Below are 144,179 nucleotides of genomic sequence, written 5' to 3'. Positions count from 1 at the left end.
ATTTAGCAAATCCTGATCTAATCCAGCCCTCTCATTTTCCAAAGGAAGCTGGGGCCCAGAGACAGGTGGTGACTTGACTAAGGGCAAACAGCAACTGAATGGCAGAGCCGATACCAAACCCAAGTCCTTGCCTTCCTACCCAGACCAGTAGGTTCTGCTACAGTGGGCTGCAGACCACCACACTAACAGCTAAACAGATTCTTATATTGGTTCTTCACCGTGACTGAAGACTGGTCTCGATCCACCCTACTTTTGGATGGGAAGAAACCAAAATCCATGCATGCCAGGCATCACAGTCCTTCTCATTCACAAAGATGGAAATTTTTCATTTTTTTCTGTTTTCTCCAGCCACTCATTTTCCATATGTTATAGAAGTTCTTGTAACAGAAATATCCACTAAGACCCCAGATAAAACCTAGAAAGTTTATAAAGACTTCTGAACATCCCAAAGTTTACATAAGATCCTTGGATAACTTCCTGTGATAAGGAACTCATTGGGAAAAAAATACCCAACCCCATCCCATAAGGACTCTTTGTCCTATAAAACTCTCGGTGCGCACATCCTGTACTCAGCGACCCTCACCACATGTTGACTGTAACACTTAAACTCAGGCCAAGGAGACAGAGGAGGGAGAGACCCTCTCTCGTTCATTGAGAAGGCCACCTCAGTTTGCCTGCCCCAGTCCACCCCAAAAAGTAGGTTCCAGCAATGGCCCCAGGGAAACAATGGGATGTCAGAGCACGCAGAAGCCATCAGCCCATTAAGGGAGTGCATTCCGCCATCCTTGCTTATGCTGCTTCTCTGGGAAGATGAGGCCAGGGTTTCAAAATTCCTCTCAGGAGGATGTGACAGTTCATGAAAGCTGGCTGCTTTTTTCTCTTTCCTTTGAAGCTGGCACAAGAACATTTCTAGGCTCCTCAGAGAGGTTGAAATCCATGTTTTATGGCGACAACTCTCAAGTTCAGCTTTTCCCTGCCTGAGGGAAGGAAGGCTGCCTAAGCCCCCAGGGCAGACTGTACCTATCCACCTTATGTGAGCAGCACTGTGACCCTCTGCCCTCTAGGGCTGGTGCCCTGTGAGCACCCAAAAGCAGAGAGAAGTGACTCTTGTTCCTAATGTGGAAAGAGCAGGACTTCCTATTATGCAGCTGGCGTTTCCTGAAATAGAACAGGACTGGAGCAAATGATTTTCACTAGGCAGGCAGGAAAGGCTTAGCGCCACTCCGTGTTTGATGAGTGGTGACTCAGACCCTCGCTCCTGGGCGCTCTCTCATCCTGATTGGATCCGACTTTTTTCCAGTTATGCTCAGCCATCAGGTTCCCTCCTTGCCAATGCCCGTTGTCCCGCCAGCCTATTTGATTTCCTGGGGAAGCCAAGCCTCTGTCCTTCCTCTTATGTTATTTACACGCAGTTCCAGTTTCTATTTTGAAATTGATTAGGTCTTGATCCACCACTCATGTTCGTTTCCAGAACACCTCCTGTCCGGCTCTGCCTCTGTCTGGGAGAGATGGTGATTTATGTTGATCTCAAGCAGACGCAGGACTTCATCTGGAACTGTTTTCAAGTTTTGGGCATATGCCCAGGGACTATCAGAATTAGTTGGAGAAAAGTGTACTGAGGGTGCTGATTCAGCAAAGATCGCCTCAGACATGCTGCACCACCCAGACTCCGTTCCCAGACCCTCCACTCTTGTCTCAAACTGGCTCCCATTCAGTCAACACTTAATGAGCCCTGATTATGAACCGGGCACTGTGCTGGGACTACAGACATGAAAAAGCCTGGCCCCTGTGGCCTCAATTGCCCTCCAACGTGAAAAGGACTCTATAGACTTATTATCAAAGCTCCGTGGGAGTCACAGAGAGAGGCAGCGTGCTCCAGCCCCTGCCGCCTCTCCAGCTTGGCTCACGATGCCCTTACCCATTTCTCTCTGCATTGGCCTCCCTGCCCTTCGTTCTGCTCCTGGATGCCTTCTCTTCCCTCCACCTGGAATGATCTTTCCCCATCTCTTCACTTGGCCAGCTCCTTATCATCAGTCAGCCTCGGCTTGTACACCCTCCTCAAAGAAGTCTTCACCAATCATCTTATCAACCCCCGTAGCCTCCCCACAGACACCCCAACAGGCTCTATCACATTACCTTCTTCCCCCTGGAGGCATTTTTCACTATCAGACTTTACCTTGTTTATTTATTTGTATATTGCATACTGTCTGTTTCCCTCAAGTAAAATGTAATGTCCGCAAGAGCAAGGACTTTGAACTTTGTGTTCATCACTATACCCTCAGCGTCTAGAACATTCTGGGCACAGAGTAGATGTGCCAACAGTCAGTACTTGATGAGAGACTGGATGACTACTCTACGTGGGGAATCAGGAAAGGCTTCAGAGGGATGTGACTTGGGGAGGTTGTCAGGTGAACACTTATGCAGGTGAGAATTTCCCAAACAAAGACACGAAGCATTACAGGAATAGTGGGGAGGCGGTGGAAGTATCATGGGGAGGGATGCAAATAGAGGCTGAAAAAGCAGGCAGGGACCCTGTGGTGACAATCTTTGGATAATCAGGAGGGGTTTTTTTGTTTTGTTTTTCCTGTAGGGCAGTGACAAGGTCACTTATCAACTAAACCCAAAGGAGGCAGCTAATCATATTTCACACGAGTTCTTCCCCCTAGACAAGTCAGACAATCAGGGTTCGCTCTATGAAATTGCTTGTGTCTAGGCCAGCACCCTTATCAATGCTGTCCCTGCCACTTCTAAATACTCACTGTGTGCCAGGCCCTGGGGGAAGCACTTCACAGCCACCATCTTGTTTGATCCTCACAACAACCTTAGGAGAGACCTTGCCTTCCTCACCTGGCAGATGAAGAAATGGAGATGAAAAGAGGAGAAGGGATTTACCTAGTGGCAGAGCTGGGGTTTGAACCCAGGCAGTCTGACCAGCCCAGGTCTCACTGCCTTCCTTGCCTTGGGACTGGAGAGGGCTTCCTCACTGTGCATGAAAGGGTGGCCAAGATGGAGCGCTCCAGATTCTTTGCTGTCCCCATTTTTAAGCATAGGCTCAGGTGCCTGGAATATAACCCACCATCCTGCCTGTTAGAACGTGGGTATTTTGCCTTCAATCCCCTGCTGCCCCCGTGCTGCAGACATTCACTGCAGACGATGTGCATGGCCATGGTCTTGACTGAGTCGTCCAGCTCAAATGTAGCCTCGTTGGGTCTCACGCCACTAAAGACCTGATCTCAATCTTCAAGGATGTCCCAGGGGAGTCAGAGAATAAGGCAAGGTCAAAAAGGTGGGATAGGACGCGTGCTAAGGGAGTTTCTGTGAAAAACACACATCTGACCTGTCACACCTCCTCAGATCCTTCAGGGACTGGACAGCACTGTGAGGATTGAGTCAAAGTCCTCACCAGGGCCCTGTCTGGTCATCCTTCACATCTCAGCTCAGCAGCCACATCTTCAGAGAACCCTTCCATTTTATGTCAGACCCTCTCATCAGGTGCACACAGGATGTGGACCCGTCCTTCACAGCTCTTATCACAGTGGCAGTGCTGCATTTGTGGGCGAGATTGTTGGCTTGACATGGGTCTACCTCACTAAAATGTGAGCTCTGTGAAGGCAAGAACACGTCGATTTTTCTTGATGTTGCATTCTCAGGGCCCAGCACAGGACCCATTCATACTGGCCACTCAATAAATATTGGTTGAATAAATGAACTCAGAGTTGGGAGGCAGTTACCACACGAGTGATAGTGGGTGAATTACTTAATCTCTTTAATTTTCTCAACTGCAAATTGAATAATATCAGTCCTCTGTCCTTTTCAAAGCAATGAAATAAAATTAAGTGCTTTATAAATTATTCAGTGCTGTACAGGAATGCCTGACACAATATATCCTCAGGATTTGGAGCATTTTCAGGAATGTCAACATCTAAAATGGAAGCTGGGAGCTTAGAGAATGGAGCCATGACCTGCTCTCAGAGATGGCCTCTGTTTAAATGGAGGTGGCCACGGAGACTTGCCTGAGACCATTCAGGGATTAAGGCATCTCCTCGAGGAACCATGCCTGGAATAGGACAGATCTTTGCAATTGAACTATGACAGGTCTGAGGTCATAGTGGTTGTCAGAACAGACAGGCTGTGAGGATGTGGTCTGGAGGGGGAAAAAGAAGAGATCAAAAGATGTGTCCGTGTGTCTCCAGCACAAGCTGAGGAAGGGAGGTTGTGATGGGGAACCAGCTCCAAATACACAGATATTCTCAGAAGGGAGAAGTGAACTTGTCACACCTCCCTGGGAACTTCACCAGCCGACTCCACCCATACTCAATTAATGCTAAATGTTTTAATTCCTAATCTCATCTTCTAGCCAAGCTGACTCCTGGTTTCTACTAACCTGGTGGAATCTCAGCTTTGGAGTCAGAAAACCTGGATCACATCCCAGAAAACAAAAAAGCTGCCAAATACTGAGCACTTGCTATGTGCCAGGCACTGTGCAAAGCACACGGCAGCCCTTGTTTCATTTACTCCTCCAAGAGGAGTAGCACCATCAGCCTCATTTTACAGATGAGGAAAATGAGCCCAGGTCACACAGCTCCATTTTAAGCTCTATAAGTCTGTTTCTTGATTCACATAATGTAAATAAACATCTTATAATAGGGTAATCGTGAAAATCAAGTGGGCTACTGTGGGTGAGTGTCAGGCAAAGCTCTCTGCTCCTTGGGCCAGCAGCATCAGCGTCATCCGAAAGCTTGTTCGGGATGCAGAACTCGGAGTCCCATTCCAAACCTATGGAATCAGAATCTGCATTTTAATGAGATTCCCAGGTGATGTGTAGGCACTTTAAAGTTTTGAGAAGTGCCGATGGAAGAGGTTCTTAGCCCCCACAATGAACTGTTGAGCTGGCATCTGACTCATTCCTATCCTCTCAGTTTGGTTAGCAAGAGTCTATTACTCCATACCTTGGTTATTTCTAGGCTAGTCCTTCTTAAACTTGAATGTGAATACAAATCAGCTGGGGCTACAGATTCTGATTCAGTAAGTCTGGGTGGGCCCCCAGAGTCTGCATCTCTAACACAATCCCAGGTAACGCAGCAGGAACTCGTGGACCACATTCTCAAGAACCAGGGGCTGGAGCAAACTGACAGATCCAGGTCTGGATCAGCAAAACGGAAAACCAGACCCTGCACTTGGGATGACTTTGTTGGGAGGAGACATCTCCGCTCCACATACACATCTAGAGGGCAGGCAGCATCTCCAGTCCTCCTTGTGTTCTCAGCACCTAGTTCTGTGTCTGTCCCAAAGGAGGGCTGTGTCATCACTGAATGAATGAACGGACATGAGTCAGTTCTCACCTCTCCCCTACTTAGCACTGTCCAGTGGCTTCCTATAATTACGAAACCCTATGAGGCTTGTCATGGCCCACAAGGCCAGACCTGACCTGGGGCCTACCCACCTCCAAGACCCCTTCTCACGTCTCTCCCCACCCCACCCCATCTTCACAGCACTAACCTCTTTCCTGTTTCTCAAACATACCAAGCTTTTTCCTGTCGCAGGGTCTTGGCACCTACTCTCCCCTCGACCTGGAATGCCCTTCCTCCAGCTCTTTCCATAGCTGGCTCCTTCTCATCATTCATACCTCAGCTCAGATTTCACCTCCTCAGCGAGGCCATCCTGGACTGACCAGTCTAAAGTGGTACACACACACCCCACCCCAAAACTCTCTATCATGGTTTTTTTTCTTAGCCCTGATCTACTTGAAAATACTTCTTTTGTTGTTTGCTCTTTTTTCTGATTCTGCTATCAGAAAGGAAACTTTATGAAAACTCAGGACCTTATCTACAAGCCTTGGTCCGTAGTAGGCACTAGATAAATAGCTGTGGAATGAATGGATAAATGGTCTAACACACCTCCAAGGAACCCATAATTTGTTTCCGTCACTGCAACAAGGGAGGGAAAGACTGAGCACTATGTGAGGCCAGAAGAGGTAGTCATCACTTCCTCCCAGGTGAGGAAATGGGGGTGGTTATCAGGGCAGGCTCCCTGAAGGAGGTGGTATTTAAACTTCACCTTGAAGGGTGGAAAGGATTTTGACAGGCAATGAAAGACAGAAGCAGCCATCCCAGGCAGAAAGAACAGTTTGGGCAGAGGCTGACGGTGTGGGAAGGCTTAGGGAGCAGAGCGCACAGCTGACGAGTAGAGACTCAGTACCTGCCCAGCCCAGGGCTCCAGGCAGGGACAGCTTCGCTGTAGGTGTGACAGAGCCTGGCAGGGCTCCTGCAGCTGAGCAGCTGAGGTCACTGCCTTCCCTCAGGCAGGCCTCTGCCACACCCTGAACCAAGATGATGGAGCCTAGCAAGACAGGGAAGCCATTAGGAGGGGACAGGTGGGCCTAGGGGTGAGGACCGGCCTCCATCACGCCCCCCCCCAAACCTCATGCCAGTGGGCAGCCCTGAGACCTGCCTGGCTCCTGTCCTCTCATCTGTAAAGGGCCAGATAGTTGTAATTATTTCATTAACCCGCTGTGATCATCCGTTTCAGGTCCAAGTCCCTGTTTATCCCTAAGCTCCCTAAGAGAACCACATTGGTCAGCCTTATTCACGACTCTATTCCCAGAGCGAAGGACAGGGAGCCTGGCACATTAAAGTTCCTCAATAAGACTCATTCATTCATTCACTGCTATTGATCAAGCCCTTACGATGGCCCAGGCCTTGCGCTATACACTGAGGATATAGGAGTGACATGTGGCAGCGAAGGTCTCTACCCTCTCAAGGGTAGAATTCACATTCTATTTGGGGACAACACATTCTAGCGACTGGATTCTGCCAGTCTCCCTTTGTGAATTCAGCAAGCTCTTTAATTTTCTGGGCTGCCTGGAAAGTAGAAGTGGATAGACTAGATCACCTAGTTCAGAGTTTTGAACTAAATTTTGAGGAATTCTAGGGTTCTGTGGAGCTTCCTAAATTCAGCAAGCAATGACGAGTTTCTCTGAAGGAAGATTTAATGAGCCTAAGTAAGCTTTTCTTCTCTATTTTCTTTTGGGGGTTTCCACTTAAAAGTTCATGTGAGAAACAAGTTCCACTGCTAAGGAAATGTTGGTTGGAAGCCACTACCCTCGTCCAGCCTCACACTGGCCATGGTGTGGGCCCGAGTGGAGAAAGTAGAAACTAGGCATGCCTCCAAGTTGGGGGCAGCTGTAGGCGGTGGAAGGACGCTCTGGGAAGATGGTGTCCAAGGACCTGCGGTGATGGGTACTCGTCAGAGAGAGAGCAGCCTGGCAGATGTCCAGTAAGATGAAGTGGAGACAGGCACTCCTCAGGTCTCTGCGACATGGGATTGCATGCTGGTAGCTGGCAGTGGCCAGAGAATTTTCTAGCAGGTCTAAGAGAGATAACAGGACCAAGGCCTCAGGGAGAGATGGGTGGGAGGAAAACATGCTTCCCATCTGGGAGATGCTGGGACCGAAATTCAGAGATAAGAATTATAACAGAACTGAAGTCCAGGGTGGGGATCTGGTTGGGGACCACCACGCCCAGCTAAGGTCCGAGTCAAAACTGCAACAAACTGACTATGCTTTGAATCAAGCTACCTGTCCGGAAGTCTTCACGTCTCCGGCTAAGGCTTGTCCAAAGTTCCGGACAGTGAGGGGTAGGAATCATAAACACAGCTCCTTTTACCTGATCCTCTGAGCAATGCTCTTTCTACTGCCTAATCCATGTGATGCGAACTGGGCTAGATTCCAAATCCAAATGGGATTTTCTAGACAATGAGTTGTTTATTGAGTGCTTGGTGAAAGGGAGGAGATAATTTTCTCCAAACTGAGTTCTGGCTCGTGTTTCTCAGGGATTAAACTGACATTTGTGTTTTTAGCACCAGCCCATTAGGAGACTGGAATGGCTTTTCCTGTCTCTAGCTCAGCGCCTCTGGAGTCTTAACGGTGATCTTTAAGTTCTGTCTACATAACACCAAAGCAACAGGTCACTTCAGGCCAAAACCAATAAATACAAAGTTACTCTTATTAATAGCAAGTTTCTGAGCAGACTTTGTCCGCTTTACAAGCCGCTGTCCTCTTTGCTCCTAAAGATCTTGGGGAGGGTGTGGCTCGATCTCCGCCTCAGCCTTCTCTTCCGCACCACCCTGTGTTATTTTCAGGGCACTTACTTTACTGCTCTGACATTCTGGGGTCTAATGTATGACTAGACTTTACTTAATTTGAATTAAATTATATTAAACCACATGCTCTATAAAATATGTCCTGTTTTATTGGTTTCCTTTTTTTTTAATTGCCACTTACCTTTTTAGCGAGAGTTCCTTTTAAGAAGCTCCCACTATGTGTCTGCTGAGGAAGGTCACCTGGGCCATGAAGATGACCGTGGCCTGGGATATGGTGGCGGAGAGGACAGGCCTGGGTCTAGTGTAAAATGACCCAAAAAGAGACAGAGAGCAAGGAGCACCAAGAAACAAACTCCCTAGAGTGGGAGTAGCCTACCACCAGATGCATGCTGAACCCCTGGATTCAGGTTACCCAGCTGCATGTTCCAAGAAACCAAATGCAGCTCCCTTCTTCCCACTTCCACATACCTGGGAGCTGAACTGCTCTGAGTAATCAGATTTTAGATGAGGTAAGACACACCGGTTTCATCTTCCCCTTCCAGTAACAACAACCTAGTTTCCTATTTGGGGGAGTTCCTGCCTATCCCCACTGTCCCCAGTCCATGTGCTCCATCTCTGGGACCAGGTGTCCCAGGCTGGCCCACCATTGGAATCCATCCTGTCACAATGATCATCAGGCCCTGGGCTTTTGTGCAAAGCGTTGGGGAATAAGATACTCTCTTTGCTGTTACAATCAAACCTGGGGAAGAGAGATGTAAGATGTGGGGCTGCTGCTCACCACGCTGAAACTACATGAAGCTTAGAATGGAGGGAAGCAGAGACAAGAGATGGCGACTTCTTTGAGGTGCTGTCGACCTGCTCCTGGAATCAGCTTGGTTTTTAATCACATGAACCAATATGTTTCTTTTTTATTTGTTTTTAATAACTTAAGCCAGGTTAGGTTTCACCTTCTGTTTCTTACAGTCAAAGGGATCTGCATACAAATGCCAGCTCCAGTGGACTGGTAATGACTGCCTGAAGAACCATATTGAGAAGAACCCTGGGGGCGTTGTCTGGGCTCGTGACTCAGGAGGAAGGTACACCAGGAAACAGTTTAAAAAAGAAGATGTGTAAAATGGCGCATCCCTTTGACTAGGATACAACCGCTGACTCAGCCCTCTGCCTCTCTCTGGACTGGGCAGTGTTTCATAGTTTTCCAAGTCTTGGTCTTTCAGGCTGGCATATGGGAAAGAATGTGTCAGCATGTGTCCTAGAAGGGTAAATGTCCACATTTACTTCGAGGTTTAGTGGGTGTTCCCGCCCTCAAAGCACTGTGCTTGGGACCATAAGTACATTTGTTCCTTGTATCTGTCCTCTAAGAACTTACACTCTGAAGGAAAAATCTGCTTTCTGCGTGACGTTGCGTGCTTTGTGCTCCACTCACTTCTCTGACCTCCAAGAGTTTGAATCTGCATATGGTCAAAATGAATGATGCTAAAAACATAATGGATTATACAGGTAGCACTTTTAAATTTACAAAACAGAGAATAGGAAGTGAGTCCAGGCGACTGAAGCAATGAAACCTTACCCATGGATTACTTCATGGTTTTCATGGTTCCCCCAACTTGGGCAAGCTGATCTGGTTAACTGAGATTCTTCCTGATGGAACTTTTATTAATTCTAACCCCATCTGACATCAGAAAACAGACACTGCAGAAGAGTGGGGTACTTTTCTGATAGAAAGCTATTCGCTAACAACATTTTAAAGTCAAAACACGCACAAATATATATTTCTACTTTTTTGAGGCGGTCAGGTTATGAAGGTATAATTTACGTACAGAAAAATTTACCCTTTTCAGTTATGTGGTTCTATGAGTTTGGACAAATGCCTTCAGTTGTGATACTACTAGCCCAATCAAGATATAGAAGAGTCCTGTCTCTTCAAACAATTCTCTCATGTCCCTTGGTAATCAACCCCTCCCCCGGCTCCCAGCACCCAGCAACCACTGATCTTTTTTCTGAACTTATTTCCAAAGTGTCGTATCAATGGAATCATACAGTGTGTAGCCTTTTGACTCTGACTTCCTTCAATAAGCATAACGCATTTGAGATTCATCCACCTTGTTGCGTGCACGTTGACTCTGTTCCTTTTCAGTATTGAGTTGAGTCGTATGCCATTGCATGGGTATCCCATGGTTTGCTTATCCATGCACCAGTTGAAGGACATTCAGGTGTTCTTGCTTTTGGCAACCATGAATAAAGCCATTATAAAAATTTTTGACAGGTTTTTGTGTATACAAGTTTTCATTTCTCTTGTATAAATGCCTAGGAGTAGGATTGCGGGGTCATTTGGCAAGTGTATGCTTAATTTATATGAAACTGTCAAAGCATTTTCCAAAGTGCCTGTTCCATTTTGCATTCCCAGCAGCAGTGTAGCCACTTTCATTTTTAAATAGACGGAATGTCATTTTATGTAGTTTCAGCTACGTTATCATATCTCCATTAAGGCTAAAGGGACTTCACGTGTGTGGTAAAGGCAAAGTAACCTATGGATGTCACTCAATCATTTTTGTGGCATGAGGCTCAGATAGTCTTAGCTTTAGAGTGGTTTTGGAAAAAGACACAAATGCAGAAACTTGGTGCTTGAAAGGCAGTTAAAGTTCACTGATTTATTATCTTTGAGTAGGGCTGGGGTTTTTTTGGGGGGTTGTTTATTTTTTTCCAGCTTTATTGAGATATATTTGACAAATTAAAGTTGTACGTAAAGTTTTTGTACATGATTATTTATGTATACATTGTGAAATGTTTACCACACTCAAGCTAGTTAAGATACCCATCACCTCATATAATTATCTTTGTGTGTGAACAATTAAGATCTACTCTCTTAGCAAATCTCAAGGATACAAATAGCATTGTTAACTATAGTCACCATGCTGTACATTAGATCTCCAGAATTTATTCATCCCGCATATCTGAAACTTTATGCCCTTTGACCGACATTTCCCCATTTCCCCTACTCCCAGCCCCTGCTAATCACCGTTCTCTCTGCTTCTAAGAGTTTGACTTTTTAAATTATTTATTTATTTATTTATTTATTTATTTTTGAGGAAGATTAGCCCTGAGCTAACTGCTGCCAATCCTCCTCTTTTTGCAAGGAAGACTGGCCCTGAGCTAACATCCATGCCCATCTTCCTCTACTTTATGTGTGGGACACCTACCACAGCCTGGCTTTTGCCAAGTGGTGCCACGTCCACACCCGGGATCCAAACTGGCGAACTCCGGGTCGCCAAAGCGGAACGTGTGCACTTAACCGCTGTGCCACTGGGCTGGCCCCTAAATTTGACTTTTTTTAGATTCCACATATAAGTGACTTCATGCCCTATTTGTCTTTCTGTGTCTGGCTTGTGTCACTTAGCACAACGCCCTCCAGGTTCATCCATGTTGTCATAATGGCAGGATTTTCTTCATGTTCATGCAGCATTATTCACATCAGCCAAGATATGGAAACAACCTAAGTGTCCATCAACAGATGAATGGAAAAAGAAAGTGCAAGATTATATTTGTACAAACACTCAATGGAATATTATTTGGCCTTGCAGAAGAAGGAAATCTTGAGTAGGGCTGTTTGCTCGGATATAGTCAACTGTCACTCATTAAGGTTCTGCTCAATAAACCCCATGTTTACTGCGCAAGTGAAATTGGATGTGTTACTTAGCTGCTTTAAACCTCAATTTCTTTATCTCTGCAAGATTTTCGTGAAGATCTAGAGAAAAATGAATGGGAAAAAGCACTGGAATCAGAAAGCAATTAAACATTAGGCATTAATAAGAATACAGACATTGCTAGTGAGTTTAGCTTTCTATGGGCAACTTTACCAAGCCTGGGTGTTCTTAAAACCTAATAGCACAGATCATGTGATTATTAAATGTTGGAACTGGGCCAACCCCAGTGGCCTAGTGATTAAGATTGGTGTGCTTCACTTTAGTGGCCCAGGTTCAGTTCCCAGGCACGGGCCTATACCACTTATTGGTGGCCATGCTGTGGCAGCATCCCACATACAAAATAGAGGAAGATAGGCACAGATTTTAGCTCAGGGCGAATCTTCTGCAGAAAAAAAAAGTGTTAGAACTACAAGAACCTTCAACATCTTCCATCAAGTCCCAGCTCTTAATGTCAGTCTTAGTAAGGAAACAGAGGCCCCCCTGAAAGGCCAAGACTACACTAAGTTAGTAGTTGCAAAGCTAGTTAAAGAATTCAGAACTTCTGACTCTGTGCCCAGTGCTCTCTTGATTCTCCACCACCTTCTTCTAAAGGCTGGTTTGAACAGCGGTCAGACACAACAAACTTTTAGGCCAATCCCCATCACAGTGGAATAACCACCCTACTTAAAGTAACCCCCAATCTCTCCCTATCATGTGTCCCTGTCTTACTTTCCTCGTAGCACTAATTCCCATCTTCACCCGTTTATTTTGCTTTATCTCTGCCCCATTGGAAGTCAAGCTCTACCAGGGTATGGGCTTCTATTAGCTATATTGCCTGGCACATATAGTAGGTCTTCAATAAATGTGTGTTGAATGATGATTAGAAAAATGGTCTTTTACCAAATCATTCATGTTTACAACAGGTTTGACTAAACGACAGGTAGCTTCTTTGACAAATTTTTAAGCCATTTGTTTGGGTGACTTATAGGTGTCACAGACCTAATCAGAGCACAAGAATTGCTCGGGCCATCAGATGCGAGGGGCTTAAATCCCATTTCCATGCCGTAATCTCCTAGTCCTGCTCCGTCTTGCTCCTCTAAGGGCCACATTGTCTAAACAGTGCCGAGTGTTAACTTGTTAAATCAGTTACACCCAAAAGGGCTGAGATTATTTAACAATGTAATATGATGAGGTCATATCAAGAATTCTGAGGAGACGCAGAGTTTTCAAAGACTCCAGTTCCATGCCAGGGAGCTATTGTTTATGAAATGATTTTTGGAAAATGAAGAATTAGCTCAGGAACTAATCTTTTTCATGGGAATTCATTGTGCTTAATTCTCTACTTTGAAATTATTTTAGATCCATCCCATAATCATCTGATTAGTCTCAGTTTTTAGAGGAAATGCATGAAGCAAATGCTTCTAAATTTAATTTAAATTGAATTTTAACCATTGTAATTCATCCGTGTGGAGGCAAAAATACATAATTGCCAACCATCTTTGCTGTGAACAAAGATTGGTTCCATTTGCCACCATTGGGAAATTTCAAGAATATTCTCACTGGAGTGTATGCTCTAGGAGGACAAAGATTTTGTGGGTTTTGCTCACTGGTCTACTTCTAGAGTCTGGGGCAGTGCTAGGCTGAGCGAAGGAATTTAATAACTACTTGCTGAGTGCCTAAATAATCTTGGGGTTATTTATCCAAGTTGAAATCCTCCCATGCCTTATCCAGGGAAAGATCAGCCTGGACCTCCAGCTCCTAGCCCTGTCCCAAGCAGACCTGTGTGGTCTTTACATCCATGGTCTCTGGCAGATTCCATGTGAACTCCATGTATTTGGCTGGGTTTCCCACTCAGGCTTACTTATGGTACTTTTCTGAGAGCCTCGGAAAAAACTAAGCGCCAGGCACCACTACAGAAACAAAACAAAACCTCACGACGAGAGAGGCGGAGTGATTCCGTGAGGATCGTCAGATTAAGACTTGGAGGAACAAAGTTCTAGTCACTCCTACACCACTTACCTAGTGTGTGAAGATCGCCAAGTCACGTCCTCACTCTAGACTTCCTCCAAAAAGTGGGGGCGGGGGGATGGGGAGGTGCGGGTTCTTTAGATCATGGTTTTCACATCTAAAAATCTCCACTCTGTGGCCCAGAGTAAGTTTTTATACTGAATGCACCCAAAGGTGAGCCCATCTCTACTTCTGCCACTTCTCCAGATGCCCACAAGAGAGCCTTGAGAATGCTATTGTACCTGCCTCTGGCCAGAAGGAGAGTCATGCCTGCCTATTTTGGGGGACAGAGAAGGTGACTTGCCTAATATCCTTTCTGCATCTCTTAAAGATAAGGCTGATTTCTTTCAGCTTCACTAGACAATAAAAACCTGTGTGTGCGTGCATGCTAGGAGCCACACGGCAGAAGGTTCAAGAAAACCAGCTGGATTTTGTGGAAAACAAACAACAAATCATCTTTCTCCTTTTTCCATGGAAAAGAAAATAATTTTCAGAAATCCTGTCCTAGATGAGAGTGCTATCTGGTCTCATAAAGCCCTTTTGGTATTTAGTCTTCAACGATGGACCCCAGTGAAACATATATCCCAGTATTTATGCCACTGAGTAGTTTGCTTTCACACCAGATCTAGGCTGGACCTGTATAACTAATAGATAACTAATAGGATGCAGCAGAAGTGACACAGTGTGACTTCTGAAGCTAGGTTGTAAGTCTTACAGCTCCCACTTTAGTCTCCTGGAATGATACTTTCTGGAATGCTGTCTCCTGGATCCCAACCACCATGCTTTCAGAAGCCCGAGCCACATGGAGAGGCCATGTCTCAGCACTCCAGTTGACCACAGCCCCTACTGAGCTCCCATCTAACAGCCAGCATCAACTGCCAGCCCCTCGAGGGAACCATCTTGGATGCCCAGCCCAGTTAAGCCTTTGGATTACTGCAGCCCCAGCCACCATCTGACTGGACCACATGAGAGATCCCAAGACACAACAGGCCCATGAGCCAAGTCAACCCAATGGATCAAGACAGATAACAAGGTATTATCTTAAGTCATGAAGTTTTGGAGTGGTTTGTTAGGCAAGAATAAGTAACCAGAACTCTGCCTCAAATCCCTTTACAAGTTTCTGTAACCCTGAGCTGCTCTCACAAGTCTTTTACACTCACTTATACAAGACTTTGCCTTTTCTTAGCAGAGATTTACAAACAGCTGGTTTTGTTTTAAAGACCTCAAAATTAAATTTTGAGGTTAGGGTTTTTTTCCTGTTGAATTTGGAAAGGTTTGCACTGGATGTGAAACAATGAAGTTGAGTTTTTAAAAATATATTATGACACTAGCTTTATAAATTTGGTTCCAGATAAGATGTCTGTGACTATGCGTCTATAGTTCTTGTAATTATGTTTCTCAAAATCATCCCGATTTCAAGTAACCGTTCCCATGAATCACAGGGATTTTTTGAAAGCTACAATTTTGCATCCAGTCTGCATTTTGCAAGCTGCCTCTCAACCAAAGAAGAGGACAAAAATCCTAGGTCGGGTCACGTGTTCCTTTTTATGGCTCAAAAAACATAATCCCCATAACTCTAATTTTCAAGGGCTGTCAATTTGCTTCCTTCTTTGGATTTGGGATCCTTATTTATCTGGTCTAGTTGTGCCCTACTGAGCCCAAACATGAGAAAAATAAAAACAACCCCAACCACACACTCATAGAAACACACACAAAACTATGTCTTGGGTCATGGGAGAATTTGCTCTTATTTTCTTTATATTTCTCTGGGTTCCTTTTGGAGCCACTGAATTACTTTTATGAGAATTTTTTCCAGATCAAGTTATTTTAAACTTTAAAGACTTAGACATAGTCATAATGCAGTATCTCCTATATTCCAGGCACCACGCTAAGCACTTTAGACACATTAACTTAGTAATTTTGCATCCTTGGGATATGGGTATTTATTATCTTCACTTTACAGTTGAAAGAAATGTGGCTCAGAACAGTGAGTGATTTGTTATCACCTCACAGATACCAAGTACCCTGAGCTGAGGTTGGAACCGAGGTCTACCTCTCAGGCAGCAGAAGTATAGCTGGGAACATCTCTGAATTCTCACACATCCAGAAATTGCACCTCACTTGAATCCTTTGGGCGGGAGCCATAGCTTGGCCAACAGAACTATGTGTCCTTGGGGATTACCTGAGGGAAGGACTTACTTCTGAGTTTGGAAGTATACAAAGTGTTGACATTTTCAGACTGCTTATTTATATCATGACAGTTGTTGGCATAATTCTGTATTATCCAGATTGCACTGGTGGTTTCCCTGTCTGTTAAGATCTTGTGCTATCCTTTAAGTGCATAGATGCTGAAGATTACCCATTCGAGGGGCTTTGGCTGGGGCACAACAAGCAGTCACAGAGACCCAACAAAGTCAACAATCTGAAACAGAAGCAGCTGGAATGGGTAGAGCAGAAAAGCTAAGCAGCAGTCAGGATATTTAGGAACTGTCACTGTGGGTCCATCCATGAGCACTGGGGAGAGAATGGGATACATGACAGAAAAGAATGGGTTCTTGGGTTGGGTGTACAGGAACACATGTTTGCACAGGTTTGTGTGTTTGTGTGTGTGTGTGTGAGTGTGTGTTGGATGGGGTGGGTGCTGCTTTTCCTCCATACATCATTTCCAAACAACCTTTCCTTTCACTCAGTCTGCATCCTCTTTAAACCAGTTTCCTCTGCGTTCTCTCATAGGCGAACCATTCTGGGGAAACTGAGACAGCTTCTCAATGAGATTTCCTGGCAGAACGCTCAGGGGTGGAGTGAGTGGCTCTGTTTGTTCTTTTTCTCTAACTTACTCCTGTCTCTAGTCACATCTGCAGTCCCTCTTTCCCTGTAGGACATTGGCCATTTAAAATATATTCACATTAAGATGATCAACAGTTCCTCTTTGGGAATGCAAGCATGTGACTCTCTGAACCTCGGTTTCCTCATCTGTAAATGTTCGTACTTGCCTTCACAAGTGGGTTGACCTTTGTCAAAACACACACGTACAGCCTTATACTGTTGATTGGTTGAAAGGAGGAGATCTGAGTGAATGACCAGGTTTATCTGGGGACAAGACTGCTGAAGAAGCCAAGCCAGGAGCAAAAGGGATCAGGCAGGCTGATGGCAAAGATCTTGGACCTGGAGTCAGACCAGCCAGTCCAAACCCTGCCCCTGCTACTCACAAGGTGTGAGGTCTTAGGCAAGTTATTGAACTGCTCCAGGCCCCTGTCTCCCCATCTGTAAAATGGACATGTTAGTAGTACCTAACTGTTTTGAGCAGAAAATGAGATAACACATGCAAAGTGCTTAACCCAACGCCTGATACACAGCAAGTGCTCAGTAAATATTAGCAGTTGTTATTTGTTATAGAGTACACAGGGTAAAGATTACAATAGCTATTACTTATTAAATATTCGCTATGTACAAAGCTGTAGGCTAAGTACTTTAAATACATTCTCTCTCTCGATCTTCAAAGCAACCCTATAAGGTACATTCTAGAATATCCCATTTTCCAGTGAGGAAACTGATATCCAGAAAAGTTATCATGTCTACAAGATCTCAAAGTTATCAAGTATGAGAGTCCAGTCTCTCTGACTCAAAGCCCTGAGATCCCAACCAAGTCTCACAGAAACTTAATTTCCCAAAACACAGAGTTAGAGTTATTGGTTGAATGTCTGTCAACTCTTTCCACAGGCCTTTCAGGGGGATTCACTCTGAACCCCAAAACCTATAATATGTCCCTTTAAAACACCAGGGCATTCACTATGACAGCCCAATGACGCTGCGTGGGGTAAGAAAGAACATGTGTAGAGGACGTTTTCTTCTTCGTGAGGTTTTACACACACCACCTCGTCTGGTCTGAGGATGAGTGTATTTAAGCGCTTATAAGATGCTTGCAAGGCCTGATGCAGAGTGAACATGGCAGAGAGCATGCAAGGCAGGAGGAAAGCATGACGGACAGAGTTTGGAGTCAGACTGCCCTATTTGAGCACCACATCTGTCCTTCATTAGCTGTGGGCAAGTCTTTTAACCTCTCTGAGCCCCAGGTTCCTCATCTACACTGGAGTAGGGGCACACCTCTCCTCAAGGCGTGGTTCTGAAGATTAAATGAGGTTGTTCCTGTGAAGCACAAGACACAGTGTGAGACCCAGAGGAAACTTTTGAGAAATATCAATAGTACTGCAATTACTGTCTTCAAAACATTATCTATATTATTATTAATATTCAATTCTCAAAACAGTTATACCTTAGAGACAAGGACACCAAGACTCAGAGAAGCCGAGCACTTGCTCAGGACCACACAGGGCTGGTGGTGGGCCTAGTGCTCCTCCCACAGCTGCCACCTGCTGCTGAAACCAGCAGAGCAGTGAGGTGCTTGTGGCTGGGTCATGTACACCCCTTGCTGGGCTCTGAGGAAGGAGTCCACTTTTTTTTAGAGAGTAGCAACAGAAGTCATTCTACCATCTCTATAATCCACAGTTGCTTCAACAGCAAAGCTAACCCCAGTCTTTATGGGGCCATCCTGTATTTCCCAGTGTTCAAGAGAATTCAGAAGTTTCTCGAGTGGGCTTCCACCTTAGTTTTTGCCTTGAGTCAGATAGTAAGATGATTATGGCAGAAGGGTTTCCCAGAGGCTCCAGTTTTTTCATTGGTGGTGACGTTAAGCAGCCCCCAGACATTGCAGTTGGGTGGTTGAAATGCCTGCTCTGGGAGGGGCGGCCAGTCATGGAGCCGGGGTCACAGAAGCCTTGTAATTAGAATTGGGCTGACTAATTTCCAGGTGGAATCAGAGGCTCTTGCAAATTCCTTTTGTAGAAATCATACCCACTGGGGTCCAACCTGCCGAATCACTCTATACTCATAAGCAGAAACAGCTGGCATCAGAGAACACTAAAATACAGCAAATAACCACATGGGACCTGGTCCAAGGAGACGGGCCTCCTCTTGTATTGGAAAGTGGTATGCCGGTGACGTCACGTTAGTTGACAAGTTTTCCCAGTGTCTAAGGCGAGTGTCAGAGAGCAACCCTGACCCAGATGAGCTGGGTGACCTCAGGCGAGGCTCTTCCCTTTTCTGGTTCTCCCTTCATAAGATGAATGAGTTGGACTAGAGGGTCTCCAAAGCCACCCACCGTCACAGTTAGCACTTGTATGATACAGAATTCTCTGAGCATTTGTTCATTGAAGAGGTCGTAAGAGGTAACAATTGAATATCTGGCTGTTTCATACAACAGCCCTGTGAAGTTGGTGCTATTAATATTCCCATATTACAGATGCAGAAATTGTTAAGTGTCTTGCCCAAAATCATGCATGAAACTGAGATTTTAACCCAGGCCACACAACCCCAAGGCCTATACTCTTAACCACTAACAATATTAATGAAAACACTAATGAACCAGCCATGCGTATTAAGGGTTCCAGATCCTTCTTTTCTGGATTTCTCTATTTTTATCCATAAATAATGCATGTGTCAGCTCTCAGGCCTCACTTAGCAGATGTATACTTATCACCTACCCTAAGTCCTAGCATGTCAACCCTGACAGGTCCTGACAGATCATCTAGGCTGGGTGTTCTGAACTCATCATCCTTGGGCATGCATCAAAGGGTCCATGAACTCTCTGAAGTTATGCACAAAATGTGGGTGTGTGTATGTAATTCTGAGGGCAGATTTCATAGATTTCTTCAGATTTTCAGAGTCTATGAACTTTTAGAGACCAACCATCTTTTGACAGTTGGTAAAAGAGAGACCTAGAGCGGAAAGTGGATTTGCCCAAGTACGCACAGCAAGGAGTGACAGAGGTGGGTTCAGACCCCACACCACCTAACCTGGAGCCCAGGGCTCTTTGGCTGCATCACACAGATCTAACTCAGTTCTCTCCAACATGCACCAAGTGCCTGCCAGGGTCAAGATGCCTTAGTGTGGATAGCATGCAGAGCTCACAGTCTTTGCATATGGTTTATAAAATCATTGTGCTTCACGTACATCTTTGAGTTTAACCTTGGGCCTCTGCATCTTGCCATTTCTCTAAAGTTCTTACCATTGATAGTTAACACTGATCTGCCCATCTGCCTCTCTGCTATGGATGAAAACTTAGCTCACAGCATTTCACTCAGATCTGGTCCAGTCTGCCTTTGCCTGGCCCCGGTCCTGGCCTCCATAGATGCTTAAGGTGGTTGGGCCTTTGCATCTTATTGTTTGGGTTGAAATAATCAGTCCTAAATAAAACTGACAACAGCTAAACTACACAAAGCAAAATGTGTTAATGACTAAACTTTGACAGAGGAATTAAATTGTCCTGATAAAGTTCATATCAACCAAAAATGTGAACTACAAAAACTGGACTTAGTAGAAATAAAGCCAAAGTAGAAAAACCCCAATGGCAGAAGCTAAAATTTATACAGTTAAATTTGATACAGATAAATCACAATTGATAAATTAAGCCTTCCTTGTAAAATCTCACATGCAAAAGAATTAATCTCTATAAAAGTGATTTTGATAAACTAAAAAGGGAAATGGCAACAAAGAGAAATGGCTTCACTGCACTATATTGCACAGTGATCTTGAAAGTAAAATGGCTTAATGAAAGTTAATTAAGAAAAGTACTTTCTTGACAAAAATTCAGCCATGTTGGTGCTGTGCATGTTTGTAGTTATAAGCGTGGAATCAAAGCATCGTGAGTGCCAATCACATAGGTCAAATGTCTGCCACATTAAAAAGAAGGGTCAAAATGAAAGCACCAATACTGGGAAGACAAAACTTCCTGTAGCGGTGCTTGGTAAGGGAGGATGCTCTGACGAGGCAGGCAAATGATCACTGCCTTTGCAAAGGTCACTTGAACAGCCGGGCAGCTGTCACAGACTATGTTCTAGTCATGCTTTAACCCTACTGGGCAACGAAGAAGTGAAACACCAGGAGTAAAAGTTAGGGATGGGATGCGTGAAGAATTTCCTGAACCTGCAGAAAGGTTCACAGAGAATTTCCTTTACTTCTTGAGCAAGAAGTGTCTCTTTCCTCTTTGCCTTCCATTTCTAGTGGTCCCTGGAGTTTCTTGTCCCATGTCATCTCCAGTGCAAGGCACTGGCTCACCCACCAGACTTCTGGGCCTCATGCCCATCACTCTCCCCACCTCGTCTTCTTTGATAGCACCGGCATCAATGGTGTGCTCGAGCTGGCTCATACCTTCTTCTCCCGAGAGCCAGCTGTTACATTTCAGGAATTTTGTGAGCTGGTTGTTAAACCCAGCCATTATTAAAAGTTAAACTATATAAAGAATATAAACCTATGATTAAATGTATCACATTAAAAGGGGTTAATAAATGCTCAAAACTCATCACTTCCTAGTTAGTTTCATCAGTTTGGCTGTTACCTATGCTCTTGAGCTTGTTCACACCAATTGCTGTATGGTGGTCTGCATTGTGGGTTATACTATAGAGTGGTGTGCACATCCTTCCTAGCCCCATATGCAGTGACATCACATTGGTAGCTCAAAATCAGCCCAAGTGGAGTATTTATATCGCAAAAATTTGCAAATGCTACAAATCAGGGCTTAATTGTTGGCTGCGTTGATTGTCTGGATTTAAGAAGGTGATGCTAATAATGCAGATTATGCTTAACACTGTGTCAAGTCTGCAGCTGTTACATTGTGATGAGCACATCAAACTGAGGGAATCTTCTTTCGGATTCAGCAAAAGTCCTCACGCAATTAACAAATGAGTGATTTTCCAACCTCTTTGTTGTTTCACTTTCCTCCTACTTGTTAATGAAAACATCAACCAACATTCATGTCACAATTATGCTTGTTACCCAACTGCAACCATAGTCGACTCTAGATTCAAGTTGATGTTAGTGCCGTCAAGTCGATTCTGACTCCTAGCGACTCTGCATACAGCAGAGTAGAACCCTGTCCGGTGTTTTTGGGCCATCCCCTCACCTTCTGGTGCTCTATCAGACAATGCTCCACTGTTATTCATACAGTTTTCATGGCCAATTTTTTCAGAAGTGGGTGGCCAGGTCCTTCTTCTTAGTCTGGAAGTTCAGCTGAAACCTGTCCACCATGGGTGATACTACTGGTATTTGAAATACCGGTGGCATGGCTTTCAGCAACACGCAGCAACCACAGTATGACAACCGACAGAGGGGCGGGGCGGTTCCCTGACTGGGAAATGAACCTGGGCCTCAGCCACGAGAGCACCAAATCTCAACCACTAGACCACTGGAGCTGGCTCCAGACAAGAGTGCCACATAAATTAATGAATGTGCTATCTGAGAATCAATTGGCTATATAAAATTTACAATAAAAGTATCTATATTTTATTGTTATTTGTAAATTGTGCATTGTACATCTTTTTTAAAAGTAAAATTTATGACCAACTTGAGTATGCATATACACACACACATTCTTTTTTCAGAGAGCCGGTTGTTAGACACTTACCTCTAACCTCTGTCAGAAGTCTCCCGTCTCTTCCCATAACACCATCAGGACCAGCTGCAGCCACCAGGACTTTAGGCCAAGTGAGGTCATGGTGGGCCCAGGGAAGTGCCTGGAATCTTCAGGCCAGAGGAAAGGAAGGCCAGTGTTTACAGTAAGGGCTGGCTTCAGAATGGCCTTTGTCTGCTCAGGGACTTTATTTATTTTCACACTAGCTTAAAGCCTTTGACCTGAGTTTGAAGTCAAAGGACAGGAAGAAAGGTCCTTTTTTTTCATGGGGATTGGCCACATAGTTTGGCTGGGGGAGAACTCTGGGATGCTGTGAAGCCCTGGCCCAGGATGTCCCAGAGCCTTGGAATGACAGCTCATGTTAAAACTGGAGAGAGAACAACCCCACTTCTCCGTGGAGGCCGCAAGTCCTGCGAAGTCTCTGCAGGAAGCCCTCACTCCCTCACGTACCTCTCTTTCAGCTCACTCTGGTGTCCTACAGGGGGCATATTTATTTATTTATTTCATTATCGTATCCATATATAACTTATCCCCTAAATAATGCCTATAGTCTATTCCTTTATTCATTCACTCATTTATCCCATAAATCAATATCAAGCACCTTCCATGGTCTAGGCACTATTTCATGCAATGGGTGCAGTGGTGACCCAGACAATCTCCGAGTTCATGGCATATAAGGTCAAGTGGACAATACAAACATTAAATTGGTTTCCCATCCATTTGGATGCGAACTACAAGTGCTTGCTCCAATGTTCCAAGCTGAATTCATTATCTTCTTCATCCAAACAAGTACTCTTCCGAAACATTTGTCAATACAACCACCACCATCATAGCTACCACTCATATAACATGTGCCAGGCACTAGTCTAAGCACTTTATATATATTAACTCATTTAATCCTCACAACCGCCTCAGGAGATAAGTACTATTATCATCCTCATTTTACCAATGAGGAAAGAGAGGTGCTAAGAGCCTAAAAATTTGTCTGAGGTCACACATTTGATAAGCAGTGGAGTTGTTCAATGGTACCACCATCATCCTTGGCAGGATGTTCAAGTGGACAAGATCAATCTAGCTGAACTTTCATGAAATTTAGCAAAAGTCCAGCTTCAATTTTCTGCAATACTTGCAATATGGATGAGGCTTAGATTGGTATCCTGACTCTGCCTCTCTCTGCCTATGGGACTTTGGGTAAGAGTTAATCTCTTACTTAACCTCTCTGAATTTGTTTCCTCATATATGCTCTATAAACAATTATACTATGCAATTACTTCCTGGGCAGGGAGAGACTATTAACGGAGTTGGTGATAAAATGGGAGCACACATTTAGCACAGTGTCTGGAAAAAGTGCTTGCATTTCAGCTATGATGGTGAGAATGATGGAGAAGTTCATCAGAGGATCCTGCCCCCACCCAGGAGCACATAACGCTCCACAAGGTCATGAACTGTGATTACCTTGCTCACTGGAGTGTGAGCCTAGCACATAAGAGGTGTTGAATATTGGTTGGTTGGTTGGATAGAAAGGTTGAGGGAGGGAGGAAAGGTGGGAGGGATGGATAGACGGCTGTCTGGCTCTCTGCTTACTCTGTCCCACAGGAGCTATCCCGTGACTCAGACTCTCCCTCCTAGAGCTTCTCACGTGTGTACCCAGTGTCCTCTAAGCAGACCAATAATACATATTCAAAGGCAGGGACCAGGTCTTTTCTCCTGCATCTCACCACACCCCTAATTTATGAGTCACCAAAGAAGGAGCCTTGGGATTCTGAAATAATATTCTGCCCACTTAGCCCCAAAAATATCCTGAGTGTCACCTGTCCCCTGGTGCCCTTTATTCCACAGAACCTTCAGTACTGAAGGGATTTCCCGTGATGCTCGGTGGAATAATGCTTGTCTAAACCAAGCTTCCTGCCCCTTGGTTTTCTGATCATTCCCCCTCCTTAAGACAAAGGGGAACCATCAAATGTTCACAATGGAAATATTTCTCTTCAGGATCCTAAGTTCTGAAAGAGAAAATGTGAAACCAGAATTATACTGTTATTAAAAGCACTGATTTTCAGGTCAGCTAGAACTGGTTTTGAATCTCTGCAAGTATTTTAACTACTTCTAGCCTTGATTCCTTCTTCTGGAAAGTAGGGATAATAACACCCTCTTGTAGGGTTATTTGGAGGATCAAGTCAGTCCTGCAGGTGAACTATCTAGCATAATGCTTAGTACAGGGCCAGTGCTCAGTAAAAGACCGCAACTATCCTGGTCATAACTGCTTCCTCTTTGAAAATTAGGACGAGACCAGTGCATCTAGAGCAACTCATCCTGAACAAATGAAAATTGTGCTTATTATTCTCAACAAAATTTTACTGAGCACCTGCTAAGTGTGAGTAGCCCTATCACCCAATTCCGCGAGTCATTCATGAGCAAAACACAGGTAGATTATGGTTTTAATACTTTTTCTGTCTCATAAGTGATAAGAAGGGGTCACAACCTGAATCCAAAGTGTCATTTGTTCATTTTTTTATTAACCCAAATTCACCAGATCTTTACTGAGATTCTACCATATGTCAGACACTGGGCTCAATTCTGGAAATTCAGAGCTGAGTGACAAGGTTCCCGCTGTCATGGAGCTTCCAATCTAGGTGGCACACAGAGATTATCTCTTTTAATTTTTCATTTGCCATCTTAAGCATTTTTTTTTTTAAGATTGGCACCTGCGCTAACATCTGTTGCCAATCTTTTTCTTCTTCTTCTTCTTCTTCTTCTCCCCAAAGCCCCCCGGTACGTACTTGTGTATTCTAGTCGTGAGTGCCTCTGGTTGTGCTATGTTGGATGCCACCTCAACATGACCTGATGACGGTGGTGCCATGTCCACACCCAGGATCCGAACTGGTAAAACCCTGGGCGGCAGAAGCGGAAGGCACGAACTTAACCGCTCGGCCTCGAGTCCGGCCCCCCAGCTGTTATCTTTTTTTTAAAAAGCCACATAGATGGTACAATTATAAACTATTGTAAGTGCCCTGAAGAAAAAGTACAGAGATCTATGAGCACATGCAAAAGGAAGAAGCTAATCCAAGGACATGAGAGGGAAGAAAGAGAGACAGAGAGACATTATACAACTGGAAAGAAAGTAGGAATGCCACAGGACTTGGAAGAGGGTCGAATATCAGACTATACAATCCTTCAGGACTTTAAAACAACCAAAAATGCAAATCCTCCAAGTCATGTCTGTTTGGCTATCCTTCCCTCCACCCACCAGAGTCCCAAAGCTGCGTGTTCTAGGACAGACAAAAGCCTGTTTTGTTTTGTTTCGTGAATAAGTAGCCGTTTGGTCACAGGATTACCGTGCAGCTGTTTTTCTACCCGGCCTGCGACAGCTCCCCAGGGAGCAGAGCAGATGTAGCTGCGTCCCTGCTGTCTGGTGCAATGTGTGGAGAAGCTGGGGGCATTCCTACAAGCATCTCTACGAAGCAGACATCCAATAGACCGTGAGGAACAATCGTCAGAAGATCTCAATTTACAGGAAAGTTCAAGAACAAAAAATGTCCCCTTCACACACAATATTTGGCCCACACAGGTAAGGCAAAGTAGTTGTGAGTCATAGACGTCATGTTTCAATATCATACTCTAGATCTGAAAGGTTAGAATCAAAGATGGAAGAGATCATCTATTTTAAAAATTCTTTCCATAGATAAAAAATTTGCACAGATAAAAATTGGCACTCCTAGATAAAAATAAAATGGAAGGTTAAGAGGATAATCATTCCTGAAGACTATGAGTGAGTGAAAAACTGTTTCTAACATGATTTACATGTAAAGATTACAGCATCTGTTATGAGCATGGGTTTTGCCCAGGCTATTTGCTTCACAAGACACATTTGGGGGATGATGGTGTCCCTACCAGCTTTCCTATGATATCAAAAGTAGCTGATCCTGGCCAATAGGCACATGGAAAGATGCTCATCATCACTGATCATCAGAGAAATGCAAATCAAAACTACACTAAGATATCAACTTATACTCATTAGAATGGCAAAAATAACCAAAACAAAAAGTAGCAAGTGTTGGAGAAGTTGTGGAGAAAAAGGAACCCTCATACACTGCCGGTGGGAATGCAAACTGGTGCAGCCACTATGGAAAACAGTATGGAGATTTCTCAAAAAATTAAAAATAGAAATACCATATGACCCAGCCATCCCACTACTGGGTATCTATCCAAAGAGCTTGAAATCAGCAATTCCAAAAGTCCCATGCACCCCTGTGTTCATTGCAGCATTATTTACAATAGCCAAGATGTGGAAGCAACCTAAGTGCCCATCTTATTTATCCAATCATCAGTTATGGAATACTACACGGCCATAAAAAAGGATAAAATCATCCCATTCACAACAACATGGATGGACCTTGAGGGTATTATGTTACGTGAAATAAGCCAGATAGAGAAAGACAATCTCTGTATGATTCCACTCATATGTGGAAGTTAAACTTGTAGACAAAGAGAACAGATTAGTGGTTACCAGGTGAAAGAGGGGGTGAGGTGTGAGCACAAAGGGTGAAGTGGTGCACCTACAACAGGACTGAAAACAATAATGTACAACTGAAATTTCACAAGGTTGTAAACTATCATAATCTCAATAAAAAGTTAAAAAAACAAAAAGCCAATCCTCTCGTGTCTGTGTCCTCCTTTCTGCCGCTGCCATTCAAGCCACAGGACCGTGAGTGAGATCCACGAGGCTGCACGGGGCTGTCTCACTTGCTCGGGTGTCCATGGTCTTCTAGTATTGGCTCTGGGGTCTCTTGCAAATTCCCTTCACTCATCCTACTCTTCACCTGGAATCTTCTTCAAATCTAACTTATAATTTGTTTTGACCTATGGCCACTATGCCATTACAAACTTTCTGTTCCTCTTTTCATTTTCCATTTGGGAAGGATGTTTATCATTTCTTCTAGACTAAGTTAGCTGACTGTAGTCAATGAAAATCTCCCTATTTTTCTCAAGACATCCTAGAAAATCGGGCGTCTCCAATGCTGTTCTGGACTAATTAACTTTTAACCCACCAGAATCACTGTGTTGATTTCAGCCCAATATTCCAAACTGCTGAAACAAGTTTTAATCTTGCTTCTATTCATGATCACATTACTGATAGCCTCTGTCCCAGAGATGTGTCACCTGGCATAGACCCACAATGTAATGGAATGGGTTAGCGCTCTAGTTCCAGCTCTAGGGAGACGTGAGTTCAAATCTCACCTCAACCACATGCTGCCTGTGGACTTAAACCAGCCACTTTCATTCTCTAAACCTCAATGGAGATAAAAATAATAGCGTCTTCCTCAGAATGTTGCTGGATTACAGGAGAGAGTTCTCAGAAAGGTTTTGCATAAGGCGTATTGCAGAATATCCATTCAAAAACGTCAACCCTTATTTCTATTTTGATCTGTACACATTCTCTGGTCTTAGTAAAGCTGTCCATCAAATGATATAGAAGAAGAACAAAGACCAGAGCCCTCCTGGCTTTTTGAGAGACTCCCTCCAGGTCAGCGCTTTCCACGCTGCAGGTTTGTGAATCTAGAAATCAATTTAGCAGGTCATAAGCCAGATGTTTTTAAATTAGAATAGAATGTTTTTAAAAATGAATAGAATAGGGGTTAGCCCAGTGGCGCAGCAGTTAAGTTCGCACATTCTGCTTCTCGGCGGCCCGGGGTTCGTTGGTTCGGATCCCGGCTGCGGACATGGTACCGTTTGGCAAAAGCCACGCTGTGGTAGGCGTCCCATATATAAAGTAGAGGAAGATGGGCACCGATGTTAGCTCAGGGCCAGGCTTCCTCAGCAAAAAGGGGAGGATTGGCAGCAGTTAGCTCAGGGCTAATCTTCCTCAAAAAAAAAAAAAGATTAAAAAAAATAAAATGAATAGAATAGAATGTATCAAAGTGCATTTCATGTTGTAAGGACTAAATGGCATTTTGTCAAACACATATGTATGATTGTGCGTGTGCAAACTGGCGTGCAACGTAAAATGCAGCTCTTACTGTGTGTCACAGTAAAAAAGCGGTTTGAAAGCCACTGCTCTAGGCTGACCCAGAGCTATTAAATACGTTCTTTGGTCATGATATACTATTTAAGAGAGACATTACTGCCCCCTACTGGATCTCTGGATTTCTCACAGGGAGGGATGGAGGTAGGTTAGCAAAGGCCTTGCTTCTCACTGCCCATGTGACCTCAGCCATCCTCCTCGTACACTGTCTGGAAGGTCACCCAGAGGCAACTCACCCCTTGAACTATCCTGATGCCCTAGGCACTGAGTTAAAGGTGGCGCCAAAAGTGGGAGCCAGAGTTCTCACCATTGAAATAATGCTGAAAGCACAGTGTGCTTCCCTCCCACCACCTCCCACAGTGTCTCCTGGGAAAGTAAAACAAAGTGGCCCCATGACTGAGTCTCAGCCACACGTTACCGTTGGTCCCACCTCCACCCCATCACACATCACAGCTGGGCAGAGCCTTCCAGTCCCTAAGCAGCCACCTGTCCCTGCTTCTCTGGGGAGACTATGCCTCTCAAAGGAATGCCAACCAACTGCCGTTCTCAGAGCCAGGACTGCCAGCTGCGCCCATCCTCTAATCTCCCGGGTTCTGAAATAACTGAGTAGGGTTGGGCGAGCAGAGAGGTACACTCCGGGAAAGATGTGCTGTCCCACCCAAGAGGTAGGCCCGCCCCCAAGAGGTCTCACCAAGAGGTAAAGGCAGGGAGAAAGCAACACCGCTAACACACATCCATCTTAAGAGGTGGGGCCCAGAACCAGGTGCCAATTGCTTACTAAGAATCTAAATCCTGCTTCAGTCCTCGAACCCTGCACCAGCTGAGCGCTCAAACCAAGTCACCCACACATGTGGCCTCAAGCAAAGGAAAAAGTGAGGCTGAAGAGGGCTTCAGACCCATGTCCCTAATGCAGGACCAGCGTTCCCAGCCATGCTCCGGGTTTCACTGCCCATCTGAACTTCGAGGCTTATATCAAGAAAGAAACCAAATGTGATTGAATTGCAAAGTGGCAGATAAAACCTAGTATGAAAGAGTTTAACTTAACTTTAAAATAATAAACTGATGGGTGAGGTCATAGTAAGCATTTTTTAGAACATAAACCATTTGATTAACTCCCTTTAAAAATAGCCTCCTTTGTTTTGAGTCTGAAATAGGCTTCTTTCTTCTTTGTGCAAAGGCCTGTCCCCATAGATAGATGTGCTTCGGCCACTTCCTCATCTGAAATAAAGATGGTAAACAAGTCTTTATCAGATAATCTAGTGTTTACACTATGTGCCGGGCACTGTGTGTGCTTGGTACTTTTACGTGTTCTGTCAGATATAATTCCGACAGCAATGGACTCAGAGAAGTTAATGAATTTGTTGAAGGTCACACAGCCAGTAGGAGACAGATTCTAACCCAGGTATGCCTGATTCCCTTACCCCAACTCAGGACTATTGCCTGGGGAAGTGCAGGGCCCAGCCCCTTGAATTTCTCCTTCCTCCCTTCCTGTTGTTCACACATCTCAGTAGGAGAATTATCAAAAGGGAGGGAAGTCGGGGCTGTGGCTGTGGTTAAAAGTTCCACGTGCTCTGCTTCTGCAGCCCAAGTTCGTAGGTTCGGATCCCAGGCGTGGACCTATTCCACTCACCAGCCATACTGTGGAGGCATCCTGTACACAAAGTGGAGGAGGATTGGCAATGAATGTTAGCTCAGGGCTAATCTTCCTCAAGCAAAAAAAAAAAAGAGAGAGAGAAAGATTGGCAATAAATGTTAGCTCAGGGTGAATCTTCCTTATGAAAAAAAAAGAAAAAAAAAGGGAAGGAGGTCAAAATGGTCAAAGTCATAAAAAAACAAGGAAAGACTGAGAAACTGTCACAGACCAGAGATTACTAGCGAAATGTGACAACTACATGTGATGTGGTACCCTGGCGGGATCCTGGATCACTAAAAGGACTTCGGTGGGGAAACGTGAAAGCCAAGTAAAGACTGCAGTGTGTCGTTGTGGTACCCAGGTCCTAAAGGTCTCCCACCTTCCCTCCTGCTGCCCTGTGATCTATTCTCATGCTGCTTCCAGAAGCATCCTTCCAAAGCACAAATCTGACGTTGTCTCTCTCTCCTTCTTATAAATTTCCATGGCTCCCCCTCGCCCTCAGGGTGAAGACCGAAGCCCTCAAGGTCTGTCTCCAGCTCCCCTCTCCAGTCTCTTCTCTGCCCTCCTCTCCCTACCCCCTTGATTCTGCTCCAGCTTTGCTGAACTCGTTGCTGTTCTCAGAAAACACCAGGCCCTCTCTACTCTGCATCTTTGCTTGACACATGCCCTGTCTGTCAATTCCACACCCCTTGGCCTGCAGTTAGAATTAAGTAAATTCCTCTCTCACTTAGACGTCACTTCCTCCAGGAAGCCCTCCCTGAAGCCCTTGCTCCCATGCCTGGGTTAAGTCCCCTCTTCTGAGTCCCCATAGCACCCTGTAATTAGCTCCCATCACAGTGCTTCTCATCCTGAACCATGTTCATATTATAGCGTTTGCCCTCTCCCTCTCATACAACTGAAGCCCTACTTCCCTGAAATGGGACTTGCACACGGAGACATGGCATTAAATAGCACTGACTCTCATTGTGGGGAGGTGAGTCCTCTGCGTGCCTTTCTCCGTTTCTCTGATTGCTCAAGAAAAAAGGTGTTAGTTTGTCTTCAACACTTCCTGCCGCTTGTTAACCTCTCTCTTTTCAAATAACGACCGATGAAGCCTAGGCTAGGCACCTGAAGTAGGCAACGGAATCTATCCTGAATTTAGCACATCATTTTGTTTTCATTGTGTTTGCTTTTGTTGATGAAATCCTATTTATGGAAAGCAATACAAGTTTCTCTTCTACATAGACTAGTCATCCTTTATAAAATTAATTTATATGAGTAAAGGAAGTAAATCAATTTAGAAAAGTTTGGTAAGTGGCTGTTCAGGTGGTGCAAGTGGTGAAAAACGCATGTATACCCACATGCGTGTGTATGACATGCACACAACAGTGAAGGTCACCCCGAACGAGAGAGACCCTGTCATTAGTGCAGCTAAGTCATGAGACCCAGGGCACTGCTGTCTTTGCCACTAACTACCCACGTGACTGGGAGAAAATTACTCTTCTCTTTCTCAGTTTACTCACCTGTAAAAAGAGGAGAATAAAATTGGACCGTAAAAATATATGATTTCATCTCTCAGATACGAATTTCTCTTCCAGCCCATACAGTATGGAAATCACACTGCTGGAAAAGAACCCAGAAGCGATCACACTTTTATATTAGAGATCAGAGATCTGAGGGTTAGAGGTTAAGTGACTTGCACAAGATCACATTGCAATTTAATATCAAATTCAAGATCAAAATCCAGGTTTCCCGACCCCCTGGTGATCCGTTCCCCCCACTGCATTCTGAAACCCTCCACTCCTATATTCTCCCTTCCCCAGATAAACTTCTGTCCAAAAGTCACATTTTACTTACAAAGCACAAGCAAACACACATGCACATATGCACACAGAGACGCGATATAAAGACACCTTAAAATAACAGAAAAGCAAATAAGAAAAAGATAAAGGCGAGATTGGATTTCAGAGCATTCACAATATTGGAGAGGGAAGTAAGCACCTAAAAGCTGAGGAAACATGTCCCAGGGTTTTCCACGATGTTGTAATTCCCTCCCTGTTCTTTATTTAGATCAGATTCTAGGCGCCAGGAGGTCACGCAAGCTTGGGGGCAGGATTACGGTAAAGAGGGTAACTAATTCACCTTGACTACTCTATATGTATAATAAAACCTGCTGACATAGAGACCAGATCCAATTGCCACTTCACTCTCTGTGGCTCATGAAAAAATAGCACCAACACGATCCAAAGGGAATAGTTAACCACATTCTTAAAATGGGATTTTTAAGCACTTTTAAAGACTATTTTAGCAGAGCAATTTGCATAAAGACTGTAGTGATTGCAATGACAGAGCACAATGTTTTTCTCATTAAAAAAAAAATAGCCCTACCCTTATCTTTGGAAATGCGCTGAACATTTTTATAACTGAGCCGGTTTAGAGGCAAATTTACCAGATTTATAGGTGAACCAAAATGTACAGAATCAGAAAATTTTAACCAAAATTCCCAATGAAATGTAAAATGAGTAGATATAAAGCCCTTCACTTAAATATACATATTTATTTAAATATTTATTTATTTATATGTATCTTTGTAGCAATTGAGAAAGACCTGGCCAACCAGAAGCTCATGTGAGAAGATATTTCATGATCATAAGCTCAATGTGAGCCAATGGCAAGATGTGGCTGCTAGGGAGAAGAAAAATCTTAATGCAACATTAAAATACACATTAAGTTACATTTAGTACAGTAACATCCCTCTGTATCTCCACCCACCAGCCAATACCAAAAGCTTGCTGCAGTTATGGGAACCACACCATCAGAGCGACAGAAACTGGCATCTGGCCAGAGGAGAGCAATAGGTCAGCGGGAAAAGGGAGAGGGTCTGAACCCCAGTCAACTGGGGAATGGGTCACCGCTTGGGTTCCAGGGCAGAGCAAGCCATCTTCAAACACAAGATGCGTAACCGTTCTGGAACGCATGTGCCCTTGTCCATCTCCCAGGAATGTTGTTGAAGGGACTCTGCGTGGGAGGTCAGGCTCATCCACAACATCGCTCCACCCTCAGGAATTTTATGGTTTGTGGTAGGAGCAAAACCACATCTATTTGACATAGTGGTGGATTAGGTCACTTCCTTTCCTTCCTAGAGAAGACCACTCTCTAGAGTAGAGAGCATTTTGACAACCAACCAAGCTCCTGAGAGAAAACAAGATGTACTGATGTCTAGACAAGCTCGGTGACTAGAAGATGCAATGTTGACTCAATTACCACTCCCTTCCCACTTCACCACACCACCAACTGTTCAGTGGCCCAAGAAGCTAGAAATTAAAATCTGAGCTGCGGGGCATGAGGTGGCGAGCCCTGTGGCTAGATCTTCTGGGATGTTCCCACATTTCAGAGCAAGGGTGAACACCTGCATCAGGATCACTTAGATGCTCGTTAAAAATCCACATTCATGGGACATCTCCCAGACCTACTGAGTCAGAATTATTGGGGTAGGAACCAGAAAGTTCATTTTCAGCAAGCTTCCTAGAGGGGTCTTTTGCATCCTCTCTGAGAACCGTGCTTCCAGAGCAGCTCCTCTCGTGCTTTCCTGTGCATTATAGTCACCTGGAGAGCAGGTTAAAGCTGGGGCTCTTAGGCTCCGGAGACTGATTCAGAGGTCTTAGGTGGGCACCAGAATTTGCCTTTCAAACAACCTCACAGGTGATGCTGATGCTGCTGGCCCAGTCAGTGGACCATGCTGTGAGTTCACTGCCTTAGAAAATCCTGGATTCCATTATCCAAGAACTCAGATAGATATGGTGGTAGGCAGCTGCTGAAATGGTCCCCAACGATTCCCCACCTCCTTGTGTGGGCTGGACCTAGCGACTCACTTATAACAAACTGAATAGGCAAAACTAATCGGATGTCCCTTCCGTTAGGTGAGATGAGAAGACAGTGACCTCCTTCTCTCACTCACTCTTCTTCTTCTCACTTGCTCGCTCCGATGAAGCAGGCCACCATGTTGTGAGCTGCCGGATGGAGAAGCCCACATGGCGAGGACCTGTGGGCAGTCTCTGGTCCAGAGCAGGAAGTGACTCCCACCAACAACAATTTGGGTGAGTTTGGAAGCAGGTCCTCCCCTAGCTGAGCTTGAGGAGACCACAGCCATAGCTGACACCTTGATCATAGCCTTTCAGCCAGAGGACCCAGCTAAGTCCCACCTGGATTCTTGCCTTCCTGCAGAAACTGTGTGATAATAAATGTTTCAAACCACTACATGTGTTCTGGAATGATAGATAACTAATAGAAATGCTTTGTCAGGGAGCTACTCTGAAATCAATATGACATCTTGGTAATATTTAACCCATCCTTCAAGTCTCCCGTCTCATCTCTCCCTATTCTAAAGGAGACAAATGAGTATATAAATGTAAATGGGTAATATTTAATAATACACACTATGCACATGTAATTTACGCCATAATTTTCTTAGTGCCCAATTTTTACGCCTTGGCCCTTGGGAAGCTTCCCTGGGGTTTCTGGAAGGTTATTGGGGGACAGAGCCTCGCAGCAGGATGGAGACAGTGAATCCCAAATCCATGTCAGACCTCACAGCCTGGGCGTTCCAGCTGGCTATTCTGAGGCTGTGTCTTTTGAGCTAAGAGCATGGTGAATTCCTGCCTGCCAGTCCTCATGATGTAGAGGAGTGGCACCTCCTTTGGTCCTGGCTGAAGAGAGAGAAGAAAGAAACTACCAATTTCTCTGCTGGTGGGGGGAGGGGTCTTTCCCTGAGCAAATTCAGTGAAGAGAGCAAAGTGCAGTCCCCTTGCCTTCTCTCCAGTGCCTGCCTGATTTCCTCACTGGGGGAAGGAGACAGGTCTTCCAGGGGCAAGGTTTCTCATTTTCTCTAGAATTGCATGTTGAGAAAGTGCATTTCAGAGTCTGTATGTGTGGAAAGGCCACAGGAAAGGCTTTAGACACAAAGCCAGGACTTCTCATCCCTGCTCCATCGTGCACTCCTTGTGTGGCCTGGAATGAGTCCCTCTCCCTCTGGATTGTGCTCTTCCCACTGCAAGATGAGAGGGCTGGGCCAGGTGATGTTGCGGACCTTCCAGAACAGTGTCTAGGAGTCTAGGGTGAGGAGGCAGCTTCTGGTCACAGCATGGTCAGAGATAGGACAGCTCTCTTCAGAGGGCCAGCCCCCCGCCACTCAGCCAGCGTGCCCGCTCTGAGGAGCGCCCAGAGGGGCTGCTGTGCCACAGGGGGCTCTGGCAGATGTTGTCCAGCCTGCTTCTAATGGTGTCCTGCAGCTTCTCATCACCCAACAGGACCGCTGCTGCCAGGGCCAGCCAGAAGTAATCAGTGGCATCATGGGCATCCTAACCCCAAGGCATGGGAGCAAAGAAGAGACAGCATTAGCAGACATTTCCAGGAGAAGCTGGGAGGCAGTGCTGGGAACTCTGAGAACTGTAGCTTTCCCACCCCCACCTCCTAGTTCCCTGGGGGAGCTGCTCCCCACTCCACTGTAGTCCCATGACATGGCTAACCCCAGTGGCCATCCTCCCCAGGCACAGGGGTGGCACCTTACCCAGGCTCAGACAATTGTGAAGCAGCATCACCCTGGGCATAGTGCTGCAGGGATGGATAAGTGACTCAAGCTGACCTATCCCAGTCACTCCCCAGAACCTTCCAGTGTGACATAGCAGAGAAAACGGTCCCTTACCCTTTTAGATGTGGGTTTGAGCCTGCCAATAGCTGGAGGGGAAGGAGGCCAAGAAACAGAGAGAAGTGGAAACATACAGAGACAAGAGATATAAAGAAAGGTGGGGGAATCCATGACAACATTTGAGTACCAGCATTTAGAACAACCCATGACGACATTTGAGTACCAGCGTTCAGAGCTACCTGAAACTCAAGTTACACTTGAGTTTTCCAGTTACTTGAGCCAATAAATTGTCTTCTTTGCTTAAGCTAATTTGAGCTGAGCTCTTCCTCTTGCAATCCTTACAGCCCTTGGTTGATGCAATCAGATCACACACACTTTGCCCCTGACCCACTTCCTGGGAGCAGTGGGACAGAGGCGAGATGGCTGGGAGTCCTTCACTACATGTAGGGATGAGGAACAAACGCTTTTTTGGGTGAAACTCAAAAAGGGATGTCTGGTTCCCATTAACCCTCCTAAATCAATAATTAATTCAGGCCAGAAACAACTCTGGCAAATAAGAAAAGGACAGTAGAACTGCCCTGAGGGTCCCCTGGGGAACAAACACAAGCGTGACTCAGAAGCCACTGCATTAAGAGATTAAGAGTTGTGCTGGAGCAGACAGGGGCCTCTGGGAAGGGGAAGTCAATGCCCAGGGACACGGTTCAAGGGCCAGAATTCTGTCAGAATTTCAGACCACTAGCCTAGTTCTAGAAGTGGCTAGAAAAATAAGAAGTTCTGGATTCAACTCCAGCAGAGTGAACAGAAAAATCAAGGCTAATGCCTTCTTAGGACCAAGGCATGCTTACATTCAAAGACCCCACACCTCGTTATCTCAGACATAGTCACAGATTTCTCCTAAATATAGTTTTATATAACTTTATAAGAAGTGAGTTGCAATTTACTGGTTAATCTATAACGTTTTGTAGACAGAGTTAAGCATTAAGTTTGAGTTTCATTTTAGAGCTTATAGTTCTTTTGTTTTGGGGGCCTCAAAAATGTATTGTTTCGGGTCTCATCTATTTTCAGAGGCCCTTGAGGAGCTCACAGGCACTAGGCAATGTGCCCCTAGTACCTGATAGATAAAGTGGCCACAGAAATCATAGCAGGGCAAGGAGAAAGAGGAGGTATGATCTGTCTTTTCAGCAGAGATGGGAGCCCCTTTGAGGTCTCCAATGGGGCTAAGCATCCCCACTGGAGCCACTCCCCACCTTCTGAGAGGAGAATCCCCATCTGGGCCCTCTCAACTCTACCCTGAAGGCTCAGGGTCAGGGGAGAGTATGCTTGGATGGTAACTCTCACGTGACTTGGGAAGCCTGGCTCTTACCTTCAGCTGGTAGAAGGTGAGTCGGCCCAGGCGATAATACACCTTGGCATAGTACAAGGCTTCCTTGGGACTCTGCAGCCAAGGTGGACAGAGGGACAGAGTCTTCAGGTAGCAGTCCTCAGCCATCTCGTACATGTGCAGGGAATAGTACACAGTAGCCAGACGGTGAAAGGCCACCAGCTCCTGCCTCTGATCTCCTAGGAAATGGAAGACTGAGAGAAATATCTTGCAGCCAACACTTTGCATCATTCACTCACTCACTCATTCTGAACAATTTTTAGAAGGTCTGCTAGGTGTCAGGGACCAAGCTCGGGACACAGGGAACAAAGCAGAAGAAGTCCTTCCCTCGTAAGGCTGATGGACTCACAGGATACAGACGTTCCCTAAAGAATTCCACAACTAAAAGCAAAATGTGAAATCCCCTTTCACAAAAGCCCCTGTGATCACTAATAAAGGGAAGCCTCATTTCAATCGGAGTCAGGATGCCAGAAGGGGGAGATCCCATGCAGGACCACTGGAGGTCAATTACAGACCCCCACAGAAGTCTCAACGGGAAAGAATCATTCATTACTGGAAGAAAGGTACATTGCATCCCAACAGAAATCAACTACACGAGCGATTCAGCCAATGAGAAATCACCGCCGCCCTAAACTCTTGCTTTTTTCCAACGGACTTTCGTGCAAAACAACTCCTCCCAATTTCCTCCTTTTTCTCTATAAAATAATGTTCCTCTCCCTCATTTGTTGGATTTGCCTATAGATCTCTACAGCATGCATATCCCAAATTGCAATTCTTTGGCTATTCCCAAATAAACTCCTTTTGTTGATAAAATAGCTAGCTGTTTTATTTTTAGGGTTGACACAGTTGTGGTAAGTGCTACAAAAAAAGATGCAGGGCTCTGTGAGAGTGACTAACCGGAGGATGTGTGCTGGGCAAGGTGTTCTGGGATCATTCCTAAAGAAAGCTTTCTCCATATTGCAGAGGTCACTGTAACTTGGGATTCTGGAAAATCCCTGTGATGGGACATGGTGAGAAGACTAGCTTGATGGAGTAGCCAAAAATTCCTAGAAATGAAAAACTGTAAACAAAGTATGACTTCCAAAGTATGTCTTCCTTGCCTAAGGGTCTCTCTCCTCAGAGAGTTCTCTGGGGCTGCCATCAGCAGCAGGCACCCTCTGCTCCCTTCCCAGCTCACAGTCTCGGATAGCTACAGAGACCCAGCCACTTTTAGCCCATGCTTTAGAACCTGGGTTTCTAATGGGTCTATGGCCTCTTGTTTTGGTTTTTGGTGGGTTTGTTGTTTCAATAGCTAACTCCTTTACTAGAAAGTGGCCTTCTAAAGAGAACAAATGCTTCCAGTTTTGCTTTTGGAATATTTGCAAGGTAGCTGTTTGATGCAATCTAAAAACATCACTTGTAAGTTTCAAAGAAACAAAAGCCAAAATTAGAAGATCCAAGGGAGAGAAAATTCTCTGCTATGGAAAAATCCAGTCACAGGGAAGTGGATGAAGGGTGGACACAGCCTCATTTCAGCCTTTGCCCTGGGAAGGAGAGAGTCCACCTCCGAGGGAGTCGTCTGGGGCCCTCAAGGCCTTTCCTGAGATTAGCGCACAGTCGCTCAGATAAGGTTTTCTGCCATAAAGAAAAAGGTAGGAAAAGGAGAGGGAGTGCTCTGAAGTGCAATTAGACACAATAAAGTCCAGTACCAGCCACTTCTCATGCCACTGAGAATGCCCAGAAGTCCCTTCTAGAGCGTCACCAAAGCCTCCATTTCCCCTACATCTAATCAAGGCTCCTCTAATCAAACCTGCTTTTCCTCAAGCATCAACATTTTAGATGAGGTTTTGTGTGGGTTTTTAAAATCATTTTTCACTCTGCCTTTTTTCTGTTTTAATGTCATATTGTTTCCCACTAGCTTTTGTGGCAAATGCAAGCTATTTCAGCTATGTAGTGAATTAATGGGAATCTGACATTCATTTACATTTCAATCCCGTGGAGAAAATGTGCTTTTGACTAATAATCAACCAGTTAAAAATGTAGGGCACAGTGCTTTCACGGTGGCGGGGAGGGGCATTGCCTGTCCATAGGATAAAATACCATTTGCCCTGTACTCTGGAATAATACCAACTGTAATCTAATAATTAGTGTGGCACAGGTAACACTTATCACGGACTTATGGACCAAGCGCTGCGCTGCGGGTTTGCCTGGGTAATCATTGGTCTTCCAATGGCATGAGGTGGGCGCTGTGGTTAATCCTGATTGGCCGATGACAAACGTGAGGCTTACAGACAGTAAGCAGCTTGCTTAATTAACGTCCCCCTGACTGTTGGACCCAGGGTTTGAGCCCAGGCAGTCTAACTGCACAGCCGATGCCATTACTGCCTTGTCGTCCCTTCTAGGAGGGTGTTCACCCCTTCCAGCCAACGAGCCAGACAGTTAAGACCACCTACCTGTGACTGTGCTGAGTCTGGCCGCCAGGGTGGCAAATTCTAAAGCCTTCTCATAGCCTTCCAGGCTGATCTGCAGCTCTGTCAGCTTGTTGAAAATCCGGAGCTCGCTTCTCACCGCCTTCATCCTCCTTGCTAAAGGAACAGCCCCAGCCTGAGAACAGAGGCACAAAGAACCTTAGTCTAGCTCAGGATCCACACTACATACCATACTCTATGAGGCTTCCTCTCCACTGGCAGGGGCTGAGGGGATGGCAGTGATTAAAACCAAGAGGATCGAGGGGCCTGCCCCATAGCATAGTGGTTAAGTTCATTTGCTCCACCTCAGCAGCCTGGGTTCATGGATTCAATCCTGGGTGCCGACCTACACATCACTTGTCAGGCCATGCTATGTTGGCATCCCACATACAAAATAGAGGAAGATTGGCACACATGTTAGCTCAGGGACAATCTTCCTCAAGCAAAAAGACAAAGACTGGCAACAGATGTTAGCTCAGGGCCAATCTTCCTCACCAAAAAAAAAAAAGAAAAGAAAAGAAAAACCAAGGGGATCTGCAGTGTTTCCCTACATGACTGCTCAATTCACTCTCCTGGCCCTTGCTCTTGGAGTCTCTGCCCAGATCTTAGAGGTGGAACAACTAGAGGTCATCAGACCTCCTAAAACTGGGGAAACTGAGAGCAGGAAAGGGAAGATAACTTTTCTCAAGGTCATGTGGGGAGTTACCCCTCCCAGCTATGTGCGCCCTCAGCACCCCAGTGCTAATCTATCAAGTACATATATAGAGCGTGGACATAATGTCTGAGAGTGCCCAATAAATGCTTATTTCTATTGTCTTTATTACGATAAAATTTCAGGCAGTTTCATCATTTCTCTGATCCTGGGTTTTCTCATCTATGAAACGCGTATGAAAGTGAGTACCTCAGAAGTCAGGGATGTGCTTCTTGCTCTCCCAACCCCCACCTCAGTGCCTGGCCATATTGCGTCCTTGATAAATGTCTGAAGCTGAATAAACCACTGAACAAGCAAATGAATGAATATCTGGATAAGTGAGATTTTAGGATCAAATAAGATAATGAGGTTTCCCAAACTTGAGTCAGCAATGAACAACAATTATGATATTTAACACCTGGACATTTACTTAATTAGTATTATTTCTTAAATCAACTCTCTTTTATTATCTTGCCTCATCTTTGCAATAATATCCATGAAATCATGGATTTGATGAGCTGGTGTTACACATTTTTAATTTTTCAAAATATATTTTAATGCATATTTAATAAATAGTAAAACAAAAGTGCTCATCCTGGGACCAGTCATCTCCCACCACATCACCAGTGGTACATGGAAATAGTCTGGTAAATGTAGAAGTGTTCTACAAATTGTAAAGTACCATGTACCCAAGAGATGTAATTATTATGATGTTTTCTCCCAGGAAGGAGAGAATGACAGAGTTTATCAGCTCCTTCTTTAAGGGCCTGCTAGATTGAAGAGAGGGAGAGCATGTGGGCACTGGATGGGGAAGGGAAGAAAAGGAAATACCAGCAAGAGAGGGGAAGGGGGCCCCAGCCATGTGGCCCTGCTCACGTTTGTGCCAGGGCCTGGCTGGGCACGCTGCACAGCCCAGGACTTACTCGATAATACTCCACTGCGCGATGCCTGTGGCGGGTCCCGTTGAAGAACACGTCACCTGCTTCTTCATAGAGTTTGAGAGCCAGGGAGGGCTCCTCTGACTTCAGGGCTTTCTGGATGGCTGCCTGAGTGGGACAGAGATGGCTGTCAAAGGCGGAGAGAAGGACTTCCAAACGTCCACAGGACAGGCGGCAGTGAGATCTGACCACCTAGCTCAACCCTCTGCTTAAGTGCCCCGAATCCTGAATTGTCCTCCACTCTCGGAGGGCTGGTAGGAAGACTTCGAGATTCTATAGTCCTGCATTTCCCCATCGTGGTGTGAGAGATTACTTTGGTGGCCTTAGAAATGATTTTTAACAGTACACAGACAAACGTTTATGTTTTAATAGTTAAGTATTTATTTTAAGGTGTTTAGGGAAAATGATTAATAATACATGAAAACCTGTGATTTCAGATAGCACGTTTAGTGTAAAAAGCTAAGTTGACATGAAGTTGACTCAAAAAAAAAGAAGCAAATAACAGTACAGAAGGCACACGAATATGGCAAAACCATGAACTTGATGTGTAAACAACTGAAGTTTGGCAACCAGTGACGTCATCCAACACCTACACTTTGCAGATGCAGACACCAAGGCTCAGGAAGAATAAGGAACGTCTCCAAGATTGCATCAGTAGTTAGCAGCAAACAAATGTTAGTCTGCCAGCCTGACACCCTTCTCCTGGCCCCAGTGACCTCTTTTTCTCAAGCCAGCTGTTTCATATTGCATCTCAACAAAATGTGATGAGGAAGTTGAGGAGGGGAGAATGTCCCACAGCATCTGCAGCACAGCTACAGGACCTAAGGTAGAAGCCTTAGGTAGAGAATGATGCACTTCAGCCACAACGACCCTGCAAAATATCAAGTTAGGTGGCAGTGTGGGGTTGGGTAGGCCTGGGACCAATTCCAGCCAATGAATTGCCGGGTGAGTCCCCTCAGTTATTATCCATATGCAGCTACCCAGAGAGAGAGGCAGTGAGATGGCATCCTGCAGTCAGGAGGCTCTCCCGCCAAGCAACGAACAGCCCAAACATCTCCCTCTGGGCCTCCATCTCTTGGAGAGTGAGAATCAAGACTGAATTCTCTGCTCTCTGAAAACGCTTTCAGCTCTAAAATCCTAAGTCAGAGCAAAGGCTGAGAGTGAGGGCTCTAAGTCAAGCTGCTAGTGTGCAATTTTCACCACTTACTGGCTGTGTCACTTTGGGCAAGTCACTCGGCCTCATCGGGCCTCATCTGGAAAATGGGAATTTCAATAGACACTCCTGCCATGTTTGTAATGAGGATTACACTACATCACGCATGTGATGTGTTTAACAAAGTCTCCTGTGCATACGAAGTATGCAATCAATGTCACACAACCATTAGTAAGTCTCTTTAGAAGTGAGTTCGTAAATTTAAGTAATAGAATAAGGGGAGTAAAAAGGGAGAAAATAAGAAATGGGAAAGAAGAAAAGATAATGGACATATTTTAGATGAAACAAATCTTATATGCCGTGATAATATCAGTACGTGCTAAGTCCTAAGCATTTGTAAATGCTTACTATGCAAATGTATTTACTATGCAAGTGATATACCTAAATCCTTACCCTAAGAGATAGGGTTCATCCATGAAGAAACTGAGGCCCGGAGGGCTCATAGAGCAGGCCAAAGGTCACACAGTCCATAATCGATGGCTCTGTGATTTGATTCCAGGCCTGTCTCTCTTCAAAGCCCAGGCCTTTAATCAATACACTCTGCCATATCTCAGACATTAAAGGTATGCAAACAAAAAAATCATAAGAGAACAATAATGTTAACACCCTGCATGCATCAACCTCACCTCTAGTTGCAGCAAAACCCTGAAGTCAAGGTGTGTGTCAAGCTTTGGAAAGATGAATATACTTGACGTGCCAGGTGAGTGAGTCTCCCGCCATGGTCTTTGAGAGCTCACAGGTGTACAGTATATGGGTCTCAGGGACTGCCCTTTGCCCCCTGTATTCAGCCTACCAGATCGCCCTGATTTCCATCTTGTGTCCAGGCAGCAGCCCATGTTGACCCTCCCTCCAAGGACTTGGCGAGGACATCTCCTTTCTCTAGTTCCAGCTGGTCAATTTGGAGGGTACAGCTGCCTCTCCAAATGGCCCAGGTGAGCAGATGAGATTGCGGGAGGCCTACCTGCAGGTACAGCTCCACCAGCTCATCTTCCTGCATGAGGTAGTGAAGTCGCCCAGCCCCGAGCCAGGCCTCGGCCGCCTTGTCTCTCTCCTCCAGGTCAATGAAGATACGCAGGCTTTCCTTGATGCAGGTGAGGGACCTCCTGAGGGACCTGGGAGGTGGAGATGGACTCATTAGGTGTGAGGACTCAAAGGGGGCTCGGAGTCACTTAGCACATGAGGAAACCAAGGCCCTGGGAGGAAACAACCTTGTTTCAGATCACACAGGGAGGCCAGGCCTGATTTGAATCCCGGCTGTGCCTCAACCAGCTGTGTCACCTTGAGAAAGTACAGAACTTCTCTGTGCCTTGGTTTCCCCATCTGTAAATGGGGATATAATTATACCTGCCTTGGAGGGTTGTTGTGACGATTAAATGAGATAAAACTAGAGTGCTCAGAACAGTGCCTACCACAGAGTAAGCACTCAGTGAATGTTTAGATGTTAATTATTATTATTATTACTGGTCCATCCATCTTTCAACTACAGTATAACATTGTTTTTTGTAAGCACCTAACACACCGTAGATGCCAAATGCACAGTCTATTGAATAAATGCACAAACGAATGATCACAGTGGTGACTTTAAATCATCCAAAAGATTTTGATGTTTGTTTAAGAAGAAAAATCAAAGAAGGGCAACAGCTTTAAAAGGTTGGTGCTTAACAGAGTAATCTTTACTTATCTGGAAAATTATCTTAGATAGAAAACTTCCCCCATGACAGGGATCAATGAAGAAATGAGGTCTAGGCAGCGTAGTGTGGCACAGATTCATAATTCTAGAACAACAAGGGGCACTGGGCATTATCTAGAAAGTAGTTCTCAACTCCGGCAGCGATTGGAATCGCTCAGAAGCTTTTTAAACACACAGGCACAGGCAAACTCCCCCCAGTGTGTTGACACACCATGCTAGCCTGGGACGCTCTGGGAGTGTGGCTCAGGCACCAGCATCTTATAAAGCTCCCCAACAGGGACTCTGTTGTGCAGCTTGGGTCGAGACTTGCTCACCTAGTCCAACCCCCTTATTTTACAGAGGAAACAGGCCCAGAGATGGGAAGTGACTTGTGCAAGGTTACACAGCACATTAGGGAAAGATCCAAGGCCGGAACTCCCTTCTCCTGAGTCCCAGCCCAGGACTTGTCGCAAAACACCCACATCCCTCAAAGCGTGATTTATAGCCCACCTGCATCAGCATTACCTGGGGAGCTTATTAAAAACACAGACTCCCAGAGCTACCTCAGACTGACTCGATCAGAATCCTCATGCTTGCAAGCCAGGAACCTGAATTTCTGAGACGCACCCAGCTTATGCTCACACACACCGAAGCTGGAGAACCACTGCACCGAATCACCCAAATCCTTCTAGAAAAACTGGTCGTCATCAACCAAGCCTGTGGACAGTTAGGAGGTCCTCATCAAACATGGTTATCATCTCATCGTGTGCAACCCAGCCCCAGGCCCCCTGGTGCACAGTGATGGAAAGAAGCGTTGCCTTTGACTAATGAGGTCCTGATTCGTCTCGGTGATGAGGCAGCTGTTGGCCTTCTGGAGAATGTGCCAGGCATTTGGCGCTTGTCAGTACTGAGAAGAAAGACCTCAGGTTTTCCTCACTGCCCTGTTCTTCACATGGGATTTGTCGACATGCAGGCTGGGCTCTGACCACCCTCTCTCCAGTATTAGAATGTGAGATTGCTGCTGAGACTGTGCTGTGAGCTCAGGAGCCACGCGCAATGCTGAGGTGTCACCAGCCTCCTGGCTGAGCTGGGGCAACCACAGCCCTCTTACTGTAGGAAGCCCTGTCCTTCTCCTGCCCGCTCCACACCCGCAAACGTCACGCAGAGTTAACATGTTCTACAGGCCTGGCCTCCACCGCCCTCCCCACTCCCTCTGCAGCAGCTGATGAAGACAGGACCCACACATCTCATCCTGATCCTGTCTCCAGCTGTTTTGTTTATTACCATATGCTGTCCTGGGAGACCCTTAGGCTATGGTTGTTTTCTTCAGACCCCCAGGGAGCAAGATTTGCATTATTACAGAGAGGCCAACTCACAAAGCAGGCATTTACTTCTCAGACCTTTTCTCTCCAAGCTCACTATGACTGTGGACAGGACGAGAGGACATCAGTTTTTCTCTCCAGGAAACATCCCACAGGGGAAGGGAGGATGTACGGAGGCCAGCTACTCACACAGCGCTATCAAGACTCCTTGTGCATGCAGGGTTTTCTAAAGACCGCAGCCTCCCACCAAGACTTACCCCTGACCCATAACCTCCAGCAAAAACAAGTGCCTTATGGTCTGAAATTGGGAGGGGGTCTCCTGCTTCCTCTGTTCTTTTCTATCACAACTCACCACCCCATTTTTCTACATCTGCCAGTAGCTGTGCTATATCACCCACCAGATGAGCCACTGGCTTGGTCTGGAAGATCCCAGCATCCCAATTCCTCTAGCCACCACCTGTAGGCTCTAGGTGTGGCTCAGCTCCCAAATCAAAAGAAGTAAGGAGCCCAGCGGACGGAACAGCATGTCCCAAGCCCCAAGGCACTCCTGGGCCACCTACACCTGGACCCTGCCAGGCTATCTCCTCTCCTCTCTCAAGTCTTTTCTTTCTCTCATTTTTCCTGCCCCCAAAGTTCAATCTGTGCAGCTGAGTCCTTTTTTCTTGCTTCCTGCCTGGACATCAGCCACGAGCCTGTGGCCAGGTGACCTCGATACACCTACATTCCCAGACTTCCTGCTTCCCAACCTTGCTGGGGCTTTCCAGATCCCCACCCTGCCTGGATGAATGTCTGACCTCTGGCCAGAGCCCCACCTCCGCTAATTGCTCCTGTCCTGTTTCCATAATAAGAACTGCCACTCACCAAGGGCCTAGCCTGTGCCAAGTGTTGGGACACAAATTTTCAGTATACATTTTCTCATTTAATCCTCATAGAAACCCTAAGCTTACAAGGGTTCTTAGCCCATTTTGCAAATAAAGAAACCCAGTGGGTTTTTTTAAAAACTTGTCCAAGTTTGCACTGGTCATTTCTAAGGATTTATTTTGAGATCTCTGCTATTTTGTCTTGTAATAACAGCAACGACAGTAATTGTCACTGACATTTACTGAGCGCTTAGCATGTGCTGGTGGCTTTACATTTGTAATCTCATTTAATCATCACAATAGCACTAAGAGAGCAGTACTATTGTATTCATGTCATAAATGGAAAAAATAAGGCTCAGAAAGGGTAAGTGACATGGACCAGGTAATATACCCTGTTTAGACCAGGATCTAATCCTGAGGATCTAATCTGACTCCAGAGCCCCCTCACACACTCTGAAGCAGTGCTCAGTCCCTGGCTCAGAAGTCAGCACATGGGAAAGGTTTTGCTTCTTTGACCACTTGAGCAACCTGGAAGTTTCCTAGGACATTAGCTACCTCAAACCTTGAAAACAGTTTCCTCATCTATGAAAGTGGGGTGGTGATACACATCATAGCCTTGGGATCAGATGAGAACACGTCAGCGCAAGAAATTCTTTCCTTGTTTAGGATTACAGAAATGTTAGGGATTAGTCATATTAGTTATATTGAAAACCAAACATTGAAGCATTTTTTTTCAGTTCCACAGGAATAGGAAGTATAAGGATAAGAATAAAAGCCATGAGTAATGACTTCTAGGCTACTGTTGTATTTACATGCAAAGAATCATTATTTTGTGAAGACTTCCTGCACGCAAGGCCTTTCTTTTTTCTAAAAATAATATGCATACGCTTAGTGGCACTTCGCACAATTTATATGTACCTTTGGTGATTATGTATATAAGGTCTATTTCCTAAACTAGTCTATGAGCATTGCGAACTCAGGGACTGTATCTCCCTTGTCCAGCTTTTAGCACAGTGCCTGAGCCACAAGAAATCCTCAGTGTATGTTGAATTGATTCAGTAGAGCCACGAAGTTCTCCTGAATGCCACCTGACTCAGCTCCAGAGCAAGGTACCATCTATATTGAGTCACCTGGAGACAGAAGACAAGACCTTCAAAGACCCCTCCCATTGAGAGATTGAAACACTTTATCAAACTAGGTTCTATCATTGTCACCTGGAGGCAGAGAGAGCAAGACTCTGAAGGTATTGGACAAAAGGACAGCAAAGTGTCCCAAGGCAAAAACCCAAAGGCTGGGCCAAAGTTTTCATCATCTCCTTGCCCTCCCCTTCTATCCTCCACCTCTAAACCCTAGAGAAAGTCTTTCAAATAGGAGGAATTAAAATGAGTAGAAAGGCAGCATGGGTAGTGAAAGCCACCGTAAATTGAGGGTTCGGGGATCTCAGCTAATACCAGTAAAACCAACTGGTGTCAGGAGTCTGCACTCTTTATAGCAGGCAGCGATCAGATCAAACGAAAAATGAGGCCACTCTCATCCATACAGTCCCAAGGAGTTTCATGATGTAGACATCCACATCTATTCTTTAGAGTGAAAATTATTGACTGAACAGGCAGAATACATACAGAATATCCACTCTAGACCAGGGGTTGGCAAACTCTGGCCCGTGAGTCAAATGCAGACTTCCACCTGCTATCGTAAGTAAAGTCTTATTGGAACACAGCCACACTCATCCATTTATGTATTGTCTATGACTGTTTTCGTGCTACATCTATAGAGTGGAGTGGGTGTGACATAGACCCTATGGCCCACAAGGCCTAAAACATTTACTAGCTGACCTTTTATTAAAAAGTTTGCTGACTCCTGTTCTAGACTCCGACTGGGCATCAATCCCTGCTGTGTGGCTCCATGCACGTTACCTGGCTTCCTTAGCTCTCAGTTTCTACAGGTCTTTCTACCTCCTATGGCCATCCTAAGATTACACCTTGCTTGGTAAACAGTGCATGCTCACTGAATGCCTGCTGTTACTATTATGACCACCATTTCACTATAGACGCTCACTGTGCAAGTCTAGAGTGGCCTGCACAACCCCCTACCCCTAGTCAACCTCCACATCCCCTCCTAGGTGACAGGCTGGAGTCCTCTCTCTTCTTTAGTACCCATATCCGGATGAACATCAGACCCTGTCTGTTGAACCTACAGAATGTCTTTCAAATGTGTCCCTACCTCTCCATTGCTATTGCTATTCCCTTTGCCCAAAATGCCATTCTACTCTTCTCCACTTCTCCAAATCTTACTTATCTGTCAAGGGCGTCCTCAAATACTACCCCTTCATGACATCTTCCCTGACAGACGCTCCCATCCCTTAGCTGCAACTGAGCTTTCCTTTGCCTCCAAACCTGCCCCTGCAGATGCCTGCCCTCTCTCCCATGAATACTTCCTGCCTTTGCTCACTATGGCTTTGAGCTTTGTGAGAATGGAAATCCCTTGGGGGGAGTTAAGTTGAAAAAAATTTGTTCATTACATCAAAACTCACTTAATAAATTCCTCCCAGAAATTAGTGCCAGGAAAAAGTCTGCTCCAACAGATACATTTGTTTACGTACTTTAATTAGACAGTGAGAACCTCATATGGCTTTCCTCTTTTTACCTCAGCTGGCAGGAAGCTTAAGGCTAAATTACAGTAACCACCTGCAGGTGCGTGGAAACACCTGTTTACCTATGTCTGTTAGCCAGTCTTTGTTAACTTTTTTTCTTGAATGCTCCGTAGGAGTAGGTGATTTATACATGCTAAATAAATATAGCATTATAGCGTGTTCTCCTTGATGAACTGAGCATTCTGAAATGGGATAATCACCTTGTGTTTGCAGAGGTTTCCTCCGACACCTAAGGCACTTGCCCCTCTTCCTCATAGTGTCACTCATTGGTGGTGAAGCAGGAGAAGTGGACGTTTATTTCCTCCCAGTTATACAAATAAGAATCTCAGAGCCTAGAGTTATAGAATGTTAGGCTTCAAAGGTCCTAATCTGGATCAACTTCCAGAATGATGGAGTAAGGATCTCAAAAGATCCACTCCCCCATAAAACCAATGAGAACACTGGCAAAAACTGTCACAGTCAACTTTTTCAGAACTCTGGAAATGAAACAAAAGCCTGCAACAATTCAAGGAGCATTTATTTAAGAAAAACAGCTGAATCCTGTTAAGAATAGTGAGATTTGTTGCTGTTTAACTTGCTCTAAAAGCATCTCCTCCCCGAGCTCTGTGGCAGCCTCGAAAACCAACAGCCTCGTCATCACAGTAGCTGGGAAAACCAGCAGCCCAGCAGCCACTGGAAGGGGCACAATGAGTTTGGAATTCCCCACTGTTCTATTCCCACGGAAATGTCACTATTTGATGTGTCTGGGAGTTCCCTGAAAGCCTGCATTCGTGGGGCTTTTTAAAATTGAACCTGACACAGAGCTCACTCACTATAGAACGTTCTCTCCCCTGAGGTATTTGTCCAAAAACATCAGCATCAATTGTCTGACACTGATGCTGCCTGAAGTGGTGAAAACATTTGGAGCAAACAAGAAGGTGACAGAAAAAAAATAATAAAAGGAAAAATTTGAGAATAAGATGTCCATAGGAGGCTTTGAAAAGCTCCAACATATTCCCAGGAATCCAGAAGGCCACACGCCTGTGCAAAACTGCATGCATGCCCAGGAAACACCTGAGATTGTTATAAATTAAGATGTTAATTGTAATCCTTAGGGTAACCCCTAAGAAAATAGCTGAAAGAAATACTGTAAAAGAAATGACAAGGAAATTTAAATGGTACACTAGAAAACATCTATTTAACATAAAATGAGGCAGCAAAGGAGTAATTTTAAAAAGGTGTAAGACATATAGAAAACAAATAGCAAAATGGCAGACATAGTAATTACAGTAATTAAACTAAATGTAAGTGGACTGAACACTCAAGTCAAAAGACAGAGATTGGCAGAATGGATTTTAAAAAAGAAAGAAAAGAAATGATCCAACTACATGCTATCTACAAGCAATACACTTTAGATTCAAAGACACAAATAGATTAAAAGTAAAAGTATGGGAAAAGATACTCCTTTCAACAGGAGCTCGAGTGGCTAAACTAATATCAGATAAAAATAACAAAATTGTCACTAAACACAATGAAAGAAGATTTTATAATGATAAAAGAGTCATTCCATCACGAAGACATAACAATCAGAAACATAATGCACCTAAAAACAGAGCCCCAAAATACACAAAGTAAAAGCTGACAGAATTGAAGAGAGAAATAGACAATTTCTGTTCAACAATAACTGGAGATTTCAATACCCCATTTTCAATAATGGATAGAATAATTAGACATAACAACAAAACAAAATAGAAGACTTTAACTATAAACCAATTCAACCTGACAGACATCTGCAGAACACTATACTGAATGGCAGAATATGCATTCTTCTCAAGTACACATGGAACATGCTCCAGAATAGACAGTAGAGGAGGCCTTTCTCAATAAATTTAGACCTTATAAATAAATTTAAAAGTAATGAAATCATACGAAGTATGCTCTCCCACCAATGGAATAAAATCAGAAATCGGTAACAGAAGGAAATTTGCGGGATTCACAAATATGTGAAAATTAAACAATATACTCCTGAATAACCAAGGAGTCAAAGAAGAAATCACAAGAGATGTTGGAAAGTACTTTGAGATGAATGAAAACAAAAATACAACATACCAAAATTGGAGTGAAGGAGGTGCCCAGAGAGAAATTTATACCATAAATATTTATATAAAAAAGAAGAAAGATCTCAAATCAATAACCTAACATTCCACCTTAAGACACTTGAAAAGGAAGAGCAAAGTAAACCCAAAGCAAACAGAAGAAAGAAAATAGTTAATATTAAATCAAAAATAAATGATAGTGAGAATAGAAAAACAAAGAAAATCAACAAAATCAAAAGCCGATTCTTTTAAAAAGCAAATCTCTGATCAGTCTGATGGAGAAAAATAGGACACAGTGTGAGGCAAGCGTACAATTTTATTTCTTTGTATGTGTATATACAGTTGTCCTGGCACTGTCTGATGACTGCTTTTTCCTCCACTGGATGATCTTGGCTTCTTTGTCAAAAATCAGTTTATCATAGACACAAGCATTTATTTCTTGACTCAATTCTAGCTCATTGATCTATATGTCCATCGTTATGCCAGTACTGGACTGTCTTGATTGATGTTATTTGGTGGTGTGTTTTGAAATTGGAAAGCATTACTTGTTCAATTTGGTAATTCCTTTTTGGGATTCTGGGAGCCTTGCAATTACATTTGAATATTAGAATCAGTTTGTCAATTTCTACAAAGAAGCCAGCTGGGATTCCGATAGAGGTTGCATTTGAATACATAGATTATTTGGGGTATATTGCCATCTTAATAAACTTCTGATCCCTTACTATGGAATGTTTTTTCATTTATTTAGATCTTCTTTAAATTCTTTCAATGGTATTTTGTGGTTTTCAGAGTATAGATTTTACGCTGCTTTTGTAAAATTTAATCTTTTACTTTAAATACTTTATATGTGGTAAAAATACTAGGATAATTAAAAATAAATATTTTATTCTTTTTGATGCTATTGTAAATGGAATTTTTCTTAGTTTAACTTTCAGATTGTTCACTGCAACTGTATGGAAATATACTTGAATTTTGTGTGTTGGTATTATGTTCTACAACCTTGCTTAACTCATTTCTTAGTTCTGGTGGTTTTTTGGTGGATTCCCTGGGATTTTCTATGTACGTGATCCTGTCATCTATGAATGAAGACAGTTTTGCTTCTTTCTTTCCCCCCAGAAAAAAAAAAAGAAAAATAAGAGAAAAGACTAAGAATTAAGGTAGAGACATTATTACTAACAGAAATAACTAAAGTAATAAAAAGGATTATAAGGGGGTACTATGAATAATTGTATACCAACAAATCAGATAATCTAGATGAAATAGACAAATTCTTAAAAAGATAAAAATATCAAAACTGCTCAAGAAGGAATAGAAAATCTAAATAAACCCATAACAACTAAAAAGAGTGAATTAGTAACGAAAGAAACTTCTAACAAAGAAAAGCCCAGGCCCTGACAGCTCCACTGGTGAATTCTACCAAGCATTTAAGGATGAATTAACACCAAACCTTCACAAACTTTCAAAAAATAGAAGAGGAGGGAACATTTCCCAACTCATTATGAGGCCAGTATTACCCTGACAGCAAAACCAGACAAAGACATCATCACAGGAACAGAAAACTACAGACCAATATCTCTTATGAATATAGATGTAAAAATACTCAACCAAATACCAGCAAACTGAATCCAGCAACACAGAAAAAGGATTCTACACCATGACCAAGTGAGATTTATCCCAAGAATGCAAGGTCAGTTCAATACTAAAATCAATCAATTTAATATGCCTTATTAATAGAATAGAAGAAAAACCCACCTGCTCAGCTCAATAGGAGCATAAAAAGTATTTGATCATAACATTAATAAAAAAAAAAGTATTTGAAAAAATTCAACACCCTTTAATGATAAAAACACACAAAAAACTAAGAATATAAAGGAAATTCCTCAACTTAATAAAGGGTATTTATGAAACACTCACAGCTAATTTCATACTTAATGGTGAAAGACTGAAAGCTCTCCCCCTCATATCAGGAACAAGACAGGAAGGGGTACTCTCACCACTTCTATTCAGCATTGTATGGGAAGCTCTATCTAGGGTGATTAGGCAAGAAAATGAAATAAAAAGAAAGGAAGAAGAAAAACTATATTTGCATGTGACATGATTTTACACGTAGAAAATCCTGAGGAGTACACACACACACACATGCACACGCACACACAAACTATTAGAACTAATAAACAGAGTTGCAGCATGCAAGATTATCATACAAAAATCAACTGTATTTCTATACAGTGTCAATGAGCAATCTGAAAATATAGTTAAGAAAACAACTCCACTTACAATAGCATCAAAACTACTTCAGAATACATTTAACAAAACAAGTGCAAAATTTATATCCTAAAAACTACAACACTCTGTTGAAAAGGATTAAAGAAGACCTAAGTAAAAGTAAAGACATCCCATGTTCATGAATTGGAAGGCATGATATTGTTAAGATAGCAAAACATGCCCAAATTGATGTACAGATTCAACATCATCCCTATCAACATCCTAGCAGGCTTCTTTGCAGACATTGAAAAGCTGACACTAAATTTCATATGGAAAGGCAAAGAACTCAAAATAGCCAAAACAATCTTGAAAAAGAATAGCAATTTTGGGGGACTCACACTTCCTAATTTAAAACTTACCACAAAGCTGCAATAAACATGACAGTATAGTCTGGCATAGGCTGGACATACAGATCAATAGAGTAGAATTTAGAATCCACAAATAAGCCCTTACATTTATAGTCAATTGATTTTAAACAAGGGTGCCAAAAACATTCAATGGGGAAAAAGAATTTTTTCAACAAGTGGTACTTGGACAACTGGATATTCATGCAAAAGAACAAAATTGGACCCTACCTTACACCATACACAAAAATTAACTCAAATGGCTGATTGACTTAAATGTAAGAGTTCAAACTACAAAAATCTTAAAAGGAAATAGGGCTAAATTTCGTGACCTTGGATTAAGCAATGATTAAGGAAAAATAGATAAATTGAACTTCAGCAACTTTAAAAATGTTTGTGTCATCAAAGGATGACATCAAGAAAGTGAAAAGAGGACCAACCTTGCTGGCCTAGTAGTTAAGTTCAGTGCATTCCGCTTTGGCAGCCCAGGTTCGGTTCCCAGGTGCGAACCTATACCACTTATCTATCAGTGGCCATGCTATGGCAGCATCTCACATACAAAAGGAGGAAGATTGGCAGCAGATGAATTAGGGTGAATCTTCCTCAGCAAAAAAAAAGAAAAGAAAAGAAACCCATGGGTTGGGAGAAAATATTTGCAAATCCTGTATCTGATACATCCAGATTTTATCCAGAATATATAAAGAACTCTTACAAGTGAAAAATTAAAGGACAAATGATGCAGTTAAAAACTGGGCAAAGGGGGCCAGCCCAGTGGTGCAGCAGTTAAGTGCACACATTCTGCTTTGGTGGCCCAGGGCTCACTGGTTTGGATCCTGGGTTCAGACATGGCACCACCTGGCAAGCCATGCTTTGGTAGGTGTCCCACACATAAAGTAGAGGAAGATGGGCACAGATGTTGGCTCAGGGCCAGTCTTCCTCAGCAAAAAGAGGAGGATTGGCAGCAATTAGCTCAGGGCTAATCTTCCAAAAAAAAAAAACTAGGCAAAGTATTTGAATAGACATTTCTCCAAAGAAGAAATACAAATGACCAGTAAGCACATGAAAAGAAGCTCAACATCCTCAGTCATTAGGGAAATGTAAATCAAACCCACAATATGATACCACTTCACACCTACTAGGATGGCTAAAATAAAAAAGGCAGATAATAACAAGTATTGGCAAGAATGTAGAGACACTGGAACCCTCAAACATTGCTATACGAAGGTAAAATGGTGCAGCTACTTTGGCAGTTCCCCAAAAGTTTACATACACAGTTACCATATGACCCTGCAATTCCACTCCCAAGAGAATCCCCTTCCCAAGAGAATTAGAAAAGTATATTCACACAAAAACTTGTTCACAAATGTTCATAGCAGCATTAATCACAGTTGCCACAAAGTGGAAACAACTCAAATGTCCATCAACTTATGACTGGATAAACATATGCAATATAGCCATACAATGGAATATTAGGCAGCAATAAAAAGGAAGGAACTACTGACACACGTGACAAGGATAAACCTTGAACACATTACCCTAAGTGAAAGAAGCCAGTCACAAAAGGCCATATCTTGTATGATTCTATTTATATGGAACATCCAGAATAGGCAAATCCATAGGGACAGAAAGTAGATTAGTGACTGTCAGGCTGAGTGCAGGCGGGTTAATGGGGAGTGACTGCTAGTGGGTATAGGGGGTTTGGGAGGCCATGAAAATATTCCAAAATTAGATAGTGCTGATGGTTACACAACTCTGTGAAAGTATATAAAATCAATTAATTGTATAATTTAAAGATTGAATTTTATGGTATGCGATTATATCTCAATAAAGCCATTATTAAAAAGCTTAATTCAGGAAATTCTTCCATAAGAGCTCTGACTGGCCAGCCTTTGCCTGAATCCTCGTAATGATGACACACTCACTCTCACAAGGGGTGGACCGCTCCATTTTTGGATAGCTCTTTGGAAACTTTTTTCCTAAGTGTTCAATTCCCTACCTCCTACCTACAGTACCTAACACATCAGAAGGGCTCCTGGTGTGATAAAATGCTGGATCAACATTTTGTAGTGATATCATTAAATTAAAAAAACAAACAACAGAAGAGTATACTATGTAACAGAACTTTTATCGTGATCCCATTTTAGTAAGTAAAAAATGTGCATATTATATACCTAACATATATTTAATGTAGAGAATATGTATCACATATAATCTTTACATGTATGGAATATTTCTTGGTGGGTATTTAAAAATCTGTAAGCAGTTACTTCTGGAAAGTATTAAGGAAAGGGAAGTTGGGTGGGGACCTTTATTTTTCAACTTATAACCTTCGATATTGGTTTAATTTTTTTGTACCATAAGCAAATATTATAATATAACTTTAAGCAACTTTAATTTCAAAAAAACCTTATTCCTGATTGGGGTGGAAATCCCTGATATTCTAATTCACTCTTCATTTTGTGGTTCCTTATCAGTGGAAACGCCCTAAGAGAAGACCCACTGTGCTCTGGAGCTGTTACTACGCAAGCCGGGTTCTAAATGGGCTGCTGGCATCTAAGGTTCCACTGTCAGCACTCTGACTATTGTAATTGTCACCGAAGAGCAGAGAGCCTGCCTCCAAGTTGCAAGCACCTTTCTCTCCTTACCTGAGCCATGAGCAAGAAACCAGGGACTCAGTCGGGCAAAACGCCCCCATTGTCCATCTGAATCTCCTATCCTGCAGCCAAGTTGGCATATCATATAGCTGCAGTTCAAGGGCTGTGAGCTAGTGGACTAGCTAACTAACTAACTAACTAACTACCTACCTACATGGCTGCCCCACACAAACATGTATTGTATGCCTGCTCTGTGCCAAGTCCTATGCTAGACATGACGTCTGCCCGCACGGACTTTATGGCCACTACGTCATGACATCCCTACCCTACTGCAGAGCCCTTGGGAACCACAAAAGCTTAGGTCTCTGATCTAAAAGGCCCTGTAGAAGAACCACAACTTTAAGAATCTCCCCCCAAAATTCAAGATGCAGGAATTCTGGTGCTAATAGGGCTATTGCCAGTGTTAGAATAGCATAGCTGGCTGGCCCTAGACTCAACGTTTTAGAACTGGAAGGCACCTCATTCAATTTAACTTTATAAATGGGGCAACCAAGAGAAGAAATGACTTATTGAAGGACACGTTATCAGCTCATGGCAGGATCAGGTTTCTTGACTGCAAATCCTGTTTTTGCTGCTCCTCTCCCAGCTCTGCAGCTTCCGACTTCCTCCATCACTTCATGGACCAGCTGCAGCCCCACTCCTTACCTCCTCTCTATCTCCCCCATCACCTAGGAAGTAGAGTGACACTTCACACTGGCTTAAGTAAGGCCTCCGCAGTCTGTGTTGACAATGACCAGGATTTTCTCTCTGGCTTCCCCCTTAGGATTTCAGTGGTTTTTAACAACAGAGATGGGAGGGAGGCTAGTGAGCAAAGGACAGCTGTGGGGTAGGCGACGGCTGGGAGTAGTGATTAATCTGAGACTGAACTTGCACACAGGGAGACGTGGCAATAAGCCTGACACGTATCTGCCACCCTTGCTCCAGTCCCTTAAAATCCAACCTTCCCAAAGCCCACGCCGCCAATGTCTGACCATGAACAGACGACTGTCTCATCTCTAAGGTTAACTGAAGCCCGCTTCCTGGATCTGCTCCAGAACCATCCAAACTCCTAGGAGGTCCTGGAATGGAAGCACGGCGGGGCTGGCGCCAGGACTCCCGACCCTCACATGCTGCAAGGGCCCAAAACTCCTTGCCTGGGACTGAAGGCAAAGACAGTGGGAGGTTTGGAGGACACTAGATTCTTGTAAGAAAGGGACGGGGGAGGGAAAGGGAGACAGAGAGAGAGAGAGAGAGAATTCGCTATCTGATTATTCCAGATCTGATTGTCCAGGTGCCCAAGGTTACCTTGCTGCCTAGAAAAGCAAAAACTGTCATTTAATTAGCTTCTCCTCAACCACCTCTCTCTGCTCAACACTAGCAACTACCCCTGCTCTATTTCAGAATTCATTTGAAATTATGAATGCAATGCTACAATGCTAATCTGTTGTAAAATGAAATTGAATATCTTGCAAACTATGCAGAATTTAACAGAATCAATTAGAGGCTTGTTAGAGAGCAGAACCGCAGGCCAGGCCACTGGCAATCAAGGGTCAGGCAGATTAGACCGATGAAGAGATGGAGGAGAGAAAATCAGCAGGAGGAGGATTTAAATATCAAAGAGTTAAAAGAAGCCTTTGGGGAAAACAGTGACGTTTTGGTATATTTTTGCAAAAATGGGCCTTTCTAAGACAGCACTAAAACTCCAGTCACAAAACACAGGATGTTTCATTATGCCATTATACAATTTTATCAACACAATGAAGCTAAAAAGTCAACACTTCTTTTACTGTTTGTTTATTCTAAGACAGTGCATAGCTGCAAATATAACCGAAGTTTCTTAACTACAAGGTGAAAATAAACTTAGTTTCATAAGTTCCAGTTTCATTTTAAAGGTAAGGTCTCAAACAAACTTTTTTTACCATGAAATTTTACACCCCTGCTTTCAGTGGATTTATTTACTTATTGTCCTCTCTCTAATGCCAATTGTCCTCAGGTAACGAAGGCCTCCTGAGGGTCCCACAGACTTCCGTGTAACTGCCACCTCTCTGAATTATGCACCCTCAGCCAGGTCACCTGATGGGTTATTACAGAAACACATGAGTAATTGTAACAAAGTCAACACAACTGAGTCCTTGCTATGTATCAGGCACTGTTCCAAGGGTTCCATGCGTTAACCAATGAGAGAGCTGAGGCAGGGAGAAATTAAATAACTTGCCCAAAGTCACACAGCTAGTAAGTTATGGATGGCACTGAGTTTGCACTGTGTGGTGGCTGCAGCGTTCACCCTCTTTTCCACGAAGCCATAAACATACCACGTGCATTTGAACTTGTCTTCCTAGGGGAAAGAATACTGTTTCTCCTTAAGGACGAAAAAAATGTGTCTAAGACTGTCCCTCAGTCTGGACTCACCTGGCTGTGTTCAGGTTCCGATAGAGCTGCCCAAGGGACTCCAGCAGCCTCCCCTCCATCTCCCGGTCCCTGAGTTGCTGAGCCAGGGTCAGCCAGTGCTCGTGGTAGGTGATGCATGCCTCAGGGTTTGGGGACACAGAGCTGTAGAAATGGCAGAGGGATTTGGTGACCTGAAGCTGACCTGAACATAAAGCAGGGACATGAATGAGATGACTTGAGCTAGGACAAAGCGAAAATGCGCTCTAACGCTTTTCTCGAAAGCTTCCCAGCAGCCCCAGCCATACTCACTCTTTAGGTGTCGATGGCTTAAGCCAAACAGCAGCGCCGTTTCATAACAGAGGCGGCCACTGGTCAGCTGGTGTCCATACACCAGGACTTGGGCCAGCCAGAGAAGCACCTGTACTAATTCCATGTCTGTCTCCATGCTGGCCTGGAGTTCAGAATAGAGTCGGACTGCCTGCAGGAGATAGTCTCTGGCCGGCCACTGAGCCCGGGACTTGAGAGTCAGGTGGCCAAGATTAGCCAAAGTCACCGCCTGGTTACGCACATCCCCCGTCTCCCGGGCTCTGTTCAAGGCCCGGAAATAGCTCTTGGCCGCCCTGTTCACCCGGCCTTCACCTTGAAGTGCAAGTCCCAGGAGGTTATGGACCACCCCCTTTTGGGTAACACTCTCTGTCTCCTGCATGGAGTATAAGAGTGGCTCAAGGATGTCCAAAGCCTTCTTCGCCTGGCTGGCTAAGAGATAGGCCCAGGCCAGGCAGAGGGAAGACTCGAAGGCCTCCTGCTCACTCAGCAGCTGCCCTAGCACCAAGGCTTGGCTCAGGTAGTGGATGGCACCATCAGGAGACCTGTGTTGGAGGTACACTTTGGACAGGATGAGACACAGGGCCCTCTGGGTGCTCCGATCTGCCTGCTCCTCACAGGCAGCCAGCGCCTGCCTGAGTGTCGGGCACGCCAGGGTGGAAACTTCACCCCAGCTTGAGGAGGGAATACCAAGGAGCTTGGTGCTGTTCTGGAGAACCAGGTGGACCTGCCAAATGGGAAGGGACATCCCTTGGGCATTCTGGGCACCACATTGCCGGACAGAGGCCACTGCAAGGTGTGGAAGATATTTCTTATCATACAGAAAAGTCAAGATGGTGGCCACAGCATCCGAGGCAGGAGGGTGTCCAGAGAGAAGCTGCAGGCGCTCGGCGAAGGGCAAGACCTCCTCATGCTGGCTGAGGCTTAGGAGCAATCGGATGGCCAGGAAGCAGGCCCTGGCCTCCAGGGAGCAGCTGCCCACCGCAATGCCCCGGCGCAGCACATAGGCCACCACCTCAAGCTCGTTCTTGGCACTAGACTCACGGTCAGGAAGGCAAGCCAAGAGGGCAGCTGCCTTTTCCAGCAGGGCCGAGCCTTTATGCCTCAGCCTCTGCCTCAGGTAGATGGCAGCCAAATTGATGTACAGAGCAGCCACCAAGGATAGGTCCTCAAATGCCCCATTGAGAATGTGGATGGCCTCCTCAAAGTACACCCTGGCCTGAGAGAGTTTGACCTTCCTGACGCTCAGCCGGCCCAAGAGGAAGCAGAGACGGGCGTGGGCCCAGGTCATGTGGTTCCTCTTGGCCCACTTCCTCGAGACCTCCAGGTAGGCCACAAGCTCATCCTCCTCAGAGAAGCTGTAGAAAGAAGATGTGAGGAAAGAGAAGGAGAAATCGTAGAGGCTCTTAAAATGGTCAGCATAACCCTTGTGATCCAGAAAAGCCAAGATGGGGGCAAAGTTCTCAGCCTCCTCCTCCTCTTGACCAGTGTTTAGGTCCATGAGAAGTTCCGGGTCATCAAGGTCATCAGTCTCCAGCAGGTGATAGTTGTCTGAGGCGGCTGAAAGGAGCTCCTCCTCCAGGCTGGAGTCCTCAGAGCTGCTGGATTGTCTGGAGCCCACAGCCTGGTGCTCCTCCCAGGCTCCACCAGGCCGGGCCTCCTTGAAGCCTTCGGGCTGGGATGCTGTAAGGGACAGGCAGAGTTGAGCAACCCTAAGCACCTATAACTACGGTGGCCAGCTCTTGGCAAGAGGACAGGATGCTGTCCTGAAGGACTGGAGGTCAGGTTCAGCATGATCTCTACTCACCGCTCAGATCATTTGGAAGATTCTGGATGGATTCAAACCCACCTGGATAGAGATGGAGGACAGATCTGATGTTAGGTCATAATGGGCCACCATGCCTACACCTGCAGGTGTAGCCCAGACTAGTGGCCTCTTAAGAGATTTTGTGTTCAAGTTTTAGACCATCAGCCATCTTTAAGGAACTGGACAGAAGTCTCCCCTTCATCATCATCTCAGAGCTGTGGGGACCTGAAGATCAACTTTTTAACACATTCACTTTACAGTTGGAAACTGAGGTATAAATGAGACCCAGAGTCAGAGAAGAAAAGCTGGAAACACAAGCTCTATGCCGAGAGCTGTAGGTATGGGGAGAAGATGGAATCTGAAAGCCCGTATCTCTCAGTGAGTTTACAACAGAGCTGGGAACAGAACGCCAAGTGCAGCACACTTTGTGGCATATGGCATTGCCTCCCATTTCCGTGAGTACCACCTCTTCCCTTCTTCTTTCTCCCATTCATTCATCATCCATCCACTCATCAGACATTGATTGACCGTATACAATGTGCTTTGTAAATTTGACAGGATGAGATGACCAAATGTGAATAATGAAGAAAGAAAGAGAAGATGGATCTGAGGGTCCTAGTTTTGATTCCTGAAGTAACTTAGTGGGACGAGGTGAAAGAAGGGGCAGCCTTGAGCCCAGTTTTAGGCATTTTGAGTTTGCGGTACTCAGAAGAGCTCAAGGCAGAGAATAAAATAGATCTATATCCAAAAAGAAAAGTTTAGACTTGCAAATATAGATTTGTGACCCAGTGCAGGTCACACACAAAGAGTGGGTAAAAGTCCCAGGAGAAGCATTTGGAAGAAAAAGCAAAGTAGGTGGGAGAGGAGGGGGGAGAGGCAATTTGTGAATGAGCCAAAGGCACATCAGCATTTGCTGGCAGATGGGAGCCAGTGAAGAAGGCTGAAAAGGTACAGAGAGAAAAAGGGAGACACAGAGGTCAAGGTGTCATATGGTGCAGCCCCCTAACGTCACAAAAGTGAAACAAGACGAAGTAAGAATGAAGAAGACACCTTGGTTTCCACAGCAAAGAAGTGAATGCTGTTGGTTAAAGCAGGCACAGTGGAGCTGTGGAGGTGAAGGCCAGATTCACACTCCACGGGACAGGGGCTGCTAGAGAGAAGATTCCACCTCTCCCTGGCCGAGAAGCAACAGCTGCCTGTGCCCCAACCCCGGGCTCTCCAGTGAACTTGGAGGACAGCAGGCCCCTCACCAAGTCAAGTCTCTGCCTGCTATTCTCTGGGGAAAACTTCTTCTGTGTCACTGCAGACCCTTGATATCCACACCCCAAACGGTAGAAGGCCCTGCAGCCAAACACAGGAAAGCTAGAGCGCTGGGCTCTGGAGAGCTATTCACACACCCAGCCCTCACTGACGTTGAGGACATGTGCTAGTCTTACCGCAGCCATTTCTCCCCAGGCCAGGGCCACCAACAGCACAAATGGTGCCTCAGTTACAAAAAGATGCTCCCTCTGGGACGAAGAATTGCGGAGAGGCACACCCCAGGGCTTAGGCCTCTGGGGAGAGAGAATTCACAGAGAAGATGCACCCTTTGCTGGTTGCCTTGGTTCTAGGGGCAGACTGCACAAATGTAAGACACAGCCCAGCACCCAGCAGAGTTGCACTGCTGGTCTTTAGATAAGAAGCAACAGGCCACATGGGACCTGTTCCTGGATCTCTCCCAACCATTGGATCAATAGTTGGCAGATTCTTGAAATCCAAGTGTGCCATCGTTCTGCCTTCAAGGCGCATCCCAAGTTGTCCTTCATTTTCAGACCTCAGCTCTTGCCTACCAGGTAGAATCTGTAGCTTCAGCTTCCTGGCTCAGCCTAGTGGGGCGGTGTGATCTGCTTGTGGCAAGAGAGCTCTACCCAGGCTGGTACTGAGGCCTGGGGTAGGTGCTCGTCACAAATGCTCCTTGCACACAGAGAAAGACAGCAGCTCCCACCTCCGTTCCCTGGAGTCGGCCTAAGGACCCCTTCTGCAGAATCTCTGGCTGTGCTCATGAAATATGCCCCATCTAATCTGGCCACACAGGAGTGGACACAAGATCGCCATCACTGAAGAGGTGGGAGAAACAAGAATCCCTCCTCAAACCACTGTCAATGGGTGAATGTACTTCCCGACACAGAGCTGTGGGCCCTTCCCAAAGTAAGGGAAAGGAGTGTCATTCATTTACTCAATCAATCGTGCAGACACTGCTGAAAACTGTGCTAGGCACTGAAGCCCCTCACCCACCCAAGGCTAGCACACCCAGCAGTCCAATGTCATTTTGCATCAGGGGCAGTGTGGGGAAGTATGGATTGTCCTGAGTAGAAAATGGGGGAGAGCAGTTCTTATCCTGGCTCAGGGACTAATTCACTTGGGCCTCAGTTTCCCAATTGTAAAATGAGAGGAGAAATCATCTCTTACAGTCCTTCTCGCTGTAACATTCTAGGCCACCCCTTTATCATCAGGGACCTAGATATACTTCAGTCATAGAAGAAGGGACCTCAGCCACAACTCAGGAAGTTTTTCTTCTCCAAGATTAGAATGGATAGCTCACTATGGCTGATCTTCTATGCTAAGCTGAGTTGGTTTAATCACATCACATTGTTTCTGGGCAACGTGTCCCACACAATCCCAGAATTGTCTGGAATCTAAAGTGAAAGTGCTGCTAATCAAATACGATCAGGTCATCAATAGAATAGTGGTCATAGCCCCAAATTCACAGGTGGGATTAGAATTTAGAGATATTCTATTCCTGGTTGGGAAGGGCTTCTTAATTTTGAGGGGCCTGGGCTTTCAAAGGGGTCTGAGGAGTGAACACTCACTAAGCCGGTAGACAGACGTGATGTCAGTATGAGCAAGCGTGCGGAGGAAGTTGGCACACTCAGCTTTCCTGTCACTTCCCAGGACCCACAGAGACCATCTTTCCTCGTCACTGAAAAAGGCAGAGTTCTTGCTCCTGCATTGAAGCAAAAGACATGGACACAGATCAGTGCAAGGTTCCAGACATGACCCCTTCTCTCTCCACCCTAGAATGTAGTGAAGGACACAGAGAAGCCATCAACCCATTTGCCATAGCTGAAGTCAGACTCCTCATCTCCCTGCTGTGTAATGTACTTATTTATACTGCCAAGGAGAAGAGCTGCTAGTCCCGCACCCATGGAGATCCGAGCTACGCTGAACAGGTCAAAGGAGGAGGAAAGCACTTCTCCAGTTAAAACTCTATCTCCTACAAAAAACAAAGCCCCTTCTCTTGACTCCTACCCTTTCTTTGAGACCATGTGGTGCCCATTTTTATTGAAAGAAGTAGAAATTGGCTGTCCTAAATGTAAGGGTTGGAAAGGGACCATTAAAAGAAGTTTCTTTGTCAGGTTATTTCAAGGAAACATTAAAGAGAAGTACCATGGTCCAGAGCAATGATGAAGAAAGTGTGACCATGGTCAGAAGGAGCCTTTCCTAATGTTGACACTGGATTCCATGACACAGAACCACAGTATCATGTAGCAGTAAGGAAGGAATAGAATGCTAAGGGATGGGAAGTAGGTAGAAGGAAGGCCAGGGGGCTGGAAGAAATGGTTACAAATAATGGAGACTTTTTTTTTTTTTTTTGAGGAAGATTAGCCCTGAGCTAACTGCTGCCAATCCTCCTCTTTTTGCTGAGGAAGACTGGCCCTGAGCTAACATCCATGCCCATCTTCCTCTACTTTATATGTGGGACGCCTACCACAGCATGGCTTTTGCCAAGCGGTGCCATGTCTGCATCCAGGATCCAAACCAGTGAACCCCGGGCCGCCAAGGAGCGGAACATGCGAACTTAACCACTGCGCCACTGGGCCGGCCCCAATAGAGACCCTTATACTCACTCTATTGTGTAAACTAATTGTTAAAACTAATTTTCTTTTTTTTTTTTTCCTGCTTTATCTCCCCAGGTCCCCCTGGTACATAGTTATATATCTTAGTTGCAGGTCCTTCTAGTTGTGGCATGTGGGATGCCGCCTCAACTGGCCTGACGAGCGGTGGCATGTCCGCGCCCAGGATCTGAACCAGCAAAACCCTGGGCCGCTGCAGCGGAGTGCGCAAACTTAACCACTCGGCCACGGGGCTGGCCCCCTAAAACTAATTTTCTTATTAGAGATTTGTCACAGGACCAAAAAATCCAAAAACTAGAAATGCCTCAGAAAGTATTCAATCCAGTATCTATCTGAACCATATTTAAGATCTCTTTCAGTTCTAAATAAAGATCTTTTTTTCACTCAGAATCCATTTTTAAAATAAAGATAGCTTCGAAGCCCAAGAGTTAATAACAGCTAATACTTTTGGGGGCTTATTATGAACTTATCATCTCATTTAATAGACACAATTGCCCTAAGAGGCAGGTACTATTCTTACCCCCTTCTTACAGAGGCACAGAACTGAGGCACAGAAAACTGTTGAAGTTGGTGGTTAGGAAGCAGCAGAGCAGGATAGAAGAAGAGCTTCTCTACTTAAAGCAGAGCTGGAGGGGGAGGGGAGCTGGAATGGGGGTGCCAGAGTCTGCCATGTACACTTTGTTCCCATCCTTAGATAATGCAGTTTGAAATCCAGTGATGAGAAAGCCAGCAGTTAATACGAACTGCCCAAGGTCACACCACTAATTCGTGGCAGATCTGCCGCTAAAGCTATGCCCTGATATCTGGCCCAGGGCTCTTTCCATAAGACTTACTCATCCCCCATCTCCCTGGCCTGAACCCCAGACTCTTCCCAGCACCATGAGAGTGCCCATCCTCAAAAGACCATGTAATTGAAATCTACAATGAAACTCATTTGAGATAAAAAGAATTATATGATCCCAAATCTCTGTAGAACTCTTAAATTTGGCAAAGCATTTCTGAACTTACTATTTCATTTACTCTTCCTAACAACCCTACAATGTAAGTACTTTTATCCATATTTGTAGATGAAGACTCAGAAAGATTCAGTGACATGCTCAGAATGACTCAGCTGGAAAGTAGGGGAGCTGAGACCAAAGCTGAGGTCTTCTGCCACTGTCTGTTACCTCACAGCTGATCTGCTAACGTCCTGAGTCCCAGGTGTTTAGAGAGAGTCCAAGAAGTTACATTACAAATTACATTAGGGCTTTCCTAGCATGGAAATGGGGTTAAATGAGTATGGAGGGCTTCTGGAAATACGGCAGGCTGAAGCGCTCCACACAGGGCTACTCTCCCAATAGACACGTATAACTCATGGATAAAATGTGACAAAGATAAATATTGTAATACCTACTTTAACTTTAAAGAAAGAAAGGAAAATTCCTGGGAGCCAGAAACAGGAGGAAAAACCAAAGGCAAGTTGGTAAGCAAGGGTAGATGGCCCAGAGACCCTGGGGGTTCTCACCTGGGAGATTAGCCCCGAGAGCTGGGGCTCACCTTGTAATTCCACCCAGGAACAGGAAATGTGACTTTGGACCTGTGTGAAGCAGGGGAGATGAACAGAGCTCCCTACAAGCTTTGAGTTCCCTATAGCCTGAAGTCTGGAAGGGCTGCAACTTCCGCAAAGAGGGAACTGGAAAACTCGCCTGCCAAGAAAACACTTTCCATCTGTCTGAGACCCTGGAAAAAATCAAACACCTGGGCTTACACCATTAGAAGGTGTGGGAGCTGAATTTACACTGCATGGTGCAGGTACCACAACCAGAGAACTTAACATTACAAAACCAGCCCTGGACCCTTGAGTTCCTAAGTTTCCAGGGGAAGAAAATGCCAAAACTGCTCTGTTGGGATGATTCCCTCAGTCTAAGAGTCAGGTAAAGACCGTCTTTTAAAATGTTGAAAATTCGTTCACATAACAAAAAATACAAACCACACAAGAAAATGAACTACAAACAAAGAGAGCCAGCAGATGCACAAATAGGTAAATTAACACTACAAAAGCCAGAAATAACAATAATCTGAAGATTAATTTAATTAGAAGCATGTTTAAAATGATGAAATAAAGAGAATGAATAGAAGCTGCATGAATATGTGGAACGTTGTGAGCAGAAACAAGCATATGTGAAAAATAGCAAAATACAAATTCTAGAAATTAAAATAAAAGCATGGACATTTAGGACTACACGAGTGAGTTAAACAGCAGATTTAGTCACTGCAGAGGAGAGAATTAGTGAAACTGAAGATCGTTCTGAGGAAATCACCCAGAATGTAGCCTCGAATGACAAAAAGATGAAAAATAGAAAAGAACTGATTAAGCAAGATTGAGGATAGAATGACAAAGTCCAACATACCTCTAATAGTAATTCCAGAAGAGAGATTAAAAAGAATGACAGAAAGGCAATATTCAAAGGGAGAATGAGAATTTTCCAGAATTGAAGAAAAACATGTCTTCAAATTGAAGAAGTACACCAAGTCCTGAGCAAAATAAATAAAAATAAGATCATTTTTAACATGATTTCCATTTCTTTAAGGTTATAGTTCTTTTCAGGTTTTCTATTTCTCCTAATCCTTCTTTCTGGGTTCAATTATCTATCACTTAACTGTTCAACTTATAGGATGAAAGAATTACACAGGAAAAGAATGTAAATTAATGAAATAAAAACAAAGAAAGTAGAAGAAAATAATAAAGGTAAGTATGAAATTAGTGAAATAGAAAACAAAGAATAAAATGGCCAACAAAAAAAAATTGGTTCTCTCAAAAGCCTAATAAAATGGACAAAACCCTGGTAAAATGGATTTGAGATTTTATATTAATAGTTATTTTTCCCTCCACACTTTGAAGATGTTATTCTACACTTAGCTAAATCATCATTCACGAGTATATTTTAAGTATATTTGAGACAAACGAGGACCAAAGACTAAGAGTATGTGCAACTCACAGATCTCCACCGAAATAACTCCTAAAAGATATACATTATGGAGAAGGAGGTGGACAGCTTGCTATAAACATGTAATAGAACATATCACATCTAGATGTATCGTGGTCCAGTTGCAAAACATCATTAACAAAAACCTAAACAGACAAAGCTGCCTACCTACCCAGAAATAGCTATGAGACTAACAGCAAACTTCTCATCAGCAGAAATAGATGCCACAAGAAATGAAATTACGAAGAAGACACAGATAAACAATATGAAGAAGAAAAGAAGGGATCTGAGGAACATAGAAATTTTTTAAATGTTTAATACTATAAAATACTAGCACTTTTTTCCTATGTTCTTTTTTTCTTGTTTGAGTGCATTAATTTTTCAATCTTGCTTATTTTTTAATTTAGGCACTTAAATATATAAATTTCCTTTAAGTAACACTTTATTAAAATGAACTGTGTCTATTACAATGTGAATAAATCCTAAATTTATGTCAACTGAAGAAAAAGGCCAGTTGCAGTAAAAATCTATATATTTTTTTAAATACACAAAACCATAGTATTTTTTGTTTCTGAACAAGTATCTGTTTTTAAAATGTATCAGAAAGAGGACTGGAAAGAAACACGTCAACTTCAAGTAGAGTTTGCCTCCCCGGTGGGAATCAGGATCAGAGGGTGAAAGTAGGAAAGAGTAAAAGGCACCTTCAGTTATATCTAAAGACTTTTTTCCTGTAAAACACACACACATACACAAACACACACACATCAAATATTTTTTTAAAAAACACAAAACATTTAAAAAAAGGAAGGGTGTGGTGTTCTGTCACCCTCAAAAGCTCTGAAATCCCCAGAGTCACTCTGGCCAAATGCAAACACTATGTCTATTCAGACAGATTCCCTGCCCCAAGTTTGAAGAACTGGTTTTCCAGCTGCTGTTACTATGAAACTAGGTAGCTGGCATTGAAATCTGCTGAAAAAAGGAAACTCGCAAATCTGCTCCTGTTGAAAAGCAGGATCTCTTTCCCCTGTGTCAGGCACAGACTAAATCTGACTCAGAAACCGGCTTCTGAGAAATTTCACTCTCAATATACAGCTGATTTGATTAAATAGGCGGATGAATAGACGGATGGATAGATGATGGATGCATGAATGGATGGATGGATGGATGAATGAATGAATGAATGAATGAATACACTTTGGGAGTAATATACCAGCACAGAGAGGGACCCTGTGGGAAGAGGTTGGAGACCAGCAAAGGCTCAACCTTTTTCAGGAACCTGATACCAAATCAACATGGTCTAAGAGTGACACCTAGTGGTCAACTCCCACATAGCACACAGGGATGATTCCCAGGACTCCGCACCTGGCTACTGCTCGTGGCGTTCTCCTCTGATTGCTGTGTTTCGGGGATGTCTGTAAATAGAGAGTGCTTTGGGGGCTGTTCAATGAGCCAATTCTCCTGTCCTCTCCTTCTTCTACCATGCCTAGTCTCCTGGCTCACTTTTTCCTTCCCTAATGAATGTGCAATCTCTGGTGCATGGGTCCCACAGGCAACCAGGGGTGGGCCAACAGAGGACCCTGTGGAAATAAGGAGAAGGTCTCATGCTGCCACTGCAATACAGGAGATGATGTTCTTCAGGGTAAGAGTGTCTCCCCTGCAACTGAGCCAGCTAAAATGTGCTGATCAAATTGACGTAGTGGTCCTGAGTTATTGTCATTTGGGGCAAAGTCTGAGGTGCAGAAGTTCAAACATAATTTATGAAATCAGACACCTGGCCCCAATATCCTATTAAAACTGCCTCTCAAAGATTACCACCCACAACAATAACAGCAATAGTAAGAGTTAATGCATATTGATCGCACACACACACTGTGCCAGGCACCGTCCTAAGTGCTTAACATGTATTAGCTCATTTAAACTCATGACCATCCTACTAGCCAGGTACTAATATTATACGCATTTGACAGATGAGAAAACTGAGGCATAGAGAGACAAATTAACATGTCCGAAGTCACACAGCTGGTGAGCTAATGGAGACACATGATGTTCTCACGTGGCCCCCAAATGCCTTTCGGGCAGTCTGGCTCTGGGACTCTGTAAACCATTAAGCTACACTGCCCCCCAGTGACCTCCCAATGGCCAGTCCCAAAGACCTTTCCCCAGTCCGCTCTGCTTTGATCTCCCAGGCCTGCAACAGTGTTAGCATCCCTCCACCTCCCCGGTGGCTGGTTCCTTTCTCTCAGCCAGCTCCTCTGTCTCCTCTGCTACCTTCCTCCTTCCTCCGCTCTGTAGATGGAGGCACCCTCCAAGGGTCTGCCCCACCAGCCCTGGATTCTGTTCTCTTATTCTCTCCCCCTTTCTCCAGCACCTCGGTTACAGCACTCATTGGATTTACCGTCAGGATTCTGGGATTCCAGACCCAAGGCCCTGAGCCCAGCCCCTTCCCTCCTGGGTCCTCACTTCCCCCGGCAGTAAAACGAGGGGCTGTTCAGAGCAGTGGTCCTCATCTTGGCTGCACACTGGCCCCACCTGGGAGCTTCCATAGCCATCCCTGCCCAGGCCCCACCACACCAATGAGATAGACCCTCTGGGGGCAGAACACAGGTATCCGTATTTGGAAAGCTCTGGGAGTCTTTAAATTCCTGTCGCTGGCTCCTCAGCAGTGCCCTCTCCTCTCCATTCCCCCACCCCTTCCTCCGTGCCAGCCTCAGCTTCTCACTGGTCTCCTGCCTCCACGCTCTCCCCTGCCCACGGGTGCCTCGCCCACAGCCAGGCTTAGCTTCCCAGAGGGAGGTTCCAGTCACATCATTTCTCTCCCTTGCTCAGAGACACCCAGTGGTTCCCCATTCTCTGCCAGGTGGAGGTCAGGCGCCTGGCACCGGCATTGCCATCTTCCACATCATGACCCCACTGAGGCTTGGCCACACCAGTGCCCTCCTGGTAACCTGCCTCCTGACCGACATGAGTCTTTCCTCAACATCCCCTCACTTTCCTCCCTGTGACCTCCTTTCCCCTTTTACATTTGTTGAAATATCTCACATTGTGCAAAGCTGAACTCAAATGTTGCCTTTTTCGTGAAAGTTCTCGATACCCTTTTCCTCCTTATAAACTCCCATAGCACTCCATGCCCCTCCAGGGGCTCAGTGAGCAACCTTCCTTGTGTAGAGTTACTTGGGTTCTCACTTTTCTGTGTGGGGAATATGATCTTCCGTCTCCTCTCCCATAAAGGGGGCGGGATTTTAGAGGGAGTTCTGCCCGTGGCCCACTCATCTCAGGGCCTCTTTCACAGGAGAAGGGATTCCAGTCTGAGCATTCAACCCTTAGCCATCCCTGGGGCCGCACTTTCCTGATGTGGAGGGCCACAGTGTCTCGGTATTAGCAGCCACCTCTACGTTCCCTCTCATACTTCCTGGGCCCAGGCTGCCTTTGTTCCTGAGCTGGTGCAGGAAGCCCACCCACAGAGACTGGTTGGTACTCCCGGAGCCCCACCCCTCCATGACAGGGCCTGCGGAGGAGACCACTGCCGACTGGCCATGTGGGTGGCTCTGCTCCTCAGAACCAGCTCTTCTGACTCAAGGCAGAAGAGAGGAAAAGACGCACGCTACCCTCCTGGCCAACACTGGCTCCACACAGTAAGCTTTCAGCAGACAGACCTACGTGGGAGGGATGTTCCACCCACTCAGCTGCGATCTCTGCGCTCTGTGTGTGCCCCTCCCTGATGGGCCCCTCGGTTTAATGGGGTGAATGGCAAACTCAAGGACCAAAACGCACTCTGGATGCTGACAGCAGGCCCTTTGTCTTGGGTTGTGCTTCTGTCCTGGCACAGAGAGAGGCCTCAATGACCATCTGTTGAAATGAACCAAACTGACCACTCCTCCCCTCCCTCTCACTCTTTTGTCCTCCTCGGCTGTCAGAATGTGCTCCTCTGGCTCCGTGTCACCAGGGAACCCTGAAGCTCATCGGCAAACCTGCTCAGAACGGGGCAGGACCACTGGGGAGGTGGTCCCGCTCCAGGACATCCGGGAGGACCTCTCTGTCATACTCACACTGGGGAAAAAGAATCAGGATCTATGTTCCTGGTGGGGACAAAGCCCACTTCTCCTGAGCGTGTTGACTTCCCAATGAACCACTGGAGCCCGGGGATGACAAAGCCGATGATCTCGATGCTCTCTCCCTGGCGGAGATCCAGCTCATCGTTTTCTTCCCTCTCATATTCCTTCCAGGCCTTACACTTCCCTCTGCCTGTGGAGAAATAGCACAGAGGTCAACTAAATAAGGCAGAAACAGCTGAGCCTTTCACGAGCTTCCAACATAATATGAAATGACGGGTTCCCAGACTTCGGAATTTCAAAGACCAGTAAATTTCCCCAACCCGACTCCTCAAAGAACAAATTGGCAAGATTGACACAGGGGAATTGGTTTTTCATTTTGCTAAAGTAGGACATTCAGTAAGCACTTTGTTGTGGTTGGCACAAATCCACAGGCCAGGGTGAGAACCATTGTACCAGAGGATCTCTCCATTTCCTTCCAGCTCCTGTTGCCACTGTGACCCTCAGTCTCCTCAGCTGTAAAATGGGAATAATGAGAATACCTCTCTCTTATAAATATCAGGAAGAGAGAAAGTGCACAATGCCTGGCACCAGTCAACCCTCAATAAATGTTAGCCTCACATCACTGGGGAACAGAAAACTGCTGATGACCCAGAGGGATCTGGAAGACTCCCCTTCTGACCATGGTCACTGCCCAGCTTGATAAGTTGCCTAGGTAGGATCTAGTCATGACGTATTTATGAGCGTTGTGCTGTCCACTTTACAAAGTACACTCACATCCATTTCCTCAGGTCTTCCTGGGAGCCCCAAAGGGTAGAGAAGGCAACTATCAGAATCCCCTTTTCATAGATTAGAAGGTGGAGGCACGGAGAGATACAGGATTTGTCCAAGGAGCTTATGTGTGACAAAGCTTGGCCTAGAAGTGAAGCCTCTCCACTCCTGGTTGACGCTTCTTTTTCATGAATCCTGTTCTGGTTGAGATAACGACTTTTATATGCCTCAGTTTCCATATTTGCATTAGCTCCTCTACTAAAGCTACTGGATTTTTTTTTCTGACATTTTTGGTCACGTTTCTATTGATTATATCTTCAAGATCAGCAATTCCCACTGCTCTCTGGGCTAATAAGTTCAGCGTGAGAAAACTACACTAAGTGAATTACAGACATCGTTTAGTTTAGTCCTCATGACAACACGAAGTTGGTCTCATGCTGTCATTTTACCAGTGAGGGAGTTGTAGCATAGTGAGGGCACGTGAATTGGCCAAGGTCACACTGATTTTAAGTTGTGGAGCCAGAATTTAAACCCAGAACGGACTTTACAGCCCTGTGTTCCTAACTACAAGGCCTTCCTTCCTCAGATAGCTAAAAATCTTGTTTACGATTATCGATTAGATCTGATGTCTGGGTTCCGTAATTCCCTCTATTTCCTTTTTCCGAACTGTTATTTGGGCTGAGAACTTACAAAATTGCATTTTGTGCTAGGTGTAGGGGGCCTCTAAGGATGAAGGTGAAAGGAATGTATATTCTAGATACATATAGAACATTAAAGTTCATTATCTAATAGATACTTATATACTTACATATATGTGTGTATACACATACCTACATACACAAATAGAGATTACCTAAAATGTATGCTTGTATTTACGCATATACTTATTTCTTTCATTTATTCACCAAATATTTACTGAGTACCCACTATGTGCCAGGTATTCTTGCTCTTCTTAAATCTGAAATTAATTTCACAAAACTCTAAGGGAAATTAGAAAGTGTTTTGAGTAGAGATTGAAAACATGCAGCCTGCAGGCCACATCTGGCCCACATCTGGCTTTTTTTTCACCCACATATCTTTAAATCCCCATGGTTTCCACCATTCCCTAACATCTTCCATCCAGGCCTTCATGCACCGTGCCTTCTGCCTACAGCACTCATATCTACAGCCCCCAACTGAAACCTCTCATTTCACAGGCAAGGAAGCCCACGAGGATAGATAGTAACTGGCCTCCCCAGATCCAGTCAGTAGCAGAGCAGAGATGGGAATTCACATCAACTGACTCCAAACCTGAAGACAAAATTAGGAGGCAGGGTGATATTATCGCCCTAACAATACTGTCTTCAACTCAACCATACCGATCTGGTAGGAGCCTGTCCAATCCCTCTTCCTGGAAAGGCCGCAGCTTCCTGGATAATTCTTTAGGAACCATCTGCCAATGGAAACAAGGGGTTTGCAAAAATTGATTTCAAAAGATTAGAAGGATGAGCCGAATAGTCCATTAAAATAACAATGATGGTGATAATGATAAGTATTCTTGATATCACTCTTATTATAATGATGGCAGACATTTCTTGAGAATTTACTTTGTAATGGGCACTGTGAAAAGGAGACAAGGTCAGCAGGCCCGGACTGTTTTCTGGCTCTGCGATTAGTTTGTCAGTTAAATAACTAGCAAAGGATCCCTTTCCATTCTCACTGTGAGACTCTGTGCCAGAACCACACCCAGGGTCCACGGCCTGGGATAATGTTACGGTTGCTTTGTATGTTTGAGTTTACAATAGCTTCCAGCAAAGGATTTTCAAACTTTAGTGTGGAAAATATCCCCTTATGTTTAAGGGGAGCTTGAATAAAATGCAGATTCCTGGATCCAACTCCAAGAGAGTCGGAGGAGGACCAGGGGGTCTGAACTTGCAATAAAATCCCCAGGAGAGCCTGATACAAATGGTCCCCAGTCACTACATTGAGTAACAGTGCAGTGGAGACCAGGCAGTATATTTCCTCCTAGGAACAATGTCCATCTGAAATTTAGAGTTGTCTCCAATTTCATCAAATTGTGAGAACCTGAGTGTTGAAAAAACAAAAAAAGATAAAAGCCACCCAGATTTCATTTCCTCCCTGGCACCACAGATGCCCAAATCTGCAACCGTGCCTACGCTGTTCTGTGCAGACCTCAGTCTGCTCTGGGACCCTCTCCTAGGAGGTGGGTGGCTACTCACTGGTGGAAAGGGAGTGGCAGGGGTTCCAGGGCTGACACGGGCACCAGGCCCCGCTGACCGGTCGCCAAGGACACGCCTTCCCACTCGGATCCTCCTTCAGCTATCTTCACTGAGATTAACTCGTTCTTGTAAAGTGTCAAATACTCCCCTTCCTTCTCAGCTGGCTGAGCCACGGAGCACATGGCTCTGCAGAAGAAGTGGCCTGTAGATAATGAGAAAAGCCCTTCCAAGGAGTAGCAGGAAGTAAAAAGCGATTATCACCCAATATAACATTTCTATCCAGAGCCCAAACGCTTTCCTTCCCGGAAGTAAAGAGCACAGCTGATGGGGAGGCGCCACAGGAGCTCTTTCTGATCCCAGGAAAACCGGTAGCAGGAGAAAAAAGCCATCGATAGGGAATTCACTTAAAATAAGCACCAAAATTTCTGAGTAATTCATGAAAATGTGGTTTAAATGAGACTTCACCTTGAAAAAAAATGAAACAAAATCTTATGAAAATACATTTAAGAGAACTTCAATTATAATTGCAACCTCATGCTTTATCTTAGGACCAAAAAAGAATAAATTACATTGATTTGGGTGAACATAATTTCCCCAACTAAATTTTATAGTAACACGTATGAAATTCTTTCCTTCAAATGCGATTTGTGCAATGCAATCATAAGGAAAATCATTTTACAAAATACTCTATGCAAATCTGGCTCTTTCAACGTGTCTGCAACGTCATCAGTCGTTAACTGGTTGCCTGTGGCCCTGATCAGACCCTTCTTTGTAAACAGGTTGATGGGTGCTTCGAGCAGTTCCCCAGCATCACTTTCCTGGATCTCACGAAACCCTGCAGGTTTTTCAAGGTTTGCAATTTTATGGTACAATCTAATTACATCATATGTTTATAAAAGTGATTCTCAATCTTGGATTCCCGTTAGAATTATCCAGACAACTTTCAAAAAATACCAAAACCTTGGCCCCTACCTCTGGAGATTTGATTGGCCTGAGTGGAACCCTAGCATGAGCATCTTACTAAAACTCTCCAAGTGGTTCTAACATCAGATCATCAGGAAGCCTGGCCAACATAGCTTTTCACGTCATGTCAATGTTAAACCAAGAGAGATGTTTGCAGTAATCTTATAACAGGTGAGTTCATTCGTGAATATTTTCATGTTTTAATGGTTTTTGCCTCCCTTTGTATCCCAATTATTTCAGGGAGTCTGATAATAAGACCGGCATCCCCACCTCTACTCCATGCTCACCTTCCTGTATCAGGAGTCCCAGGTATATTGATTCCAGGTGTTTATCATCTACTGACACTTGGATCTCTGTATCCTCCACCAATCTGCTGTTGAGCCAGTACTTGTGGTCAAAGAGAAGATGCTCCAGACATGCAGATACATAGCCTAAGAAGTCAAGCCAACCAGATTCCTGAACAACATGATTTCTGCCATTAGCCGAGCACAGAAGAGGGTGAGCAAGCTCCCTCCCAGACCTCAATTCCCAGCCTGACCCCAGTGAACTGGAATTAGAAGAGCATAAGAAGGATAACTGGAAAATTTCTAGAATGAACGATTCTTCTCAGCATCTCTTGAGAAATACAAGTCATTTTTAAATGATATTTACCATATCAGCACGGTATGAGTCTCCGTAAATGCATAATGACATGACCAAACCAAATAACCTTTTTCTAATATGTCCATGGAGGAATCTCCAAGATTACAACGTTGACTCTGGGGGTTCCTGGTCCCCCTTTAAAATTCTCCTGACTGCAGGTTCAATTTCCTGGACCCCTGGTGATGCAGTGGCTGGGGGTTCTCCAAGACCCACAAAGGAGTCACAATTTACTCAAAATCCCCACTCTGACCCTCGGCCTCACCCACGCCCAGTAAGCTCTCCCTTGTTAAAACCAGACCAAAAACTATGCAAATTATAAAAGTCTAATAGTTATGTATAGTATTTTAAACATGCCTATAAATGTGAATTATTCTTATTAAAATTTTTCTTCTTTTGAGACTTCCTCTCCTTCATAAGATGCAAAAACCCCTCTTTCCAGTCTGACTCTCCCTTGTTCTGTTAGGCCTTGCGTGTCTTCCATAATTATGCTTCTCACACTTTAATGTGCACACAGATCACGTGGGGACCTTATTAAAATACACATCCTGGCTCACCGGTCTGGGTGGGGCCTGGGATTCCACTTTTCTAGCAAGCCTCACATGATGCTGATGCTGCTGGTCCACAGGGCCCACTTTAAATAGTGAGGAAGGATCTCTAATGGAGATGCGTGGTGTGGAGAGCAGAAAATCACCAAGACTACTAGAAGAGAAGTTACACCTTCTAGCCAAGAGCCATCTTGACCCACCACCCTCACACAAAGTCACTTGCTGTGCAAGTCTGCATGGTGCCCCGCATTTTCTGGGAGATGTAAAACATGCGTCGATTCAAGTCGCCTCCTCTTGCTTTGCTTGGTTTTGCTTTGCAACTGTAATTTCCCCACCGTGAGTTATTCTCCAGGGAGAGGGCAGGCGAACCATTTCCCACCACACTGGTGCTGGCTGCGCCCCAGTATCTTCCTCTACCTTCTCAAAAACCCTGCAACCTGAGGCCCCTTTAGCAGATAATTCCCCCATCTCTTTCTTCGACTCTTTTCCCAAAACATGGGATAAAGTAAAGTAACTTTACTGTTTTGAGCAGTTCCTTTGATCTGACTCAAGACAGTTTCCTTTTTTTTTTATCAAAGCATCAACTTCACATCTATCTCAGTACTTTGAATTTAGTGGATGATCAATAACTGTTTGCAAGTTTTGATTGATTATCTAATAAATGTTCTCTCCTTGAACACAAAGAAGTGCTGCACATGGCATTGTAGAGTCATAGTTAATATTTGCTTTAGATTTTGTCCCAGGCAGTTTGTGATATTTCAAATTTTAACCATCCATGTTAAGGCCCCACCTCTTTTAATTGTCAGAGCCAGACCAATTCCTCAATGTCAAGTCTACGCATTGGCTGAACTGTGCAGCAGCTGCTCCCGCACCTGCCTGCTCCGCGTCGTACCTAAGTGCAGGTAGGTGGAGAACTTCCAGATTTCCTCCATGGTCTTGAAGGTGATGAGGAACTGGGCCCTCTGGGACTGGATACCCACCAACCTTGCTGAGAGGTCCTGAACAAAGAGGACAATGAGTCAGCCTGGGCTGGCGGTGTCTTGCTAACAAGCTCACCTATGTGCAAAATGCTCCATAAGAACTTCTTTTTTAATTGATGTATAATTGACATATAACATTGTATTTGTTTTAAGTGTACAATATAATGATTTGATAAATGGATATATTGTGAAATGATCACCACACTAAGCTTAGTTAACATCCACCACCTCACATAATTACAAACTTTTTTTGTGTGATGAGAACTAAGATCTACTCTCTTACCAACTTTCAAATATGCAACACAGTATTGTTAACTATAGTCACCAGGCCGTACATTACATCTTATTTATTTATCTAATCTATCTTATAACTTATCTTATAACTAGAAGTTTGGCACTCATTTTTACATCACCAAAAAAAAAAAAAAAAGGAAACCACCTAAATGTTCATCAGTAGGAGCCTTGTTAAAATGAATTACGGTCCATCTATACAATGGAATATTATGATATTATGCAGCCACGAAAAAGAATGACAAAGCTCTTTGTGTATTGATATAGCTTCCAAATATACACTGAAAATGGAACAACCGCAACAACAAAAAGAAAGCAGAGTTTGGAACTGTGTGTAGCAAAATCTTCCTTTTATGTAAAAGAAAAAAGTGTATGGGGGAGAGTGGAGGATAAATCATGGAAGGCACCTTGGAAGCAAATTTGATTGTGAATTTATGACTAATAATTATTTTTATAAAACTGGAAAACAGAAAAAAAAGCAAAGCACACACAAAAAATATTACCCACAATTCCTCCTCCTAGAGATCATCATTAACACTTTCATGTATTAACTGAATTTTTTTCCTAGACGTGAATTTCTATGTAGCTATTTTTATATAAATAGAATCACATTCCATAAATTGTTTTGTAATCTTTTGTCACTAAAAAGTATTTTGTGAATCATCTCCTTTGCCGTTAAATAATCTACATTATTTTTAATGGTTACATGTGCCATTGTTGCATTAACATAGTTAATTCTTAACGTTTCCTTATGGTTAGACATTTGAGTTGTTTTAATTTTTTTAACATCCTAAACAGTATTGTGATAAGCATCCGATACCTAAATCTTTGTATGCATCCTTGATTGTTTTGACACAAGTAATTCTAAGAAGTGTAATTGGGAATGCAAGGATAGGCACATTTTCAATCCTAAAATGCGGGAGTCAAACTGCCTTCTAGGAAGGCTACGCCAGCCTACACACTCACAAGCAGAGCACTAGGTGGCCAGCAAGCGCCCCCCCACCTCTTTTTTAATACCTGAAAAAACAGGCCTGAATCACTGCCCAGACCTGGTTTTCCCCTAAAATCTTTCTCTGTTGCTTCTCCAAGCTTCTAGAGTGGACTATAACAAGGGATGATCAGAAAGTCCCTCTCCCCGCAGGCCAGGTCTTGCCATCAAAGATCAACCCCTGGAACCCTGTCCTGAGGGAACCTTGCAGGGAGAAGAGGAGAATAGATGGATCCAGAGGAAGAGCTCAGGTCAGCAAAGTCAGAATGCTGGCCATCTGCCACAGCAGGAGCCGGGAGGCCCCAGATCCAAGAAGGGGGTCTAGGTAAAAATGGATTTACAGGGAATTTACTAATTGCCAGGCACTTCACCAAGAGCTTTATGAGCCTCATTTAACTCTCACAGTAACCCTATAAAGAGAGTACAATTACAGTACTTAATCCATTCTACGATGCACTTTTACCACATTTGACCATTTCTGAAATAAAAGATAAGGAAGCATGGCACATATTTGATTGGCATCATTTATTTTCTTTCTTAGAGGTACATAAAATGTTGGTGCATTTTATAATCAAATGGCATCTCCGATTTAATAGAAAATGGCCTTATCCCCGTTTTATAGTCATGGAGGCCAGGGCACAGACAGGATAAGGTGAGTGTGCTGTGGCTCCCTGACTGGATCTCAGATCCAGCTGCCTCCAGGCCTCAGCTTTGGCCCACAAGCCTCAGCCCAGCAGGTCAGCTTGCTCAACCAAACCCAGCTCTTACCCGTGACAAAAGTGACTCAAATTAACAGAAAGTCTATGGTGCCAATTAGCAGCTAGTGCCTCCAAGTTCCTGAATTCCAGAGATTAAAAAACAAAAACACTCTTCATCTACTATGTCTGGAGTACATAGCACCACCCAAACACAATGCCAAGCTCCCTACACAGACCGTCTCATTTACGCCTCCCAACAAAACAGATGCTATCCTTTTTGTTACAAGACAGACTTATAGAGCAAATGCCTCTTTTTAATTTCTATCAAATTAATGCAGAGGTTGTAAAAATAACCAGAACATATTAGTTTCTTAGGTAAAGCAATATTCTCGTTCCCCCACCACTAGTTGCAACAACTTTTAACCATTTCTGACTTCGTTCTCCTAGTAGCACCTCCTAAACTGTAAATAATTAGATCGTACTCTTCCTTGGTTCAACAATTGAAGATATTATCTACTCACTATGAAAGATGAGGAACTGGTTTATTTACTTTATTGTCTTTTCCTCCTGTCATTCTAATATTCACAGTTATTAACTTTTGATTGGTAATTTTGGTACTTAAAAAGAAGGATACTTAGTGGTTACCAGCAGCTGAGGGAAGGGGATAGAAGAGAGTTATTGTTTCATGGGTCCAGAGTTTCAGTTTGGGGTGATGAAAAAATTCTGGAATGGATAGTGGTGATGGTCACACAACAATGTGAATGCATTTAATGTCACTGAATTGTATGTTTAAAAATGGTTAAAATTGAAAATTTTATGTTATGTATATTTTATCACAATAAAAGTCAAATTTGCCACCTTAAAAGAAAGTATACTTAGTGATTTGGATGTTGTAATGATTCCCATTCTACAGAGGTCAAGCAACGTGGAAGGTCATACAACTAATAGTGGCAGATTTGAAACAAAGACTTCTCTGACTTTGCAAATCCAGGGGTTGCCCCATTCTAAGTTCCTGCCCATTCTTCTTGAGCAAAGAATGTGTACATTTTCTTTCAATCAGTCAGTCGTATGTTTCTTGAGGGCCTACTTTGTTCTCGGCGCTGTCCTAGGTGCTGAGGAACCTGGAGCGGACGGACACAAGGCAGGCTCAGTTTGCCCCGCTCCGCCCAAGCTCACCTTAAACAGTGCACGCACCTCCTGGTCCTCATTCTCCAGCGCCCAGAGGCGCCTCCTGGCTGCTTCCTGCAAGGGGCCGTTCACACACCTCTTGGAGCGGCTCTTCACACTGAAGGAGAGCGTCAGGTCTTAAAGAGAACAGAGAAAGATCGGGCTAGAAATGAAATAAAAGGGAAGAATTAGATAAGCCCCAATGTTTCCCACACCCAAACCCTAAATTGGTGTCCTTAGTAGTTAGAGATTGCAGGTGATCCTAACGATTCTCGAAGAACTTTCCTTTAACTCTCCCCCCGACCGCCTGAAAAAAAAAACATGCTGAAGCCTGGAATGTTCTGGAATCCCAGGAGTTGCTGCGCTCGGATTGGTTATTCCTGCTTTGTACAGGCTTTATCCCTGCGCTGCCTGGCACAGAAGTAATGGTGTTGACACAGAACCAGCTAGGACACATATTTCCTCCTGTGGATGATTGTGAAAGTTCAGAACAAATACTAATTTATACATATTTATGGGAAAGTATTTATACGTCGAATTTATATTTAATAGATACTACATACTTTATGCATTATACAGACACAAGTACATTTTCTCTAACCTGTTTCTTTATGATAATACATTTATTAATGTTAGGGTAATTGGTTAATGTCCATCTTTAATTTCTTCAAAATACATATTCATTCGACCAATACTGTGAGCAGAAGATATTTTAGGTGCTGAGAAACAGCAGGAAACAAAGCAGACGTGGTCCGTGTTCTCATGGAGCTTGTACTCTTGACAAGTACTCAGTTCTATGAACACAGTAATTCCAGATGGAGAAAAGTGCCATAAAGAAAATGTAACAGAGTAGAGAGGCAGGTTGGTGGAGCACTTGGAGGGTGGGGCGTGCCTTCAGAGAGTGCTGTCGGGAAAGGCCACCCTGAGGAGGCTCATCATACAATTGCACTTTGCCGTGTGTCTTCCTTAGACAATAAATAGCAACCCCGTTAATAATTATCAAACAGAGTGAACCGAGAAGGCATCAGGCTGGATAATCACCAAGGTCTCTCTTCTATCCCTGACTTGCCAGGGCCTTTGCAAATTCCTGAGCATGTTAGAGACGGCCCCTGTCATGCTGACCTGGGTCCACAAGGCAGCCCTGGACTCCTACCTTTAAAAGGCCTGTCTTTAACCTAAAAGTCCTGAAAATGCTATGGCTGCAGACCAGCTCCAATAAGACATGCCCAACTGACCTGACATTGGTGTGAACTTCGGGTGGAGGTTTGTTCCACTCGATTTCTCCCTGGCCTGTGTTCTAATGTCATCCAAGCCCTCCGTCTTCAGCAGTCCAGGTCCAGCCCTATGACTGTAGCTTCGCTGCACCCTGATCTCTAGGAGGAGGTGAAACCCGGGGAGGAGGAGTCACGCAGCCCCAGGCTCAAGACTTGGCTGTGCCCTTGCTTAACTGCACCACCCTGAATGGTTAATTACCTCTCTACACTTGACTTTTCTCATTAGCAAAATGGCTTTTACAGTACCTATCCCACAGGAGTTTTAAGAGGCTTACTAAATGAGCTTATGCATGTAAAGCTCAGATTCAGTGCCTGGTGCATACTAATTGTTCAATAAACACATTAAGCATTAGCAGTTGCCCCTCAAAAACCCCCCACCCTCAGCCCAGTCCTCCAGCGATTACTGCTCAGGCTGCCTTCATCTTGTCGCGCCTGTAACGAACACTGACTCGAACTGATTCTGTGATTCCTTTTCATCAAGCCTGTCTCTCCTGTCCTTCCAAAGCCTGATCCAAACTCCCCTCTAGAATCTCTCTCGGAATAGCCCCTGATGAATGCCAGCCCCTTCCGTGTGGTCCTCTTTGCCACCCACGTGAATCCTTGGACATGTACCTCAAAATACCAGGCTTTAAGTAAGTAAGCTGCCTTTGAGATCTCAGCCATTAAGAGCTGATAGTCAGAGCAGGCCTCTGGGCCCACTGTGGAATCCTACAGTGCCCTCCACATCACCAGCCGCACCAGACAGGGAATAAACTTCAAGTTCCCTCTAGTTTTAGTGTGAAGTGTATTTTATCATTTTATCAGGTTTTTACTCCTTCTGAAAACGGGTCATTTAAGCATGATAATGTATCTGATTGATTCCGTCTGTGACTCTTCCACAGAAAGGAGAGGTTGGCAGCTGGAGCTGAGTCTCCCCTTCTCACTCCGTGACCTTCCTGGAGGCAGCATCATGGTTGAAGATGCTGAAAGATGAACAAGTTCAGCCTCAGTCAGTTAAGTTTCACCTGCAGGTACCTCTGTTCATTGGCCTGCATGCGTTGATAAGGCAAATGCTGACTCCACTGTGTCCGTGAAACGACAGATGGTGAGTCAGCTTTGTGCAGGGAGAGCCCAAGCTGACAGACAGATAAGCAGATTGACACAAAAGCGAGAAACAAAGGACAAGGTTTCCCTCATTGTCAACCAAGAAGTTTGACAGAATTTGAAATTGGGAAAAGAAAGCATCTGGGATGACATCTATGCAACATCTATTTCTGTGATTTATGTTCTTTAAAACATTCATAATGTAAATTTTTCCACAAATCTATCTTGTGCATGCCAGAGAGATGTATATTTTTGGACGGCAATGGAACATCAAAGTTACAAACGAGGGCCAGGGATTGAGTCCCTTTCTCATCACGTATTAACTGTGTGGCAGTGGGGAAGCCACCTCCCTCTCTTAGCCTCTGTCTGCCACCTTCAGAATGGGGACTTTTGTGCTACGTGCTAGAGGTGAGCACATGAGGATGAGAAGAATATGCGGGGGTCATTCAGCATGAGCTTGGCACACGCTTTGCCCTCAAAAATGGTCTCTGTTAGTGTACAACAGACACTGAATCTTCTACAGGGTTAACCCTGGAGTTTCTGGTACAAGGTTCAGCCCGGCTGTAGCTCTCTCTGATGACAACTCTGTCTTTGCCAGCTGCACTGAGACCTCTTAAGGGGAACCTTGTGATAGATGTGTATTGAAAATAAGATTTTTTTCACATTAATTTCAAAATCTTTTTCTTCTTCCGAAAGATTCATACAGATGCCCTTCTGCCCAATCTCACCCCACATATTTAACTCTTCGTTCACTTATTCATTTATTTAACAAATACTTATTGAGAACCTACTATGTATAAGGTACTGTGTTAGGTACCATATAGAACACAGACATGACTTCTACATATTTATTCAACTATTCGTGTGTTTATTTACCAAATATTTTCTGAGCGCCAACTGTGTACAAATAATTCTGTTAGGTACTACGTAGAATATAATTATTCAAAAAAAACCTTGCCTTCCAGCATCTTAAAATCTAATCAATGATATACTTTCTTTGATACAGCAAATATGTACAAAGCTCCTACTATGTGCCAGCTTGTGAAAAGCTTTGAATGTGAGCCTGAGAAGGTTTAACTTAATCTTATAGGCAATGGAGAGCATCACAAGATTTGTGAGCAAGTGAGTGTCATAGTCAAGGTCATACCTACAAAGATGCATTTGGTGGTGGTGCCAAGAAGGAAAAGGAGGAGACAGCCCGCAGATGGGGGAGATGAGGAGGTTACTGCAATATTGTACGTGAAAAGTATATTTTTTTAAATAGGGTTTGTCTTGGGGGTCTGGATACCTGGAGTCATGTTCTGTAGCAGGAAACATTTTTCCTTGTCTTCAGATGAGGATATAAACTCAGTCAATGAGGTTGGATCCTTCGGAGGAGTTTCTTTACCTGGAAGAGATCAAGTGAAAGACCCTTTGTAAGAGGGCAAACAAGTTACAAGCAAGGACTTCAAGTTTTTGTCAAGTGACAATTTTTCTCCAGGGCTGGTGGCAGGCAGGAATTCTAACTATCATCATTACGTTATAATTATTCAGTACTCAACTCTTACCAAAGAACTGCCATGCGTGCTATCTCAATCCCACAGTAGCCTGAGTTTCCCCGTTTTATTAAAAAAAAACAGATTCCCACCCACAGGTCAGACTGAGTCCCACGGCCTAGGACACTGAAGGTGCTCGGTATGTGTTGAGCCTGCCAGGTCATTATAGCTCCGACTATAAGATCAATGGGTGGATAATGGAAGTGCTGGAGCAGAGCAAGGGAGAGTGGCGTCATTAGGGAGCTGACAGGGGCTTGGTTGTCATGGCCCTGACATGTATGATTGTCCCCAGACTGTCATTCTGTGTGCCACTAAATAGAGTCCTATATGGAACTTTTCTCCTCCCCAGCTCTCCAAAATGTTTCTGTCTCTGCAGCTGTAGAATTGGAGTGAAAAGGAAAAGAAAGAAGATGATGGCACAGGCTGGGGTTAGGGAGAAGGCTATTTTGACAGCAGAGAGTTGAAAACATAAGAGAAGGTAGCTATAAAGCATGAAGCAGAAGATATAAAAAAAATAGGAGGGAATTTCACAAGTATTGCTGTAGAGTGTGGGCCTCCTTCATGATATCCCCAAAATATACCAAGAGAACTCAACTCCTGAACACATTACTTTTAGTTACTCTGTTCTTTTGCATGAAACTGCTGAAGGACTATACCATGGCGTCAGAATATTATAAGCATTACTTGGTCCCGGAAACAAGGGTTAGGAATCAGGGCTCAACTACTATTTGTGAGTCACCCATTTAATCCTCCCGGTTTCTTCAATTGTAAAATGGTGATGAGCCAAAGTCAACCAGGCCTACCAGGGTTGCCTTCTGGACCTGTGCTTCTGTTGGTGCAGCCTGAGGGTGATAAGGCACAGAGCAATGACCCTCCGTCCAGTCGCTGCTGATTAGTGCTGAACTCAAATCCCCCTGTTGCTCCCAGGAGCCTCCCTCTGTGCCTGTGCAGGCAGATTTTGAGACCCAAGGGGAAGAGCTTCCAGTGCTTCACAGCAGGAGCATTTAGCACTTTTTTGGGCGATGTACAGAGAGAATGAAATGGATTTGGGCTTGAATAGGCAGAAAAGGGGCCCATCAGCTCACAGCTCTTCATCCAGTAAATCTTGTCAGGGGTCAGTGCTGAAAGCTAAACAGCTTAGCTGGAAAGCTGGAGGGAATGAGCTATCATTGGGCAAGATCATTTTGTAGTTCTGCCTCCAGGAACATAAAGTAACTGTAGCCAAAAGGCACTGGCTTGGGAATCATGAGATGGGAAATTGAGCATAAGTCAGACTCTCCCTTACGTTTGTTGAGTGGCCTTGGGCAAGACATTTCATCTGTCCGTTCTTTGAGATTTCACTTTTCCCACTCATAAAGGAGGGATTGATCTAAGTCAGTGCTTCTCAACCCTGGCTGCCTATTTGAATCACCCAGCATGCTTTGTAAAAATGCCAGTGGCTAGACCTCATCTCCAGCAGTGCTGATTTGTGTGGCTGGTGGTGCACCCCAGCCATAGGTATTTTTTTTAAGTTCCCCAAGTGATTCTAATTTGAGCTAGTTTTGAGAACCACACATCTGGATTGGTGCTTCTCAAATGTTAATATGTGTATGAGTCACCCGGGGAAAGATTTTATTTTGTTTTATTTTTTTTCCTTTTTCTCCCCAAAGCCCCCTGGTACATAGTTGTATATTCTTTGTTGTGGGTCCTTCTAGTTGTGGCATGTGGGACGCTGCCTCAGTGTGGTTTGATGAGCAGTGCCATGTCCACGCCCAGGATTCAAACCAACGAAACACTTGGCCGCCCTGCAGCGGAGTGCGCAAACTTAACCACTCGGCCACGGGGCCAGCCCCTGAGGTTCTGCATTTCTAATACGCTCCCAGGTGATGCTTCTGCTGGTCTCAGGCTCACACTTGGAGTAGCAGCCTGCTTCCCTACTCTAGGACAAAGTCTGGAGACATAGACCAAGAGGCCTTTCAGGCCATAGCAAACCCACAAACATCTTTTTTTCTCCTTTCTTTTTTTTTTTTTTTTTTTTGCCCACACAGTGAATTTTTAAAGTTTGAATTGCTTGACATCATTTAGAAATCAGGATATTTTACATAACCCAAATGCTTGGCTTTGCTTTGAAAACTGGAAGATCTGTAGCCTGAGGCCCTTGTTCTCATGTGGCAATAGTCAGCTGGGGCTGAGTGGTTGCTGCCCCTTTGCAGGGCGTTGGTTCGCTGGCTGCCAGGGTCCCCACAGTGTCAGGTCACTCACACCCGACCCTGGCAAACTTTGGGTGTGTGTCCCTTTGCTTTGTAAGACCGCATGAGAAGAGACAATGGCTTAAGGGTGATGAGAGCCCATGAGGTGAGCCAACCTTGAAGAAGGAAGTCCAAGATGGTGACCCTGGCTTGGGGAGAGGGCAAGGCACACAGCTCTTAAAGGATGTGTGCTATGTAGAGCAGAAAATCAGAGTTTCACAGAAAGTGATTTGTGGACAGTCTGCATCAGAATTACTTAGGTTCTTGTTTTTTAAAAGATACCTGTACAAAAATATTTGTAGAAAAATATAGAAGAATATGGGCATGACTTGGAGTAGCCAGTGACTTCCTTAACAGGATGGAGAATGCATTACCCACAGGCACACAGAAAATGGATAAATCGGAATACATTAAAATTAGGGACTTCTGTTAATCAAAGATACAATTAAGAAAGGTATGTGACAGAGTATAAAAAATTATAGACAATATGTATATTCATCAGAGAGCTTGAATCCAGAATATATAAAGAACACTAAAAATCTGTAAGAAATAGGTAGTCAACCTGCTAGAAAAATGAGCAAACGGCTTAAATAGGCATTTCACCAAAGGTAAAATCCAAATGGCCAAATAAATTTGTGAAAATTTCCTCAAGCTCATCAGGGAAATGAGAATTAAAACCACACCAGAACACCATTCGACGGACTGGCTAAAATGAAAAGACGGACAAAGTCAAGTGTGTGTTAGGATACACAGCAACTGGAATTCACACCACTGCAAGTGTGAGGATAAATTTTGGAAATTTTCACTTGGGAAAACTCTTTGACGGTATTAGTTCAAGCTGAATGTATTCACATACTAAGATTCAGCAATTCTACTCCTAGGTATATACCCAAAAGAATACACACACATGTTCACCAAAACACATCAACTGAAATATTCAGAGCAGCCAAAACCTGGCAAGAACTCAAATATTCGTCTACACTGGAATGGATAAATAAATGATAGTGTGTACAATTAAAACAACACAGTAATGAGAATAAACGAATTACAGCCACAGGAAGCAGCGTGGATGGAGATACTCACCTTGTGAACATTTGCCAAGCTGCACACATATAATTTCATACACAATTCTGTATGAATGGCAAATTTTAATAAAAGATGAATTAAAAATATTCCTGGAGCCCTTCTCTACCTACTCTACCTCAAAATATCTAGGGGTAGAGTCTGGGATGTGCCTTTTTAATTAGCACCTTGGGGATTTCTGATGTCCTCCAGAGTGTGAAAAACTGGAGTAGAGGGGGCCGGCCCTGTGGCCAAGTGATTAAGTTCGCGCACTCCACTTTGGCGGCCCAGGGTTCGGATCCTGGACGCAGACATGGCATCACTCATCAGGCCATGTTGAGGCGGCGTCCCATATGCCACAACTAGAAGGACTCACAACTAAAATATACAGCTATGAACTGGAGGGATTTGGAGAGAAAAAAGCAGGGGGAAAAAAGAAAGAAAGAAACTGGAATAGAAAGAGCTGTTTCACCAGAGGCCTTGGGACCCACGGGCCAGAGGGCAGCTCCTGGAGAAGCAGCAAGGAATCTGGAAATTAGAATGAGCTCTATCACAGGAAGAAGAGCTGAGAGCTGCACAGGGATTTGCAGGTTACGGAGTACTTTTACACAGGGAATTATATTTCAACATAAAGGAATTTGAAGACTCAAGCTGGGCCTTGAAAAAGAGCCAGAGATGATGCAAGGCAATAAAAAACTATCGTACAGAATGAAATACTTCCAGAAAAATATACAATTTTTTTAAGTGACTGAAAGGAAATAAACCAAAAGATCTATGGTGGTTATTGCTGAGTCATTTTTAATCATGTTTTCTATTCTTTTTTCTACTTTCCAAATATTCTGTAAGGGGCATGCATTTGTTTTCTAACACTGGAGGCAGGTAGAAAAGTGGCTAGGAACAAAGGCTCTACAATCAGACTGTCCTGGACTCAACCCCTGGGTTTTTCATTAGCCATGTGACCCATGTGAACCCAGTCTATGTGGTTCAGATGGGACTGACTCCATCCGTAGCTCCAAAGGTGGGCACATGACTCAAATAAGCCAATCAGCTTACACTGTGCCATGGCCACGTGACCAAAGTTAAGCCAATGAGAATTGGTCCCAGGCCCCACGTGAGCACTTTGAGGGGAAGAGAAGATTTCTTTCCACTACACTTGGAGCTGTGAATGTGACAGTCTGGAGCTGTGGGGCCCACCACAGGGAGAAAGCTTGCCTGAGGTTGAGGCCAACCCAGTTCAAAGAGAGCTTAGGAAAGCTAACTTCCTAATGACATTATTTGAATATCTTGATCCAGCCCTACCTTAAGCAAACAGCTCCCAGACTTTTCATTTATGAATCAATAAATTACTTTTTGTGAAAGCTAGTTTCATTTTTATTATTATTATTATTGGTCAGAAAAAGTTGCTAACACTCAATTCAAATAGCATTGAGATTTGTTTAAAAACTGCCAAACTGCCAAATACTTTCCAAAGTGGCTGTGCCATTTTGCATTGCCATCAACAGCCTAAGAGAGTTGCAGTCACTCCACATCCTCACCAACACGTGACAGTATCAGTTTTTTAGTTTTAGCCATTCTAATAGGTTTACAGTTTTATCTCATTGTTTCACTTTGCATTTCCCTAATAACTAATGATGTTGAGCCTGTTTTTCATGCACTTACTTGCCATCCATGTAATTTTCTGAATGAAAGTGTCTGTATAAACGTTTTGTCCCATTTTAATTGGGTTATTTACCTTCTCATTACTGAGTTATGAGAGTTTTTTTTTTTTACATTCTGGATACAAGTATCAGATATGTGGTTTGCAAATATTATCCCCCAGCCTGCGGGTTCCTTTTTGCTTTCTCAGTAGATTTCTATGGGTGAGGGGAAAGCAGGGTTACCAGTAAAGAGATCAGCAGGGGAGGAGGAAAGAGCTTTGCATGCTCATGAGACAGCAGAGGCCAGCCTGTATGTACCAGAGAGGTGGGTGATCATGGGGCTAAAGTTAATAAAGTAGAGGTAGGATAGAGAGAACATTGTGAGGCAAGCAGAGGAATTTAGAATGGATACAGCAAGCAATAGGGAGTCATGAAACATTCTTGAGCATGGGAGTGGCATAATGAAAGGGGCACAGGAAGGACAGGGAGAGGGAAGGAGGACAGACAGGGAGGCGAGCTGAAAACCTTCTTTGGCAATCTAGGGATGTGAATGTGAGAACGTGGACTGTGATCTTGTTGATGAGAAGTGAGGGAATATAGTGAATGATGTTGTATTTGAAAGTAAGAAAAGAGAAGGAATCTCCACATATTGAATATGAGGGATAACAATGAGGAAGAGGCAATAATTGTAGAAAATGAATGTTAGAAGAGATTTAAGAGATCAGTTAGTTCCACTTCTAATTATACTATCAAAAAACTGAGGCTCAGAGAGGAGTAGTGATTTCACCAAGGTCACACAGCAAGTTAGCAACAGTCATGACAAATAAAAATGGCAAGTAATAGGATATATTGGAATATATGAGGAAGCCATTTGGTGTAAACCTAATTCGGCCTGACCTTGTCTTTCCAAAAGGGCCTGACCGAGGCCATTGAGCATGCATTGTATATCTGCTTTAGAGATCCCCTACGGCAAGAGCAAAGGCCCTTGAGATAAAGGTGCAACTTCTCTCCCCCTCCCAACGTTGGCATCTCCTTAAGGATTAAGCATCTTTCTTTAGGCTGGGAACCGATTGCAGTGCTCATCTGTGACCGCCCGGCCCGAGGCAACACACCTGACACCCCGCAGCGTTCACTGAGACAGCAGACCTATCTGCCGTTTCCATCAATCGCTGTGCTGACAGAGCAGCCTCGTGACTATTGTGGGAGGGACATTTCAATCATATGTGAAACACCCTCTTTGAGGGTATATAACCATCCTGTATACCCCCACTTCTTTGGAGTGCTCTGTTCCTTTGTGGAAAGTCTCTCCTGGGTTATAATCCTCAGATTTAAGCTCAGAATAAACTCACCCAAATTTTCATTTATAGATTGGTTATGGATTATTTTCGTCAACAGTTCTTGGCGTAGTCGTGGCAGGATTTCGGAGAAACCCACCGGAGGCCACCTGGAATCTACACTGAGCTGGCATTTGGTACCAATAAGGGCCCATTGAGCCCCCCGGATTACTGCATTCTTCAGGTGACCCTGGTGAGTTCTTCTGAAACCCGGACCTCCTTATTTTAAGTTGATGGTCCAAGAGTTTATATGAGCTGGGTAAGGTCTTAAGACTAGAGGTTTTTAAGGGGTACCGGTACATACTCTAGGTAAGAGGAACCTAGGAGGAATTTGCTAGGCCAGAGGAGCCTAGAGGAACTTGGGAGTGAATGGAGAAGGCTGACGTTTTTAACTTGGCTTTAAATTGGAAAGAACTGTGTTTACAAAGTCTGAACAAACTGCTTGATAGAGAAATGAGAGACTAAACGTGTTCAGCTCCGAAGAAAACGGACATTTGCTCCTCCCGGCCTTTACCAAAAGGCATCCTTAGGTGACTAAGGACCTCAGCAGGAGTGTCAGAGGATCAATCCTCACGACGTGCAGCGGTCCCATAGGGAACTCCACTCTCACTCACGGTAATTAATTACAGGCTCGTCCGGGGACACGCACATAAGGGCTGGTCACCCCGAGCTCTGAGTCCCACGGTGGTTTTAGACTGCCGGAGGAGAAACCGAGGCACGTAAGAGAGTGTTTATGACCTTTTATAGGGAGTAACACTCACAAGCAGCACACTTCTGACCCACTACACTGTCCTCAGAAGTTGTTTGGACTTTATAACAAAACAAAATTAAAAGAGAAGCAGGAAATCGAGCTTCTAAAACAGCCCAAATCAGTTCCCGAATGGGCAGCCTTTCCTCCAGACTCCGGTTGGCTTTATGACGTGATTGCAATTGCTTAACAAAGGGGGATCCCAAGCCAGATTGCTAAGGCCAAATGAGAGAAAGAGGAAAAAAACTCGGAAAACAAGTTTTTCCACCGCGGTCCGCTATGAGAACACCTAACTAATATAAGGAAAATCTTTGCTCTGTCTGTCTGTGTGTCTATACATGTCACAAAAGTTTTTATATTTTACCTCCGGATGGTACAATTTCTAAAGAGCTCTATTCCATTGACTTAAAGTAAGCACTTACAAAAAGTTTTTCTGAATAGAACTAACCCAAATGTCTTTAAAGTTTATGGTCTGAATTAGGGCTGCCCCAGGGAGAGAAGTCCAGGGCATCCTCACCCACATACCGATCTATATGACCAGATTCGTATCTAAAGTTATAGGACCACACAATAACCAGACCCCATCTGCACTGAAATCATCATCCCTTACTACAGGAACCCCAGTGGGGCAATTTTCAAGGTAATGGCTCCTTTTCTTTCATCTCTCTTAGAGTTACAAGGGCCATTTTCATCTCCTTTTGAGCTTTGCAACCGGGAAACAAAGAAATCTTTAAAGAGTCAAAGGCTCCACCCCTGGGAGCCCCAACTTTGAGTTTCCAGGCCTGATCACCCCAGCAACCCTAAGTGGGGTGCCCTCTCTTGACAGTTGACTCATTGAGAGTTTTAGTCACCTACTGAGTCAGTCATGAGGGTAGGAGACCTGTGATTTATTCTGTGAACTGTCCTGCTGGGATTGTGTGCCCAGCGCAGGAACTGTTGTGTGACTCTTATCTTGATAACCCTCTGGAAGAGGCCATGAGGGCAAGGTTCGATCTCTTCTTTTCCTTTCTTTGTCTGTTTTGCTCATCATCTCTTCTGTTGTCGCCAAGTTGAGGTTAAGTTCAGGCTGGACCTGACCAGAACCTGGACCTTCTGTAAAATCGAAAACTTGAGAACCTTTTGCCAGGGACTTAACTCTCAACCCTGGTACTGGGAGCCCCGGCCTCCAGCCAGTTCCAGGCCTTTGTAGGCTCTGCACCCTTCTCCAGTCCACCATCAGTCGGACACTGGCTTTACTGCCATGGGGAGTGCTGTAAGCATCCCCAGAGACTCACCACTCGGGTGCATTCTAACTAATTAGAAAAACTTTCAATTGCATAGGTTATGCCCCAGAAACTCCAGCTGGGAGAAAACTTGAGGGGTTTCTCTGTGCCTTTATGATGCAATTGGACAGGTAGATCAACCTAGAATGTCATTCAAGTTACAATCCAGTTTCCGGGAAATCAAGAGCAACTGTCCTTAGAAAATCCTTGCAAGACTGGAAATACTGCTCTAGAGGCAGTTCAGATTCCACCCAGTTCCTTTATCTCGAAAGGGATTATCATCGCCCCTCTCCAGAAACTACTTCCTAGCCCATTACTAATTCCTAAGACTGAAGAAAAAAAAAAGGGGGGGGGAGGGGGAGGAAAAAACAGCTTCCAAATTCTTTTTGGTAACAATCTTGAGTTCTGCTAAGTTAAGTGATAAAAATCTGAGTATCTGGGTCATTTTGGCATTGGATAGAACACAAACATTGCTAAACATCTAAGTTTATCTACTTTTGGCTTTTTATTGCAGAGATGCTAAAAGTCTTTGGGTCTTTTACTGTAAAGTGACGTGTTCCTAGAAATTATGAAGTGTTTAGAATGCTGATATAAAAGACAATTCATAATTGCTAACCTTTTGTCTGTTAATGGTTAAAAGTTCTAATTAACATATATAATTAAAGCTATTGGAAATTAATAAAAAAAAACAGCTCTGCATTCAAGGAAAGTTAAAATGTATGTTTTCAGTAAAGAAGGTATAAAGAATGGAAGTATTTTTGTTTGTTCGGTTAAGAAAGATAAATTTGTCCTGATGTACTAGAAGGAAGAAAGCAAGCATGGGACAAATTCTGAATGCAAAAGAAGTTATAGAAGGTTTGTGAAAGAAATTCTGAAAAGAGTTTTATGCCTGGTGAAGTTGGCTAAGATTGAAATGAATCTAATTAAGTAAGTGGGTTTTAATATGAAAAAGTAAACTGGTACAAAAACTAGAATTTGGCTTTCTCTCTTAAAAGGATAATTTTCTTAAACGCTTAGTCTGCTCTTGGTAAAGAGATTATAAAAGATTTTTTCCTTCTGAGTAAGTTTACAAAAGATCTATGTTTTGTTGTATCTGTGTTTGTGTTTCCTAGGTGCAAAAAGACAGAGGTCTCTCTATTAAGGTTTTTTTGTTGTTGATACCTAAGCATTGTTTCACAGTGAGTGTTGTTTAAATAAGTGTTTTAAAAATCTTTTGATATTTTTGACAAGCTTCTCTCTCTCAAAAAAAATTCAAGTCCTAAATAAAGGTTTTCCTTTGACCTGGATGAAGGAGGAGGCTTTCTCTGAGGATTTTGAGAGGGCCCCTGGGACTTCACAGAGAAATTTGCTCTCTCTTCCTATAAGGTGGAAGATTCTAAACTAATTAGGCTTATTTGGTCTGTTAAATTATACTGGAAGCATTGTCTGATAAGTGATGATAATCTTTCTTAGTTGGTATTATGTGGTAAATGTTATTGATATAAGTGTTTTGAAAATTATATAACATTCCTAAAATTCTGATCTGTCCTGGCTATCAGCCATAATTCTAATTATTAGTTTAAGGTGTTATATATCACAGAAATAATCAAGTTTCTCTGTCAATTGTCATTTTTAAGTCTTTTGTTGTTTACAGTTAGTTGTTTTACTCTGATGCTTTTTGCTTTTGCAAATATGTCTCATCTTAGGAGGAATTCATGGAAAAGACTATGACACACTCTGGATTACAGTTTTCTGGCAAACTTTCAGATCATAGAACTGAACTGGGTAAGAAATTACAGAAATCTAATAGAAAAACTGATGACCTCATAAAACTGCTAACAGAAGATTAAGATCAAGAACAGATCATACAGGACTGAATGAACTGAGGATGATTATAATTTTTTTATGACTTTTGTTTGACATTTTGTTTTTGATGTGTTGTTTTCTCAGATTTAAGGAAATCTTTTTCTCTTTTCTCTTCTGCTAACTATGCCTGATAGCAATTTAGTGAAATTATAACTTTATGAGCAGAACTGAAACATTTATCTTTTTCTCCCTACCTGATCCCTCCAGAATTTGGAAACTCTTTGTGAATGAGTATGGTTATTTCGTGGCAATATAGTTATTTGCATAAGTTCAACAAGAATCTGTTCTCCTTATAACAGGACACATCTGTTATCTTACCAAAACTTTGACTGGAATGTCATATTTGAGAGAAACATACAGACTCAGATATGACAATACTGCCTTTAAGGAATAAGGTTGACTTTCTGGAAATAAAGACACTTGGAAATATGGGCCTGATACCCTGCTTTACAGAGAGAGATTCCAGCAATCTTGCCTGGTAAGTAAGGAAGCTTGCTTATCTGGCAGGTGCAAGGAACCTCAGAATATTTTGGGGGGACATCGAGAAGAGAGGAATCCACCCAAATCTGTAGGTACTGCAGGCAGAATCTGACGGCAAGTTCTTGGCTTGGTTTTCCTGGCCTCGAGAGGTCTTTAAAGTTCAATCTGAGATTCCCATAAAAGAATTCCAGCAAAGCAGATTTAAGAGCCTACATGATCAACTGCTATTCTTGCTGCTCTTATGTAAATAATTGGGCCAAGTTTCTTGAAACCAAACTTATTTTGCAAACCAATTAGTCTTAATTTGACTATCTTTGGTAAAAATGAGGGTGATTTTAGAGAGAAGAATTATGTTTCAGTGAAAAACTATAATATGCATTTGTGGATATTAGATCCTAGTTCTGTTAATTGTCTTTGAGGCTTTTTCCACCTGTGAACTGGACTGAATCCTGAATTCTTCTACTGAAATATCTGGTTACAAACCTCCAAACTAATGTTTTCAATTTTTACCTCATTTTCATTTGGAATCATTGAGAATTGAATATGCTCTTTTTCCTGAAACCCTGCAAACTGAAGCTGAACGACTTGATAGAAACTTAAGAGAGATTCCTGTCTGTGGCTGTGTAAGCTGTAAGCCACTCAAAAAGATACCTGAATGCCCGATGACATCATCAGAGACATTTCAAGCTGCAAAAAGATGCTTTGACTCTGACATCTAAAAGTCTTCTTGACTGCCTGCCCCCTGGACACAGGAACTAGTTTATAATTTGCTCCAACCATTAACCTTGTTACCTTGCTTCCAACATCACAAGGGAGAGAAGACCACAACTGCATTCTATTGTTTAACTTGGTTTACAAATGGATCTTACTTAAATGATAAACAAGGACGGTTATCAAGCTGGATACGCTGTCCAGCCTCAAGAATGCCTGCTGCTTCCCATTAGCTCTGCTAACCCAGTAAAAGATTTCCTTCTACAGGCTCAAGAAATTGCCACGGAACAAGAGAAATAGATATGGCAGTCAAAAGGGGGAATTTTTGACACCCCCTCACAGATGTGGTTCGGGCCCAATAAGAAACCCATAGTACCTGTTGGAGCACAATTGCCACTGCTCCAGCATATACACCAATTAACCCACTGGGCACCTGAAAAGATGATTTTATGGGGAAAAACCCACTCCATGGGTCACAAGGCCACTTTCCTCTTCCTAAGGGACCCTTTGAGGTATGGCAATTGGACTTTGTCCAAATGCCACCATCTCAAGGATATAAATACATCTTGGTAATGATTTGCATGCTTTCACATTGGATTGAAGCCTTTCCTTACAGAAGAGCAATGGCTTTAACAGTAGGTAAATTACTATTAGAGAGAATAATTCCTGTTTGGGGAATTCCTACTGAGTTACATAGAAACCGGGGAACTCATTTCACGGGACAAATAATTAAATCTATTTGTAATATTTGGCCAATAATGCAACATTTCCATTGTGCTTACCATCCCCAGTCCTCGGGATTGGTGGAACGAACTAATGACACAATCAAAACTCAATTGGCAAAACTTTCAGAAGCATTTCATCTCTTATGGCCGAAGGCTCTTCCACTAGCGCTCCTCAATCTTAGATCTACACCCTTTGGTAAACATCGACTGTCTCCTTTCGAGATAATAACCGGACGGCCTATGAAATTAAACGAAGGAATGTATGAACCAACTTTACTTAAAGGAGACATTTTACATTATTGTCAAGGTCTCATCAAGGCACTTAAAAGAAATGAAAGATTGGTAGCTGATTCTTTCACAGAGAATTCCCAGAAATTAAGGATCTTGGACTGTAACCTGAAGAATTTATTTATTGAAAGAGACATCAAATAAAACTGTTTGCAGCCCTGTTGAAAAGGACCATACCAGGAGGAGAAGAAGACGGCATCTGTTGTAGACAGCTGTCCCAAGACTCCGGACCAGGTCTGTATTCCCAACCTTATATCTCATTTAAACCTTTGTTATGCTTAAACTGTATACCTATTTTATAATTTGTTTGGAATATTATTATACTTAATCAAAGGGATTAATTTGGAACAGACTGGTCTTGAAGGCCAGGCATTTATCGAGTGACTCCTAATGGAACTCAATGGTTACGTGGAACAAATCTTTGGCCTTGCCTACTGCCTGGATGGCTAAAACATTGCACCCTGAGTTTCCTTTAAAAGCAGGGAAGGAGTCAGGCTGAGTTAAAACCTGTTGCCAATCTCCCTCTCTTTAAGGCCGGATGGGCTTGTTCAGTGTTCCACTGGTATGGCTATATTTTCAGCTATATTTGCTTCTTCTTTGGGGCTAAAAGACGTCATTATTACATATGAAAGCTCTGACTAAATTGACTCAAGAAGCCCTTAATGATAGTCAAGCAGGAACAGCCTTATTAAATACTGAAATGTCTTTAATGAGAAGGGCTGTCTTTCAAAACAGAATGGCTTTAGATGTTCTTACTGCATCCCAAGGTGGTACATATACAAGCATTCAGACTGGATGCTGTGCTTTTACATGTGATGAATCTTCCAATGTGTCATCTCTGCTGAAACTCATGAAGGAGCAAGTGGATGCCTTGTGCAATCCGACACCCAGTCTTGAATTGTTTGGCTAGCTCCCTTCCGGTATCAGTTCCCTTTTCCGATCCGGATTGGAATTCATATTTCTACTACTTCTTGGAATTCTTTTACTAGTCATAATATTCAAATTAATTGTTGTTTTCTTTACTCAGTGTTGTAAGAGTGGCATACACACTAAAGTAATGATTGCTCGACAGCTTGAGATGGTTGATCTGTCTTATAACCCTGGACAAATTTCTTTTTCTGATAGGGACTATGACTAAGAATTCATTTCAGACCAATCCTTTTAAAATGCTGAGTTATTATTGTTACTGTACTTGTTCTATAATCATATACAAGGTAAATGTAAACTGTCATAGAAAAGCACATATACAATGTTTGTGCAACACTCTAAAATTAATTGGGAATTACATGACATATGAAACGCTTCCTCTGTTAATATATATATAATGCTATGCTTGTCCACTATTTCCCCCAACGTGGACGACTAGACAAATGAATGAAATAAAAGCCTAGCACCGAGGGGTCATGATGGACCCAGGGCAGGCAGCAACCACCCTGGCGCCGAGGGACAATATTTTGATCATCAATGCTTTCTATCGAAAGATTAGAGATCAAAAGGGGGAAATGACAAGTAAAAATGGCAAGTAATAGGATATATTAGAGTATATGAGGAAGCCATTTGGTGTAAACCTAATTCGGCCTGACCTTGTCTTTCCAAAAGGGCCTGACCGAGGCCATTGAGCATGCATTGTATATCTGCTTTAGAGATTCTCTACGGCAAGAGCAAAGGCCCTTGAGATAAAGGCGCAACTTCTCTCTCCCTCCCAACGTTGGCATCTCCTTAAAGATTAAGCATCTTTCTTTAGGCTGGGAACCGATTGCAGTGCTCATCTGTGACCGCCCAGCCCGAGGCAACACACCTGCCACCCCGCAGCGTTCACTGAGACAGCAGACCTATCTGCCGTTTCCATCAATTGCTGTGCCGACAGAGCAGCCTTGTGACTATTGTAAAAGGGACATTTCAATCATATGTGAAACATACTCTTTGAGGGTATATAACCATCCTGTATACCCCCACTTCTTTGGAGTGCTCTGTTCCTTTGTGGAAAGACTCTCCTGGGTTATAATCCTCAGATTTAAGCTCAGAATAAACTCACTTAAATTTCCATTTATAGATTGGTTATGGATTATTTTCGTCAACAGTCAGAAGCCATCCATATCATTGGGTGCAGACCTTGCTGTTTCCATTACATTAACCTGACCTCAGAACTCTGAAGTCTAAAGTCTCTAATCCAGGAAATATATCACTCACAGAAACTTGCCAGAAATGAGAATTCACGCCCATTTCTCCTCTCTCAGTCTCTCCTTGCTCCTACCCACCCACTGCTGCCTCCAGCTTTAGGAAGAGAACTAAACAGTAAACGTTTCCCAGTGTGCTTTTTTTCCTCCACCCACATACTTTTTCCTTCTTCAACCTGGCAAGCATACCACCAGCAGTTTTTATGATGCAAAACTCACACTGTCCTTGTGAGAAAAAAATATCAGATCAGAACTACAGCTGCATCTATATGCATAGATATATCTCAGATCATAATCTTGAGGGAAAAAAAAGCAAGTTGCATAATGATATTTTGTCTAAGTTTAAAAATCTTCACAATAAATTCTTTGCAATGATTAAGAGTACATGAATATGTAATAAAAGCACAAAACTGCTGAATTCAAGAAAAGGATTAATTTGGGGGAAGGAAAAAGGGGATGAGATTGGGAAGAACTACCAGCAGACCCTAAGTGTATCTGTAATGTCTTATTTTTTGAAAAGTTAAGAGAAAGAAGGAAAGAAGCTCTGAAGCTCATGTGGCATAAAGAAGAAATTTGTGAAAGCTAGACGGTGGGTTTATTGTTCTAATAGTCTCTATTATCAGTAAGTTCAAAATGACCCACGAGTTTTTAAAGTTCAAATGTGAAGCGTCATTTACTATTGTCCGCATTCACCATGGATGGACTGTTGTTATCCCAATGATTCGTATTTAACAAAAAGGTGGAAAGGAAAGTGACAAACACCAGAGATCATTGGAGGCAAATGTTTCTCTCCCTCATCCTCTGTTTAAGAATGTATGTCTGCCTAATTTCTTCAAGAAAGTGTTGAAGATAAGGGGGAAGTGCTAGAAGCTTTTAGACCAATGAACTTTGGCATGACTTGCTCTGTGGCCCCAAGTGAGCAGCTGTAGTTTATTATTAAACAATGGCAAGAATCCCCAAGGGTCCAGAAAGTCAGAGATGACTACAGTTGATCAGAAACTCACCCTCCCTCTATGTACAATTGGGAGATTTATGGCGCAAACGAGAAACATCATAGGGGGACCGATGCTGCAGGCAGAGTCCACACGTAAGAATGCGGCACCTGGGGTCGTCAGAGCCAAGGTTCGTCATGTCACACGGCAGCAAACCAGCTGGGCAGCTGTCCAGGGCTCAGTGCTATCAAGAGCCTTCTCTTTTCCTGCCTCCCTTACCCCTAAGGACCATTGGTCCCTGCTGTTTACTCCCACTTAGACACAATGGCAGAAACAGCCAAAGAAACGTGAGCACAGACTCCTGCGCCAATGGCGTCAGAATTAGGAAGAAGGGATGTGGGAGTGGTTCCTATTAGCTAACAATAAAACAGCCCACAATTACTGAGGGGGTTATCAGAAGCTAGACTCTGTGCTAAATCCATGAAATGAGTTATCTGATTTAATCCTCACAAAAACTCCATGCGATGGATACTACCATTAGATCAAGTTTACAAACGGGAAAACTGAGGTTCGAAGAATATAAGAGACCTGTCCAAAGTCACACAGCTATTAAGTTGTTCCAGGATGTGTCTCCTACTTTGTTCCATTTCTCTATGACAAATAGGGGAACCTAGAAGAGAATGTTTATATCAACTGGCTTCAGACTTAGAATACGCATATCGACCTCCCTAGGGAAAGCCCCTACAAATATGGAGAACAGTATCGGGGGATGGCACAAAAAGCCCTAATAGAAGTAAACAGCAAGCTGACTCTTGGTGAAAAAGTGAATCCAACGTTTCATTGGATGCTAAGCAATTATCAGTGGCAAAAAACAGGGGAAAGAATAAAATACTGAATGATAGCGCCATCAGAACTTTGAGGAAGCTTCTTCAATATTGGTTGGTTGTTTTGAGCTGCAGAACTCCTCTACATGGAATCTTGAGCTGAAGGACAGAATGTCAAACCGAAGCAGTTACTCCAGCTAGTGCTGGGGGTCAGGGAGCGGGGGCAGAGCTCCCTAAGACACCTCCGCAGGCCGAGTTTACAGCCCACTCATTTTATAGATGAGCAAAATGGAGGCCTAGAGACAGAGCATGATATGCTCGGGCCATGGAAATGTAGTTAATCTGGCTAACTTATTTATTGTGCTTAATTAACTGTGTGCCAGGCTAAGTGTTTCACACAGAGACTTAATCCCATCCCATCCCAACTCTATGAGGAAGGCATAATTACATCATAAAATATACAGATGAGGAAACTAAAACCCAGAGAGGTTAAATAAATTGCTCAAGGCAAGTCAAAGAAGCAAGATCAAAGCCAGACAGTCTGGCCTCCAAGGGCGGGTGATCACCCACGATGATGCCTGCCCCCATGGAGAGAGACTGAGTCACATCTAGTCCCCACTCCCTGACTTGCAGACCTGTGATCCTTCGTGTTCTCCCACCCACGTGCTGTGTCTGCACCCATGGGCTACAATGACAGCAGGATTTAGCAAGAGGGTCTGAAAAATTTATAAATCCCAGAAATCTGGAGAAGCAAAATGTTTCATAGCTGAAGGTCGTGCCTTTGTGCCAAGGGCACTGTTTGAGACATTATTTGCTTATGGTTTTAGGTCCAGGTGGCCTTAGCCTGGGAGCCTCTTCCTCCTGGAGGTGTCAAGCTGTCTAGGCTGGGACCTCAAGCAGAGGAAGCAGAACGTGGTGCTTCAGGTTTGCTTTGAGGACCTCTAGAGCCTTCCACATTATGAGCCCAGGTCACAAGGCTGCAGGTGAAGTCATCTGTCAGAGAGTAGAAAGCCTTCAACGGGGGATGCTCCCGGGCTTCTCTCCAAGGAACCGTGGTGAGGCTCCAGGAAGACGTGGATTCCTCACATTGTTAGGAAGGCTTCCTCGGCTTAGTGCTCTTCCATCTCCCAGGAAAGTCCTCCCCCAATCCACCTCCCTGCCCTAAAGCCACCACTCCTCCTGATAAATGCCGTACTTGCAACCACAGGGCCCCATTTGGCCCTGCTCTGAAAAGAAGGAAGGAGTTTGCATTAGGGTAACCAATCATCCCAATTGCCTGGGACCACCCCGTTTCTAACACTGACTGCATCCTGGGCAAACCCTCAGTCCCAGGCACATCAAAATGGTTGGTCACCTATGTCAAGTCTCAGATGACTTGACAGTTTCTTAGAGCAAAACTCTCTGTGGCCTCAATTTGACATACCAAGAAAAAAATCACACTGTAACAGGTAGGAGGCAGGAAATTGCTTGTTTTTCTCCAGTAACAGCAACTCTGATGAAAACAGGGTTGAGTGACTGAGGCCAAGTTTATGACCACCGATGGTCCCAGAGGAACTCACTTCCTGACCTCTCTTCCTGACCTAGGGAATCCTGGGAAGAAAGGAAGGAAGGGCTTAGTCACACCCTGGGAGTGGCAGCCAAGAGCAGCACTCCTTCCTCACAGAGTGAGCTCAAAGCCTCTCTCTTCAGGAAAAGCAGATGCTTCCCAGGCTTCACTCCCTTTTCACAAAGCCAGAATGACAAATACTGAATAAGGCAGAGAGGAGAGTGAGCGAGGACTCACAACCATCACCCTGTCTTTGGAAAAGCAACTCCCCCACCCCAGCAAATCCCTGAGCCTTCACTGAAACAACCACCTCAGCCAAGCCACAGGCCAGAGCCCCCCCGAAAACTCACCTGGGCCCCAGGACAGACTCGGCTCCCCGGGGATGCAGAAGCAGCCACCCATGTGTGCACCATCCTCCTCAGGCCGAGACCCCTGGGAACACCAGCCAGAAGAGCACTGGGAGGGGACAGCCCTCCAAGAGTGTCCCTCCTCCCGCCTCCTCCCGGGCACACAAGGGACCAAGGCCCCAGCTCAATGCACAATGCAGCCTTTGATATCCTGGCTGCAGCAGGAGGCCCAGGGAGGATGGGAGGGGCAGCCCAGCCCTCAGGACCCATAGTCCTTGCACTGTCAGGCTCTGACTGGGGAGCGGAGCTCCTCCCTGCCTCTCTGCAGATTGCTTCATGCCTCTCAGGCTGTGGCACATTCCTCACATTCTGGGATTGAGATACACAGTTGGTTCTTGCGGGGGCGGTCAGGGCGGGGGAGGAGGACAGAGAGCATCCCAGGAATCAAGGCTGCTGTTCTTGCTCCCTCCTGACTGCCTTGGCCCATGCTGCCACTGGGAGATGGAGCCCCACCCAGGCTCTCTGCAAACACCTCCCTTGGCTGTTCGAGCGAAGCTGGAGCTCTGGGCACAGCATCTCCCCTCACCCCCAGCAGCATCCATGAGCCAACCCCTCACTGGTGAACATGCGACCCCCAGCCGCTGGCTCCCAAAGTCTTGGTCAGAAGGAATCCGGGAAATCTTCTGATGGAGTGCAGCATATTACAGACCAAAGGATGAAGGGCCATGCGTGTTAAGGCTACAAGTATGCACAAAAACTGGTCACACCAGACTAATGTCTTTTCCATTTTGGATAAGGAGCAAAGCAGGGGAATGCAGTTGACACGGTATGGCTGAGTTTCAGAAAATCTCCCAAAGGAGACAGAGAAAATATGGCTGAATGCCAACAAGGTTAGACAGAGACATGACTGATCTAACCAAGCTCAAGGATCACTAATTACTTAACGTTTCCTAATGTTAGAGCAAAGCTCAGTGGTGAGTGGTCCGGAGGATGAGGAGGTATGAGCCAAGAGAAGGCAGCATCCTGGTGACCTGCCTTGCAGGCTGCTTGGAGGATGGACTTGAGGTCATTCTCATGAGCATTTTTAAGGTAGGAGGAGGCCTGGTCAAGTTTATACTCTGGCCGGAGCACTAGGGTGACAAAGTAAAGGATAGCTTAGAGGTCAGTCTCACTGGTGAGGTCAGAAGTGTCCACTGCACACACTAGTTCAGCCCCAGGTGATGGGGTCTTGCCACATCTCTGAAGTCTGGCTTCAGTTTCAATACTGACTCCTCCAGACTCCCAGTCACTGAATGTTGACTATGGGCCAGGCGTTCATTATACGTGACTTCATTTAAATCCCATAACAGCACCATAATGTAGGCATTATCATCTCTATTCGGGAAGTGAGGAAACTAACGAAGCGGGGTGTATAACTTGTCCATGGCGCCACCACTTATGAATGTCAGATTCGGTCAGGTCTAGTTGATGCCACAGCCCAGCAGCTTCACTTTTCCGATGTACAAGTTCTTTCCACGACTGCAATGAGGAAGGATTCAGTGATCTGATACTGACCCCTCTGGTGCCAGCTGACCTTTTATGGAAAACCCAGGAGAGGAAGGCTGGGGGGGGGGGGCAGGGGGTGCAGGGGGCACAGGGTCTCTCTGATCACAGTGCCACCATGGAGGCTGTTTTCTCTGTGCACATCTGTTTAAAGTATCCACTTCCCATAAATTATGCCCTGGCTTCTCCTTCACCAAAGCACAGTGTTCTAAGTATGGATTAGGATGTTTTCTTAGGCCTGAGAAAAAAGGGCAAAGGTTTCTTTAGAAAGCAGCCACTCAAAACTTCGTGAGGTACATGAGAATCAGACAGTGAAGAGAAACCATGGCCTAAGTCGTTCATGATGACAAATACTGAGACTTGTCATTTCTCCTTGACTTGCCTACATGCCATTCTTATACAGGTGCAGGAACAGAGATCAGAAATTATGAATGATCAAGACCAACCAATGGAAGGCCATCTGCCAGAGATGACACCCTGAGACAGCTGGTTGAGATGCATATTTTGGCAAATCTGAAATGAATGGTCCATTCTGGATAAAGTCATTGCTTCTCTTGAGATGCAAGAAACCAGTGCTATTCTACTTATGGGTAGCTCAGATGAATTAGCCAGAACAAAGAGCTTTGTAGTCAGAGAGAGCAGCAGGTGCAAAGGCCCTGAGGCTGGAACATGTGTGGCATGTTAAGGGGAAAAAGCATGTGTGGTTGGAGTCTAGTGAGGCAGGGCAGGGTATAGAGATAAGGTCAGACAAAGCACCAGGAGGCCAGATTGTGCAGGACCTTGAGGGCTATTTTAGGACTTCAACTTTTACTCTGAGTGAGATTGGAGCCAATGGAGGATGTTAAATAGAGGAGTCACATGATTGACTTATGAGTGACTCACGGCTGCTCCTTGGAAAATAGGCTGCCACTGGGATTCCAAGTATGCAGCAATTATAACATCCAGGAGAAAGATGATGATGGCTAGAACCAGAGGGATAGCAATGGAGGTGGCGGGACGGGCTTAGGCATTAGACACAGTTTTGAACGAAAAGTATTAGTCAAGGTTCTCCAGGGAAACAGAACCAAGAGGACATATACAAATCTGTGGTGCAAGGAGGGCAGTGCCCAGTCTCAGGAGCAGCCCCCGCGAGGCTCCAGGCAACGAGGAACATGGTGCAATGTTCCTGTGGTAAATAATCAGACATTCTGATTTGTTCTGGAAACCAGACATGTAGATTTTCAGATGAAGTTTCCAAACTTTTAGATATTTAGAAACTAATTCAGAAAATCTTCCAAAGCAGCATGTGGGCCAGTACTTCAGGGCAGACACAAGTTCCTAGAAGGCAAATCCAGCCCCAAAGCAGCCAGTTTGCCCCTTCAAGTGTAAACTTGAATTTTTTTCTTGGAAAATTTCCAATCTAGTTGGGATGATAAAATATGCACTTGGGTACTATAATTCAAGGGAAACTGAAAGCCCACGTTATCATGTTATGGGTGGAATTGTGCCCCCGAAAAATAACATATTGAAGAGCTAACCCCAAGTACCTCGGAATGTGACCTCATTTGGAAACAGGGTTGTTGTAGATTGTAATTACTTAAGTTAAGATGAGTTCATACTGGAGTAGGATAGGCCTCTAATCCTGTATGTCAGGTGTCCTTATAAAAAACACGCTGCGAAGAGATAGACACACAGGCGAAGCCCGTGTGACAATGAGGGAGAGATTTAGGTCAGCCCTAGGAGATGAATGCAGACCCCAGGAGAGCTAGGAACAACACGGCACTCATTAAGTCCCATTATTCAGTGGACAAATATCCATAGAGCTCTACTACGTCTAGGCATTGATCTAAGTTGTGAGGATATAGCAGGAAACAAAACAGACAAAAATCTCTCCCTCGTGTAGCTTACTTACGTTCTAGTGAGGGAAGAATAAATCAGTAGGTTATGTAATATGTTAGACGGTAGAAAATGTTATGGGAAAAAAAAGAATGAGACTCCTAGAGTAGAGGGGCTGTAACTTTCAAAAGGGCAGGGAGAGAAGTCATCACTGAGAAGGTGACAACTGAGCGACTGAAAGGACATAATGGAGGATCCTGGGCATTCAGGAAAAGAACCTGCCAGGAAAAGAGCAATGCCAGTGCAAAGGTCCTGAGGCAGGGGTGTGCCCAGCATAAGGAAGAGCAGAGGAGAGTATAACTTGAGCAGAGTGAGAAAGGGGCAGGAGGCAGAGGGTACCCTCAAAGTAGCAAAGAGGGCTTAGAGAAGGAGCCATTTATAAAGGTGTGGGCAAGGCTAAAGAAAACCAGCAAGGAGGGCAAGGCACTCCAGGGCTAGGAATACTAACAAGCATGAACATCCCTAATCCTGAAGAGACAAGAGGAGAGAGTGACTGTTGGAACCTAGCAAGAGCTAGCTTCAGGACTGATGACAGGAGCTGTGCCATTGACAGAGGAACACAGCCATGGCCCAGCCAAGGCCATGTGTGCAAAGGGGCCAGAGGAATAAATACTTCATCCTCTCACCTCCCATCTTCACGTTGGCTGAATACAACTGGAAGCCAAAGCTCAGAGAGCAGTTTGAGGACACCTGTAGGGCCAGCCTCCTGGGGGCACAGAGCAGGAGAGAGAAGAGCGGAGAGTGGATTTCGAAGGATAGCTGAAGATTATCCCGAGCAGGGAGAGGCGTAGGAGATGACGTCAGAGAGCTAACAGGGCCTGGGCGTGCAGAGCTTGCTGGACCATTTTAAGGACGTTGGCTTTCACTCTGAGTAAAATGGCAGCCATTGCAGGGTTTTGAGCAGAAGAATGACATGATGTGATTTAGGATTTGAAAGAATCAGCATCGGGAGGCAATTGCAGTAATCCAAGCAAGAGGAGAGTGTGGCTCGGGCCAGGGTGGTAGCAGTCGGGGTAGTGAGAAGTGGTGAGAGTCCAGCTTATTTTGAAGAGAGAGGCAGAATTGCCTGAGGGATTAGATGCCGGCTGTGAAAGAAGGAGGAGAGAAGGATGGCTCCCCATGTTTGGGCCTGAGCACCTGGAAGAAGTGGGGTAGCCATGGTCTGGGATGGGGGATCCTGCAGGGGGAGCAAGCTCAGCTGAGAGGGTAGGGCACACATGTTGAGTAGGAGAAGTCTCTTCACCATCCATCTGAAGACATTGAGCAGGCAGTAGGATATGCAAGTGTGGAGTTCAGGGGAAAGGCCTCTACTGGAAACATAAGCTTGGGAATCGTCAGCGTATAGAGATATACTGGAGATATGAGGAGGAAGCTAGCACATCCCAATGGGAAAAGCAAAGAGAGCTTCATGGAGGAGGTGGTATGTGACTGGGGGCCTTGAAGGATAGAATTTTGACAGGCAGAAATAGGTGGGAAGAGAATCCTAGATGGAGGAAAAGCCCTGGGGGAGGCGGGGCCGCTAACCCGCTGACCGGGGCAGAGGTCACCAAGCTGCTGGCTCTGACTTCACCTAGGAGAGCTGACTGCTCTTCCAAAACATCAGTCTCCTGTTTCTTGGCTCCCACAGCCAACCTGGGGTCAAGGGCAGGCGAAGCCCCACCCTGAAGGTCAGGAGTGAAAGTGTCCTTAGACAGTAATGCGTCCACTCTCTGTGTCGCGTTCTCCTCCAGCCCATCTTAAGAATGAGGAAACCGAAGACCTCAGAGGCTGTTCCACTTGTTCTCTGTTTTCTTGGGATGTGTGTGACAAATCCTGCACTAGACCAAACCTCAGGACTCTCAGGGCAGTGCTCCCACAAAACGTCCTACCTCTCATCAGTTCACCTTCCACAATTAAGTTCCCTAGTGAGCAGGCTGGGAGAGGATGGGGGGTGTGTGTGCGCGTGCGCGCAGGCGTGTGCCAAGCCCAGGACACGAGCCCAGGACTGACACTCCCCACCACTCCCTGGGAAAGGAATTTCTCCTCAGCCCAGCTTCTCTCTCAGGGAAATTCAGGTTTGCAGGCATCCGACCCAGTGAACAGCACAGGAAGGAGGAGCCCCTCTGGCCAGCGAGGTCCCTCAGGCGTCTTTCCTGAGACACTCGCACCTGGGCGCCCCCAGGCTGTGCTGGGAGGTCGATGGCAGCCTGGCTGGAAAGAGTGAGAAATGGAAGGAACTTAGATGCCTGTCCACATGGAAGTGGCCCGATAGTGATGGCGTATTTAGTCAGCCGTGAAAAAGATTGGAGCAGGTCTAGACGTAGAGTCGAGAAAGATCTCGACGACATATTATGGAGCAAAACCTAGAGAAACTTGCACACAGTGCATAGAGTATGGTCCCGTTCATGCACAAAAGCAACCTATATATGTGACTTTGAATGTACAGAGAAAGGGTCACAGCAGCCTGATGATGGCGATTCGTTTATTCACTCCACGGATGTGCGTCCAGTGCCCTCTCCTGCCCCTGGCGCTGTGCTGGGGGAGGGGATCAGCAGAGGGGGGAGCAGACGATGTCCCTGTCCTCCTGCAGCCTGAGAGGGGCAGGGTTGAGGGAGGGGTGAAGGAACATGATGGCTTTTTATTTTATGTCCTTCTGCATTATCGGAAGATTTCCAGCTAGAATATTTCATAGGGATGTCATAACGAATACAAAAATACACAAACAAAGAGAAGAAGGTGGAAAAAGAAGAGAAGGAGGAGAAATGCTTATGTAAACAATGTGATAGGGCACCTGGGGTCTCTTTCAAGCTGTCACACTCTTGACCTGACTAGAAGGATGGTCTCTCCTACCCAGCATCACAGAAGAACAGCACCAAGTGGAGAATGCCAGACATGATGTCCACAGCCCCTTAGAAGGAAGAAGGCATATTCCAGTAACAGAAGGTCCCACAACTCCCCAGTTTCTCCCCAGCCCTCCAAGAGCACTGCCTGTGGCTGGTCACAGCTCCTAGAGGTGGCAGCTTTTTAAGACCAGGATCATCTTCTGGGGCTGATGCCATGAAAATAGGTGCGCTGTCTTCTCTGAATGCAACCTTCCAGACATGGCCTTTTACCCTCCTCCTCTGATCAAGTGCCTCCATCTGCCCAGCAACCTGTTTAGAGCCCTCACTGTTGCTGGGAACCTCAAGTAACAGCAGAGGGAGTTTCTTCTCTTCTTTTTTCTTTTTGAGGAAGATTAGCTCTGAGCTAACATCTGCTGCCAATCCTCCTCTTTTTGCTGAGGAAGACTGGCCCTGAGCAAACAACCATGCCCATCTTCCTCTACCTTACATGTAGGACTCCTGCCACAGCATGGCTTGACAAGCGGTGCCATGTCCGCACCCAGGATCCGAACCAGCCAACCCCGGGCCACTGAAATGGAACATGAGAACTTAACCACTGCGCCACCAGGCCAGCCCCTCTTCTCTTCTTGAAGTGCTCAGACAGTCTAACCGAGAGCAGACTGCACAGTTACTTACATGGATTACACAGAAGGATGCACCCTTCCCCATCCTACCCCCTCCCAGTCCTTGAGCTTGTCTTCTCTGGGCAGAAGAATTGGCAAGACAAGCTATTGGCCAGTAAGGTGACAAAGTCTCACGAGCCCTCTGATGTGTTTTCAGCTCTCAGGTGGTCAATTTAGCTGTTAGATTTGTGGTCAGACGTCCTGAGTTCACATCCTAGCTCTGCCATTTTCAAGCTGTACACTTTTTGGCATATTTCTTCCTCTGTAAATAACAATAATTATAATAATAATTAAATGGCAATGACAAGAAAGTCCTGCCCCACAAAATGGTTGTGAGGATTTAAAAAGATGTCTATAGGGGTTTGTTTTTTACTTGTGCAAATCTTGCAAATGTGTGGTGTGTGCAACCACTGTGCTACTTGCCTTGGGAGTGTTCTCCATGCACCTGGAGCCGGAAGGAGCCTGAGGCAGCCTGGGTGAGCAGAATGTGCCCATCAGCTGTGACAGAGACACAATCTCAGTTTCAACCAGAGAGCCTACAAGGAAACGCATCCAAGAAAACCAGATCTGCCTGTCCTCCGAGATAAGCAGAAAGATTCCTTTCAGTTACGCAGGCAAAGGCATCCAGCCTCGGCCACCCCAGCTGCATTTTTGTCCTTATTCCCCAATTCTAGCATTTTCAACAGACATGAGTTTTGCTTAAGACATGTTTACTTAAGAAAGAAAAATGAAATCTCGTGCACCACCATTTTGGTATCTGGCTTTATGATCTAATAAATCTGTTTATTGCAAAAGGAAATGCGTGTGTCTCTTTTTTTTTCTAGGTGTTTTCATTGAGAAATTTCATTGGGTGACCTTGGGCAAGTCAGCCATTCTCCTTCAGTGCTTTCCCCTCTTCCTTACATAGTATAGCTTGGAGTTCCCCCACCATTTGGGTCTTGCTCCTGTGAAGACTTTGTCGAAGTTCCTCGGGAAGTGGGGCACCCCGATATCCATCCCATTGTCCCATACAGCTGTGTATTCTGTACACAGCTCCAAGGCACTGTCGCCTCCTTTGTTCCACTGGCTTTACTTCTATTAATGGATCCCAAGCTTACATGAGCCTGCTAAGTCAGGAAATAGCTCACGTTCTATTCAGTTGGAGAGATTTATCAAAACTCAGATGCCAAGATCTTGCCCAGCCTGGATGAATCAGAATCTCGGGAGGGAGGGTCCTTGGAGGTCTTCTTTTAGACCCCTTCCAAGTGATTCGAATGTGCATCCAGATTTTGGCAAGTAATGTCCCCAGAGGTTTCTTCCACAGGGATAAGAGTCAGGCCCAGGTGTAGAATTCGGGGGCCTCAATGCCCAGCTCTCCTTTCCTAATCTTCTGATCCACACCAAAGTTAATTAAAAGCCTTAACCACAAGCAGGCAGCATGCACAGGGACGTTCAGCTGTTGGTGAAGAGAATCTGAGGGGTCCATTTCATTCCTTGAGGTTCGGCGTCCACAAATAACCAAATAACGACTTGTAAGGAATGCCCGTTGACGAGGCCCTCCCCCTCACCACATCCTCACACCACAGCCGTGACGTAGGGGTGGGACCTGCCATTTTATAAGTGATGAAAGCGTTGTGTGAGAGGAGTCAGGTGACTTCCCCGAGGTCTTATTGGTAGTGATTGGCAGAGACGGATTTTCTCGAACATTCCAGCCAGCACCGGCACATACAGTAGCTTTCACCCCTTATGACATCCAGGAGGACACGAACCAGACACATTCACATGGTGCCCCAGCCCCCAACCCCTCCCTCAAGCAACATCTGTCTAATAATACAGATGAGAATTTTGTTAACCTACACAGAAATACAAATGTATAGGGATCAAGGAAACGAGCAAAACAAGTTTATCATACCTGCACTTAACTTAAAAGGTTCCAACAATATGTGAGCAACCAGGGAAAGAAGGAAAGAAAAAGCACTTAAATGCGGGGCACCAGGGCTTCTCAAACTTTAATATGGATATGAATCCTCTGGTGTGGTAGGCAGAATAACGGCCCCCCAAAGATGCCCTAATCCCCACTACCCGAATATGTTACCTTACATGGCTAAAGGGGCTGTGTTGATACCATTAAGTTAAGGAATTTGAGAAGGGACGCTTGTGTGGGTTATCCAGATGTGATCACAAGAGTCCTTATAAGTGGGAGGTAGGAGGGTCAGAGCCGGAAGAAGATGTGACGACAGAACCAGAAGCTGAGGTCAGAATCAGAGAAAGAGATGTGAATGTTACTACAGTGCGGTTTTAGATGGAAGAAGGGACCGTGAGCCAAGGAATGTGGGAAGCCTCTAAAAGCGAGAAAAAGCAAGGAATGGATTCCACCCCCCAGAACTTTCAAAGGGAACGCAGCCCCGCCACCACCTCGATCTGAGCCCAGCGAGACCCAGTTCAGACTCCTGACATCCAGAATGATAAGATGATAAATTCTTGTCACTTTAAACCGCTAAATTTGTAATTTGTTGCAGCCATAGGAAACATACACCTGGGAACTGGTAAAATGCAGATCCTAATCCCTGGTCTAGAAAGGATGGAAAGCTCTGATGGGAGCTTGCTGGTGGTGTCTGTGCGCTGGTCCTGGGACCACACTCAGCATCGAGGCCATCGGCAGCGCCCCCGTTCCCTCCAGGTCTGGAGAGCGCCAGTTAGCGTGGGATGGGACCAGGGGCACTGCATACCCCTGAGTGCCTGGCCTCCAACGCCCAAGCATCTGTGCCACTGAACACGGTGCAGATCTCTTGTCAGTCTTACTTTCAAGGCCACCTACTCCGAGAGGTACCCCTTTTGATTCCCTATTTCTGCCCCTGTTTACTTCACAGGTTGTAACCATAAGTCTGGGTGTTGGTTTATTGACTCCTCCTCATGTTTCTGCTGCCCCACCCACACCGTGCAGCACAGGGACTGGGACAGAAAAGGCACTCTTATGTGAATGAATGAACTAAAAAATTCAGGAATCCCTTAGTTCCTTTTCAAACAAATGCCTGCCCAAATCGCACACATCTTGTATCAGTACAACTGAATTTTTTTAAGCTACATAATCCAAAAGTTTGCCTTGATCCAAGGCGCTTTATCTTCTCACACCGGGCGCTATGTTCCAAGCAGATGAAATCAGTCTGAATATTGGTCTTTCCCATCCAGGTTCAAGATTTCTCCCCATATTTGGAAAGCCTGCTGTAGCAGGTCAGTATCCAAGAAGCAGACTCTGAGATGAGGATTTACAGGCAGGAAGCTTATGGGAACATGCTTACAGGATCCATATGGGTGGGTGGGTGGGGAGGGAAACGGGACTGAGCAGAGAGCGGAGTGGGCTGCAATGCAGACCAAACAGAGTCCTCAGCTGGTTCCTACAGGGAGGGGTCATGGCCCTTCAGGGTTGTCCTTAACTGGAGCAAGAGTGCCTGGTAACAACCAGTCACTGGACTGGTTACATCCCTGTAAAAACCAGTCATTGAGGACAGGCTGCCCCAGAAGGGGGCATGACTTGGGGATGGTGCTGTTTAGTTCTAGGCAAGACCCAGAGGGGACTCAGCTGAAACCTGCCAATCTTGAAAGCTTCCAGCCACCCAGACAGGAGTAGGCCAGTCGTGATGGGTAGGAATCCGGGCAGACTCCACAACACTCACCACCCATGCCTTCCGTTTCCTCAGTCACTGGAAAAGAAACCATTAAATCAAGCTAAGCCCAGGCTAGAGCTTAGTGCCCCACCAGTAGGAACTAGAGGGGAACAGACTAAAGATGCAAGAGAGAAGAACACTGATGTAGAAGCGTCCACGGGGAGGAAAACCGGGATGGACTTGAGGGCGTGCACAGAGCCCGTCTTGGAGACAGGGTTTTTCCGAGTTGGGCCAGCAGGAGAATGTGATTCATGAAGGGGTCCAGAGGAAGGAGGAAGGCGGCGGGCATCTGAGCAGTTCACAATATAAACAGGGAGAAGGGGGGAAAAGGGGTCCATGGGGCAGCATAATAAGAAGCCGATTAGAAGAGAGTAAGGAGATTGCCGGGCACAGTGAGGGGCTGGCTGGGCTGGGCTGGCTGCTAGGAGTTCGCAGGGACCCACTCACAGGAGTTTATGGCTTTCCTCCAGTAGCCTCAAAATGGAACAGGGACAGCAGACAGTTCAGAGCTGGCAGAGCAGGTGTGACAGGGGGACACTGTGGTGATGGAATCCAGGGTGAAAGTCAATGAGATGGGTGACCTCAGAGTCAGGCTGGATGAGGAGGCCAGGGGTGTGGAGGGGATCTAAGAACAGGGGTGGACCATGACACGAGATCATAAGAAGAATGTCCAGCAGATTCGGGAGGGGTCAGGGCATGGGAGATCCACCAGGTGGAGGGTGCGGAGGTGAATGTCAGAGATGACGTTTATAATGGTGGAGGGCAAGAAGGAGCCCCTGCAGAGAGTGGCGAGGGAGGTACGGTCCTGCAGGAAAGCCAGGCATTCTGTTTAAAATGGTGTCATCACAGTAGTAACACCTGCATGGAAAAGTTCAAACTATAGATTGAATAAAAATGCAAGTTCCCTTTCAAACCACTTGACCCCTAACCAAGCTCAGTCCCCTCTCTGAAAGCAACCACTGGCAATTCAGACTATCCTTCCAGAACTTTGGGTCCGCATTCTAGACACAAATGTATGTGATCCCATTTCCGTAAGAAAGATTATGTATATATTATATACATATGTATATTTGTACTCCTAAATAGGGTCATAATATATATCTATGCATTATTATTATATATATTAATTTGCTCACTGCTTGACTCTCAGCACGGGGATTATCCTACACTATGAGAATGACACTCTGACACAACCTGTTTCTCTCGACTTGTGGCTGCACCTTTCAGGAAGGAAAGATGGGCGCTCCTGTGGAGAAGAGAGCCCGGCAGTGGCCTGTGAAGGGTGAGGTGATGACCACAGGTGAAGCTGGCCTGGAAATCTTCCCTCTTTCCTGTGATAAAGGCAGGACAAGAGCATCCCAATGGTTTCACCACGTGGTTTTCCAACATCCAGGGATATTTTCCTGTTTCCTCGTGAGAGCTGAAAATCTCCCTTCCTGGAATCTAAATAAAGACAAAAACAAACTTCTAAACAAAAGGATCCTCTGCTCCAGGGTCTCAATTCCATTCCCCTGAGAGGAACGGGCTCAGATTGTCGTCTTCCGACAACCTGTCCAGCCCAGCCCCCGCTTCCTCTTGCTCCTTCCTGATGGCCGTCAATTGTGGACATCCTCATGGGTATAGTATTTTACTTCTATTGACCCCTTTCTTCATGTCCTCGTCATTATGCAGGGAAAAGAAGATTGTTTTCCCAATAGAAGCTATTTGGGGCTTTTGAATCGTCCAAGGTTCAATGGTCTCTCCTAAGAGCCTAATTAGTCATATCCAGTTGGGCAAGGTGAAAGGACTCTAGACAAAGAGAGGTGAGGGAACCCTCATTCAAGCCTGACGCTGCCCCTGCCTCATGTGAGGCTGAAAGGCTGCTCAGCTTGTCCAAGGGGGGGCTCTTCAACTATCAAATGGGAACGTAACCCCTGTCATGTGGGCTTTACAGAGTGGCTGTGGGGAGAAAACTAGAAAGATCCCTGGAAGCATTTTGTTCATGGTGAGGTGCTGGGAAGCACTGTGCGTGTTCACTGAGTTCACACAACTGGGGAAACTGTTCAGTCATAGAGAGAGAAATTAATCTCAGTCTGGAATAAAGGGAAAGGATGCAGGATCACATCACCTTCATCTATGAATTGATGCTGCTTTGAAAGCACTTTCATCCAGATCCTCACAAGTCTATGAAATAAAGAGACAGGGCTAAATTTTTATTGCATTTGCAAGAGCAGAGCCGGAAACTGAGAAGGGAAACAACCAGAAGCCTGCTATCTTCGCCTGGTCCCTGTATGAATACTTCTCTCCAAGGAGATGCAGGCCAGCCTCATTTAGCACCACTGTAATTGGCCCAGAGGAAAGACCACACCCTGAAATCCCCATGGCAACAGAGCTCACCACACATTTCCAGGCTGGGAAATGCTAACAGACAGGAAGGAACTGTGGAAAGGTCCAGCACGCCTGCACGAGGAGAAAGAGAAATGATGGGCTTGTCACTTGGAGAGGTGTAAGTAACGATAATGATAGTTAACATACATTGAGGGTTTCAAATGGATGCACTACACTAAGTATTTTCATGGAGTTACTCATTTAATGCACACAACGACCCAGTGAGGTAGGTACTGTCATTATCTCCATCCGCCGACGAAGAATTCGAGACTCTGGGAGGCTGAGTAAATTTCCAAAGGTCACACAGCTGGCACGTGCTGGAGCCAGGGTTCAGAACCTGGGCTGGGCTCTTGACCAGGCCACCACCCAGTTTCCCTAATTATTGCTTTTGGCAAAGAATAATGCAATTTATATTTATGGAACCCTGGAGTATGGAGAGTGGAAGAAATCCTGAAGGTGACCTGGGGTGTTCTTTCCACAGTTATTGATTAAGCACTATGGAGTAGGCACTAATCTAGGTTGGGAGGGGGTAGCAAAGTCCACCAAAACGGTTTATTCTTTCACAGAGCTAACGTTCTAGTGGAAGAGAGAGAGAACAAACAAGCAACAAATTAATAGGGGTGGGAGTGGAAGGAGTATAGGGTAAAGTGATAGAAAATGCCAGGACATAAGAGAGCAGCCTCGAGAATCCCCCAATGTCTCACCCACTTGTCCAGCCGCCACCTCCTACACTTGAGAAAGACGAGGCAGAGACAGCAGCGACCTGTCAAGACTAGACCACACGGAGCTTGTTGGAAGCAGAGTTGGAAGGGAACTTTGTGTTCTGCAAAACCAATCCTTTCTTCACAGCCCCTCCCAATATGACTTTATTTCCCGTCCTTGTCTAGCCCTTAGACCCCAGTACTGAGGGAGGGGAAACAGGCGCTCAAGCACCCCCTCGGCCCCAGGACACAAGGATCCCCTCCAGCCCCTCATCACTCCCCAAGACCCAGCGAGAAGCCCCGGCGGGGCGGGGCGGGGCCTGGACACGCGCCGGCACGCCCAGCAGGTGGCAGCAGCGAGCTCGTGGATGGCGAGCGCTCCTATTTCGCTTTGCTCGCCTCGGAATTCGAGACCCCAGACGAGGACCAGGATTCATGAACCGGTCGCAGGGGCCCGGGCAGGGGCCTCTGGCTCCCAACGCTGGCCGAGAGGTGGGTCCCGGGGCGGGTCGCTGCTGGCGGAGGCCGGGCGGGGACGCGCTGCCCCGCGGAGCCCGGCGCCCCGCGCGGCCCCCGCCCTGCCTCCCTGTGGTCCACACCCCCTTCGGGCGCCCGGGCCGCGGGGCTGCAATAGTCCGGGCTGCGCGCGAGCAGGCGCTGCCAGCCCCGCTTCTGCCCGGGATTCGGGTCCGAGGGCCAGGAGGAGCGGGGCGCCCGTGTCCTCTCTGCCTCCGCCTCCTTCCTGCTCTCACCTGCGCCTGTTAGTCCGGTCGCCTTCAAGGCCAGCGGCTACAGCCCAGACTGACAGGGGACAGCAGAGGGAGAGGCACCTGAGGATACAGAGCTGGCACTGGATGGCCTTTTCACCCCAGGTGATGAGTGAGGTCGGAAGGTTTAAAGGCAACCGGGGCAAAAAATGAAATAAAAAACATTCAATTTGAAAAGGAAAAAGTAACATTATCTCTACTCTCGGGTGGCATAATCTCTTATGTAGAAAATAACAAGGAATCCAGTTTTAAACTATTAGAACTAATAAACAGTTTAGCAAGTTTGCAGCACATAAAAATATACAAAAATCAGTTGTTTTCTTTGTACTAGCAATGAACAACCCCAAAATGAAAGTAAGAAAACAATTCAATTTACCGTAGCATGAAAAATAATAAGATATTTTGGAAATATATTTAACAAAAGAAGTGCAAATGTTATGCTCTGAAAACTACAAAACATTGATGAAAAAGTAAAAATCTAAAAAAATGGAAAAATGTCTTATGTTCATGGATTTGGAAGACTTGTTAACGTGGCAGTACTCCATAAGTTACAGAGTCAATGCAATCCGTATTAAAATCCCAGCAGCTTCTTTTTTAGAAATTGACAAGCTGATACTAAACTTGATGTGGAGATTTAGGGACCCAGAATAGCCAAAACAGTCTTGTCTTGAAAACAAAGGACAAAATTGGGGAACTCCCACTTCTCAATTTCGAAAGTTACTATAAAGCAATGGTAATCAAGACAGTGTGGTACTGCCATAGGGATAAATCACTGTGACAGAGTTGAGAGTCCGGAAATAAACCCATGTACCTATGGGCAATTGATTTTCCACAAAGGTGCCAAATGAATGAAGGAAAGAATAGTCTTTCAACATATTGCTGGGACAGTTATGTGGCCACATGCAAAAGAATAGAGTTGGATCCTTGTCTCACACCATATATATATTTACTAACTCACAGTGATGGAGACATAACATTGCCTTTGACTAACAAGGCCCTGATTCATTTTGGCAATGAGGCAGCTATTGGCCTTCTGAAGAAGGTGTCAGGCTTTGGCCCTTAAAAGGACTGGGAAGAAAGAGCCCACACTTTCCCTGGTTTCCTGTCTTTGGCATGGTATTTATAACATCCAAGGACTGGCTCTTACTGCCCTCTCTCAATTATTAGAATGTCAAACTTGCTGCTGCATCTGTGCTGTGAGCTGGGAAACTCCATGGTGAGCTGAGATGGTCCCCACCCTCCCTGGCTGAACTAAAATAGTTGCAGCCTTCTCCTCATGACGGACCCGTGTTCTCCTCTCAACCACCTTATATCCTCAAACCTCAGTAGAGTGAAGAGGTTGGGCGCACCTGGCTTGCTATTCTTCCTACTTCCACTGGCCATAAAACAACGTGCTCTATGGAACCCTGGATTTTTTTATACCAATTGTACCAATCAACTATTATCCAAGTCATCAACTCAATTGTGACCATAGCTCCAAATTCTTGGATAGGATTGGAACACCCCTATTTGCAATTAAAAAGACTCTATGGATCTTGAAAAGCTTGGGCCTTCAGAAGATACTAGGAACATATAGGCAGCTGTTAGGCAGATGTTAGAGCAGTATGAGCAACCTGCAGAGAAGCTGGTACATGCTGATTTCCTACCACTTCCCCGGGACTTAGGAGCATTGCACCTTGTGCCTGAAAATGGTAGAGCTCCTGCACCCAAATTAAGGCCCAAGGATGTAGGGGGGCCAGTGCATGGGGGGGGGGAGGGAGTGCAAGAGGTGGGAGGGAGTCAGTGCAAGGCCTTGACCTGCTACTTTCTCCACTTCACACTGGGATGTGGTGGGAGACCATCACCCCTCATTGCTCATGGCTGACTCATCGTCTTATTGCTTCATAATGTAGTCATGCTCCCAAGTGACAAGAGCTGTCACCAGCTCAGCAGAACTGGCTGAACAACTACTGAGTAGGTCGAAGTGGTAATGAAAATGACCCTCCCAATAGCACCTTCTCTCATGAAACAAAGCAAAGCCCTTCTCTTAACCCTGTCCTTTCCTTGAGACTACACGGTCCCCACTTTGACAGGAAATATAGAAGAGGTGACCATAAATGTAAAGGTTAGAGAGCGACCATTAAATAAAATTTCTTTAGTGGCAGGCGATTTCAGCAAAAAAATCTAGGGACAGGTGACACAACGTTGAGAAACCATGAAGGGAGGCTGACTCTAGTTGGAAGAAAGCTTGTACAACTGTTACAACAAGCTCATTGTGAATCATAAAAGAGTCGAATTGCTAAGAGTTGGGAAGTCGGGTTGAAGGAATGTCAGGGGGCTGGAAGAAAACGGTCATCCACAATAGAGATCTTTATGCCCACCCTGTGAGGCATAAGCCAAGCTTGGCTAAAATGAACGTTCCTACCGTGGAGTTGACATAGAAGTAAAGAATTTTCAAACTAGAAGTTCTTTTAGAACGTACCCAGTCTAGAATGTATCGAATAGTTTTTAAAGCCCCATCTAGATCTAGAAAGACTTAGGGTTTTTTTCAGCTCAGAACTATTTTTTTTAAAAAAATATAACTTGGAGCCCAATAATTAACAAAGATCACTTACTGAGTGCTTCTTTTGAACAAGGCACCGACCTGGGTGCTTTGTGTGTATTATCTCATTTAATCCTCACAACAGTCCTGTGAGGCAGTACTATTATTGTTCTCTTTTTACAGATGGAGAAACTGAGGCACAGAAAGATGAAGTACTTGCCAGAGGCACACAGCTAGGCTGTTGTAGGGCAGGACGCAAGAAGGGCTTCTCTGTGTAAACCAGGGTACAGGGCGGGGTTTAGGGTGGGGAAGGTGTCAGTTGCCCTGTCGCTTATCCGACTCCCCCACAGCTGAGATGACTCTGTTTAAAAACCTCTGATAGGAAAACCAGAAGATAAACTGAATCGCTGAAGGTCAAAGTAGGATAAAAGGTGACAAAGATAAATGTTTTAATACATATTTAGCTTTAAAGAAAGAAGCGGGGACCGGCTCCGTGGCCGAGTGGTTAAGTTCGCGCGCTCTGCTGCGGCGGCCCAGGGTTCGGATCCTGGGCACGGACCTGGCACCGCTCGTCAGGCCACAATGAGACGGCGTCCCACATCCCACAACTAGAAGGACATGCAACTAAGATATACAACTGTGTACAGGGGGGGTTTGGAGAGATAAAGCAGAAAAAAAGAAAAGAAAAGAAAGAAAGAAGGGAAATTCCTGGTGAAACAAGCACAGAAATCAAAGCCCTGTGGGTAAGGGGGAGCGGAGGTCCTGGGGACCCTGGGGTTCTAAGCCAGAACATCAGCCCTTGGAGCTGGGCTGGCGTTCTAATGCCCACCTCTCTTACTAGAGGTAACCTTGGGCTTACTAGAGGTAACCTTGGGCCTGTGTGAAGCCGGGAAGCTGGAAATTTGCTCCCTGCATAAAGCTTGAAGTCTGGAAGTGTCACTATTCTATCCACAAAGAATTAGAAAACTTCCTTTCACCTTCCAAGGACACCCTGAAGAAGCTATGCCTCTGTCTGAGGCCTTTTGTGGAAAATCAGCCACTCAGCCCTGTGCCTTGAGAAGGTGCAGGATCCGAATTTACCCCTCACTCTGCAGGAATCCCAGCAGGGGAGTAAGTGACAGCCACTTGCCCCGGGATGTTAATTCTCAAGGAAGACAAGAGGAACAATTGCAAAAACTATTCTACTGGGATATTTTCACAGAGTAGGGTTCATGAGAAGCCCTTTTTTTTTTAATGCTGAAAAGTAGTTCAGCGTAGTTCATAGTTAAAGAGATACAAATCACAAAGGGAAATTAACTGCAGAGATGGAAAACCAGCAGATGCAACCAGCCAGTGAATTAGCATTGCAAGAGTGGGAAATGAAAGAACTGGAAATGAAAGAGAACCAGAATAAGCAAGTTTAAGTAATTTAAAGGATTTTAAAAATTAGGAACCATAATGAAAAAATAGAGCATTATGGAAAAGGAAACAGACAAATTTGATAAATAACCAATTACAACTCATAGAAACAAAACACAAAGTGGCCACAGTTAAGGACTCACTGGGTAGGTTAAATGAAAGATTGAGCAGAGGAAAAATTAGTGAACCTGAACGCAGATCTGCAGAAATCACCCAGAATGTAGCATGGAGAAACAAGGTGGAAACTGAGAAAGAATTAACCAAGCAAGACGGAAGGTAGAATGAGATGCCCAACATAATCTCCTAGAACTTCCAGAAGGAAAGTCAGTTTTCACAGGGAAAATGAGAATATTCCAGAATTGAGGACATGAATCTTCAGATTGAAAAAGCACACCAAGTTCTGAAGAGCGTAAATAAAAATCACAGATTTTTTAAAACATAATTTCTATTTCTTCAAATGTTGTATCTGCCCAGGTTTTTCTCCCAATCCTTTCTGGGTTTAATTTCCATTTCATCTAAATTGTTCGATTTTATCGAAAAAAAGAATTAAATAAAAATATAAGAACCTAAATTAACAAAAAAGAATGTAGAAAGAAGGAAATAACAATGATGAATGATAAAATTAATGAACTATTTCTGTGCCTTAAGAGCTCGGTTTCAAGCTGCCGCTGGTGCTGTAGAATTGGTTCCTGATGCTGGGCTCTCGTTGCTTCCGTGACGAACAGGCTGCTTTCCTGTGTGGGGCGACTTCACTCTCAGTACACTGCTGTGTGGTCAGGAAAGCCTTCCAGTGGAGATACACAAGCACAGGGAGGGACCCTGTGGGAAGAGGGTGGAGACCAGCAAATGCAGGACCGTCCTCAGAACCCTGATACAGAATGAACACGGACGAAGAGTGACACCCAGTGGCCAGACGCCCACATAGCACTCAGAGGTGATTCCTGGGGCTGCACATGCTGGCTGCTGCTTGTGGCCAGGTTGCCGGAGGGGTTCTCTGACTGCTGTGTTTTGGGGATGTCTGTAAAGTAGAGAGTGCTTTGGGGGCTGTTCAATGAGCCATCTCCCCTCTCCTCTCCTTCTCCCACCTCTCCCTGTCTCCTGCCTCACTTTCCCCTCCCTTACCGAATGTGCACTCTCTGATGCACTGGGTCCCACAGGTGACCAGGTGTGGGCCGACAGAGGACCCTGTGGGAATAAGGAGAAGCTCTCATGCCACCACTGCAATACAGGAGACACTGTTCTTCAGGGTAACGGTGTTTCCCCTGCAACTGAGCCAGCTAAAATGTGCTGATCAGATTAATTTAGTGGAACTGAGTTATTGAAATTCAGGGAGAGGGTATAAGATGCTGAAGTGCCAGTGTAGACAATCCATTCCATCACAAAAAGGCCCCAGTGAAACTAGACATGGTTAGGTCAGCCTCACTTCTGCAAACAAAACTGCAAGCATGTTTCTAAACGCTCTAGCAACAGCCAACATGGAGATTATGCTAAGGAACTGCTGGCTGAGATGCAGATGCCTGTAAGGTAGTTATAAAATCTGACACCTCTCCCACCACCCAATGAAAATTGTCAAAGGTCACCATCAATAATAACCACAACAATGAAAGCTAGCGTGATATTGATCATACACACACACACTGTGCCAGGCACCGTCCTAAGTGTTTTACATGTATTAGCCCATTTAAACTCATGACCATCCTACTAGTCAGGTGCTAATATTATACACATTTGACAGATGAGAAAACTGAGGCATAGAGAGACAAATTAACATGTCCGAAGTCACACAGCTGGTGAGCTAATGGAGACACATGATGTTCTCACGTGGCCCCCAAATGCCTTTCGGGCAGTCTGGCTCTGGGACTCTGTAAACCATTAAGCTACACTGCCCCCTACTGACCTCCCAACGGCCAGTCCCAAAGACCTTTCCCCAGTCCGCTCTGCTTTGACCTCCCAGGCCTGCAACAGTGTTAGCATCCCTCCACCTCCCCGGTGGCTGGTTCCTTCCTCTCAGCCAGCTCCTCTGTCTCCTCTGCTACCTTCCTCCTTCATCTGCTCTGTAGATGGAGGCACCCTCCAAGGGTCTACCCCACCAGCCCTGGATTCTGTTCTCTTATTCTCTCCCCCTTTCTCCAGCACCTTGGTTACAGCACTCATTGGATGTACCGTCAGGATTCTGGGGTTCCAGACCCAAGGCCCTGAGCCCAGCCCCTTCCCTCCTGGGTCCTCACTTCCCCCGGCAGTAAAACGAGGGGCTGTTCAGAGCAGTGGTCCTCGCCTTGGCTGCACACTGGCCCCACCTGGGAGCTTCCATAGCCATCCCTGCCCAGGCCCCACCACACCAATGAGATAGACCCTCTGGGGGCAGAACACAGGTATCCGTATTTGGAAAGCTCTGGGAGTCTTTAAATTCCTGTCGCTGGCTCCTCAGCAGTGCCCTCTCCTCTCCATTCCCCCACCCCTTCCTCCGTGCCAGCCTCAGCTTCTCGCTGGTCTCCTGCCTCCAGGCTCTCCCCTGCCCACGGGTGCCTCACCCACAGCGAGGCTTAGCTTCCCAGAGGGAGGTTCCAGTCACATCATTTCTCTCCCTTGCTCAGAGACACCCAGTGGTTCCCCATTCTCTGCCAGGTGGAGGTCAGGCGCCTGGCACCAGCATTGCCATCTTCCACATCATGACCCCACTGAGGCTTGGTCACACCAGTGCCCTCCTGGTAACCTGCCTCCTGACCGACATGAGTCCTTCCTCAACATCCCCTCACTTTCCTCCCTGTGACCTCCTTTCTCCTTGTACGTCTATTGAAATATCTTGCATCGTGCAAAGCTGAACTCAAATGTCACCCTAGGGAGACTGACAGTACCCCTAAGCTCCACGGTGCTGTGACAGGGTGGGTGGAGCAGCCTGGCCATGTGCTACTGATTGATCAGATGGATGGGTCTGCTCCTCAGGCCAGCCCTTCTGACTCAAGGCAGAAAAGAATGAAAGATCTCTCTTTGGTCTCCTGGCCAACGATGTCTTCACACATTAAGCTTTCAGCACACAGACCTAGATCAGTGAGTAATCGCCATTCACCAAGCTGGTGATCTGTCTCCCTCTGTGTGTATGCTTCCCCCTACAGGGACCCTTCACGGCAAGAGGGGCATGTGGCAGGCTACCAGCAATACAACCTCCCCTGAGTGCCTAACAGTGGGGCCTCTCCCAGGAGACGTGTGTGGTTACTCACGTGGGGAAGGGAGCCGCGGGGGTTCTAGAGCTGTCACGAGCACCAGGACCTGTCATCCTGCCAGACCTCAATCCCAACCTGACCCCATTTAACTGGGGTCAGAAGAACATGAGAAAGTTGCGGGTGGGGACAGCTAGGAAATTTTCAAAATGCATGTGCTTTCCTAATCATCAGTTTGGAGATATAAGTTGTTTTAAAATTACCGTTATGTTTATTAGCATATTATGGGTCTCTTTAAATGCATAATGAGATGTCCAAACCAAAATCACCCCTTTCTAAAACATCCACGATGAGATGCTCTAAGCTTACAAAGTTGAGTGCAGTTTCCTGGTGTCTTCCTCAAAGTTCCCCTGCCTTGGGCTCAAATTCCCATAAAATGGACCTCACAGAGCCCACATAAGAACCAGGATTTACTTCAACACTCCACACCTACCTTCTTTCTCATCCTGTGCCCACTAAGTGTTTTCTTGTAAAAAAGTAGACTGAAAACTATGAAATTCTAAAGGTCTAATAATTTCCAGTCCTTTAAGCACACTTATAAACATCATTTATCTGTGTTGATATTTGCCTCCTTCTGGGCTTGCTATGAGGCAAACACCTCTTTCTTTCTGTTCTGGCTATTTTTTGTCCAGATTGGGCCCTTGGATGAGTATTATAACTGTGCTCCTTGCACACTTTAACGTGCAAATGAATTTTGTGAAATCTCGTTAAATGCAGGTTGTGTTTTCAGTAGGTCTGAGGTGAAGCCTGAAATGCTACATTTCTAGCAAACCCCCAGGGGATGCTGCGGTTTCTGGTCTATGGACTACACTTTGAATAGTGAGGGTCCATAAACTCCACCGGAGGAGATGTTTAGTGTGGAAAACGAAACATCACTAGGATCACTAATTATTAGGGAAATGCAAATCAAAACTACAATGAGATTTCACCACATGCCTGTGAGAATGGCTACAATTGACAAGACAAGAAATAACAAGTGTTGGAGAGGATGTGGAGAAAAAGGAACTCTCATACACAGCTGGTGGGAATGTAAACTGGTGCAGCCACTATGGAAAACAGTATGGAGAGTCCTCAAAAATTAAGAATAGAAATAGCAAATGATCCAGCTATTCCGCTGCTGGGTTTTTATCCAAAGAACATGAAAACACAAATGCGTAAAGATATATATACCCCTATATTCACTGCAGCATTATTCACAAAAGCCAAGACTTGGAAGCAACCTAGGTGCCCATCAAGGGATGAATGGATAAAGATGTGGTATATATACACAATGGGATGCTACTCAGCCATAAAAAGGATGAAATCTGGCCATTTGTGACAACATGGATGGACCTTGAGGGTATTAAGGTAAGCGAAATAAGTCAGAGGGAGAAAGTCAAATATTGAATGATCTCACTCGTAAGTAGAAGATAAAAACAACAACAAACAATCAGATAGAGACAAAGATTGGATTGGTGGTTACCAGAGGGGAAGGGGGAGGGGAGAGGACAAAACGGGTGATTAGGCACGTATGTGTGGTGATGGATTGTAATTAGTCTTTGGGTGGTGAACATGATGTAATCTACACAGAAATCAAAATAAAATGATGTACATCTGAAATTTATATAATGTTATAAACCAATGTTACCACAATAAAAAAAATAAATAAAATACATCTTCAAAAAAATTTTTCTAAAAGGAATTAAATCTTAGAATAGTTTCCTATGTACAAGAGTTAAAATTAAAGAATATAAATCTCTCTGTTTATTTGAAATAAATCTGTAAGACAGCAAAGTCTAACTTAAGAGGACTCGCTGCCAACATACTCTGGTCCCCTCCAGCACTGTTACTCAAGTCATCCCCAAATACACAGTTTTTTGTTTTGTTTTGTTTTGGTGAGGAAGATTGGCTCTGAGCTAATATCTGTGTCAATCTTCTTCTATTTTGTATGTGGGACACAACCCAGCATGGCTTGATGAGCGATGTGTAGGTCCATGCCCAGGATGCAAAGCCACAAACCCAGGCCAACGAACCAGAGTGCACAAACTTAACCACTATGCCACTGGGCCGGCCCCCAAATACACAGTTTTGATCATTTAAAAAAAAAATAACCAGGACTACAAGTGGAAAAGTCACGCCCTTATTCCTTCCAACCATGAGCTATCTCGATCTTCCACCCATGCACAAGGTTGCTTCCTGTATAAGTCTGCATGGAGCTGGTATTTTCTAGAAGATTTAAGACAGATTTAAAATGTGCACCAAATCAAATGGCATCTCCTTGCTTTGCTTGGTTTTGCTTTGTAACCATAACTTCCCTATCATGAGTTGCTCTCCCTGGAGAAGGTAGGTGAACCATTTCCCACCACAGTGGTACTGGTGCTGTGCTTCAATGTCCTTCTTTACCTTCTGGAAAACCCTGCAGCCTGAACCTGCTGTGAGCAGACAATTCCTCCATCTCCTTCCCAAAGCTATGGCATAGAGTATCTGTCACTTTTATACTTTGAACTGCTACCTTGCTCTTGCTCGAGACTAGTTTCTTATTTTTAAAAAGCCATCAACTGCACATCTATCTCAGTTCCTTGCATTTAATGGGAGATCAATAACTGTCTGCCAGTTTTGACTGGTTATCTAATAAAGAAGGATCTCCCTGGAGAAAAAGAAGCTTAATTCTTCACGTGGCATTTCAGAGGAACAGTTAACATTTGCTTTAGGTTTATTTACAGGCAATTTGAGATATTTCAAAAGCCAGTCATTCACATCCTCTTCAGCAATTTACTTGCAATTTTTTGCAAGAAGCAGCCAGATTAATTCTTTAATGTCAAGTCCTGCAGAAGGCTGAGCTGGGAAGTGGCTCTCTCTTTGCCTGCCTGCTCCATGCTTGCCCAATCTGCTTTTGACTGTAACTGACCACAGTCCAAATGTCCCTTCTCCTCAAGGCCAGATCATTTCATCAAGAATCAGTGTGTGACAGGTGACAGAAACTCAGTTCACTGGAGCTCAGTAAAGAGAGAGGGGACCTCCAGCCTCAGTGATCAGAGCAGACACCATGAGGGAAAAGCAACTGAGCTGAACCTCGGAGGATGCAGATGATCCTGAGTGACGACATCAGGGAGGGCATAAAAGGTAGTGGGAAAAAAATGAGTGAAGACTTGGCAGTCAAATGTGCAATGATGCATCTTTGGCAGATAATAGAGTCCATATCAACTACAGCCAAAATAAAAATTATGTGGAATGGACTCTTATGAGTCATGACTCAGAGGGGTAGGTATGTCAACCTGAAGAGATTGACATTCACCTTCTAGGCAATGGAAAGTAATGGAAGATTTGTAAGCAAGTAAATGTCATATTCAGCTAATGTCCTTACAAAGGTGTATTTGGTTGTGCTGTCTAGACCATCTGCAGATGAGGTATGAGTTTGAGCTTGGGTCATATTCTTCCATAAATTTGGTCTGTCTTGGTAAATGTACCACGTATGTGAGAAAAAAATGTCTAATCTATAGGATATAGTGTTCCATAAATATCAATTATATCAAGATGATTCTTTTTCAGATCACCTTTATTTTTACTAATTTTTTCTGTTCTCTCAATTATGTGTGACTTTTTTGTTCTTTTAATTGCTGAGAGAGGGTGTTAAGATCCCCAACTATAACTGTAGAATTTTTATTCTCCCCTTAATTCTCTCAGTTGCTTCTTTGCATATTTTAAGAATCTATTATTCGGCACACACGTTAAGGATTGTAGGTCTTTGGGGTACCACTCCAGCCACTCCAGCCTGCCTGTGCTTGCAGTTTACATGGTATCTTTTTCAACCCATTTGCTTTTAACTGGTCTTTATATTAAAGTATATATCTGGTGAATAGCGTGCAAATGGGTCTCACTTTTTTAAAATCAGTTCTGATAATCTCTCTCTTTTAATTAGAGTGTTTTACAGTCTCCTTCCATGATATGTGATGAGAAGTCAGAGGTCTTTGGAATTGGGGGTTTTTTTTGTTGTTTTTTGAGGAAGATTAACCCTGAGCTAACTACTGCCAATCCTCCTCTTTTTTTGTTGCTGAGGACGGCTGGCCCTGAGCTAACATCCATGCCCATCTTCCTCTACTTTGTATGTGGGACATCTATCACAGCATGGCTTTTGCCAAGCGGTGCCATGTCTGCACCCAGGATCCGCACCGGCGAACCCTGGGCCGCTGAGATGCGGAACTTGCAAACTTAACCGCTGCGCCACTGGGCCAGCCCCTGGAATCGATATTTTTAAAGAAAAATTATTCATGACACTTGTTAAAGATGATAAGGAAGAACTGATATTCAAGAAGGGACTAGTGCCATGGGGTTTTGCAGTAGGCAAGAGCGGTCAGGCTCAACTTTGAATACAACAGGGACGAGTGGAGATTTACAGCCGTGGAGCAGGGTAGGGGTCAGTAAATGAAGAATTACTAAGAGGAAACATCAGGGATAAGGGGCTTCTTCCTAGGCCTGCTCTACAGGATTCTTGCTGAAGGCAAACCAGGGCGATGAGATATTGAGGGTAGAGGTTGAGGAATTTGATCAGATACCGAGGGCTATCAGACAGCCAGTGGGAGATTTTTGCTACTCTGACTCAGCAGGATTCTTCCTCAAACCAGACTAAGTGGACCAGGGACAGAGCCCAAGATCCAGGCCTAGTCAGAGAGAGAACTCAGAGGAGCTTGATGGAAGTTTGGTCAAAGGAGAGTCTGCCATATTCCACTGTATGTAATGTGTCTTTTTCTCTAGCTCTTTCAATATTTTCTCTTTCCCTTTGGTTTTCAACACTTCCACTGTGGTGTGACTAGATGCAGTTTTTTCTAACTTATCTTACTGAGCTTCTTGAATTTGTTGTACCTTTGAGAAAATCTCTGCGCTATTCTGTCTTTCCTCTCACGCGGGGACTCCAGTTGCACAGTGTTAGACCTTTTGCTGTTGTCTCCCATGTTCCTGAGGCTAGTCATTTGTTTTAAAGACTTAATTTTTTTGTAGAGCAGTTTTAGACTTACAACAAAGCGAGGAAGGTGCAGAGATTTCCCATATACTCACTGCCCCTACTCAAGCGTAGCCTCCCCCATTATCAACATCACTCACCAGAGTGGTACATTTTTTACCAAGGATGAATCTACATTGAAACATCGTAACCACCCAAAGTCCATAGTTTATCTCAGCGTTCATTCTTGGTGTTGTACATTCTAGGGATTTGTACAAATGTATAATGACATATACCCATTATTATAATATCATACAGAGTATTTAACTGCCCTAAAAATCCTCTGTCCTCTGCCTATTCATCACCAACCCCTCCTCCCACCACCACCACTGATCTTCCTGTCTCTATAGTTTTGCCTTTTCCAGAGTGTCATATACTTGGAATCGTACAGTATATTGCCTTTTCAGATTGACTTCTTTCACTTAGTAATATGCATTTAAGTTTCCTCCATGTCTTTTCATGGCTTGATCACTCATTTCTTTTTAGCACTGAATCATATTCCATTGTCTGGATGTGCCACAGTTTATTTATCTATTCACCTACTGAAGGATATCTTGATTGCTTCCAAGTTTGACAATTATGAGTAAAGCTGCTCTAGACATCTGTTTGTAGGTTTTCATGTGGACATAAGTTTTCAACTCCTTTTGGTAAATACCAGGGAGCTCAATTGCTAGATTATATGGTAAGAGTATGTTTAGTTTTGTAAGAAACTGCCAAACTGTCTTCCAAAGTGACTGTACCATTTGCATTCCCACCAGCAATGAACGAGAGTTCCCGTTGCTCCTTGCCAGCATTTAGTGGTGTCAGTGTTCTGGATTTTAGCCATTTTAATAGGTATATAGTGGTATCTCATTGTTGTTTTAATTTGCATTTCCCTGATGACATATGTTGTGGAGCATCTTTTCACGTGCTCATTTGCCATCTGTATTTCTTCTTTAGTGAGGTGTCAAGGTCTTTGGCTTAATTTTTAATTGGGTTGTTTCTTTGCTTGTTGTTGAGTTTTAAGAATTCTTTGTATATTTTGAATAACAGTCCTTTGTCAGATGTATCTTTTGCAAATCTTTCTCCCAGTCTGTGGCTTGTCTTCTCATTCTGTTGACATTGTCTTTCACAGAGGCAGATGTTTTTAATTTTAATGAAATCCAGCTTATCAATTATTTCTTCCATAGATCACATCTTTAGTGTTATATCTAAAAAGCCATCACCATACCCGTGGTCATCTAGGTTTTCTTCTATGTTATCTTGTAGGAGTTTTATAGTTTTGCATTTTACTTTTGGGTCTATGACCCATTTCAAGTTAATTATTGTGAAGGGTGTAAGGTCTGTGTCTAGAGTCCCTTTTTTGCATGTGGATGTCCAGTTGTTCTAGCACCATTTATTTAAAGAATATCTTTGTTCCACTGTATTGCTTTTACTTCTTTGTCAAAGATTAGTTGACTGTATTTATGGGGAATCTCTTTCCTGGGCTCTCTATTCTGTTCTGTTGATCTATTTGTCTATCCTTTCACCAATACCACACTGTCTCAATTACTGTAGCTCTATAGTAAATCTTGAAGTTGGGTGGCATCAATCCTCCAACTTTGTTCTTCTCCTTCAATATTGTGTTGGCTATTCTGGGTCGTTTTCCTCTCCATATAAACTTTAGAATCAATTTGTCAATATCCATAAAATAACTTGCTGGGATTTTGATTGGGGTTGCATTGATTGAATCTATAGAGCAAGTTAGGAAACACAGACATCTTGACAATATTGAGTCTTTCCACCTATGAACGTGGAATATCTCTCCATTTATTTAGTTCTTTGATTTCATTTATCAGAGTTTTATAGTTTTCCTCATACAGATATTGTACGTATTTTGTTACATTTATACCTAAGTATTTTGCTTTTAGGAGTGCTAATGTAAATGGTACTGTGTTTTTAATTTCACATTCCACTTATTCATTGTTGGTATATAGAAAAGCAATTGACTATTGATATTAACCTTGCATCACATAACCTTAGTATAATTGCTTTTTAGTTCCAGGAGTTTTTTTGTCAATTCTTTTGGATTTTCTACATAGACAATTATATAATCTGTGAACAATGACAGTTTTAAGTCTTCCCAATCTGTATACTTTTTATTTCTTTCTCTTACTTTATTATATTATCAAAGACTTCCAGTACAATGTTGAAAAGGAGTGGTGAGAGGGGACATCCTTGCCTTGTACCTGATCTTAGTGGGAAAGCTTCAAGTTTCTCACCATTAAGTATAATGTTAGCTGTAGGTTTTTTGTAGATGTTCTTTATCAAGTTGAGAAAGTTCTCTATTACTAGTTACTGAGAGTTTTTATCATGGGTGAGTGCTAGATTTTTGTTAAATGCTTTTTCTGCCTCTATTTGTATGGTCATATTCATTACACACTTTTTTAGTGTGTTATGTGATAGATTACATTAATAGATTTCAAAAGTTGAATCAACCTGGAATATCTGGGATAAATTCCACTTGGTTGTATAATTCTTTTTACATTTTTGGATCTGATTTGCTAATATTTTGTTGAGGGTTTTTGCATCTAAGTTCATGAGAGATATTTGTCTGTAGTTTTCTTTTCTTGTGATGTCTTTGTCTGGTTTTGGTATTAGGGTAATTCTGGCCTCATAGAATGAATTAGGGAGTATTCCCTCCGCTTATGTCCTCTGAAAGAGATTGTAGGGAATTGACATAATTCCTTCCTTAAAAGTTTGGTAGAATTCACCAGTGTACCCATCTGAGTCTGGTGTTTTCTGTTGGGAAGGTTATCAATCATTGATTCCATTTCTTTAATAGATACCTACTCAGATCATCTATTTCTTCTTCTGTGAGTTTTGGCAGATTGTGTATTTCAAGGAGTTGGCCCATTTCATCTAGTTTATCAATTTTGTGGGTATAGAATTGTCCATAGTATTCTTTTATCATCCTTTTAATTTCCATGAGGTCTGTAATGATATCCCTGGTATCATTTCTAATATTAGTGATTTGTGTCCTCTCTCTTTTTTTCATAGTTAGGTTGTGTTTTTCATAGTTTTGTAGTTAGTCTTTCATAGTTGGCTGGAAGCTTATCTATTTTATTGGTCTTTTCAAAGAACCAGCTTTTGGTTTCATTGATTTCCTATTTTCAGTTTCATTGATTTCTCCTCTAATTATTATTATTTCTTTTCTTCTGCTTACTTGGATTTAATTTACTCTTCTTTTTTATGTTCCTAAGGTGGAAATTTAGATTATCGGGTTTAGATCTGTCTTATTTTCTAATATATGCTTTCAATGCTACATATTTCCCTCTAGGCACTCCTTTCACTACATCCCACAATAAGCTATGTTTCTATTTTCATTTAGTTCAAAATATTTTTTAATTTCTCTTGAGATTTCTTCTTTAACCCATGTGTTATTTAGAAGTGTGTTGTTTAGTCTCCACATATTTGGGGATTTTCCAATTTTCTTTCTATTATTGATTTCTAGTTTAATTCCATGGTGGTCTGATAGCAGAAATTACATTTCTGTTCTTTTAAATTTGTTAAGGTGTGTTTCATGGCCCAGAATGCAGTCTTTCTTGGTGAATATTCCATGTGAACTGAAGAAGAATGTGTATTCTGCTCTTGTTGGATGAATTAGTCTATAGATGTCAATTATATCCAGTTGTTTGACAGTGTTGTTGAATTCAACTAGGTCCTTACTGATTTTCTAGCCTTGAATCCATCCATTTCTGAGAGAGGGGTGTTGAAATCTCCAACTGTGATAGTGGATTCATCTATTTCTCCTTGCAGTTCTATCAGCTTTTGCCTCATGTGGTTTGACTCTCTATTGTTGGACTCATACATGTTAAGAATTGTTATGGCTTCTTGGAGACTTGACCTCTTTATCAGTATGCAATGCCCCTCTTTATCCCTGATAAGTTTCCTTATGTTGAAGTCGGTTCTGTCTGAAATTAATATAGGTACTCCTGCTTTCTTTGGATTCGTGTTAGCATGGTCTATTTTTCTCCATCCATGTACTTTTAATCTCATGTGTCTTTATATTTAAAGTGGGTTTCTTGTAGATAATATATAGTTGCGTTGTGTTTTTTGATCCACTCTGACAATCTCTGACTTTTACTGGTACGTTTAGACCACTGACAGTCAAAGTGATTATTAATATAGTTGGATTAATATCTACCATATTCATTACTATTTGTTTTCTATTGGCTGCCTTTGTTCTTTTTCCTGTTTTTGTCTTCCACTCTTTCTGCCTTTTGGGGTTTGAATTGAGCATTTTATATGATTTTATTTTCTCTCCTTTCTTAGCATACCAGTTATACTTATTTTTTTACTTTTTTTAGTGAATTCCCTAGAAGTAATCCAAGTCCACTTTCAAATAACACTACACCACTTCACAGGTAACATACCTTACAACAATAAAATAATCATAATTCCTTCTTCGTGCGCCTTGTATCATTACTGTCATTCATTTCACCTTTATATAAGTGCATATATAGTATATACATAAGCATACATAATTGAATACATTGTTGCCATTATCATTTTGAACATACATCTATTAGATCAATTAAGAATAAGAAAAATAAAAGGTTTCATTTTACCTTCACTTATTTCTTTGTCAGTGCTCTTCCTTTCATTATGTAGGTCCAAGTTTCTGACCTTCATTATTTCCTTCTCTCTAAAGAACTTCTTTTAATATTTTTTGCACGGCAGGTCTGCTGGCAACAAATTCGCTCAAGTTTGTTTGTCTGAGTCTTTATCTCTCCTTCACTTCTGAAGGGTAAGGGGCCTATACCATGTGTACTGTGGTGTGATATTAGGAAAGTAACCTCTGATAAGTTAAATGTGTATGTTACAAACCCTAGAGCGACTACTAAAAAGATATAAATCAAAAAAGTGTATGTAATATTAAATACAATCATTAAAAAATACTCAAAAGAAGGTGGGAAAAGAAGAGAAAGGAACAAAGAGCAAATGGAAAAACAACAAAAAATAGTAACAAGATGGTAGATTTAAACCCAACCAAATAATGACTACATTAAATGAAAATGGCCTAAACTCTCCATTTAAAATTCAGAGACTGCCAGATTGAATAAGGAAACCCAAATATATAAACATAAATATAAAGATATAACTAGATTAAGAGTAAAAGGATGGAAAAAGAAATGCCATGAGGCACCAATCAAAGGAAAGCTGGCATGCTTATGTTGCTATGAGTTAAAATGAACTTCAGAACAGGAATATGACCAGGGATAAATAGGGACATTTCCTAATAATAAAGGGATTAATTCATTAAAAAGACAGTCTTGAAAGTATATGCACCTAACAACACAGCTTAAAACTCATGAAGCAATAAGAATAGGACCAAGAACTAGAAAAATCTGCTATTTTAGTTGGATATTTCAACTCTTCTCTCTCAGTAATTAATAGAACATGTAAATCTCCCAAAATCAGTAAAGATGCAGAAGCCTTGAACAACACTTTTAATCAACTTGACCTAATTGACATTTATATAGCAAGGCACCAAAAAACATCAGAATAGAGTTCTTTTTCAAGTGCATGTGGAACATTCACCAAGAAAGAACATATTCTGAGACAAAAAACAAATGTTGAAAATTTTTAAAGGAATGAAATCATACAAAGTATGTTCTCTGAGCACAAAGGAATTAAATTTGGAATCAATTTAAAAGAGATATATCTGGAAAATCCCAAAACATGTGCAAATTAGGCAAAGTACTCCTAAATAACTCAGGGCTAAGGGAGAAATCACAAGAGAAATTAGAAAATAGTTTGAATGCAATGAAATCGAAATACAACCTATCAAAATTTGGGGGATATAGCAAAAGCAGTGCTTAAAGGAACTTTATGATATTAAATGCTTATATTAGAAGAGAAGACAGTCTCAAATCAGTTATCTAAGCAGAGTAAATTAAACAAAAAGTAAGAAGGAAGAAGAAAATAATAAAGGTAAGAGCAGAAATCAAATAGAAACTGAACAAATAAATTGATGTTAACTAAACTCGTGGTGATTATTTCACAATATATGTAAGTCAAAGCATTATGTTGTACACCTTAAATTTATGCAGTGCTGTAGGTCAATTATATCTCAATAAAATGGGGGCGGGGAAATAGAGAATAACAATGAAACCAAATTGCTGCTTCTTTGAGAAACCAGTAAAACTCCTCTGGCCCCTCAGACAGACTGCTCCCTGGAATGCAGAAACCACACCTCTGTTTGCACTATCCTTCCAGGACCGAGAGACCAAGGGACATCAGCCTGAACGTCCCTTCTACCTCCTACCAGATACATGAGTGACCTAAAGCCCAGCTCAATGCACAATGCAGCCTTTGATATCCTGGCTGCAGCAGGAGGCCCAGGGAGGATGGGAGGGGCAGCCCAGCCCTCAGGACCCATAGTCCTTGCACTGTCAGGCCTCTGACTGGGGCGCAGAGCTCCTCCCTGCCTCTCTGCAGATTGCTTCATGCCTCTCAGGCTGTGGCACATTCCTCACATTCTGGGATTGAGATACACAGTTGGTTCTTGAGGGGGCGGTCAGGGCGGGGGAGGAGGACAGAGAGCATCCCAGGAATCAAGGCTGCTGTTCTTGCTCCCTCCTGACTGCCTTGGCCCATGCTGCCACTGGGAGATGGAGCCCCACCCAGGCTCTCTGCAAACACCTCCCTTGGCTGTTCGAGTGAAGCTGGAGCTCTGGGCACAGCATCTCCCCTCACCCCCAGCAGCATCCATGAGCCAACCCCTCACTGGTGAACATGCGACCCCCAGCCGCTGGCTCCCAAAGTCTTGGTCAGAAGGAATCCGGGAAATCTTCTGATGGAGTGCAGCATATTACAGATCAAAGGATGGAGGACCCAGCATATTAAGGCTACAAGTATGCACAAAAACTGGTCACACCAGACCAACCTCTTTTCCATTTTGAATAGGCAATGAAGCAAGGGAATGCAGTTGACACAGTGAGCTGAACTTTAGAAAGCATCCCCTGAGATCTTGCAAATGAGATGGAAAAAATATGGGCTGAATGCAAATAAGGGTAGACAGATTGGTGACTGATTTAAAGACCACTAATAAATTACTTAATGCGTCCTTGGATGCTATTTTCTGAGCAGGTTCTTAGTCTCAGCTCTCATTCCAGTCCAGGCCAAAATGTAATGAAGTCTTGAATGAAGGCACAAGTTCACTCCTTTAAATAATATTGAATGATCGTCTACTCTGTACCGGGCCCTAGTGACACTGTTGAGTGAAAACAGAGCCTCTGCCCTCACAGAACTCACGAGCCGTTGGTCAATCGAACGGTCCCACAAAGGGCTGTTCAGGAAGGGCTGTGTCAGGGAGGAAGGTAGGTACTCTCAGGGCGTATGAAAGGGGAGTTCCATCTAGGCGGGGAAATCAAGGAAGGCTTCCCCACAGAAGTGACTCATAAGCTACTACCTGAGAGATAAAGCGAGAGTTACATAGACAAGAACAGGAGGGAAAAGAATTCCAGAGAGAGGGACCAGCATGGCCCTCAGAGGCCCTGGGCTAGGAGGGAACATGAGCAGTGTGAGAAATGAAAGGCCAGTGAGCAGAGGGAGCAGGGAGCCACAAGGGGCTGCATGCATCTTCTAGAATGTAAGTGCATGAGGGCAGAGAGTTTTTATTATTTTGCTCATAGCTAGATCCCCAGTGCCTAGGACTGTGCCTGGCACATAATAGGCACTGAGAAATAGTGAATGGATGAATGGATGAATGCTGATGTATGAAGCTGGTAGAGTACGTAAGGAACATGAACAGTAGAAATTGTGTAGGGTTTTAGGCAATGGGATGTCGGGAACAGATTTCTCTGTTTTGTGAGATTAGCCTGGCTTCAACGTAGTGACAAGACTGAAAGGGGCAGGAGTGGATGTATGGGACCAGCTAAGATAAGACTTCCTCTCTGGATGAAGGCAGCTCAAACTAAGCTGTGGTACCCCAGAGAGAGTGAAGCGAAGGGTATTGAGAGCTGTTTAGAGCATTCAACAGGCATGCATTGGTCACCTACCAGATGCCAGGCATTAGTCTAGGCAGTGGAGATTCATCAGTGAGAAAACAGATGAAATCCTTGCCCTCAAGGATCTCATAGTCTAGTGAGAGGATAAAGATAGTGAAAATCACAAATAAATAAATAATGGAGTGAGTTATATGATGATAAGTACTGTTTAAAAAAAAAAAAAAAGATTGGACTGCCAAGGTTCAGAAGCTGCAATTTTTATTAGAGCAGAGAGAGAGATGGTCACTGAGAAGGTAACAACTGAGCAAAGATACAAGGACATAAGAGAAGGACTCACGGACATCCAGAAGAGCATGCCAGGAAAAGAGGAAGAGCCAGTGCAAAGGCCCTGAGGCAGGAGTGTGCCTAGCATGCTAGAGGAAGACCAGAGTAGAAAGTGTTGCTTGAACAGAGTGAGTCAGGCTGAGGAACTGATCAAGGTTGGGCAGGAAGGAGGGAGCACCTAAAAAGAAATAATTCAAGAGTGTTCAATAAAGAAAAGAGCTATTTACAAAGCTGCAGACAGAGTTAGGGTAAACCAGCAGGGTCAGGCACTGGAGAGTTGGGAATGGCTAGAGGTCTTTAGCATGCCCTGGCCAGGAGGGGCCAGCAGAGAGCAGGGTTCCTGGAACCTGGAGAGAGTGGGCTGTGGGCGAGGGCTGCTGACAGGAGGTGTGGTCTTCGGTAAAGGCACACAGTCATGGGCCACAACCAGGCTGAGAAGGGAAGGAAACAGAGGACTGAATACCCCAGCCTCTCTCAGCTCCTGTCTCCCACTCCTGGACTAGTGCCTGCCATCGACTGTTCCAACCACAAGCCAAAGGGCAGCAGAGCATGTTGGAAGATTACTGTGGCCAGTGTCCTGGGGAAGACAGCAGGGTGGAAGAAGCTGGGGCATGGATCTGGGGGGACAAAGGGAGAATGTCCAGGGCAGACGGAGGAGTGGGAGATGAGGTCAGAGAGGATGTGGTTGTGTAAAGCCTGCTGGACCATTTTAAGAATGTTGGCTTTTACTCCAAGTGAAATGCGGAGCTGCTGCAGGATTTGGGACAGAAGATTGATAGGATTTGACCTATATTTTGTAAAGAATTCCTCTGGCTGCCCTGTGGAAATGGACAGTGGCTGAGGGAAGGGCAGAGGTGGAACCTGCTGGCCCTGACTTGGACCATGGTGGTAGCAGCAGAGGTGATGAGAGCTCTGATTCTGGATACAACCAAGGAGATCCAACAGGATTTCTGGATGGATTAAGCATAGGATGTAAGAGAAAGAGAAGCATCAAGGATGACAACTAATGTTTTGGCCTGAGCACCTGGAAAAATGGAGTTGCCTTCCACTGAGATGAGAGGGCGTGCAAGTGGAGCTGACTTCGCCGAGTGGGTGCATAGTGGATACATTACGTTAAGCCTATTAGACATCCAAATGGAGATACTGAGTAGATATTTGGATACACTAGTTTGGCATTCATAAGAAAGATCAGGACTGAAAATATAAATTTGGGAATCATGAACTAAGAAATATATTGGAAATATGAGAAGGAAGAAGCACTTCCAAATGGAGAAACAGAAAGCTTCGTGGAGGAGGGGGTATTTAATTTGCATCTTGAAGGTGGAATTTTGACAGCAGAAATAAGTGAGCAGAGTATTCCAGATGGAGGAAAAGCCACCAGTAAAAATGCTAGGATAGGAAAGTGCCGGCAAGTTTGGGGAAGGCCAGTAGAGTTGGGAGGGTCTGTGGGCTTGCTGTTAAGGAAAGTCAGAAGCAGAAATGGAACTAGAAGGTGGTTCCTCACTTCCAATTCATTCATATATTTGTCACTTACTCATCGAACATTTATTGACAACCTGCTTGGTGTAGGGGCTATACTCTGTTCTGAACATTAATAATAAAAACACTTATTGAGCACTAATTATGCACTCAATGGAAAAATCACCATCAACAGAATGGGAGAAAATATTTGCAAATCATATATCTGATAAGGGGTTAATATAAAAAATATATAAAGAACTCATACAACACAATAGCAAAAAAAAAAACTAATTTAAAAATGTACAGAGGAACTGAATAGATATTTTGCCAAACAAGACATACAAAGGACCAAGAGGTGCCTGAAAAGGAGTTCAACATCACTAATCATCCGGAAAATGCAAATAAAAGCCACAATGAGCTGTCACCTCACGCCTGTGAGAATGGCTGTCAGCAAAAAAGACAAGCGATGGAGAGGATATGGAGTAAAGGGAACACTGTGCACTGTCAGTGGGAATGTAAATTGTAAAATGTCCAGCAGCTATGGAAAATAGTATGGAGATTCCTCAAAAAATTAAAAAGAAAACTACCGGATGAAATCACTGCTTTGAAGAGATGTCTGCACCCCACATTCGTTGCAGCACTATTGACAATAGCCAAGACATGGAAACAACTGAAGTGTTCACTGACAGATGAATGGATAAAGAAGTTGTGGAATGTGTATACAATGAACTATTATTCAGCCATAAAAAAGAAGGCAATCCTCCCATTTATGACAACATGGATAGGACTTGAGGGCACTTTGCTGAATGAAATAAGTCAGACAGAGAAAGACAATTACAATATGCTCTTACTTATATGTGGAATCTAAAAAAACCCAAATTCATAGAAACAGAGGACAGATTGATGGTTGCCAGGGGCAAGGGATGGGGGGTAGGGGGAATGGGTGAAGGGGCCCCAAGGTACAAACTTCCAGTTATAAAATAAAGTCATGGGGATGTAACGTACAGCATCGTGACTATAGTTAATAACACTGGATTGTATGTTTGAAAGTCTTCAAAGACCTCATCACAAAAAAAAGATTTTTGTAAGTATGTGAGGTGGTTGCAGTTAATTAAACTTATTGTGGTGATCATTTTGTAATATATCCATTTATCAAATCATTATGTTGTGCAGCTTAAACTAATACAATGTTATATGTCAATTATATCTCAATAAAACTGGAAGCAAAAGTAACTTTTAAAAAGATGGGAAAATATAAGAACAGTGACCCTCCCCCAAAAAACAAAAAGACTTACAGAACACCTCCTTCATTCTGGAAACTGTTCTAGGTACGAGGGCCAGAGCGGTGAATGGAACCCACTGAGGTTCCTGCTCGCGTGGAGCTTTCAGAACAAGGTCCGCCCGTCCAGCTTTAGCAAGGGTCCACCTGGGAGGGATGCTGTCTTTCCAGAGACTCATCTCCAGCCCTGGTCCAAGGGCCTCTCATCTCTTGCCTATTTTCCTCTCTACCCTCTACATCAGACTCCCAGATGAGAATCCTATGGTTTTTATAACTAATGCTTTATTCCAAATTTTGTATTTCCATGATGAGTCCTCTTTTTATATATTATGTGTATCTCTGGAATAAATTTTCTGTCAACAAAGGAAAAAAAAAAACAAAAGAAAACACTTCATTTAATCCTTACAACACCCCTTAAGAGCAATACTAACATTATCTTCAGTTTAAATATGGGGGCTGGGGCCCAGCCCGGTGGCACAGTGGTTAAGTTGGCACGTTCCGCTTCTTGGTGGCCTGGCTTTCGCCGGTTCAGATCCCAGGTGCGGACATGGCACCGCTTGGCAAAAGCCATGCTGTGGTACGCATCCCACGTATAAAGTAGAGGAAGATGGGCATGGATGTTAGCTCAAGGCCAGTCTTCCTCAGCAAAAAAAGAGGAGGATTGGCAGTAGTTAGCTCAGGGCTAATCTTCCTCAAAAAAAAAAAAAAGATAAGGAGAGGCTGGCCCTGTGGACCAGTGGTTAATTCCGCATGCTCCACTTCACTGGCGTGGGGTTCTGGGCATGGACCTACACACTACTCATCAAGCCATGCTGTGGCAGTGTCCCCATAGAAGAACTAGAATAACTTACAACCAGGATGTATAACTAAGTCCTGGGGCTTTGGGGAGGGAAAAAAAAAAGAGGAAGATTGGCAACAGATGTTAGCTCAGGGCCAATATTCCTCACCAAAAAAAAAAAGATAAGGAGAGAAGCATCCCAGTGACTTGCCCAGCTCATTTAGCCCACAGAGCCCGGCAGGTCGGGGTGCGAGCTGGCCAGTGTGACTGCAGGGCCTGGTTCTCACTGCTCTGCTTGGCGCCTGACACTCTGTCAGGAAGACCAAACCAGCATCTGTGGCAGTGCAGCCTGGCAGCCACCAGAAGGGCAGATTACCAAGCCATGGGCAGGGCGTTCTCCAGACTTTCGTCTGCAAGGGATGCGGAACGTGCCCTTGCCAAGGGTCAGCTGAGGAACTGGCCCAGCGGCTCCGGGTGGGGAGGCGGGGCCGCTGACCCGCTGACCGGGGCAGAGGTCACCAAGCTGCTGGCTCTGACTTCACCTAGGAGAGCTGACTGCTCTTCCAAAACATCAGTCTCCTGTTTCTTGGCTCCCACAGCCAACCTGGGGTCAAGGGCAGGCGAAGCCCCACCCTGAAGGTCAGGAGTGAAAGTGTCCTTAGACAGTAATGCGTCCACTCTCTGTGTCGCGTTCTCCTCCAGCCCATCTTAAGAATGAGGAAACCGAAGACCTCAGAGGCTGTTCCACTTGTTCTCTGTTTTCTTGGGATGTGTGTGACAAATCCTGCACTAGACCAAACCTCAGGACTCTCAGGGCAGTGCTCCCACAAAACGTCCTACCTCTCATCAGTTCACCTTCCACAATTAAGTTCCCTAGTGAGCAGGCTGGGAGAGGATGGGGGGTGTGTGTGCGCGTGCGCGCAGGCGTGTGCCAAGCCCAGGACACGAGCCCAGGACTGACACTCCCCACCACTCCCTGGGAAAGGAATTTCTCCTCAGCCCAGCTTCTCTCTCAGGGAAATTCAGGTTTGCAGGCATCCGACCCAGTGAACAGCACAGGAAGGAGGAGCCCCTCTGGCCAGCGAGGTCCCTCAGGCGTCTTTCCTGAGACACTCGCACCTGGGCGCCCCCAGGCTGTGCTGGGAGGTCGATGGCAGCCTGGCTGGAAAGAGTGAGAAATGGAAGGAACTTAGATGCCTGTCCACATGGAAGTGGCCCGATAGTGATGGCGTATTTAGTCAGCCGTGAAAAAGATTGGAGCAGGTCTAGACGTAGAGTCGAGAAAGATCTCGACGACATATTATGGAGCAAAACCTAGAGAAACTTGCACACAGTGCATAGAGTGTGGTCCCGTTCATGCACAAAAGCAACCTATATATGTGACTTTGAATGTACAGAGAAAGGGTCACAGCAGCCTGATGATGGCGATTCGTTTATTCACTCCACGGATGTGCGTCCAGTGCCCTCTCCTGCCCCTGGCGCTGTGCTGGGGGAGGGGATCAGCAGAGGGGGGAGCAGACGACGTCCCTGCCCTCTAATTTATTTGTGAATGTGTTGTTCTAAATACACACATAAACGCAAGAAGAAGGTGGAGGGAGAAGAGAAGGGGGAGCAGAAATTCATGGCTAAGTACCATGTGTTGAAAGAGCTCATGGAGAGAAGGCCCGGGGTGTCTCCTTAGGCTGTCACATCACAGCACGCAACACCGGTTCCCAAGCACGGTGTCCACAGTGTCTTGAGAGGGGGAGGAAGTAAATGAAGTAATATTATATTTTCTGCAACAGGCGTATTCCAGTCACTGAAGGTGCCATACCTCCTGTGGTTTCCTGAGGCCCACACAGAGCACGGCCTGGTGCCCGCTGGCGGGCTTCTGGGCCCATCTCATGAAACGTCTGCGTCGTCCTCCGTGAAGGTGGTCACCTGAAGTCTACACTGTTCTCTGCCTGATCACACGTCTCCTTCAGGCCCGTGTCCCCTGTAGCGAGCCAGCCATTTAGAGAGCTACCTCCTCATTCTCACTTCTTGAAGGTGCGCTCTGCTGCCCACACAGACCAACCGAGAGCAGGTGACAGAGAGCAACAGATTCACAGTGGGACACCCCCTTCCCGCCTGGCCTCCATGCTGTCCTTGGCCCTGTCTTCTGGTCTGCACAGAAAAACCGACGACATAAGTATTGGCAATGATATAGCAAAAACCTTGCTCCCGATTTGACATGTTCTTACTTCTCAATAATAAAGTGGCTCATCAGAGTTGGAGTCAGAGCCCTCGGTTCAAATCCTGGCTCTGTCAGTTTCAAGCTATATTCTCTTAGGAATACTTACTCCTATGTAAAAAAACCCTATTAGTAGTATTATTCAATAGGCATAATAAAAAGGCTTTCCTCACAGAATAGCTGTACAGATTTAAGGTGTCTGAGTTTTTTCTTGTGCAAAGTTTGCATGCATGTGTGTGCATGAATGTGTCCCAGTCCTTGTTCTGCAGTTTTAGGCACTGCCCATGCACCTGGAACGTGCGGGTCTGGCGGAAGGGGTGCCCAAGCCTGCAGAATGTGCCTGGCAGTCAGGAAAGAGAGAAAACCTCAGTTCCAACCAGAAAGCCAACATGGAAATGCATCCAAGCAACACCAGACCCGTGTGTCCTCAGAGATTCTTAGACAGCTTCCTTTGGGTTGCCTCGGACCAATAGCGCCCTGGCAGTATTTCTCTCCTCTTGCTCCTCAGCTGGTTAGCATCTTCACTCGACTTGAGTGTTGAAAGCTATTTACTTAGGAACAAAAACTAAAGTTATATAGTCAATTATTTTCATCGTTATGATATTTGGCTTCATAGTCTAATGAATCTGTTTTAGTGATAAGGAAGACAGAGTTGTCTCTATCTCGTTCTCTATCTCGTAAATTCCAGTGGGCAACTTTGAGCAAATTAAGCACTTCCTCCTTCAGTCCCTTCCCCTCTTCCCTCCGCGGCATAGCGTGGAGTCCCCACACTAGGCCAGTCTTGCTCCCTTCAAGACTCTGGCCAGGTCTGTCTGGAAGAGGCATGCCCAGGTCTGCATCCGGCAGTCCCCGTGTGCCCTGTCCAATACACAGCCCCGAGGCACTGGCCCCTTCCACATTTCACTCACTCTCCT

At 44.4% G+C, this 144,179-nt stretch overlaps 1 protein-coding gene and 1 long non-coding RNA gene across 6 annotated transcripts; one reads left to right on the top strand and one right to left on the bottom strand.

Moving 5' to 3' along the window:
• Window positions 1–32,419: 32,419 nt before the first annotated feature.
• On the bottom strand, window positions 32,420–103,103 carry SH3TC2 (SH3 domain and tetratricopeptide repeats 2). Of its 5 annotated transcripts, none has more exons than XM_014852586.3 (17): window positions 102,750–103,103; window positions 84,354–84,452; window positions 80,736–80,845; window positions 77,477–77,582; window positions 75,685–75,828; window positions 74,435–74,636; window positions 73,574–73,647; window positions 71,442–71,637; window positions 63,386–63,519; window positions 60,537–60,578; window positions 58,715–60,412; window positions 58,427–58,607; window positions 43,158–43,308; window positions 40,969–41,091; window positions 39,340–39,490; window positions 36,890–37,086; window positions 32,420–35,239 (listed from the first exon to the last, which is right to left on the bottom strand). In XM_014852586.3, the coding sequence occupies exons 1-17, from the start codon at window positions 102,799–102,801 to the stop codon at window positions 35,048–35,050; spliced, it is 3,852 nt and encodes a 1,283-aa protein (XP_014708072.3). In that variant the 5' UTR covers window positions 102,802–103,103; the 3' UTR covers window positions 32,420–35,047. The 5 variants fall into 5 exon arrangements, with proteins under 5 accessions (XP_014708072.3, XP_014708071.3, XP_044633795.2 ...); XM_014852585.3 differs by having other exon boundaries at window positions 80,718–80,845; window positions 102,750–103,102; XM_044777860.2 differs by having other exon boundaries at window positions 80,718–80,871; window positions 102,750–102,768.
• Window positions 103,104–115,975: 12,872 nt separating this feature from the next.
• On the top strand, window positions 115,976–143,454 carry LOC139046153 (uncharacterized). The gene is made up of 2 exons (XR_011505762.1): window positions 115,976–116,851; window positions 142,838–143,454. It is a non-coding gene; the product is annotated as an uncharacterized lncRNA (long non-coding RNA).
• Window positions 143,455–144,179: the final 725 nt, after the last annotated feature.

Source organism: Equus asinus, chromosome 9, assembly GCF_041296235.1.
Source record: "Equus asinus isolate D_3611 breed Donkey chromosome 9, EquAss-T2T_v2, whole genome shotgun sequence".
In the NCBI taxonomy this organism is placed as follows: Eukaryota; Metazoa; Chordata; class Mammalia; order Perissodactyla; family Equidae; genus Equus; species Equus asinus.
Note: the sequence above shows the minus strand (reverse complement) of the source record. Positions and strands in the feature narration are given on the sequence as shown.

Bases quoted from the DNA above. Each gene is read 5' to 3' on its own strand.
- SH3TC2 (XM_014852585.3), bottom strand. From the start codon at position 102,801: ATGGGTGGCTGCTTCTGCATCCCCGGGGAGCCGAGTCTGTCCTGGGGC. The intron at 71,638-73,573 runs GTATGGTTGAGT...ATTTCTCCACAG, and splicing joins GACAGGCTCCTACCAGATCG to GCAGAGGGAAGTGTAAGGCC. The intron at 60,413-60,536 runs GTGAGTAGAGAT...TGTCCCTTACAG, and splicing joins TCTTCCAAATGATCTGAGCG to CATCCCAGCCCGAAGGCTTC.